The sequence below is a fragment of the Myotis yumanensis genome, unplaced genomic scaffold (genome assembly GCF_028538775.1).
Source record: "Myotis yumanensis isolate MYYU_CA2020_CCGP unplaced genomic scaffold, mMyoYum1.0.hap1 SCAF_5, whole genome shotgun sequence".
NCBI lineage: Eukaryota > Metazoa > Chordata > Mammalia > Chiroptera > Vespertilionidae > Myotis > Myotis yumanensis.
This window is the reverse complement of record NW_027223756.1, coordinates 68,705,926-68,850,104: the sequence shown is the minus strand read 5'-3', so window position 1 is coordinate 68,850,104 and position 144,179 is coordinate 68,705,926.

Here is a 144,179-nt window from a genome sequence, read left to right as displayed (position 1 = left end):
AAGAACATATATGCACATCCCATAGACACAGACAATAGTGTGGTGAAGGCCAAAAGAGGAGGAGGTAGGGGTTGGTGTAGGTGGGCAAAGGGTGGGGGGGTTAGAATGGGAGAAGTCTGCAATAATGTCAACATTAAAACATTTTAATAAAAAAGTTAGATAAAATGGATAGTTCATCTTCCAGATATAGTGGCAGAATGTGGCCTAATCATGGCAGGCTATGTTTCAGGTTTTTGGATTCCTTTTTTCATGTTCCTCATCGCTGCATTATAATTAGCTGTTTATAACATTCCTGTTTTGAAGGATCTGTGTCTTATGCTTTATTGAAATCTCAGTTTCTGTTAGTGAAGGTCTGAAATTATGCAATATAAAAATATATATAAGTATATATTTATATCTACATACATATACCTTGAATTTATTAACTCAGGCAGAGTATCCAGTAGAGCACAAACACAACATTGTCTGGGCACATGAAATCTTCATTATCTATATCAACACTGATGGGACTGGGGTGAAAGATTTAAATATACCTGGAAAATTTCAGGTCTCAATCTCTCTCTCTCTCTCTCTCTCTCTCTCTCTCTCACACACACACACACACACACACACACACACGGAAACACACATAGACACACTCCTATAGTATGCTGGATTCCAGTACTGGTTAAATGAGATAGCAGAACTACCATGTGGATAGTCTGATTTTGGTTTGGTAAAATTAGAAATTTGCTTTTAAGCAAAAGAGACAAATAAGACATGACTATAATTTTGTCACAATTGTTGCAAAATTATATTATACTAGAGGCCCAGTGCACAAAATTCATGCACGGTGCAGTCCCTAGGCCTGGCCAGTGATCGAAGCCCAAGCTTCTGGCATGGAAGGGCCAGTCCCAGCTGACCTCTGGGCCCTGGGAAGCACCTGGGTCCGCAGGCTCTGGTGCGCCTCCCTCCGTCTGAGTCACTGGTCCCCACCCAGCTCCCTCAGCGCCTGAGAGCCAGGCGGTGGCCCCGCCTCCCACCACCCCCACTGGTCGCTGTCTGCAGGGTGATTGGCGGAGTGATCAGGCCCCCGCCCCCGGGCCCCTACCACCACTGCTGGTTGCCATCTGCGGTCTCGCTCTCATCGGGGCCCATCAGGGCTGGCAGCTCCTCCACTGCCACCCACTGCCAGCGCCACATTGCCAACACCTGCCATGTTCTGTGCCACCCCCTGGAGGTCAGGGCCTGTCATAGCGAGTGGTCAAACTCCAGGTTGAGAGGGCAATTTGCATATTAGGCTTTTATTATATACGATTAATTCCCATAAACAGGGTCAGTCTATTTTAGAATAGGTGAGTGGACAAGGAAGAGATATTTCATTCTTCTTAAGAACTGTGTATAATGTAAAATATTTCACACATGTCTTGCTAAGATTTTGGATGATGTGACATTTAGATGAAAAAAGATGCAATTATGCTGTAAAAAAAAAGCTTGGTACCATTGCTTGTTAAAAATTATCTCAAAATATCTCATGTAGTATTTCATTTTGCAGAGAACTGCATTATTCAGATGAGTTGGTATACAGCACAACCTAAATTACTTACTTGATTTGACATTTTGGTTTTTGGTACCTGGTTCTCTTTATTTCAGTATAGAAGAAAGCTCACAATTAGCTAAGATTTTTTGTGCTTCTTTTGAAGTTGAGCTTAACTAAAATATCTGTGCTGGTTTTACACCATTGAATTAGAATAAAGCCAATTCTCCAAAAACAAATTTGCTTGATGCTGGCTAATTAATGATCAGCTTTCTTAATGATTTGTTCCACCACACATTCTATTAATCATATTTTCATTTGACATGTAGAAGGATGGTGTTAGTCTCTCTGCAACTATTAAAATAATTGTCTATCAAAGCCAATTTTTTAAAACTTTCACTTATTATAAGCCATTTATGAATTGCCCTCTAACTAGCACTTTAGCTTTATTTTTTACTCTTTCAAGCTCATATAGAACTAAATACTTATATTTTTTAAATATAAGATCATCCCAGACAAAGAAAATATTTTTTCTTATCCTTTAAGCTTTCTCTGAACCTTGGAGTTGTTTTTGTTGACATTTTAGGGTCTGTGACTCTCCTATTTTTGGGTCCTAGCATAAGTGCAGAGTCTGGGACAAAGCAGCAATGCATTCCTGAAAACAGAAAAAATTTTAAATGAGTGATGAGTGATTGTTTCTTCTTTCGTTGCATCTGCCCAATTTTTTAAATAACTTACACTTTTTAGTATAGTAGCTTGAAATTTGCTTTTCTTTTTGAAATCAAAAAAGAAGTATCCTTAAGTTAATTATCTGAAAAAATAATTCATGACTGTCTAAAGAGTAGAAAAATAAGGTAAAATAAAAAATTTCAAAATATAAAAAGAATCTACATATAGAATAAAGACAATTTAATAAATAAAAATTTCATTCTTGATTTCAGCCAAATTGAGATTGATTTTAGCTTACTTGGTTTAGGCATGAACTTATATTATTTAATAATGTCTGTGAGATGTCCAAATAAAAATTTTCTATAGGTTTTAGTATATTAGTATATATAGAATTGAATGTGAAACAAATATTATTAGATTTCATCAGCCAAAGAGAATATATAGAATAAATCTGTCCCTCCTTACCAACACAGGTTTTCATGATTGTGGATTCTTAGGGATCTAATGGTGACTTACGATAAGACAGATAACCTTTGAGAGGAAGAATTTGAGATGATTTATTGACTCCTCATTGTCTATCACATTATGAAAGTCAAGGAAACATCTTGAAACAAACTTAGAAATATATATATATTTAAAATTTTGTATAATTTTGAAATTATCATTAAATCTAGTCAATTACAAAGAGTTACCTATCTTTAGCAACTCATACAACAAAATAACAAGGGAAACTTCTGGTGCTGTTTCTTAGTGATTTGCCTTATTATTTTATTATCTATAGTACCTTAAAGTCGGGGATTATGTTTTGACAAATCATTATGCAATGTCTTATCCATAGAATTATATGTTTTTCAGGTGATGATAAAATTCTTAAAGAAGTTGCCTTGTCTGTCAAGTTTTTTAGGCTTAGCTCCTTGGAAAGAAAAGGGACATAAAAGCACATGCAAGTTTTTAGTATGTGTTCCTAATCAATGAATTATTTAACTCTCATTCATATTAATACTCATTCATATTATTTCTAGAGTGGAATATAAACCTATATATGATATTTAAATGGGATATGTCAGACTTTTGACTCAGTGTTATGGCTTCAGCATTTAGAGATGCTATATATAAGAAGCATCTATATAAGATTATTTATCTGCTTTATGTTAAAAAAAAAAGTAGAAAAGTTCATTTTCCAGTGGATTTCCTATGTTTAATTTATCCTTTATGTTGAAACATGTGACACATTTTTCTTCCATCTTTGTTCCCAGAAAATTTTTACCTTCAGATTATTTGACATATTTGTATATAAGAATATGACATTTGAATATATCAAAGCAATCAATGTTAATTTTTTAAAAATCCTCACCCGAGAATATGTGTATTGATTTTTAGAGAGAGGAAATGAGAGAGATGGAAAGAAACATCGTTGCAAGAGAGAAACATTTATCTGTTGCCTCTCTCACACTCCCAACTCCCCAACTAGGGACTAAACTTCTTACCTAGGCATGTGTCCAGACTGGAATCAAACCTGCTACCTTCTTGTGTATGGTGTGATGCTCCAACCAACTGAGCCACACTGGCCAGGCCAATGTTAATTTTTACTTAGTTCATTCAAAATACCATATTATAGCTACTCACCTTTTTTTGTGTGATCTCTATTCTGATTTTTTAATTAAAATTTTATTATTATTAATATGAAGCTACCTCAAAAACTTTATTGAAGCAGGTTGAATATACTTTCTTAATAATCATAACTTGGAGCCAGATATAATAAATCATTACATGTAAGGATAATTTTTAGAACTATTCATTTTTTACATAATGAAAATAAAGTACATTTTTTCAGTAAGTAATCAAGAGCTATAGACTATTATTAAGTCTAAATCATTTTGATTAGGTGAGTTGAAGAATTCATTAGGCCTATCATTAATTATATTTCTATTTTTTATCTTAATTTTTATTTAAATTTTTGTTAAAATGGTACATATACTTTATGAAGTATTCTATCAATTAAGTAAACTATAGAATAATGTAAAGTATCATCCCATATCTCATCCTCTAGAATGAATAAAAATTAACATTAGTTAAACATCAATATATAGAAAGAAATACTGGAATAAAATTAGGATTTTAATATATAGTATGTAAATGCTTTTCAATTGTCAGGTAACCTTGATTTAAAATTTAAAAAGTATCTGAGGTAAAAATAAAGAAATTGTTGAAACTCATTAAAAATGTCAAAGCATAACTTAAACTTCCACTTTAAGAAACTTGAAAGAGAAGAACAAACTAAAGCAAAAGCAAACAGAAGGAAGGAATCAATGAAATAGATGAAATAGAAAAGTGAATCAGAAAAACAATAGAAATAATCAATGACAATGAGTTGGTTCTTTGCAAAGATCTATGAAATTGATGTATCTCATACCCACTCACTTCTTATATTAAGTTTACTCTAAACCTTGATAGATTCTTTGGTGACTATTTTGGCTGAAAAACATATTCAAGAAGAGGGACAGTGAGATTAGCTTCTGCCTAGGCTTGACACTGACTATCTTTCTGCTCTGCAAAACATTCTAGATCATCCTCTTCCTCAAGCAGTGCTTCTGCTGGACTAGGTGAATTGTCTGGGAGGGAGAAAGTAAAGCAGTCATTCTCCATAGTTATCATGTCTGATGGGGTCATTGTTGTAATACTTGTCTCTTCATAGGAAAAACTGGAAGCACCATGTCCACTGTACACTCCATTGTATCCCTTGCATTTCAGACATGCCCTTCCCTGCTCACATAATGCTTTCTCATGAATATTAGCCCCAATTAGTTCAGTGACTCCTTACTATGCTTTTTGGTCTACAGAAATAAGGAGCTCAAATGAGGTGACAGTCGTCGCAAAACTTATACTGGTTTCATGATGGGAGTGCCCCAATCTGGGAATCATGACATAAATATTGTATAAGCTCTAAATTATAATTGAATCTAGTCAATTCCAAAGAGTTTTCCTTCACTTGCCACACATACAAGTAGACCCAAGAAATATAAAGCTGTGGTATCAGAAAGCACGAGGCAGGTCTCTGAATATGATGGTGAAGATGGCTACTTCTATTTCTCCTTTTGGTTATTGGACCTATGTATTCTACTATATTATGGCCAAAAGTTTAAGGAATACACCACATATTGAATGACAGCACCTGTCCAAGTTGTGCCTTATCTGAAACTGCCAATGCTCCATCAGGCTTGAGGTTTTTGGGTGTTGTCAGCTATGGTAAGTCTAGTGGCATGTTTACGTACTCATTGATCTGGAGTACCTTTTGGAGCACAATGTCTAGCCAGGGTATCCAGAACACCTGCCTCTATATACTCATTAGGTCCAATTAACATGATCTCATCAATAGGTGACTCAATGTTTTATTCTTCAGAATGTCCAGAACATCAATTACTATTCAGATTATATCGTGACAGAGGGCAAGACTATCACAATATAACATAATATAAAGCCCTGGTGCATGACATTGAATGTGTTCTGTTTTTCAGATGAACGTGAATTCCTTTGCTTCTTCCCTCCTGATCAATACTTTCCAGATTAATAGCCATCTTTAAAAAAAAACCCACAAGAGTTCTAGTAAAATTGCTTAAATGTTCTAGTGAAATTACTACATCAAGCACAGTAGCTACTATTGAGGATACCATGATAAATTAGTGGTAATTCCTTAACACCCACCATGATCCACTTGTTTTGTTCATAATCTATATTGTTCAGTTGATTGGGGAACTAATGAGACCCACAAACCCCTGAGCCCTTGAAACCTTTAAAAGTGAACCAATTCTACTTAAAATTAGTTATTTAAAAAATATTTGTTACTCTTGGTAAAGGTTTCTCACCTGCCTTTTCCTACTATATTAATTCTGATTCCATATTTCAAAGAACCAATATTAGAAGTTCTTCCAGCTTCTAAATATGTCCAGCATAAAGAAACTAAAGAAATAATCAGCTGGTGTGTTTGTGAACCTATTAGACCCACTGTGAAACAGACTTACACCAGGACTGCATTTGTTACCTACCTCATTAACCTCTATTCAAACATGGGGCCACAATGTTTGCTTTGGGCTCCCAGGGATCAGTATCAACTCTGACTCTATATCCAGTAATCCTTGACAGAGATGAGAAAATGGTAGAAACCATCTTTCGAAAGAACTAGAGAAACCACTATAGAATTCACTTGCTGAGGTGTTGTCCCTCTTTTATTTACTAGAGTCTGGTCCTGGGTATTATTGCAAGGCTGGAAACTGAGTAAGAGGCAACTCACATCTTCTGCTTGTCTACTCTTGGTATTTTTTTTATTAAATGTGTTCAGCAATAATATTATCAACCACTCATCTAACTCATCACTAGGAATATTGCACATTCTTTGTCTAACTTCCCTGTGGTTCAGGATACCATAGTTCCTGTTCTGATCTTACTACTGATTTAGGTAAGGACATCTACTTGGCTTCTAATGACTAAGCGCTGGCATGCAGTTTCTGCTATTCTGAATTTTATGCTACTTGTCACTACCAGGGAGCCCCATTCATTAAAGTATCACCTACTTTCAATCCTCTACCACCCCTCACTACATTCAAGTCACAGCATGGCCTGATTGAGTAATGATGTACATGCTAAGAGAGAAGAAGGAGGATTGTCTACCAAAAGAGGTATGGGAACAGAGAAAGCACACATAGAATTGGATATGCAGAGTGTTAGGACAGTGGGTCCTAAGTAGAATATGAGGCCAGGTAAAGGAGATTTTGTTAACTAAGCAAGTACTCACACATGACTCAGAATTCATACCCTGGCAAGGTCCCCTGGAACTTGGAAAATAACAATGGAATACATGTGCTGGCTGGGTAGCTCAGTTAGAGTGTCATCCCAATACACCAAGGTTGCAGGTTCAATCTCCAGTCAGGGCATAAATCAATGCAGAAATAAGTGGAACAACAAATTAATGTTTCTCTCTCTCTCTCTCTCTCTCTCTCTCTCATCAATCAATAAGTAAAAACTTAAACAATGGAATACAAAAAATACCTTGGAGATATCAGCATTGGCTTGTCAGAATGTTGAGAAATTAATTACATGGCACACAGAAGTGAACATAGTAGAACAGATCTATTATATTACATAAGACCTAAGAACTTACGAGATGATCTTGTGTCTTGGCTTGAGTGAAGGGATTGAGGGAGTCCAGAGATTCTAGTATTACTCAGAAAATAAGGTATGAAAGGACAATCCAGAGTGAAAGTTACCATAGACTATACCACTGTAAGAGAAGTGAGCTAAAATTTTCTACTCTTCCAACTCATCCATTGGCTAAGAGTGCACCCTAAAGGGATGTGAATTCCCAAGTACTACTGGTTTTCTGTAAATATGGACACAACCTAATAGCTGGAAGATAGTCCTTTGAAGAAAAGTTGCAGGTGCAGGCCTTAGGAAGCAAAAGGTCTCTGAAGCCAATAAGTTTACAGAAATTATGGAAGGACTTTGGGGAGATATGGGCAGAGCTCTGAGTTGGATAAAAACAAATGACAAATGTCCATCTTGCAGCTCCTATTACACAGTTCAATGACCTTTAGCATTTCCCTAATTCTGCAATTAAAACTTGGGAAATAGCACAATGTACACTAATATAGCTTCTAATTCATAAAAACTAAGCTCTGAATACCAAATTTGCCACCTGAAAGCTATGAACCTTGGGTAAGTCCTTTCATCTTTCTGATTCTTTTTGGCTATCTGTTAAATAGGAATGTTAGTACAAACCTTATTCAGTAATGTATTAAAACTAAGGAAAGGATATTTGGTTTTGGAGCTGATCAACTGAAATAGTCAAGGCTTTGAATACTTAGGATACACTCAACTAAAATGTTTGAGACAATATTTAGATCTATAAATGTTGATCTGTTCTCTTAGGACAGTGATGGCGAAACTTTTGAGCTCGGCGTGTCAGCATTTTGAAAAACCCTCACTTAACTCTGGTGCCGTGTCACATATAGAAATTTTTTGATATTTGCAACCATAGTAAAACAAAGACTTATATTTTTGATATTTATTTTATATATTTAAATGCCATTTAACAAAGAAAAATCAACCAAAAAAATGAGTTCGCGTGTCACCTCTGACACGCATGTCATAGGCTCGCCATCACTGTCCTAGGATGATACCACCACCCTGTTTATCCTTTGTTCAACATTCTTTGGAAAGTGTTTGTGTACCTTTATATAATTCTAAATTCTAGATTTAGCAGTGTTAATGGATGAATGAATAAACTACCTTTGCTCACCAGCAAAAAAATAAAAATAAAAACAAGAACCCATAGGCCATAATACTTCTCAGTGATGGTTGCATTTACAGAACCAAAATAGATTAATATATATTTTTTTTCCGTTGCTTTCTTCACATCTATTTATTGAATGAGTGAAGAGAATCAATTAGAGAATTCCTTCCCTTAAAAACAATAGATAATTATTGTGATATATACTTCATATCTAGTGAGATATCATGATAGATCATTCCAGGCCAATGGCCTTATCATTGGTTGTAATGCACAGCAGCCCTTATAAGAGAGTATAGTAAACACCCAAATGAAGGCTTTTTCATGAACATAGCAATAACCATTCTTAGAGTTAATGAGTGAGCCATCTCTAATATCCTCTTCTGAATCATGTGTTCCCCTAAGGGTCATTGCTATACAACTTGTGGCCAATGAACAACTCCAGAGAGATATTAACATATTAGTGAATTATTGTCGAGTGACCAAGATGAGCAAGGAAATATTTGAGAATTAAATAAAGTTACCACTGGTACATGTTGATCACTGAGTTACTAAAACCAACAAAGGTTGCTTAAAGAGCATACTCTCATTACATACCACATGGTTTTGTTCTCTGCTTTATTGAACAGCTTGATCAGTAACTTGGGAAAGATATAATAGACATGCTGATCAAATTTACCAAAGCTCAACTATTTGAAGACAAGAAAAATACTCAAACAGAAGTTAGGTGTTATTAAAATTATTTAAAATGAATGCTCAATTTCTTTCCATTTCTCCAAGTTACATTATTCAATTGATGTATTTATCATTTCAATAGCTTTATTTTATTCTAGTCTCCTCCTCATTAATAACCATTTATGAATACACCTGTCTCACTTTTGTTCATTTCTTAGACTTCTTTTTTTTCCTTTTCTACCAGTACTCTCTCTTTTTTAGGGATTTTAGAGGGATAAGTCTTATTTATCTAACTAGAGGCCCAGTGCACGATAATTCGTGCACTTGGAGGGGGGGGCCTAAGCCCGGCCTGCACCCTCTGGCAGCCCAGGAGCCCTCGGGGGATGTCCACCTGCCAGTGGGGAGCAGGCCTAAGCTGTCAGTTGGATATGCTTAGCACTGCCAAGGAGCTGGGAGAGGCTCCCGCCACCGCCACTGCACTCAAGCTGTCAGCCTGACTTGTGGCTAAGTGGAGCTCCCCCTGTGGGAGCGCACTGACCACCAGGGGGCAGCTCCTGTATTGAGCATCTGCAGGAGCTCATAGAAACTGGTTGTTCTCAGTTGTTCCACTGTTAGGGTCAATTTGCATATTATGCTTTTATTATATAGGATAACAAGTCTTATTTACCTAGTGAATCTTAGAGCTGAGCAGTAATTAAAAACATTTTCATATGAATTTATAGATTACTCACTCTGTATAAATCTTATGTGAATTCCCCAAGGAGAGAGAAGGTGTATTTTAGCTCTATGTCAACAGCATGTAGAATAATATTATTAATAGTAACTAACACATTAAGTACTTATTATCTGTGTGTTAACTCATTAAACCTCACAATGCTATAAAATATGTGCATTATTATGATCTACATGTACAGGTGAGGAGATTGAATGAACATTTAATAGTAGTTTGTTTAAATCATTATCAGATCTTATGACATTATGAAAGGCTCATCTACATGCATCAGTACAATAAAAATATTTTTATAATTTAATTTGAAAGCACTGGGAATGCCTTCTCACCAGTCTATAACTTCCACCATTTGTCAATATATTCCTTATGATAGTCATTCAGCCAGATTCATCTTTAAAGAGAAAATACTCAATGGCTTGCATATTGTGGGTCATAATTTACTAATGGAACTCAGTTATGGCAAATAAAATTATGAAATAATAAAAATATATGTGCATTAAAAAGAAGGGAAGGATGATGTTATAGAAGGTAAAAAGCCATGATTTTCAAGAACACCTCTATTATATAGAAAGAAAACTGAATATTGTAACCTATAGAAAAGTCTTCCATTTTAATAAGAGAAAAAAAAAATAGGGGCTTCTATCAGTTTCCTAGTATTTTTAGAATAGTACTGACTAAACTCTCTGGGCATTTCCAGTTGGATAACCGATGTTCACTGGGACATGTCTGTCTCTTGCTGAAAGTGTTATAGTTATTACACATTCCACTGTGGTTCCAGCTGGAAAGAGAATTGACAGTTTCCACGGAGTCTTAGCCAGATGTCTCAGACATTTAGCAGTTCAATTCGAGCACCTGAATTTCTAAGGCATCCACCTGCATCCTCATTATTAACACAGAAGTTCATTTTTATTTGATTATTAGTAAGTAGAGTTGATAAACCATTTAGGAAAGCCAAATTATGTGCATTTACTTGAATATCAAATGCTTTTGAAAAAAATAGTTATGTATGATTTTGCTGTCTTTGATCTTCTGTACTCATACTTCTTTAATCTTAGAGTAGCTTTTCATGATAATTTTGAATGTTAATAGCCTGATGATATCATTGTCCAAATATTTTTATTATTTGTGATTTAAGAATTATACTTTTAAATTGTGAATGAAATATTTGTATTATATATATTCAGTATTTGCAAGATAATCGATAGATAAATTTAATCTGTTTTGCTCTGTCTTGTACTTTTCTTGAAGTTAACATTTAAACATTTTTAAATTAATAATTTATTTTATCACTGTCACTATTTTACTACATTTTCTCCTTTAGATAATTCTTTTTAGAAAACATTTGTAAGAAAACTGCAGACTTTATGTTGCATTCCCCCTAGACACTCTAGTGTGAGTTAGCCAAGGAGAAGGATATTGGACTGGATATTCATTATACATCCCTCCAAAGCTGGAAATTGATGCTGATACATCACTACCACCCAATCAACACACTGCATTTAAATCTCACCATTCTCCCAACAATGTCGCTTTTACTTTTCTTGTCCATGGTCCTGTCGGAGAGCATGTGCCACACTCCATTATCATGTCTATTCAGGCTCTTTTCAGTCTGTGCTTTCTCACTTCTTTCACACCCCTCCTATTTTCACAGTTTAAAAAGATTTGGCCTTCAGCCTGTGTCCACCCAATGTTTTGGTATGACCGGACTCTGACCATGCATCATGCTGATGTCTGCCAAACGTCTCCATGATACACAGCAGAATGTGAAACGTCATTCAGAGACACTGTAAGTACTCTGACCCTCATCAAACATCCACTTTAGCATTCATTGGTGGCTCCCACTTGAACCAACCAGCACACGGATGTTTATCATTGATGATTTTCTGTGCCCATAATTCCTTCTAATTTTTTTAGTTAGTAGTTTACTGGAAAAAAAACACATTTTTCCTTATTTTTCATTTATACTCTATAATTCATCTATTCATTATCATAAAGACTCATGAATTCCTATTTCATGTAATGTATTTATTAAAGCTCAAATTGTCCAAATTTTGTCATTGGGGGTCACTTCTAACTGGTTTCTATATCTTCTTGATACTTTCCCATGATTCTTTGAGCATCCATTGCTTTCGGAACAAGAATATGCTAAATATTCTCACCATAGTGATGGAATTATCCATTTCTCCAAAGAACTCTAGCATGTGTGTGTGCGTGCACGTGTGTGCATGTGTGTGTGCACGTGCGTGTGTGTGTGTGTGTAAAACATGACTATTGCTATAATTATCTGTGGATATTTACGAGTCTGTGTATATGTGTGTATTTATAGATGTATACATATTTCTAGGTTTATTAATTCCTTCTTCACAGTGAGAAACCTGTCATCTCAACATGTTTACTTATTTGCACAATCAATTTTATTTTATTTGTTTAATATAATCAATATCTCAACCATGCCAGAATGATAGCCGTGTCCACCAGCTCTAGCTGCATCCCATCCCACTTTCTTATTCTGGCTACCTGCCAATTCCTTCAGAGCCTCCCACATACCTCTCAACCTCATCATATTTCCTTGGTCACCAGACATGATGCTGACATCTCTGTGCAAGAAAAAGAAGGGCCAACTATATTGTTACAACACAGTGAAGCAGGGAAGATCATATAAGTATTGAGCTGTCATCATATTCTAAATGTATTTTAAAAGGAGATGACAGAATTTGCTGGTAAATTAAATGTATGTTGAAAGAGAATAGTCAAGGATGATTAAGAGATTTTGACCCAAGTAAGTAAATGATTTAATTGACACTGCTTAATACATGGAATAATGTGGAAGAAAAGTATTGGAGTGGATTAGAAATTAAAAGTTCTTTGGACACACTGAGATTCAGATGCCTCTTAAATATTCGAATACTGTTAACAGAGCAGGCAGTTGGATAAATCAGCCTGGTCTTTAGGAAGGAGGCCAGGTAGAAAGATATAAATTGAGATTCAACAGCACACAGATGATATTTAACACCATGGACTGGATGAGTTCACCAAAGGATAAATTGAATGCAGACAGAGAAAAGAAATATATACTGCAAATACTAGTGAGAGGTGAAGTGAGAATTGAGAATTACATTTCAGATTAGATCTCTAACCTGGTTTTGTGGTTAGGATGAAAACTTGGTTAAGTGGTGACAAGAGAAAATAGAATGTGAGGAATTTAAGACAACAAGTATAAACAAGTCTTATGAGGTATTTCACTGTTATAAAGAGGAGAGAAGGGATGTGAGCTGTAAGTAATATGGGTGTCTTTTTTGTACGAATGGATAGTACCACAGCATATTTGTACACTGATGAGCCAATATATCCATTCAGAGGTGAGAAGTTGATGAAACTGGAAAAAGATAATGTGGAATTAAGCCCTTTCATAAAAGGAGAGTGTGGCATATGGAGCTTTAGCTTTATATTGGAATAAGGGATGTACATCTATTTTTTAAAAAGCAGCCAGACAGGGTGCATGTATCTAAATGAAGGTAAGTTGTTATAGATACAATGATGAAATTCTCTTATTTTTACATTTTCTTAGAGTCAAAGACCATCTTAGGGTGAGGAAGGGAAAATGTGTTGAATATTAATAGGGAAGTGAGAAATTTAAAATAACTTTCTATCTATGAGAATGGGTGAGTGAATGATCTCTAAAAAAACACACCCACCAATATCCTAGGATAGAACTGAGGGCACAAATGAAGTTGTGGTGATGAGTTTAAAGTAAGAAAAGCATTATACATGTTTTCAGTTTCAAAAACAGAGAAGGCAGAGACTGAACAGGGTGGGGTTTGACACATACTAGTAAATTCTCTAGAGATAGAATGGGTGGGGGATGAAAATGTGTTCAAGACTCTGATTTTAACTTATGAACTCTAAGCCAGGTATGAAGGGATATTGACTATCAAAATAATCTATTAGAACACAAAAGTTTCATTAGAGTTCCCAATTGTGTTGCAAAATGTGGGAATGGGAGTTCTAGAAAACTGTGCTGAAAAGGTAGCAGGACCTGGTGAAATGAGCTACTTGAAATTTATATTTTTGAGGTGGTGCAGCTATTGGCAATAGCCAGATTTGGTTATGACTGCAGGAGTGGTCATAGTGGTCATAGGAAAGATGTAGAACAAGCTCATTGGACAGGATGAGGTCAAATAAATGAGGTGGTAAACTACATCAGGTTCTGAGATAGGTGAGAAGGATGACTTGGATCCAGTCAAGGTTGATTTTCCTTTATTTAAATACAGATTATTCAAATAATCATGCAAGAGATATGAGAAATTGAGTAAACACAGCTCCCTGATGATTCCCTAATTCTTTAAAATGGTGACTTGACATTAGTAGACATGCTGCCTGATAGTACAAAGGAGTCAGAGCTGCTACCTTTTATATAAACAGAATGAGGACTGGCTTTGTCAACATTCAAGGATATTTCATCATTAAAGAAAGAGATTTCTTTACATACTCTACGTACATGTATGCACATTTTGGATACTACCATACTTATAACAGATGTATAAATGCCTAACATAGGGGGTCTATGTGAATATTAAAATCACCAGGGGTTTTGATAGCCATTATAGTTGAAAAGAAAAAGGATCTAGAGGTGAATATAGAAAGTTATAAGTGAGTGCCACTAGATAAGCACAATAAGAAGACAGAGCAGATGGTGATATTTTTTGCCTATGTTTTTAAGGTGCTGGGAAATGGTGGTGGCAATGAGGACCCAGGAGGAAACCTGACTGGCATCCAGCCCTGGTAGTGGAAAGGGAAAGGGAAGAAAAAGCAGCCTTAAACTTGGCAGTCCTGCAGGAAGGGCAAGTGTGTGCAGGATAAAAGAACCAGTTCAGTTTAAATTGGGAGAAGAGTTTCAGAGAAGCCATTTTGCTGATGGTAGACTGTTAATGCCCATGAAGGAATGTGGGGTGATTAAGGAAAGTTGGGAGATTGGATCAAATTAGGGATTTATAAAGATTTATGGGAATTTGGGTACAGATGTTGAGTAATAAGCTTCATGGAGACCCATACATCTTATAATTGCGATGGAAATGAAGATAGATTAGAACTAATAGTTTCCAAGATGGAGGAGGAAAATCAGATCTAATTATATCTTTCTAGTTAGCAGTGGTCTCTTAGGCAGTGTTTCTGCTGACATGATGAATGTCAGGGTGGCTTGGGGTCTCATTATGAATAAGAAGGGGTTTGTAGACCTTTCTTTCAGTCATACCAAAGGCAGGATTGAGACCGAATGAAGGCTTGTCTTATCAGGAGTATCACGTTAGGACTATGAGTGTGCTTCCTTTAATGCTTATAATACCAGCAGACTTGATGCTTCTATATTTGATCATCATGAGTAGCTGTGTGTTTCATGCTATGCTGACCTCCAATTAAATGGAATATTTTTCAATAATAATTGTTTGAAGATAGAATGGCTATGATAAACAACAACAACAAATAAAATGTGCTAGCGCTGATGTGGAGAAAAGGGAATCCTCATTCACTGGATTGGGGGGATTGTAAATCAGTGCAGCCACTAAGGTAAACAGTGTGGCCATTCCTCAAAAATGAAAAATGGAGCTACCATATGACCCAGGAATTCTACTTCTGGGTGTTCCTTCATCCAATGAAAAAAAAAACACACTAATTCGAGAAGTTATATGCACCCTTATATTAATTGAACCATTATTTACAATAGCCAAGATATAGAAGCAACCTAAGTGTCCATTGATAGATGAACATATATACAATGGAATATTACTCAGTAATAAAAAAGAATGATATCTTGCCATTTACAACATGGAGGGACCCTGGAAGGTATTATAGTAAGTGAAATAAATCAGACAGAGAAAGACAAATATCATGTTTTCACTTATATAGGGAATTTATAAATAAAACACACACACACACACACACACACACACAGAATAAATAAAACAGAAACAGACCCATAGATATAGAGAACAAGCTGGTGGTTGCCAAATGGAGGGGAGATGGGAGGCTGAATGAAAAAATATAAATAAAAAATTAAAAGGAACACGGAGCAGAGGGGCTACCAGCCTCAGACCAGGATGCAGAAAGCTAGAAAGAGCTTTGTTCGCATTCTGACAATGAGAAAAGACTGGATAATAGCAAAGTCAAAACTTGTTCTGAACCTATCAGAGAGTTTGTCACAGGAGCCCAACTTAGCCTGAAATCTAAACAAAGAAATGTAAACAGGTGCCTCTTAGGAGATGAAAGACATAAGCCCTGGCTTTGACATGTGGCAGTGATAGAAAAATGATAGGTAAAACAAAGTTGGGTAAAAAGTCCGTGAATTGCTGAAGGCCCAATGCTGCCTGTGTGACAGAATAGGGCCCTGGGAACCACAGACCTTGGGGGAGTTCACACCCAGTTGCTGGCTCTTCTCTGTGGTCCTCACTGGATACTTTGAAAAAGTCTGAGGCAGGTGAGAGCTCAGGGAGTGCTCTTTAATGTTATAAGCCTGGAAGAAGTGGATGGCCAGTATAAGCGAAAGGCATGCTGTCCTCAGGTTTCTTCTCCTCTAAGTAAAGCCTTAAGATTTAGGGGGGCGGGAAGGAAGGATGGGGGGGGGGGGGAGGTGACAAACTCTAGTGAGCATACAATCAATCCTAAAAAATAGTTTAAAGAATAACCTTACGCTATTATAATGAACAACTTTATGTCCATAAATTTGTTGATGTAAATAAAATGGACAAATTCTTTGAGAGGCACAAACTAATAAAGCTCACTCAAGAATAGTTAGCTCACTGAAAAAGTTCTATATCTATTAAAGAAAGTACATTTATAGTTTAAAATCTTTCAACAAGTTAATCTTCCAACAAAGAAAACCTCCCCTTGTTTACCTCACTTTAGTTATCTATCACACTTTTCTTTTTTTCTTTTTTGAACATGGTAAGTACCCTCCCACACTGAGCCCTTTGCTTATTCCCCCTGCCCCCAGGTATTTTCTTACCTAATTTCTTCCTCTTCTCCAAATCTTTGCTTAAATTATAATGTCTTAAGGAGGCCAGACTGACTACACTAATTAATATTGTATTCATTTCTACCCCTTTCCCAGAACTCCAGTTCCTTTCAATCTTCTGTTTTTCATCCATAGCACTTATCATTTTCTCAAGTACTATAAAATTACATATTAAGTGTGCTCATTGCTTATCATCTCTCTCCCTCAGGTAAAAAGTGAACTGCTAGAGGGTGGATATCATTGTGTTCTTTACTGATAGCTCCCAAGTATTTTCAGCATCGACTGGAGCTTAAATATTTGTTGAGTATATGAATGAATACTTTATGTTGCCTATTGTTGTAATTATAATTTGGAAATACAGTTATTTTATTCTTTTGTATCTCCTCTTGTGAAGAGGATCGCCACTTTGAATTCATGCTGCCTGTACTAGTAGGAATACAATAATCATTTTGCACAAAAGAATGGCTTCTTAGTGAGGAAAACTGATTCTCTGTTCTTTGCTAGCCCCCATCATCCTGACTTACATTCTATTTTGAGTTAAATTTAAGTTGTCTTTGTTAGAATTCTGTAAAATTACTTCAAAGTTGAAACAAATTACTATTTCGACCAGCACCATTTGCCTTTGTTCCCCTCTAAAAACACCTGTAAGAAGTCACTATTTTGCTCTATAGAAATCACTTTCATTTATTCTAATACTTCATTTTTCAACTTTATACAAATATTGTCAGTGTGTCAAGCATATGAAACATAGCTCAGATATAGATGAAGAAATTGTGCTTTAGAATACTTTACCTGTAAAAATCAATGGATTTGATTGCTATCTGGAAGTTATAGTTTTTAGTTATGCATTATCTAATTTTCAAGTATACATGGATTAGTTGAACATCTGTTCAAAGAAAAGCAGTTAGGTTCTTTGTATAGTCCTTTCCATTTTTGGTTTTCACCAAACAATTAAAAGAGGTCAGGGTACCTTTGCTATACAAATGCCCCCTATGTATGTTTTCAGGGGAAAAAAATAACCAAGTTTGCATAGATCTATTCTTGGAGGCACCTAGTTAGATACTAGTTAATATTTTATTAGAACTTTCTTTTAAAAGGTGAATCATGGAAACAGGACAGTTTATTTTATTTACATTTGCATACTTTATTTTCTTTTCAATTTTTCAAATGTTTGATTTCAGCATAGTTATAGCACAGTATATAACCAATATTTAATTTTGTTTATCTTGAAGTTTAAGATAAGAAGCCAAAATTTTAATAAAAATAGTATGTCATAATTAATAAAGTGTATGTAACCAAAGTGGAATTACATATTTGTTATGCGAAGCTTCTAATACACTTATCTATGCAATGATGCCATTACATCCAAGTCATTGTTATCACTTAGAGTCATGAGACTAAGAACAACGTATTTAAAATTATTAATTACTTTAGATCATACATAGAGTTTATCATATTTGACACATTGGTTTGGTCTTGTACAAAGCACATTAAATAAAAATTAGGACTCAATGGCACTATAACTTAAGCTTAGTTTCTATCTTTTGCTAATTCTTACTATTTTCATTAAAATAGTATAACAATTAATTTATGTGATTCAAATAATTTATTTAAATATAAAGATCTCATATTTTTGACTATAATAAAATTGTTACTTAAATTCATTTAATATGTCAAGGTTTCATAATGCTTATTCCTTCCATCACATTTGTGGGAAATGTATTTTACTAAAAGCTGTGAGCCTGTAAAATGTAGTTGTTAATTTTGTTACTATTTTTTTGCCATCTCTAAATCTTCTTCAAGTCATTTAAATGATGAATTGTGAAGCTGGAATGTGAATTTATGGTGCAGTTATTTTTAAACTGAAAAGAAACAAATTTTCCATTATTATTTAAAAATGACTTTTTAACTACGTGATATGTTAGCCAGCAGGCAAAAAGAATACAACTGAAATTGGCTATAATTCTGGCAATTATTTCAGTTTTTCTAGGAATAAAGTAATGCAGAAAGAACACTATATTTTCAGTAGACACAAGAAAAAGTGATGCACTAGTATTGTGATTCATGTATGAAATCTAGATAAATTTGCATTGCTGTGAAAACCTTATGATTCATTCATTGTACTATGAAGAAGATAATATCCACCTATATAAACCAGTTATGACCTGTTACATATTAAAAAAGAAGCATTTTCAAATGGAAAACAAAAGGAAAATTCTGAATATTTCCTTGGCCTCTCTTCCAAACATCACCCCCCAAAAATAAACTCAAAATGGCAGTGAATATCCATTCTATTGATATCAGCTAGAACTTATAAAGTGGTTATAATGCATCTTTCAGTAATAATGCATTTATTTATCTCAGATGTGATGTTAAGGGCAAATTTTAATAAGAGTAATATTATCAGACATTTTAATACTTAGTTTCATATTTTACTTCTATTCTTGTGGATGGTGCTATTTAAAAACCTATTTCAAACAGAATAAATAACCCCATATGATACTAAGCTTTAAATAAGGACTACTCAGCCATATATAAAAGATGACATTGCCATTTGTGAAGACATGGATGAATCTTGAGACTATTATGCTAAGTGATTATTTTTAAAGATAACTTTTGAATATACTAAATCTGGAATAGTGGTTAATGCAGGAATATTCCCAATGCACTTTTTGTAATCTCTCTGATTGTGAGCACACTTTGTTTTTAATGGTTGAGAAATGTTAATAATTAAAGAGTAATCATTAGGGTCCAACATGGATTTCATAAAGGAGGTCATTCCATATTAATCATACTTAATTATTGGGTAGATGTTTTACACCAAGACCTGCTAGGCACAAATGTATGAATTTTACCATGAGTTTTTACAAATTACTATATTGTATTCTTATATCCAAGAACAGAATAGAGCCTAGACAATAAAATAAGTATAAATAAGATAAAAGTATAGTAGATTATATTTTGCTGTGGGGCTATAAAAATTCTCTTAATTTTGGAGTCCTTTATCTTTGTATACAAGTTAATATGGTGACTGGAAAATAAAAGAGAATAGGTAATTGATCCTATAAGCTGTAAAATATTTGCAAACTATATTGCTTTTCAGGTTTATTTAAGTTTTTTGGCAGTTCTTTTTACAAACATCAAAATATGCTTTTTTAATTCTCAGATGTAACAATTCTGAGAGGAATTCATATATATTACATTTAATCAATTGTACTGATAGAAATTAATGATAATTTACAGTTAGCTGTGCAAAATAAATTGAGAGAAAACTAACTCGTGAATGATCAAACTCATATAGATCAGCTTTAAAGTAAAATAAATCTGTGGGCTATGTCCATTAAAAACAGAGTGTATAAATCAAGAGAAGTGATAATTCTACTGTACTTTGTAATAACCAAATTCAGGAGTTTCTTTTAAAAATTATATTTATTGTTGAAAATATTACAGATGTGCCCTTTTTTCTGCCCATTGACCAGCCTCCACTCCCCTTTACCCATCTAGACCTTCTCCAAACTATAGTCTGTGTCCATGGATTAGACATATATGCTTAAATTCTTTGGTTAATCTCTCCCCTGCCCCACCCCTCCTTCCCTCTGAGGAGTTTCTTGTTCATCTGGATATGTCACATAAAGAGACTCAAGCTGATGTATTTCTAGCTCAGAATGACTAGGATGGTGAAGACTGTACAGCAAAATTGAAAATGATGGTTTAAAAAAAAGTTGAAGGCCTTATAGGGAGAGGAAAAATAAAATTATATGAGAAAATAACTTCAAATACTTGAATTTCTAATATATAAAAGAGAAATTCTATAAAACCTAGGTTGGCCAGAGACTCAGAATAAGTTACTAGTTCAAAGAGATTTTCCATGACACACCAAAACAAATAATGCACATGTTATTTTTTTATTATAGTATCTAATATTTTTCTTCACAGAACTTACCATGATTTATAATCATATGTTACATATGGATATAGTACTTTAAATTTTATTATGTTTACAGGTGGTTTCACTATTAGCTTATACAATATTTTTGGTTTGGTTTGGTTTGGCTAAGTTAGGTTATGCTTAGGTGGGTGTAGGGAGAGACCTAAGTCATTGGAATTTAATGGGTGATTTTAAGGGCCTGGCTTGAATTGATCTTTAAAGATAACTGGCATACAGTTCTACCAAATTTAAGGAAAGTAAGGGATAGGTTAGGGGTAAGACTCACAGATGATTATGGAAGCCTGAAGCCTGTAATGTGAAGGGCCAATGAGAAAGATCAGTAATAGAGAAGCCAAAAAGATTTGAAAGACCATTTCTTAAAGAATGGTGAGCCATATCTTGAGAATGACCTAGCATAAAACACATTAATATGAATCAATAATATTTTTCTTTTAAAATTAGCTTTTAGAGCATCACTGAGATGACAACAAAATCAAAGTAATTATAGAGAGGCTAGATAAAGCAAAAATCCACCAAGGTCAGTTAGAGGTGAAGATGTATTCTCTTTGGAAGTGACTACCATTATCTGGCACCTAAGAGTTATTAATAACTTCCTGAGTAGGACACAAGATACAATACTGTGACTTGAGCAGACTGTAAGACTAGGAGGGGGCAGGAGGGCGGGGAAAGCCCTACATAAACCCAAGACTCTTAGGAGAATATGTGGTGGCTAACACGGGCAAAGCAAAAACAGAAGCAACTATTCCAGTTAGATAGAGGATGTCTTGACCTTGGACGCTAATGAAGTAAAAACAACACAAAACAAAAGTGATTTCCATGAAATTCCTAGCTACAAACTAACAATAACCTGAGCTAGAAGTATGAATGCATATTTACCTATGAATACCAACTAACCCCAAACAAAATTTTAGTTAATTTTCCTTAATAAAAGGAAAGAGACATTTGGGGGGGGACAAAGTAAAACACCAGAATTAGATGGAAAGATTATAAAATAATAATTGATCCCTGGAGTAATATGTCTTTTTAGGAAACACTCTCTAAATTCTCCAACAACTAAAATTCTGACTATAACAAAGAGATCACCTTTTAAATGTAATCATATAATAATAAAGCCTAAATTTATTTTTAAATCATAGATCTGTTTACCAATTTATCCTGAAAAAAAATCAGCTGTGGCAGAAAAATGAGGAACTCTGGCTACAGATTAATAGAAATTGTCCAAATTAATAATTTTTGTATTCCTCAATAGTGGCCTCTATTCTGAAAACCACCAATGATATACTTTGTGAGCTTATGTTAAAAAGTGTTTTTAGTAGAGATGTTTGGTATTAGAGTGAAGCAGTAGTATTGCTTCTATAAGTTCCTTCTATTTCCTTTAGAATTTTTATGCACTGTCGAGTTCTGCCATTTCTCTTTCAATTTCATCTCTTGGGACTTCATTATATGGGCTGTGTTGATGACCCTTTCCCCTGCCTTGCCCGCTGAGACCTCTTGAGACATCTCTAGGTACACCCCTTTATATTATCTCCTTTTAAAATTGCCAAGGTCACATCTTTGACACAATCATCTCAAACTTCTGTGCTTTGCTCTTTCTGACAGCATTATCAGCATTTGCTCTTTCATCACATTTGATCTAGTTTTCTCAAGCTAGTAACCCTGTCTTTTTCTTCTGTTTTCCATCCTTGACTTATTCCACTTCTTGACATTTCAGAATGTGAACTTTGCTTTTCAAACAATAGGTGGTGTTGACATATGATGCAAATATAGAGTTTCTTTTCATCACCTATGAGTGTGTTCTTTTTTCTGGTTTCTGACTTTCTCCAATCCACTGCAACATAACATTTCTGCATGCTGATGACACTTCCTCTAGTAACCCATCAAACTACAACTTTAATAAACTATATTAAAAATTTACAGATAATATGGAACTAGAATTTCTTTAGCTATCCGTAAAGATATCAAAATGCATTTAGTATTTTTTTCTTCAAAAAAAATATACTTATCTAGTCTTATTTAGTGATTTGGAAATAAAAACATCCTGCTTTTATTAAATATACAGATACATTTGCATATGCATATACATATGCATGCATGTGTGCACACATAAATACATATAGAATGATTGATAGTAATTACATAATGCTATATGTTTTTTGAAAAATATGTTCAAGAAGGGCATTCAATTATAGATGTGGCATTTTAATCAACTATTCTAAAGCAGAATTAAAAACTGAGGTTCACTACTGTTCAAGATATAGAAATGTGTACACTAATGATAATATAATTTGACGAATTTTATAAATTAAAATGTGACAAAAAATGAGTTAAAATTCATGGAACAGTATTAGTATTAGCTTTTGTTATTCAACAGATTTTATTTAAAATTATGGTAGTCAATGGGAAAAAATTATAAACAATTTGGGACTTTTTACAACTTACATAAAATCTCTAATATTCAATTTAATCTCAGGAAAATTAAAGCCAGTGGGTACACTTAATTAGATTCATATTTAATACATTTAGCTGTAATTCATTTATGTAAAACTGACAAAATTCACAATTTAAATAAAAATACAACTGTAAGTATTCATTTAAGTTAACCCTTTTTAGATTAAAAATAGATAAATATAAATCTAAGTAAGATACATATGAACAGTCTGTCCAGCACTTGAATTTCAATACATTAAATTCTATCTAATAAAGAGGTAATATGCAAATTGACCATCACTCCAACACACAAGATGGCTGCCACAAGATGGCCAGCAGGGAAGGGCAGTTGTGGGTGATCAGGCCTGCAGGGGAGGGCAGTTACGGGTGACCAGGATGGCAGGGGAGGGCAGTTAGGGGCAACCAGGCCTGAAGAGGAGGACTGTTAGGGGCAATTGGGCCTGCAGGGAAGCAGTTAGGCATTGATCAGGCTGGCAGGGGAGTGGTTAGGGGCAATCAGGCAGGCAGGCAGGCAAGCAGTTGGGAGCCAGCAGTCCTAGATTGTGATTGGGATCCCAGATTGCAGAGGGTGCAGGCTGGGCTAAGGGACACACACACACACACACACACACACACACCATGCACAAATTTCGTGCACCTGGCCTCTAGTATTTTTATAATATAAATAGGAATCAGTGTACTTGTAAATGTTTTATGTACAAACAGTGCTTTTATGCTTTTTTATCTGCTGATCTTTTATGCTTTTTTATCTACTATTGTTGTTGCTGTGTGCAAAGAGTGAGTATACTAAAAGGAAGTTAATAAATTTGATTGTAAGTTGTGGCAAAGTTGAAATTAGAATATTATATGTGATTTTCCCTTGTTCTACTCTGTGTAGTGTAATGCAGTGAACTGCTACTGTCAATACAAGTTTTCTTCAGTGATAGAAAAATAGGTGGGTGCACAAAGCACTGCAAACCAATGTCACCCCAATAAATAACATTTCAACAAGAAAAATAAAAAAACTGCAACCATTTGAATTTTAAACATTTATGAATTTTTGCTTATTTTAAAAATGAGAAAATTTAGTAAAAGGCCAGAATAATATACCAGCTCTTGTATTATAGACTAAACCATGTTTTTAAATGATGTTCCAAAAACTAACAAAAAGTTGACTCCTGGGCAGATAGTTTAACTTCACAGCCAAGGACAGAAGGGACACATAATTCTTTGAAGTGATCTGTGTATGTCCTAGTAACAATCTGTGACTGTCAATTTGAGGTTGAGTGAATATCATACAATTTCCGTGTAACCATCTTTCACTTCTAAAGCTATCCTTCTGTTGATTTGAGCTGCATCAAAGATTACAATAGAAATCGAAACACTCATAAGTAATCCTTCTTTAGACAGGAATATGTGCACTGTCCTTGTGGGAACATTTAATGTCAAAATTCAATACAATGTTTCTCTTCTATGGTTTGCCTATGTGCAAACTTATACTGCTGAGTGGACTGACAACTCGCTATCAGACCTGCTTTCTGGTGGCTCATTAAAAAAAGAAAAAAGCCATGAAAATAAAGTGATAAATTTAAAGTTTCTCCTACTAGTAACATTCAGTTCAAGATCCGAGATTTTATTTTTAAGAGTGTCGTGACCTCATTGCTATAGGGCAGCTATTTTCAACAGGTATGCCAGGGCACACTGGTGTGTTGCAAGAATTTGTAACACATGAAATTTGTAACACCTGTCTATGTAGTCAGGGGCACTGACCTCTTTTCCCTTAGATCAGGGGTCCTCAAACTTTTTAAACAGGGGGCCAGTTCACTGTCCCTCAGACCGTTGGAGGGCCGGACTATAGTTTTAAAAAAAACTATGAACAAATTCCTATGCACATTGCACATATCTTATTTTGAAGTAAAAAAACCAAAATGGGAACAAATACAATATTTGTATTTGCATGTGGCCCGCGGGCCATAGTTTGAGGATCCCTGCCTTAGATTGTAAAAAAAAAAAAAATGGCAACAGACAACAAAATGATAGCCATCCAGTGTGAATAAATCAGAAGTATACCTTTTTATTTGTCAGATTGGCTATATATATATATATATATATGCCACAGAATTTTAGTAATCTGTTTACATATGTCATGAGATAGAAAAAGTTTGAAAATCATTGCTATAGGGTGAGACAACCAAGTGGCAAGGTAAACATAACTGGCAGTTTGAAATAAAGAAAAGTAAGTTTCAATTAATGTCATCTATAGGTTCAGAGACTTTAAATAAAAGGATGTATAATGAAAAGAATTTTACCATAGGCTGATTTAAATGGAGGTTTCCTTAAAGCATGGTGGTAAGGGAAAATCTTTGAGATGCTTTGTGGTAGCACTCCTCTGTTGGCTTAAAAGGACTGAAAGAGATTCAGTAATACAAATGGGTTTTCTGATTTCTGTGGGAATCAGAGCTATCACCTTGATGGAGAACAGGTCGGAAGGGCCAAGCGGAAGGCCCTGGGGCTGCTCCGACCCCAGCAAGCCCTCATTTCTGGAGGAATTGCCAAAAGAAGTGCCATCATTAGACATGAAAGATGGATGGATGTTGATTCTCTTTACATCTCCATGGAACGCGACTGTTTGTCATGTGCCAAAGGTAAATGTGTCATGGACAGGGACCATAATTTTGTGACATCTTAATTATTAGGTTATGCCACTGTCTCTATATTTCAAGAACAGTTACGACTTAATAAATGACCACCATCCTCCCTCGAATTTTCCCCACTTCCCAACAAGGAACAAGAAAAAGCCAAAAATGCAACTATGCTCCCCAAACCAACCACATCCCAAGCTCCTCTTGTATTAACGCATAGCTGAGGACTTCCTTTGTCTCACTCTAAGGCTTTTTCATTCTCCTGCCTGCCTCTGTGCCCCTTTTGGTCTGACTATTGCTTTGTATAGCAAACTCTGAATTAGATTGATTTGGTTTTATTCAGATGGTCTTTGCTTATTGTTACAGTTTTTCCCGAGGCTCACAGGTGCAGAATTCAGCCTTCCACCAGGGACGGTAGCTAGGGAGGCCCCTTGTGCCTTGTGGCTCATGTTGGTGACCTAATGCCAAAGTGATAAATCAGCAGCGAGCCTGAACTCTGCTCTCGTGGAATGGAGTTCCTCCGCTATTTAGTCACAGTCTGGTTTCTGGATTTTGTTATCGGTTCCCATTTGCTGTGTATTCTTGCTGGAATCAGGCCATTTATTTCCATCCCTTTTTGTTTGCTGTGCTTTCACTTGGCGTTTGTGGTAGGGAAGTGGTGTTTGTCATAAGGAGAATCCCGGCGCCTGGTAGATACAGGTGCTGACTTTCTATGTGAATTAAACCTGCTCACTTTGCTCAGCCTCTTCCTCAGGGTAAATCTACAACACAGGTGGTAACTATTTCAAATAACCCTCGAGTTTCCCTGGCTCCCAGACATTAACTACAATCCTTGGGCCCTTCACTAAAAACATTCCTTTCTCTTCTATATCACCCCAGAAAATGTAATAGGGTATGGTAGGCAGAGCAATGCTTCCCCACAAGGAAGTCCATATCTTAATTTAGGACTATCTTAGATTACAAGGCAAATGGTAATTAAGTTTGCGGAGGGAACTGAGTGTGTGAATCAGCTGACCTTAAAGTAGGGCGTATCCTGGATTATCCAGGTGGGCCCAATGTATTCACAAGGGTCCTTAAAAGAGAAGAGGGAGAGAGACGGAAGAGATTCAGAGGGAGACACAGCTATGGGAGGGCCGCAGAGATCTGAGGTGGTTGGAGGAAGAGCCCACTGCCAAGGAATTTGGTAGCCTCCGGAAAAGGTAACGGAACAGATTCTCCACTAGAACCCCCTGCTCATTGTCTATCTTGATTTTCAGCCTTGTGAGACCTCTGTTAGCCTTCTAACCCATAGAAATTGGAGTTTTTTTAAGACAGTGGGTTATTTAGAGCAGCAACAGAAAACTAATACAAAAGCAGACTCCCATCTTTTCAAATGGAAATTGTAAAATTAAATGCATGCTAAGTAGACTGTTTTCTGAGGTTCCAAAGAACTTGTCTCTTTATAATCAGATTTTGTCTGTTACACGTTTCCTTTCTCCACTATATTTAATGAGGACCCTAAATAAAGATGTTGACAATGTATTGGGCACTCTGTGGGCTAAACATTTTACTAAGACAAGATAATATTGGAAAAGAACCTATTAAAGTTGAGATAGATCCTACCAAGCTATTATCCAAATTTTCCCCAATATCCCTTAAAGCCAGAGCAAAGAAAACCTCGATTCTATAGTGAAGCCTTATATCCTGTCCTCCATTAGTCCTCGTAGCACTTTCATCCTCTCAGTATTAAAAAAAAAAAAACAATAGACACGGGTATCAAATTGTTCGTAGCTCCATGGCCATCAACAAAACTTCGGTCTCTTACTTCTCGATAGTACCTATCAATACCACAATAAGTTTTTCAGAAAGGTTATAACCCTAAGACAGTGGTTCTCAACCTTGGCTGCACATTAGAATCACCTGGGAATCTTTTTAAAATCCTGATTTCTGGGCCTCATCCTCCAGAAATTCTGTTTCTTTGTTACTAATGTTGTGGCCCCACCCCATAACAAAGAAACAGAATTTCCGGAGGACGAGGACCAGAAATCAGGATTTTAAAAAGATTCCCAGGTGATTCTAATGTGCAGCCAAGGTTGAGAACCACTGCCCTAAGACAAGGAAAGCCACTTTTACAGCTGAATCAAAGGTGAAGTGGTTGTAAGCAATGAGTCTCTGATGGTTGTCATGAAGTCCAGTCACCTGAAGTTAAATCATCTCAGGTGTCAGAACGTAATGCTTTACTTATCAACTAGTAACAGACCAGAAAGTTAATGTATATATAAATAGCAGGTATGCTTTTGGATAGTATTTGACTTTGGAAACAAAAGGTGTTTCTTATCTCTGCTGGAATCCCTATGAAAAATGCACGAGAAACTTTTAGACACTCATAATTCTAAAGAGGTGGATATTATAAAGGTTCAGGCTCATGCAAAAACAAGATATTGTGGAAAGTAAGGAAATGTTCTAGTGCAGCGGTTCTCAACCTGTGGGTCGCGACCCCTTTCGCGGTCGAACGACCCTTTCATAGGGGTCGCCTAAGACCATCCTGCATGTCAGATATTTACATTATGATTCATAACAGTAGTGACATTAGTTATGAAGTAGCAACAAAAATAATTTTATGGTTGGGTCACAACATGAGGAACTGTATTTAAAGGGCCAGAAGGTTGAGAACCACTGCTCTAGTGTGTCAAAAATCAACTTGAACCAAGGTTAACATCCTAACTAAAACTTCTGAGGACAAATCTATGGAGGGGTTTGAAAAGGTCTTTAAAATATCAGCATTTAGCCTCTGACATAGAAAAAGGAACTTTATATGGATCATGGAAAACCCAGGTTTATATAGCACATGCAGGTTAGCTAAAATTTTATTTTTAAGCGTTTGTTAATGCTCTAATAAACTTAAGGGAGGTTAGATTCTGTGCATAGGGCAATGTGGATATAGATACATTAAGAAGACTATAGATAACTTAAATGGATTTCCTTTAATAAACCTCACTGCTTTTTCTACAACTCTGTGATGTTTGCACATTCAAAATCATATGTAAGTGGACATTTTGGTGAAACCTCACTGAGCAGAGATGACTTACACTTTAGTCATCTAGAAAAAGACCTCATTGATTAGGAAGGTATGATAATCTGTACACCAAAATAATGATTGCAAGCAGGATGTCAGAGCCAAAAATGACCAAAAATGTTTCTCAACTTTATATAAATGGAAGTTTCAATATGCATTCTTTGGTATCTGGCATCTTTTATTTAATATTTTATCTGTGAGAGTTGTTCATGTGATAGCTATAGTAGTAGTTCATTTTAATGCTATGAATTACTCAATTGTGGAATATACCAATATTTATATATCCCTTCAACTACTGGTGAAAACTTGTATAGTCCGTTTGTCACTCTCAAAACTGCTTCTAAGAACATTATTAAAATATAAATTCTGAAGCATGTATGTGTTTTAGGAACATGTTTCTAGAATTTGTTACCTGATACATGCATATTTGAATTTGTACTAATTTTTTACTCTCACAAGCATTAAAGAGTTAAGTTTTTATACATTTTTGGCAACACTTACAACTTTCATTATTTAAAATTTTAACTGTTCTTCTAGATTGTAGTGGAATCACATTGTGGATTTGATTTTTATCTCCTGATAACTAATGAGGGTGAACACAATTTCATGGTCAATTGCAAGCAAGAAAAACCTACTTGGATTTGAAAATATATGTATATATATATAACAACTCTTTATTATCTAACCAGTTAGGTTTGTAAACAGTCCTGTGAACTAAGACTTGACTACTTTCCTAGAATTAAAACTTTATAATATTTCACTTTCTCTGCAAACACATCCTTTTCTAAAAAAATAAGTATTCACTTTTTTAAAAATTCACAAATGATTTCTTTTGGAAGCTATCTGACAAAATTTTAAATTACTTTCTTTACAAATTACAAATGAGAGTGATTATGAGCATTATATACCTGTTTCTGATGCAGTGTAAATCAACATCATATGTTTACTTTTTGAAATACAACATAAAAACTGGCAGATGTACAAATGGCAATCATTGAAAAGTACAAAGCTATTTTGAATGAAGAAAACAAAAAAAACAATTTTGGATTTGTAAATAAATACAAAGAACATGTATTGAAACATATTTCAAGTAAATACATGTGGTTAAATGAAAGACTAAGTAATAATCCTTTGAAGAATGTATACACTATTTCACAATAACATCTGGAGACAAAGCAATAACTGTCAATTCCTTCTTGCTCACCTGCCCTGCAAGGGCTCATGTAGATTTGCCCTTTGCAAGCAATGTAAACCTTGTTGACTACTTTGCCTGGTGAAATGGCCTTTTGTAGACTTAGAAATATGTCAGTATTGTTCATATTCCAGGTTTTCCTACCCATATAAAAGAGGGGAAATGTGGTCTTTTATCTATGTTACCTTTAAAGAAACTTTTTCTTGAATTTCATTGACCTTTTGGAAGTTAATTGTCTACTCATTCCATTTTTCAGAATTTTCAAAGCCACTAGGAAAATTTTAGTTATGTGTCTTGCATGATATAATGTTTTAAAATGTACTTCAAGTAAATGGTATTATTTTTCATTTTTCAGTATAAGAGGAATACACACACACACACACACACACACGCACACACACACTATACATATAGACTAGAGGCCCTGTGCACAAATTCGTGCACCAGTGGGGTCCCTCAGCCTGGCCTGTGGGATCAGGCCAAAACCAGCTATCTGACATCCTCCGAGGGGTCCCAGATTGCGAGAGGGTGCAGGCAGGCCAAGGGACCCCATTGGTGCATGATCAGGGCTGGGGAGGGACTCGAGAGATTGGCCAGCCAGGGAAGGACTGCAGGAGGGCTCTGGGACATGTCCAGCCCATCTTGCTCAGTGCCGATCAGCTGGATCCCAGCAGCAAGCTAACCTACTGGTAGGAGTGTCTGCCTCCTGATGGTCAGTGCACATCATAGTGACTGGTTGACCAGTCGACTGTCTGCCCCTTGGTGGTCAGTGCAGGTCATAATGAGCACTTGAGTAGCCTTAGCATATCATTAGCATATTATATTTTGATTGGTTGATCGGCTGACCAGTCGACCAGAAACTTAGCATATTACGCTTTTATTATATAGGATGATAGATCTCATTATTATATGTAATAATAAAATGTTATTACATATATTATGTATAATAGATAACAGTATATAGTTAGTATATGCATTATTTATATATTATATACTGTAACATAATATATAAATAATATATAATCTTACCTATTAAATCTAGATACATTTAATATCTAGATTTATATTATTAAAATAAGTCTAAAAAATTATCTCTGAATTCCATCAATCAATATAGGATATTAGCAGGCACTCAAAGCCCCCACATACGATGTTTAAAGGAATAAATAAATGGGGAAAAATTAACAAATAGGCTTGTAATTTAATCACCCCAAACCATAGAGAAGCCAGCTGTCATTACTGTCCTTTAGGTCACTGCAGGAAAGATGGCCCATGCTGAGAGAATAAAGATCCTTAATTCATTCTTTATCCACTCAGTAGTTTTCTATTTGTATTAACTAGAGACTGCAATGGTGAGACTTTAGTACCATGACTCACTGGCCTACAGCCTTCTTAAATTAGCCAGAATTACAGTGGGCACTCACTAGCGTCCGGTCCTGCTTTCTGGACCTCATCACAAGCCTGTACGGCACATATTTCCACTTTCTGTTTAGGGGCTTCTCTAAACCACTGGAGTCCACTCCGGGCAAATACAACTGAGATATCGACAACTCAGAGGAAAGCTTAGCCCCTATTAGGAGACGAGAGTAGGTGAATATGTACTTCATTCTTCCATAACTCAGATGGACAAACTTTGGTGACATTTGTTACACTCCTTAAAAGGTCTTGGTGCAATTGAGTCCTGGTTGCCCATTGCAGTAACTAAAAGTTCTCCCTGAAAGTCTTGTTCTTCTGCCCTATCTCATCCCTTCCCCAGTCTCTCACCTCCACTTCATAGAAAACTGGACTGCATCCAAATTCTTGTCTTTGGCTCTGCTTTTTTGAGAATGCATTTTAAAATATTTGGTACTAGAGTTACTGTAGAAGGCAGAAAACCAAGCTAGTATGATTGAAATGGATCACTAACCTTCCCAAAAGTAACAAAAACACCATGGTAAGTTGCAGGCATACTGATAACGTCAAAATGCTGCAGGATCACATTACTAAAATCATCATCTGAAATGTTTGGAGATGAAATACAGTTTAAAATAAAATCATTGGCCTTTTCACTTGTTCTAGAAATTGAAGTATTTTTATAATTGAAATTGGGAAGATTATGAAGATAGCTGGCTTTTGTTAAATGCCTTAAAGTAAGGCATCCAACTCTTAAATCAGAGCATGAAGTAAAAGTCAAGTCTCCAAGGAAATATTTAAAGAAATTATCATCTGCATCTGGAGGTCAGGCTGTTCAGAAAATCAAGCTCAGGATTTAATTGTAAATGGGGTTTAGACCAGGAAAGGAAATTGAATGTATAGTCCCCTATGCTAAACTCAAGGCCTGTAAGAGAAGAGTGGTTCAGTGAGAGACAGCATAGGAATATTTGAGTGAATGTGTTTGACAACCTTGAACATTAAGATTCCCTTGAATGTTTCGGCCACTAGGCCCTTTACTGGAGGGTCTGGTTCTCCCTTGACTGTCATCTCTCCCAAAAACCTGTCCACTTCCTTTTGTGCCACCAATAAAGAGTAGACTTAGCTCAAAGAGGTAAATATAGACCCTGAACAAAGGGAACAGTTTGTGAAATAAAAGGATAAAAGGACCTGGGTAATACCAGCAAGGACATGCAAACACAGCTAAGAGTATGTACAGAGATATAGTGTATAATATAAGGATGGGTTATTACCAGGGCACAGCTGTCAATTACTTAGGATTCATATCCTGTTAAATTATATATATTTTCTATCCTAATATATGGCTGTAATGACTATTTAGTTTGGAATTGCTAAAGCCTGTGTAAGTGAAGTGGGCATGCTAGAACTTACTTGACAGAGTCTTGAAAAAGAAGTCAGGAAGCTAAGGGTGGTTTTAGAAATGATGTATTATGTGACACCACAAGATTCATCACTCAATGTATGTATTTTCTTAAGGACACATTTATCTCATAAATGCAGAGGTCAGTGAACTATGGCCTTGGGCCAAACCTGGAGGGTGGCCTGTTTTTGTATGTCTGTGAGTTAATAATGTTTAATATAAAAATGTTTTATACATAAATATATGTTTCTGTATAGATGTTTATATATGTTGTATATAAATAAATGTTATTCACTTTTAACAGATGTAAAAATGCAAAGGCAAATATTTTATTGTACTTAGTGACCTAAAAATCCAAAATTTTACTATGTGGTTTTTACAGAAAGTTTGGTGACTCCTGAAGTCAGGCCCTAAAAATGTACTGTATTCTTGATTAAGTTTTTTGATGGTTAACCTCTGTTGGCTAGGGTGCATATCAGGTTGTGCTACTGCCAAGAAACTGGGATCCCTAGTATCAATTGAACAGATAAGTTTCCAGAACAGATAACTTTCCAGAACAATAGAAGCCACATGAATGCATGTAACAAGGTGCAGTGCATGTAATTGATAATATACAGCAAGACAAGAGGGGCCACCAGGGTAGGGTGCATTGATCCAGAAAGATCTGCTGAGATGATGGTATTATTAAGAAGGAGATAAATAGACAAAAGATTGGTTGACTTGTGTAACTAAAAAATGTTAACTACTCAGGAGCAGAAGGCTGATTTTAGCATTCTAAAGAAAAAAGTGCCTTTTTTTTTTTTACTCATTTTCTAGAATAGAAAAAATTCTCAAACTGAGAGCACATAGGTTGAAAGGAAGAGTAGTTCTTTGAGGAAGTCCCTTCCAATTCTACCACAGGTAGTACAAATAAAACATTCTCCCCACCCTCTCCAGAATGAACACTAGGTGTGATCTAAGTACAGCTTATTGGACAAAGAAAATACTCACACCTGTTCTGGACTCTGGGATTGAGGGTGGAGGTGACGCTAACACTGGGAGCCTGTATTGGCCTCATGAACTCACAATTGGAGTGAGGTTTTATGAGAAAGATGGTGAATAATATTGTCTCAAATCTATTGTACAGTGGGCCCAACAGGTCTTCAAACCCAATTTTGTGGTTATTTCCCTGGTCACTAAATTTAGTCAGAATGGATAAAAAATGCACAACCCAATGATGTAGTAACTAGGAAGTTTAAAAGCGATCTGATCCATGAATATGGAATGTATTTTTTTAAAAGATATCAATAAATACAGTTTTTCATTTATTTAATTTTTTTCAAAACAATAAAGAATGTTTTTCTTTATTTGGTGCGTGGTGGTGGAGGGTGGAGGGATTGAGCAAAATGAAAAACATAAGAGAAAGAACTCATGAACATGGACAATAGTGTGGTGATTGTGGGCAGGGGTGGGTGGAGGTGGATAAAAATTGTTTAAACAATATTTTGGAGTTTCAGTCTACAAGTTTTGAATTTCTTTTGTTAAATTTTATATTCAAGTATTTTATTTGTTTAATGCTATTGTGTATGGAATTACTCTCTTAATTATATTTCCAGAATGTTCCTTGTAAGTGCATAGAATATATTTGATAATTGTATAGAGTTATTATATGTTACTACTTACTTAACCTTTTAATTAGTTCTAGTAGCTTTTTTAGAATATTCCTGAGGATTTCCTTTAAACAAGATAATATCAAACTGGATGATGTTTATATCTCTCTTTTTTTGCCTAATTTTTTTGTAGAACCTCCAGTACAATTCTAAATAGAAGTAACAAGAGTGGACATCCAATCATATTCTTGATTTTAAGAGGTAAGATTCTATTTTTCACTATGAAGTATGCTATAGTTTGGGGGTTTTTTCATAGATGCACTATTTCATGTTGAAGACTTTTCCTCCTATTTCTAGTTTGTGAGTAGTATTAGAAATAAAGTGTTTTGTATTTTGTCAAATGGTTTTTTCTACATCTTTAGATATGTTTGTATATTCTCCACCATTCCATTAATGTGGCATATTACATTGATTTCACAAGTGAAAATTAATTTTGCATTCCTAGGATATATGCCACTTGACAATAATCTTTAATCCTTATTTTATGGTGATGGATTTTACTTGCCAGTATTTCCTAGAGGACTTTTTCATCTAAACTGGTAAGGTGTATTAGTCTGTGGTTTTCTGCACTTACAGTATCCTTTATCTGATTTTGGCATCAGGGTGATACTGGCCTCACATAATGTGTTGGGATGTGTTCTACCCCCCGCCTCCTGTTTGAAAAAGATTGTGTAATATCATTTAAATGCAATCATGTAATGTAATGTCATTTGTTCCTGGCTTCCTTTCATTAGAGTCATACTCTTTAGGTTCTTCTATGTTGTAGAATCATGTATAATAACTTGTTCTTTTCTATGCTAAATAGTATTCCATTTTAAAACACATTTTGTTTATCTGTTCACAAACGGATGGGCATTTGGATTGTATAATTTTTTGATACTTGCATAAAGGTTTTTATGTAAACATGTTTTTATTTCATTTGAGACATAACCTGAAATGGAATTACTGGGTTTTATGCTAAGTTTATTCTTCTTAAGAAACTACCAAATTGATTTCCAAAGTGACTGTGTATATCATTTTACATTTCTATCAGTAACGTATGAGGGTTTCAGTTTCTCTGTATCCTTGCAAACACGTGGTATTGAGTATATTTTTATTATGATGATAATGGTTATTATTATTATAATTGTAATGGGTGTTTAATGAATCTCATTGTGGTTTTAACTTGCATTTCCCTAAAACCTATAGATGCAGAGCATCTTTTCATGTAGATTAGCCATTCATACATGGGTGAAATGTCTATTCAAATCCCTTGTCCCCTTTTAAATGGCTGAACCCAAATCTATTTTATTAGTTTTATTGTCTTGTTAGAGTTATTTAGATTGTTATTGATTGATTATTCACATTATTGACTTGAGTTCTTTATATATTCTAGGACAGGATTTTTTTCTGGGAGTTTGATGGTTTTACAATTTATATTTGTCTTGAATCCATTTCAGGGTGTGTGTGTGTGTGTGTGTGTGTGTGTGTGTGTGTATGTGTATGGTGTCAGACAGGAATTTAGTTTTACTTTTCATGGGAATATCCAAATATCCCAGCACCATGTATTGAAGCGACTATCTTTTCTTCATTGGATATCCTTGCTTCATTTGTCAGTATTAGTTAACTGTTAATGCATGGGTTTATGTCTGGATTCTCAATTCTGTTTCATTTGTCTATGTGTCTGTTTTATTGGCAGTACCAATATTTTTGAATTACTATAGCTTTGTAATATTGTCTTATATCAGGAAGTGTGATGCCTGGTTTGTTGTTCTTATTGAGGATTGCCTTGGCTATCTGGGGTCTTTTGAGGTTCCATACAAATTTTGATATATTTTTTTCTATTTCTGTGAAGAATGTCATTTGAATCCTTACAGGGATTGTATTGAATCTATAGATGGCTTGAATGGTATGCATCTTGACAATGTTAATTCTTTCAGTCCATGAATATGGGATCTGTCCATTGATATGTCTTCTTTAATATCTTTTATTAATGTCTAATAGTTTAGTGTACATATTTTTTACCTATTGGCTACATTTGTTCTTAAGCATTTTATTGTTTTTGATGCTATTGTAAATGGGATTATTTAACTTACTTTTTTTAGATAATTTGGCATTAGTGTATAGAAATGCTACTGATATTTGTATGTAATTTTGTATCCTGCAACTTTGCTGAATTTATTGATTATATCTAACAGTTTTTCTTGCAGGCTCTTTAGGATATCCTATATAATAAAAGGGTAATATACAAATTGACCCTAACAGCGGAACGACCAGAACAACTGCTTGACCAGTCACTATGAGGCTCACTGACCACCTCTTGGTTCTTTTCCCCAGCTGGCAGGCTCCGATCAGCCAATGGCAAATGGGAAACCGGGGGTGAGTGGCGGGGGACACAGGTGGCACCAGGCCAAGGCCCCCACCCCACCAGTCGCCCCACACAGAGGGCAACCTGCGGCGGGGGCAGGGCCGGTGAGAAGGTGGGAACAGCTGATCTCTCTGTCCCTTCCCCCAGCCGTTAGGCTGCGATTGTCCAATGGCGAATGGGATACCAGAGGTGGGTGGTGGCAGGGGGTGGGACCATTGATTGGGCAGAACAGCCAACCTCTTGGTTCCTCCCCCTGGCTGGCAGGCTCCGATCAGCTGATGGAGAACAGGGAACGGGGGTTGGGTGGCAGTGGGGGACGTGGCTGGCTGCAGGAAGCTGGGAAATATGGCCCTGATCGCAGCCCAGGCCTAGTGTGTGCCGGGCCTCTAGTTCTATATATAAAATCATGTCATCTGCAAATAGAAACAATTTTACTCCCTTCTTTTCAATATTGATGCCATTTATTTACTTATTTTTGCATGATCGATCTGGCTAGAACTTCCACTACTATCTTAAATGGGAGTAATGAGAGTGGGCTCTCTCGCATTATTCATGGTCTTAGAAGAAAAGGTTTCAGCTTTTCACTGTTGAGTATGATGTTAGCTGTGGGCTTGTCATGTGTAGCCTTAACTGTATTGAGGTATGTTCTTTCTATACCTAATTTGCTGAGAGTTTTTATCATGAATGGATATGGAATTTTCACAAATGCTTTTTCTGTGTCTACTAAGATTATTATATGATTTGTACCTTTTATTCTATTAATGTGATGTATCACATGTACTAATTTGCATATGTTGAAACATTCTTTTATCCCAGGGTTAATCCTACTTGATTAGGGTATATGGTCTTTTTAATATGCTGCTGAATTCAACTTGTCAGTATTGATCATTTTTACATTTATATTCATCAGCAATATTGGCCTGCTGGGGATTTGAAACCGACAGAACTGCATTCCAAGCTCCCTGGCTAGATGGGGCCACTGGCTTAGGTCTCCACAGGTAGTCACTGGCAGGATCTTTGCTCATTTACCACTCACTATACATAGGGTTGTCAGATGGTGTATGCAGCTTTCTGGGTGCTCTGATTAGGTTTACTGGTCAAAGGGGGTAAAGTCTATATTTAGCAGTGTGCAGGGCTATGAAATAGCTTCTTTGCCTAGGTGAGGCTGCACTCATCCCCCTGGATGAATGGGGCTATTGGATTGGGCTCTCTAGTTAAGTTCTGTAAGCTATGCAGCTTCTTAGGCCTGTTCTCTTGGTCAGGAGAGGCTTGGGGTAGCACTCAGGTATAAGCAGCTCAATGAATTAGCTTCCTTACCTGGGAAAAGTGATAGAACAGACACGAACGCTAGCAGCGCTTGTTGTTTGGGGTCTCAAATCAGGTAGAACTATCACCAAGTCACCTGGAAAGATGGGGCTAGCATCCTGGCTCTTCCTCTAGACCAGTGGTTCTCAACCTTCTGGCCCTTTAAATACAGTTCCTCATGTTGTGACCCAACCATAAAATTATTTTCATTGCTACTTCATAACTGTAATGTTGCTACTGTTATGAATCGTAATGTAAATATCTGATATGCAGGGTGGTCTTAGGCGACCCCTGTGAAAGGGTTGTTCGACTGCCAAAGGAGTCGCGACCTACAGGTTGAGAACCGCTGCACTAGACAGATCTACTAGCTGAGGGCACCACTGGGAGTAGGTATTCAGTCTGTCTGCACTGGTTGCTGTAATCCTTGGCCCCATTCTCTGTCATAGTTCTGATCTCCAGTAGCCAAGGCACATGTGGTGAGATCTGAGTGGGGAAGCTGAATTTCCACCTTGATCTCCCCGCCCCTCTGAGGAAACCATAGGTCCAGAGGGCACTCCTGTTGTGGCACCGTGCCATCCTGGAAGAGAGGGGATGCAGTCAGAGTGTAACTATTCCTCTTACCCTTACAGTGCAGTCCTTCTTGGTGTCTGTGGTCCAGGGGGCTGCTTCAGCTTCATCCCCTTGTTTTAGGATTTCACAATGGTGCATTTCCTGTGAATAGCTGCTAGTCGGTCTTCTTGTGAGGGGAACTGAAGTCAGGAACATTCTATGTCACCATCTTGATGACCTTACTCTGAACTTAGGTTTCCTCTTGTAGTTTGATGTGAGCCCTTTGCACATCTCCATTAGTATTGTGAGTCAATCAACACTAGCTTACTATCTTTATCTTAGAACAATGCCCTCTTTGCCATTTTAGAGATCTTTGAAGGTCAAAGCAACATGATGTGTTCTCTGGCCTTGCTGCCTCTGAATTCTAAGCACTGTCTTCTGGCCTATATAATTTCAATTATAAATATCCCAAGTGAAACTAGGGAGCTCCATAACATGAAGCAACTATAATCATCTATCTCACCCTTTTGAGGATAACCATCCTTGAGCTTTCCAGAGAATCCCATCTACCCTCACCAGTGAAGAGTGTGTCTGCTATGCCCTCCATAAAAGACAGCAGGTTGCTTTCAGTAGTAAATCCATTCCTGTGTGTGTTTTTTAAATATATAATTTGGTTTGTTTTTGAAAATAAATAGTAGGCTCTGACATTACATTTTAATTCCTAAATGCTGGCCTTTAGGTTTTAGTATATCTCTAACAGGTTCTAGTGATAGGGCAATTGACTCTTCTTTTCTTCCTAATTCTCTTCTTTTCTTCTTAGTTCCATGTCAGCATTTTATTGAACAATTGATTGAAAGCATCAGAGCTCACTCAACTTCAAAACTTCTTAAACCTGAGTTAATTTAAAAGGTTTTGGGATTGAATACAAAACTAAGTGTAGATAATATCTATTTTTAATATCCTAGATCTTTTACCACTAAATGAAAGTTTTTCTTCGATGTGTATTTTGAGTCATACTAACATTTTTTCAAAAGCTTTTAATATTTTCCTTTCCAACATTTTTCATAAAGAATCTTCATGAGAGCTATAAAATGTTTCATTACTCCAGAGTCATATGGAAGTTTTAAATGTCTAATAATATCATGGACTCTCTTCCTTCTTATCTCTATATCCGCAATTCATACCCTAATATGACTCATCACATTAATAGATAAAGAATGGAATTATAAAGTCTGGAAACCTATTCTAAAATGAACTATTTTGGTAAGTGAAGGAGAATTACCCTTGAAGTAAGGTGGTGAATGTTTCTCTGAGGGGAAAAAATAGAAATGCGAGAGTGTATGCCTTGTTGGTTTAATTCTTGATTTTCACATATATATATTGGTGATAAAGTACACTGAAAATTAGCAATGTCTAGGGAGAATTGTACTACAAAACCATTATAGATTTACAATGCAAATATGTCTGCGTCAAACAAGGTCAAAATTGTTTTATTCAGAGATGAAAATGCTGTGCTCATAATTTTCATTTTATCTTTTTTCCAGCTGAATAGAGAAAATAATTGGAAGTAGTTCATAAAATAATGTAACAGTAGAAAACTTTTAAAGAATAATCACATGTAAATTAAGAGGTTTGGGATATATAATGACAGAAGTCATTTGAGTTTTTGGCACATGTTAATAGTATTGTGGAGGAATTTAACCTAACATTTATTCAAGTTATGTTAGGTAGATGAATATTATGATAATCTTCCTAACATACCCTTTTAATTGCTTTTTATATCTGTATATGAGGCAATTGTGTTAGGATAAAAAAAAGTATTGTCCTATTGCAAGGGCAGGGGCAGGGGCAGGGGCTGGGGCTGGGGCTAGGGCCGGGGCCAGGGCCAGGGCCAGGGCGTACATGCCTAAAAAGTGATTATATTTTTAATGCTTAGTTATGAATGGTACTGGAGTGTTTTTTGATGTTGTTTATTCTGGATTAATATTCTCAAACACATGATGTGCTCTTAGAGTGCATAGTTTATTTTTGTATTCCTAGAAATTTTCTTGAATTATAGTTCTGGGTTTGTTCTTTTAGCCTTTTTATTTAAGACTCCTATTACCTATAAGATGGCTCTTTTTTATTTCCAATATTAGTCCCTTTTTTCTAATTTCTTGTATCACTTTCTTCAGATTAAAAATATTTTCTCCTTATTACCAATTTTTTTTAGTTTGGTCATCTTATTTTTGAGTTTTACAAATTTGTTTTTTATATCTTTTTGTTTCAGTTTGTTTTGTAATAGTATTTAATAGTTTTGATCTGTCCCAAGTGAAGAGCAGTTCACAAATATTCTGAGGTACCAGGCAGACTCGATATAGAATGAAAGAACATGGGTTGAGGCAGAATATCAGTTATTTATTTAAGAAATAACTTTTTTACTGTGGCCTCAGTTCTAGGCTAAGCACTTTTGAAATATCAAATCATTTAATAGTTCCAACAGCTCTTTATAATGGGTTCAATTATTACCCCTGTTGTATGGATAAAGAAACTCAGAGGTTAAGCAACTTGCTGCATATCAGATCTAGTAGAGACATCGAAATTTGCACAAATGTAGTGTGCTTACAGACAAAGACCATCTCTTCATCAAGTTTGAGTGTATATGGTTAAGAATAACAGAAAGGGTCCTTTTGTACTGTGAAGACAAAGGATTTAATTAAAGTTAATCAGGCTCATTGCAAGTTATAGGATTCTTCCTAATAATTCAAAGTAGCACCAAAAGATTTGATGACTACAATTTTAAGAAGTAATAATGCAGAGCTCAAGAAAACAGGCAGTCCCTAAAGTCAGAAAGCAAACTTATTTCCACTAGAAAAGCTAGAAGTATTGTTTCTAATGAGAAACACCAACAGTTGTCTCTTTCTCTTCAGACAGTAAGATATCAAATTAATTTGCATGCAGTGCTCAGTAATTTACCCGATAGGTGTTTTGAAAACTCAACAGACTAACCTTAAACTATTAATAATGTTCTTCAACTGTCTCAGTTTAAGAAAAAAAAAATAATGATATTGATAACTACGTTCTAAAGCTGAATTTTCTTTGCACATCCAAGGGAATATTCCAATAAAATTTAAACAGTATTTTTGAATAGATATTTAAATTGATTCCATGTTATAAGGTATTTGCAATTTTGAGATTACATACCATTGAGTTTGTGCCAAAGCCATGGTTTTTCTAAGATGTTGTCAGGCATTGTCTAAGCACAGTAGGGGGTCTAGTGTCATCCCAGTCCTGTGGTGCATGGCTGCTCTAATGAAGGACTACCTAGGTTAATGTAGGTCAAACAAGACAAAGACCAGGATTAAGTCCAATATGAAGAAAAGAAAGAGGATGGAGTATTATTGCCCGTGATCCCTGATTCATCTTACTCTGGGCTGTTTCCTCCTATCATTAAAATTAAAGAAAAAAATGTTAAGGAATTACTATTGGTATCAGACACTTCACATTAGATGAATACATTATGAATATTAATCATTGAAGTCTTTAAATACTTGCTGATATAAAACAATGGAAAAAATAAATGTACTCCCTTAGAAATAGCAAAGGTATAATTTCTATGTATAAAGTACCCTATACAGAAGTAGTGGTGTTTAACTAGATCTTGCTTTTTAAATAGTTTTATTCCCCAGTAGTAGAGATGGATTTAAAACAGTCTATTAACAATGTTCTCCAAGTGCACTTTCCCACCAGGAGCCATGTATTTGAATGCTAGGTAGTCAGAATCCAGTAGTTGGTGTTTAGTTTTCAAAGTGTTGCTAATTGACTCCTACAAAGATTTAGCTCAGGCAATGGGAAAATCAGATGAAAAAGTATTCACTTAAGCACTGAAGGGAAAGGAAAATGTCAACTTTACTGATTTTAATTTAGTTATTTAAAACTAACCAATAAACAAGAATCAATGGCTAACTCTTGCCATGTTCATTTTTCCTGTGTTTCACATTACAATTGGTGTTTGTTTCCTCTAATGTAAAAATGGAATAGCACTGATGCCTAATTTACAGGGTTATAGTAAAGAAAAAAAATGAGGTATTATAATTAACACATCTAACACATGCCTGCCATATTGTGGTGATTCAATGGTTGCTCTTAACTCATTGGGGGTTAAACAACATGAGTATCATTAATAAACATTAGTTGAAGAAGAAAATGAGCAAGGTTGATACCTGGGGAAAAACATAAAGTTTGTACAAAATGAAAAGGCATAGAAGATAAGAAATCTTTAAAAAATTACAAATGTAGGACAACAGCACATATAATCAAATAAAACATTAGAAGACCTTCAAGAAGAATTCATGTTTTGTGGAAAAAACAAAGAGACAGTTTCTTAAATATATGTGAATTGAGAAGACAGGAAGGGAAGATTATAAGACCCTTGAGAGAGATTGAAATGAATTCAATGACAGAAGAGACAAATGCAGGAAGAAAAATGAATGACTTACTGGTTTTAGTGCTCATAAGGGAAAGCTTGAAGTTGTACTAGAAAGTGAAAAGTTTCCCAGAGGGAGATGGTAAACTCCTGAAACCAAAGAACTGGAAAATCATTTACATAGGTAACATCTCATTATAATGAAACCTACCCTACCTTTAAATTGTTTTATGGGGGAAAATTTTTGTTGAAATGATTTCAGGTGTGAAAGCCTCTAAAATTGACAGATTTGGGCATAATAGTCAGTGGGTATCTGCACATGCAAAAATACAGAGAATAATGCTTTATGCTCACAGAGGAGCATTATTTATAATAGAGATGTATAGGGACTTCTGTAAAAATAGAAAAAGGAGAATGTTTAAGTACATCATAAAATTTATATGATGAAACATTTTACCTAAAAATAATGCTTATAAAAATAATTAATGTCAGTAAATACATGTGATATAATATTAAATAAAATTACATATAATAATTAAAATTGTGAAAGATTAAGTAACCAAAGAAAAAAGACTGAATAGATTTATAACAAAATGTTAAAAATAATTGTCTCTGTGTATTGAGGCTACAGATTTTTTTATGTTTAAAAATGTATGTTGTATATTTTATAAACATATTGAATATTTTAATATAAATATACACTATATATTTTTATAACTTTATATTTTTTACAAACATAACTTTTCTGGGTTTCCTAAAATTAGTACTGTATGTACTTTTAATATCAAATATATGTAAATATGGAATCCTATCGAATGAAAGAGTAATATGCAAATTGACCATCACTCAAACACACAAGATGGCTGCCCCATGTGGACACAAGATGGCCGGCAGGGGAGGGCAGTTGTGGGTGATCAGACCAGCAGGGAAGGGCAGTTGGGAGGGACCAGGCCTGAAAAGGAGGGCAGTTGGGGGGGGGACCAGTCCTGCAGGGGAGGGGAGTTGGGGGGACCAGCCCTGCAGGGAAGGAAGTTGGGGGGAACCAGGCCTGCAGGAGAGGGCAGTTGGGGGTGACCCAAGCCTGCAGGGGAGGGCAGCAGTTGGGGGCAAGGAGGCCGGCAGGGGAAGGCAGTTAGGGGCAACCAGGCTAGCAAGGAAGGGCAGTTAGGGGTGACCAGGCCAGCAGGGGAGGGCAGTTGGGGGCGACCAGGCCAGCAGGGGAGGGCAGTTAGGGGTGACCGGCCCAGCAGGGGAGGGCAGTTGGTGGCAACTGGACTGACAGGGGAACAGTTAGGCATTGATCAGGCTGGCAGGGGAGTGGTTAGGGGGTGATCAGGCTGGCAGGCAAAGCAGTTAGGGGCAATCAGGCAGGCAGGCGAGCGGTTGGGAGCCAGCAGTCCTGGATTGTGAGAGGGCAGTCGGACAACCCTCAAGGGGTCCCAGATTGGAAAGGGTGCAGGCTTGGCTGAGGGACACCCCCCATGCATGAATTTCATGCACCGGGCCTCTAGTTTTATTTATAAAATCTGTATTTTGTAAATAAGTACAGGTATGAAGTTTTAAAAGTCAAGCAGTTCTATTAAGGTTTATCATTAAAAACTATATTCCCTGTTCTACATTTTTTGCTCTTTCAAGTCATCCACTTTCACAACTTTTAACTGTTTCTTCTATTTACATCTATATTTCTAAATAAGTGACATTTATTTTTAAATGATTATTTATTGACATTGATGTGGGAAACAGATTTGATTCTATCACACCTCTGCCCTCAACATCCATGCAAGTATTTTCTTTCTTTATTCTTCCAATACATTTATCTCATATATATATATATATATATATATATATGATAATATGTGCTGATATATGTGAGAATATACTGAGGATATATATGATAATATATAAAATGTCATATATATTTATATATATTAAATTACTATTTTTTGTTTATCCATAGTGTAGTCATATAGTGTAATGTGCTTATTTTATTCTCTTCCTTGAACAATTTTTTCACTGCAGTTTAGTAATTGCTTCTTTTTATTGCCATTTTTATAGGAACCTATTCCCAAACTGTCAGAGATGTAAATCTCTTCTCAATATATTCAAATAAAATCAAGTAAGATCTTAGTTCAAGGTCCCTAAAACAGAACCTGAGAAAGAGAATTGGATGCATTTAACTTATTGGGTAAGCATACTCAGGAGAAGAGGAGTGAGAGAAACCCTGGTCTGGGATAGTATATAAGCAAGGCTGTACTAGTAGCCTTTCAACTGGGGTTTAGCTTTTGTCCAATCCCAAGGGGGAGAGCCAGGGCAACAACAGCTCTGAGGAGACACTTACTGGCCTTGTGGGGCAGGAGTGTGGAGTTTATACCATCAGAGTACAGTGGCTACTCCTTAGCCAGGACATTTTCCCAGGTGAAGGGATGGATGGATGCCCTAAGCATCTATTACCTGAAGGATGAGTGCACTGGCCCCATAAAGTGGGTTGGGACATGGTACAACATCCAATATATGTGCACTCTCACTTTCTCCTTTCTCCCCTCCCTCCTTCCCTCTTTTTCTCTCTGTCTTGGGGACACTTGTTTCTGAGTATCCAAATATAAGGATATGTAGGTTTTTCTCGTGTGATGACCAGGTTCTCTAGAGAGCAATCTAGTCTGAGGTATCTATTCTTTATTTTCAGCATTCTTGGGGTCAACGAGAGGAAATAGTCTAATTGATCATATTCTGTAGCACATAGGCATTCATGTATGTGTTATGTTTGTTCTACTCTTCTGCTTATGACCTTGAGCCCAGTCCTCTGTCAGGAGATAAAGAGGCAATAAAGGGGCAGAAACTCTGGGAATCAAATTGCTTCTTAGATAGACTTTGAACAAATGCTTCTGTTTGTAGTCCTACTCTACAAAAGGATCTGGTTTCACCTATCTCAACCATTCCAGGGTTTTGTGACACAAAAGTTTTGTCATTTTCTACCTTCCCGCTGAATGCTGGCTTTGCTTTTCACATTCCCTGGTCTGTGTAGTATGTTGTAATGTGTCTTCCTGCTTTCGGGCTATAAAATTCCTTTGATATCAAATCTGCTGCCATTCCTTTCCAATTTTCTTTATTGGGGGGGGGGGCTTTAATCCTTTTTTCCCCGTAATTATTATTTTCAATTCTAGGAGATAAATACATGTTTAGTTTAACATGGTGAATGAAGGACACTTGTTTTTAACAAAGTATATTTTAATGTTCTTTATTTTCAGCTATGTTGACAAAAATGTAAAAACCAATTAGTAGTTATGTTTCAGTTGTATTATGGACACCCTCAGATTATCTTTGTTAAGCAAAGTGAAAACAAAATGCAGTAAAATAAAAGTGGTAACATATCTTCCTTTAGCAAAGAGAGTCCATGAACATGAAAAACACTAGACTATATAGGGACAGTACCTAGCACCTGTCGGATTGGATTGTTTGTATTTGTGTGTAGAAGGTACATTGATCCTGCGTGAAATCCTGGTTTATATTGTGTCTCACAACTAATGTTGTGTGTGTGGATCCAGGATGAGACTTCGGATTCTCAAAATTCTCAGCATATAAGATTCTGTAATATGCAAGTGGAGATTGCACTTCTCATGGTCTCCAGTCCATATATAAGTCAGCTTTCAGTCTTTTGTTCCCAGAGTGAAGTTTTTTGGACTCTATCTTCACTGTAATAGATGGCCATAATAAAAAGAAAACCTGCCTTTCTGGGGAATAACTCAGCCAAGGAAATCCATTTTTATGAGGAAGCCTACTTTCTCTTGGGAGAAACTTTGATTGGGTTAGAATCCATATAAACAGTTCCTGCTGGGGTGTTGATAAGGGAATATCACAATGGTTTGGTATTATTATCATTTGACACTACATGAATAAAAGTTGTTACTATTTTGCTCAAGTAATAATTAAAATATTGATTTATAGGGTACTTTACATTTCTTACAATGTTATCCCATCCATGGCTACTTTTATTCTTATTATAGTACTGAAAACTGTGAACACATGGCACTATTTATATGGAACAGATAAAGTAACTGTTGAATGAATTGCGAAATGTACCACAGCTATTTAAGCAGCAGAGCAAAGTGCAGAATTGGTGTCCTGTGATCCGAGTCCTGTATTCTTTCAACTTCACAGCTCTGGCTCTTTTATTTGCTCTGCACTAACAGACACCTTAAGTGCTTTGTTCTAAGTTGCCTTGCAAGTTGTTTTTTTTTTTTAAAAAAAAAAATACTTATGTTATTTGTAACTACTGTAAAGATATTTCAAGTTATGTCATCTCCTTGACAGAATCACCTCTGTCATTCATTGAATCTATACTTCCAGTTGTAGTTGTTACCAACTAGACTCCTGTTAACTATTCATGTTTCCACAGAGTCTGAACTTTGCCTTTTATTTGAGATTTGTGCATATACCTCTGTGATATTCATTCTTAGTTTTGCACTATTTCTCCTCCTGCCATCAAATTATGTCTGTCTCTTGCTATCTCCAAAGCTCTCTGGGTTGATAGAAGTTAGTACAAGCCGTTCCAAGAGAAACAGGAAAGCCCTTGTTCACAAGGTACAGTCTGGGTAGTGGTTGGAGGGACCAGGACAAATAAATCTTATTACCTGAGCATATGAAATATACTTCCTTAGTGCAGGGTTATCTGCCTTAGAAATAAGGCTCACAGGTGTTCTTATAAGTTGCACTCAGTCATATGTTTCAACAATATGGTCTCTAAGAGCCGTGGAGAATTGGCAGCATGGCTCCAAAGTTGCTGTTGAATAGGTTTTGGGGTGTTAACTGCATATTTCAGAAATAGATTTTCCAAGTACCAACAGCATACAATATATTTTGTATATAGTTTTAAATACAGCTGTCTACTACATAATGACATTTTGGTCAACAAGAGATGGCATATTAGTGGTCTCATAGGATTATAGTGAAGCTGAAAAATTCCCATTGCCTAGTGATGTCATAGCGGTCTTAATGTCATACCACAATGCATTACTCACACGTCTGGGGTGATGCTTGTATAAAGAAACCTACCGTGCTGCCAGGGGTATATAAGCACAGCACATACAACCACAGCAATAAGCTGTAGCATCTAGGTCTATGTAAGTGCACTCTGTGATGTTCAAATAACAAGGAAATCGCCTAATGACTCATTTCTCATAATGTATACCCATCATCAAGTGGTACATGACTATAGTTCATTGCACAATTTCCAGCAATATAAAGAAATAATATAATTCTGTAATATTTCCTTTGAGGTGCTGAAAGTAGTTTTTTTAAGTGAAGGAGAGAATGGAGTCATCTGTGAATGCAGTATTTTCAACAGTGTTGAGAAGAACAATTGCAAAATGACCTCAATGAATTAATGTTGTATCCCACTAAAATGATGTTTCCCAGAGTGGAGGGGTCCAGCTGCTTGATTCTTAGTGAGTGTATCCTAATTTTATCTAAATCTTACCAGACAGTCTGTCCATGTGCCAAAAGCTCCAGTTGAAGCCAGAGTAAAATTTGACAAGGTCAGGGACTTTAGCCATCCAATTGCCAGTAGCCGGCAAAGTGTTCCAGGATACCTGATATTGAGAAGTGAGTAAATTAATTGACAAGTTATGATGCTATAAAAATGTGTGTGTGTGTGTGTGTGTGTGTGTGTGTTTACCAAAATGGTTTCTGTGGAGAGAGTAAGGCATGTAGAATTGGATTGGGACAAAGTCAACAATGAACTGGAAGCACTGAGAAGGTAGACACACAGACACAGGGATCCAGAAGTGGTAGAAGAGCAGGTAGAAGCAGATTTCTCACTGGAGATGAGGATGAATTGAATAGGGAGAGAATGTTCATGTGAAAAGATCAGGTTGGGTAAAAGTAGTGAAGTTACATGACAGGATAGTGGCTGCCCTGAGGGATTTGTGTAAGTGGAGATGAGGTGAAATAAGAGGTCTCTGCCCTAACCGGTTTGGCTCAGTGGATAGAGCATAGGCCTGCGGACTCAAGGGTCCCAGGTTCGATTCTGGTCAAGGGCATATACCTTAGTTGTGGGCACATCCCCAGTGGGGAGTGTGCAGGAGGCAGCTGATCGATGTTTCTCATCGATGTCTCTAACTCTCTATCCCCCTCACTTCCTCTCTGTAAAAAAACCAATAAAATATTGAAAGAAATAAGAAGTCTCTGTAAACCAGTGGGTTCTTGACCTTGGCATCCCAGGGCCACACTATGCCCAAAGAGGAATTCCTCTTGAGCCAATGAGGATTTTCAAGGACCTCCACAATTGTGGCTTCTGGTTGAAAGATAATAAAGGAAGGAAAACAGGGTATATGCTTGGGAGTGGTGGTGGTTCCTGGTATATCTGACACAGTTTGGGTCATTGCCCCTTGTTTTTATCTAGGTTGATGGAGTAGGAATCATAAAACTAAATCATAAAAATAAAACAATGTATTTCTAGTGTTTATAATATGGATAGTCAATGTCAACCTTGAGGTTGGTGTTTATTATGAACTAAAGCAAACTGAAAGCATTTAAAGATTTTTATGTTTTACTTTTTAAAAATCTTATATTTTCCTTGTGCTAAGTAAAATAGATGTTTCACAAATACTTGTTTTTATTAAAGAATTAAGACTTTATTATTTCTTTGAGGGGATAACATTTTAGTGAGCTAATTTTGAATGGAAAATATACATATATTTCACTTCTTTTTTTTTTATTGTTTTTGTTGGTTTAAAGTGAACATCTAAAATTACCTCGAACTAATTGTAGATATTGTCCCATTATTTCATATTGCCTTAATAAGAGTAATTATTTTTATAAGAAACCTCTTGGTTTCTTGCTTTCCTCAGGTATAAAACGAGAAGATTTAAGGACATGATAGCTAAACCATTTTCCATTAGATGTACATTGAGTTTATGCTACTCCTTATACAAATATAACTTTTTCATTCCATAAATATTCTCTCTCAGAATGGAATTGTCTTATATTGATATACTAGAGGCCCAGTGCATGAAATCCATGCATGGGGCAGTGGGACCCGCAACCCAGCCTGCGCCCTCTCGCAGTCCAGGAGCCTTCAAGGAATATCCGACTGATGACTTATGCCCCATCCCCACAGGGAGCAGGCCTAAGCCAGCAGTCGGATATCCTTAGTGCTGCCACAGAGGTGGGATAGGCTCCTGCCACTGCCGCTGCACTCGCCAGCTGTGAGCCCAGCTTCTGGCTGAGAAGCAGTCCCGCTCTGGGAGCTCATTGACCACCAGGGGGCAGTTCCTGCGTTAAGCGTCTGCTCCCTGGTGGTCAGTGTGTGTCATAGCAACCAGTCATTCCACTGCTTGGTCAATTTGCATATTAGCCTTTTATTGTATAGAATTCTTTGTCCCTACACATTAGCTTGAAGATTCTGTGATATGCACATTATGGTGACTATGCTTTGTTTTTTCTCTGATGCACTAATTTTTCCAAATATCTATCCTCCTCTTTATTTCTTTTCTATTTAGCACTTAGGTCCCTCATGATCAGGTTAAAGTGAATTTCTTCATCTGTCAGTGGCTTATTTAGGTCTCATGACAGATGTGCCATTTTTACAATTTTCTTTTTTCCCTTGTTCCATTTGTACTATTTACTCCTTTAATACAAGAGCTGAATGGGTGACTCTTTGCATTTTCTGTAGATTTTTATAGAGGCTTGGCTCAGTATGCCTGATGGGCTTCTAAAATCACTTCCTAACTCCTATAGGATTACTTATGTCTGTGTCTTGGAAATATGGAAACTTGTTTACCCAAGTGATGTGATTCTTTTCTTTGTGTTGTTGCTTTTCTCCTCCCAACACACAAGGCAACTTGTCTGTGCCACAATAATTCTGATCCTCATTTTTTATCACCTGCTGGATTCTTGAGAAGAAGTCTTGGCGAAATTGAGAAGAAGTGACTTGTTTCTTTATTTCTTGACATTCTCCCCTTCTTTTGCATTCATTTGCATTCATTCTGTTGGAATGAATTTATGTGCAAGTTTGCTCTGTGAACACTGTTTAACAAAATCAGATATCTATTCTCTGAGAGTACATAGAAATATGCTGGGGCTTCTTTAAAATGGCTGGTGCTGAGAAAATAGGCAATAATTGTACACGAACCAGCTGGTCTTCCTGTAAACTTAGAGAAATACTACTTGAAAGATGGCCTTTTGATTTGTATAGGTTCTGTTATAATACCTGTAAAGAACAGAAGGGAGAATGGAAATTCTGTTTCTGAGAATTCTATATTTACATGTATCATTAACATAATATATTTGTCGCCTGGCTGGAGTGGCTCAGTTGAACATTGTCCCATGCACCAAAAGATTGCCAGTTCCATTCCTGGTCAGAGCATGTACATGCGTTGTGGGTTTGATCCCTAGACAGGGAGCATACGGAGGGCAACCAATCAATGTTTCTCTCTTACATCGATGTTTCTCTCTCTTTCCCTTCTCTCTAAACATGTCCTCGGGTGAGGGTTAAAAAAAAATATATGTCAAACTGGAAGGCTAGCACCTATTCTTATAAACAATGTGTTAGCTTAATTTTATAACTTTTAAAAATTTGACTCATGGTACCTGGAGTCTCATTTGTATTTTTGCCCTGAATTCCACTAATAATTATAGTGGAGGCATGACAATATGAATATCTACAAAATATTCAGCAATAACTAACTGACTTAGTCTTTCTGTCACATTTCAAATTCTTTGGGGATAGAAATTAATTTTGCTAGTTTGAGTGAGGTGTTTATGCTTGAGTGTTTCACAGGTATATCATGCTCAAGTTGTTTAAAGTTAAATCCTTTACCTTCTACTCCTCATATGCTACTTTTATATTTTATTCATTCAGCATTTTTGTTGAGAACTCGTTCTGAGCAAACCACTTTGCTAGTCACCGGGGCAAAATGATGAGCAAATCATACACAATTCTTGTTCTGATGGAGTGGAAGAGACAGGTTTCATGTCCAGATGGGGAGCACTAGCATCTACTTTGTTATCAACCCCCAGATCCTAAATTTATGGATGATTTGGCATCTTTCACAAGTCTGGTTGATTTTACATCTTGTTTTTCTATTTTATCATTTTTACTTTTTGCTACTACCACCGCCTTAATTTTACCTTAATTTTCTTCTCTCACTAAGACTCCTACTTGTACTTTTATCTCATTTTCCTGTCTTCAGTATTGTTTTTCTCAAATAGATATCTAGCACAAAAATTTATCACTTTACTTACATTATTATAATTCACCAATTCTTTCAAGGTGGCTCCTATCTCCTTATCTGTTCTCACCCATCTCCTCCCATTACACATACCAACTCCTTATGGGATGAAGTTTAATTTACCTGGAAAAAAGGCCTTCCATGAACAATTTCCCCACTTACCTTCTTCCCATATCGGTCTCTACTCTTCTTCATCAGAATATTTTATACATCTATATTTTTAAACTAAAAAATATAGCAGCTCTATGAATAAAACTGCAGCGTATTTTTAGTCTTCAGAAGAAAAATAAGAGGTATTTTCTTTAAATATCCAATGAGTTTATCTACCATCATTTATTCATATACACATCTTGAGATAGTTTTGGCAGAAAATCACGTTAACTATGCATGCTTAACAAAAGTAAAGATTATCAAAGCCCCTATATGATTATTATCTGTGACACTATCTTTCAAGACCTGGGCCCAGAGCATAGTACTGATGGACGGCTAGAATCTTCTCTATTCGGGGAGATCCAAAAACTGTATTAATCTAGGCCTTCTACCACCTTATATAAAACATTGGATTTAAAAAAACATACACAACTCTTTATCCTTACCTATATTTGGCATCTTTAACCTCACCTATAGCCAATAAGTGTATCAAAAATAAAATAATAAAACACATATTAAAAGAGGAAGTTACAGCTTTTGAATCCCAAACTTGGTATTTACAAGTAGGGCTTTTCAATCAGTCATTTAAAATGAACTTTATCCAGAACTCTTTAATGAGCATATAAGCTGACAAGTGCTTTATGAGAAAGATAGAAAAATTATTTATATATTTAAATATAGTTTTCTATTTATGAATTTTTAATATTTCACATTAAAGCTTTTTGGGAGACAAAAGGAACTCAGCATTCAATTAAACTTTTACAGTTCAATCATATATATCTATTTTGATTTCTTCATAAAGTAGCCAGATAATCAATGTGACTGTTTAAAATGTTTAAAGAAAAATTAACTTAGTAAATAATGAAAGTAAATTTACCTGAAATGAGCATGGAAATGTCACCACAAGTTCAGGTATACTTGCCCTAAAAATAAATTGGGATGTGTATTACTGAAGGAAACGTCTATACCAATCTTAGAGAATAGAATATATGTATTTTCTTAGTAGATACCTTCACGTTGGTGTCTCCTGGGTATTTGCAACCATGTTCCAAACCAATTTCATTATCTTGCCCCTAAAACCTATAATTATACCTGCTTCCTCAGCTTAATTAGTGGCACAGTAACTGTCCTTCCAGAGCACAATCTATCATATCAATTAGTCCTTCTTTCCTCTTACCTACTTCTAATAAGTCATCAAATGACACAGACTTTACCTTCCAAACGGCATTTAAATTCATCCTTTTCCTTTAGTATTATTGCTTTCTCTCCCTAACCCCTGCCCTCATCTTTCACTCAGGTAATTCCAGTAGCCTGCCAAGTGTTTCCTCTGCCCTGATTTCTTCTTACTTCAATCCAATATACATTTATGACAGTTCACTTTCTAAAATGCAACTTTGACCTGTTAGTACCTGGTTTTTAGCCTCTCAATGTACCCTTCATGTCCACAGGATCAAATCAAGCTCCCTCGTGACATGACCATTGTGTTTGCTACCAATTGCATTCCTTTTACTCTGGTTCACGATTTGCATCCTAGCAACATTGCACCATGCTAATTTCCTCTCTTTACAGCAACAACACACACTTACACTTACCTTGGAATGCTGCTTCTTCATAATTGGTTGTTGAATTAATAAACACTATTTAAAATCCAGCGTGAATACTACAGATACACTAAAATAAAATGGCTAGAGAGTTGTTCCTCCTAAGACACTGTTTTTCCCTGAAAAGGCTCATTTTATTCCACCAAGATAGAATTATTCACCTTGTTTTTGCTACCTTTCTAGTTTACAAATGCTTATATTTCATTTAACAGGATGTCTTAAAAATATTTACATATCTATTTTCCTTTAAAGCATGCTAGGTACCATGAAAAGGAAACATGCATTTCATTCTAATAGCTTGCAGTTGTTTCCATATGCTGGTAACCAACTCCTGAGTTCTCTTCTGAACATAATTCAGAAGCCTACCTTATAAAGCCTGGCTTCAATGCTTGGCTCATCTAGCTTCCCATCATTCAATGGGGTCTACCTCTAGGCCATTTGAAGCAATAGGTATGAGTGGTAAGATAATATTCCTCAAATGTAACTTTTAATATAAAACATGATTATAAAGAAAATTAGAAATATTTATGTATGTTTCAATGTCTTCTTGAAAATATGCTGTTGACATTGGATGATCACAAGTATAATTGCAGTAGCAGGAGTAAGCATACACCAGTTGGTTGTGATAGGAATTTTACTTTCATAGCAATTAGTACTATGAATATAATTTTATTAACTTTCTATTGAATTACTAATCCTAAAATTTGTCCATGTAACAGAAAATACAAATGGACTCCCATTGGTGTAACTTACAGCAATATTTAAAGACAAGATTTTATGAGACTGGAACCAGGTCATGAAATATCTATATAAATAAAAGCCTAAGCAACTGGCTGACTGGCCGGCAGTAGCTATGATGCACACTCACCACCAGGGGGCAGATGCTCAATGCAGGAGCAGAAACCACAGGTCTGGAAACATGGAACAGACTGATGAATCTCGGACGGGGGGAGAGGGGAGGGTGGGAAGAGATTAACCAAAGATCTTATATGCATACTAGAGACCTGGTGCACTGATTCATGTACCAGTGGGGTCCCTTGGCCTGGCCTGCACCCTCTCGAAACCCGGGACTCCTCAAGGGATGTCAGAGAGCTGGTTTCAGCCCAACCCCCACAGGCCATGCCGAGGGACCCCACCAGTGTACGAAACCATGCATCTCTAGTGTAGATATAATACCAGAGTTAGGGTATTTTATATGTTCAACTTGTAGCTTCTTAATCTTCTCAATGTAATCAGAGTAGGAACTTTTCTACGTTTGATTATATTACCTAATCATTCATATTCTGGTTGACATTGATTTCTATGGGTACACACATGGATGCATCCAGCACTACACATTTGTTTTGTGAGTGTGTCATGTTTTGCATAGGTTTTCACAAAAACATAGTAAGATACTTTGTATCTTTCTAGGACAGACATTCACAAACCAATAAATATTGTGTCTTTTTGCACTCAACTCTGACATAAAAATTTTTTAAAAATTTTTATTTATTTTTAGACAGAAGGGGGAAGGGAGAGAGAGAAACATTGATGTGAGAGCGAAACATCAATCACCCCCAAGCGGGGATGGAACTCACAACCCCGGCATGTGCCCTACTGTGAATTGAACCAGCAACCTGTTGGTGCATGGAACAATGCCCAACCTACTGAGCCACGCCAGCCAGTTCTGGCACTATAATTTTTATTTGAAGATTGTAATTCAACAGTTATTCAATATGTTGTATCCGTTTCTTTAGCCTGGTTCTACTCTCTCATATAGGCATTCTAGTTTGGCAAGGATCTTTCTTAAAATTTGGCTTAAAGTTCAAAACATAATATTGTACTAAAGAGACGAAGGACAGACATCCCTTATTGTTGGTGGTGTTGGGCATTGCATTTATATCAATGCATTATAAAATCACATTAACATTTATGGCCAATATATGATGCATTTGACTTACTAATCTTAAAAGTAACAAATGTTTAGGTATTATTTTGGGATGTTCTTTCAAGTTGCTTTTCTCTAATGCTATAATTTTTTTATTTTGATGTAGTATAAGATTTAAAATTATTATTTAAAAATTTCTTTGTTATATTACATCCATTATTTCATATCTCCAGACTTGTTTTAATTCATGCATTTGTTTTGTTGATTATTAAAATATAACAGTTGGAGAAGGGAATGGTGAGGTAGGCAAACTCTTTGTTAAGGCAGCAGATGGTATATCCATGGTTGGCAAACTGCAGCTCGCGAGCCACATGCGGCTCTTTGGCCCCTTGAGTGTGGCTCTTCCTAAGTACCTTAGGAAGTACCCTAATTAAGCTAATAACAATGTACGTACCTATATAGTTTAACTTTAAAAAATTTGGCTCTCAAAAGAAATTTCAATCGTTGTACTGTTGATATTTGGCTCTGTTGACTAATGAGTTTGCTGACCACTGGCATAGGTTAATCCTCTGATTGAAACTGTAGCCTTTTTCTCTTGCATAGTTTTATCTGTCCAGATAAAGAGTAAAAGGCTGGAAAGACCAGTCTTTATCACAGCTGCTGGGCTCTACTCTTTGGTCCCTCTCTGGTTTAGAGGGAATCCCCCAAGCCAACCTTAGCTTTCACATTACTCACTGTAGGTTTTCTAAATAGGCTGAAACTATAAGGACATATTTAATTTCTCTAAATGCACATAAAACATTGTATACCTGTAATTCTCCTGGTGACTGTCAGAGAAGATCTGGGACGTGACCTCAATGACCTTGAATCAGAGTCCAGTGGGCTCCTTTTCTTACATTTTCTTTGCAGGTCTCCACTTGTGGACAGAATGAGGGATGAGCAAGTGGCCCATCCTTCCACGGGATATTCGTCTCATTTGGGGTTCTACTAGGGAAGGATCTGCTTCTAAGGATCTGCATGTGGCTCTTGGCAGCATTCGATCCTCACATGCTTCAGATCCAAGGACCTCATTTAGCTGACTCTATTGTCCATCTAATTCTATTGCTCCTTGTAAATCTACGGCAGCTGCCTCCTTTTATGTGACAGGGTATGGCTCTGAGGAACTCCAGGAGGCTATTTCTGACCAATTGCTACTTTTGAACAGCTGTTAAAAGCAGAAGAAACTGCTCGGTATCTTGCTGCTTCCTGGGCTTTCCTCGGAAAGTAGACACAATTTTCCTCTGTATTAGGATTTGCCCCATCCCTTCTCTTGCCCTATGGAGCACATTCAGTGCTTCTGTCATCTTCGTTTCCTTGACTCTGCTGCAGAGGCAGGGCCTACTCCGGGCCCACACTGTGCTGCCATGCTTTTTTTCTTTCCCTGCTCTTTTCTGTTCACTGTCCTTCTAGGCCAAGGTAACTCTTTATTGTATCTGGATGTTGGGGTTTTGAAAAGAAAGTTATACTCCTTGTCATACTGTAAACCTGTCATTCATACTCCTAGCTGTCTTTATCCTCTTGAGTCCTAGGCTTTTGAATTTCAAAAGTCAAAATGTGATATTTTTGTTTTATCTTCTTTCTGATGTTTCCATACTTTCATGAGTGAACAACAAAAGGAATGCCCCAGAGCCTGCCCAAATAGAAAAAAAAAACCAACCCCACAATGACTTATCTATCAAAATGTTATTCTGCTGCAGCTATATAATGAATATATAAAGAAAGATACAAAGTTCTAATTTATTTTATCCTCAACAATAGCTGAAATAATCATTTCAGCAACCATGCAACCAAATAATTATATATAATTTTGAAAAATCCAGATGCAGTCTACCAATTCTGCTGCAACATAAATATGTTGCTGTTATTGAGTTCTTAAAGTTCTATATATGATTGTCTTGCCTAGAGAGAATGACAAGACATATGCCATATGCCAAATATACTTTCAAACTTCAATCACTTGATAATATAACCAATATATCTCGCATCACTTTTGGATACTAAAAACAACAATATATTCTAAAATTAGTGACTCTGAGACAATATATCTTTTATAGGTTGGGAATTCTGTTCTGTCACCAGATTTTCTTGCCCTCGTAATATGTGAAAACACTAAGAATACACATCCACTTCCTGAATCACTTCCTACTTAATGCTGGTTTCTACCATCAACAATTAGGGGGCATAGTAAACCCAACATACCCATGAAAGTTCCCTAAATGGCAGACTTCTGTGAGCTTTCCTGCTGCTCTTGATATTTTCCCCCCAAAATTTTCCATTGCTATGGGTGCCTCATTATACCACTGCCTTGCACATAAAAACTGCTCTGGGTGGTTAAATAACATTTTCTCCCTGTAGCCATTGTTTTGGTGGATAAGGCAAAGCATATTATAAGTACCAGAACAGTCTAGTCATTCAGATCTAGGCTGGAATGTGCAATGGGAGGGGTATTTTTTTTCTTTGTTTCTCACTCTAGCATGTTGTAAGTCAAGTGGTCAGTTCTTTGCATTCATACACATCTAGCCATTTGTCCATGCACATAATCAATACCAATAAAACTGATCACGAAGAATTTTTGGTGAGAATGGCTTTTACTAAGGCCAGCTCTTCACCATGTGAAATCTCCAAAAGCCCAGGAACTCTCCATCTTAAGACCTAACACATTTTCCTTCTACAAGATTTATCACTTTCTTAAAGTGATTGATATTTTCTTTGGGTAAAATAAAGAACGTAACAGCCATATAAGTGTTGCTATGGTTTGTCTTAGTGAAAAAGATCAAGGAGTTGAAGCAATAAGAATTAGGCTTAATTTCTAATGAATTGGTGTAAAAGTATCAGTGAGAAGTAAACCGTAGCTCTAAAGTCAAAAATAGGATAGGTGTGCTGATGAGAAAGAGGTCTTACTTTGGTATCGGGATATGTGAAAAGGAAGCTGTCATATGATAGAACTGTGGGTTGCATAAAGTATGAGACAAGATCCATCACATGCCTTACCCATGATCAAGTAACTGATGAATGGGCCCCATCATAGTCAAGCTGTGATGTGAGAAGAGTCCATACCTATTCCAGTCACCAGCCATTTCTACTCCTGAAGAAAGCCTTGAGATGGGAGTAATACTTCCATTTTCAATGCTGTATACAACTAGTGGTCTCTGTTCTTTCCAATATTTGACATAACTCTCAATTTGAGTAATCAATATGTGGAAAAGGGAGGCTTGTGGCAAACTATTTGTATTTGCCCTTAAAATTTTCAAGCTAATTTGTTAGAGGTCAAGAATAATCTAATATTATAAGCTCTTTGTGAAGCCATAGTGGGTCTTATTGATCATGGTTTCCTTTTCTGTGGACAAAATAAACATTCTTTAGTTTTAGCTCTTCTTATCTTTACTGTATAAATTAAAATATCATGAACATTGGTTTTTATCTCAGGGATTTAGATCTTACTCTTCAAAAATAAGATGAAAATGAATTATTCCTTTAATATTTAGTAATTTTATTTTAATATAGTATGTGTTGATTTATGCTTAATATTAAACATAAGACAACCTGAGGAATTTTAGAAGGAAGAATAAAGCAACACTTTTCCAGAGTTTTGCTTTATTTCATTTTGAATTATCACTTTCATCTTAAAGTATTCTAGAGCAATAATTCCATCACATTCTTTTTAGAGTTTGACCTTGTTTGTCATGATGGAAGCACATAGCATTATCACAAACTTTTAAAAACTTTGTGTATTTTTTGTCAATAATAGTTTAAAAGAATATAATACTCATGACAACAGTATATTCTATTAACTCACTATATTTAATTTATAATAATTATGCCTCAGCTCCTTAACAACTGATGTCTACAGGTATAGTATTTGATGCAAATATTAGGCAGATATAATGAAAATCAATAAATATTTTTTATGTCCTGTAAATTGAAAATCAGTATAAGATATGTAGAGATACAAACTTTAGATTATGGACTTACAATGCACTAATGATACTTAATCTCAGGTTTCATACACTACTAGTATTATATTCTGTATTATTTTAAATATGTAGTAGTAATAGCATTTCTGATACTAACAAAAGAGTAGGGTAATAAGAATATTGTAATATACTTTCTAATTCTGCAAATTTTATATCATATGATAAGGAAACAAGAAAACATAATAACATCATAATAGTTAAGCACTGTTTCAGACAACAAAGATATGACTTATTTGTCTGAATCCCCTGCATTCTTTGCTAAGTGAATGATTCAAAAGATATACAATTCTTGTTGTCTACTTTATCCTCAATCAAGTTTAGAATGATCATTTCTGCAATCATTCAATATAATCTTATCAACATGATCTTGCATACAATAATTTTTATTCTGAATGAAAGCAGACTTCTTACTGTGATTCAGTAAATACATATAAAACCAAGTTAAAACACATTCTCATTCTATACAGACCATTAAATCCCATTGAATTTATTACAAATTTTTATGAATCACAATGATCTTTTGATAGTATCAAAACATTCTCTCACTTAGTAGTGTTCTTAATAAAATGCATAATAAGTTTCTACATTAGATTCTATGCAACATTAAATGATTAGTAGCTGTGTGGTGAAGAGATCAATGCAATGGCTCCATACACCTCACCTGGGAAACATGGTGACTGCATGCTTTACATATGCTGCACTGGTAAGGAAACAAATTTCTAATCTAGATTTCTTTCATTTAAAAAAATGCTAGAAAATACATTGGCAAAATTTTAAATATATATACATTTTAGTTGGATACAGACCAATATTCAGTAATATAAAGGCATATCAGCTTTAATTGTCTATTAACTACAACAATGTTGTTGTAGAAAATATCATAATAAAAAGAAAACACAGTCCACAAAGAAAGCTGTTCTACCTTAATCAAAATATTAAAATACCTTTATTAAAAAAATTTCTTATAATGGTAACTAAACCTTTAACCACCGTCTTGAAAAATAGTTCAAGATCATCTATTCAGTAAAAAGTGGAACCTAAGTTTCCTTTCCTATCTTCATGTGAGATATTGCCCAGTTATACAGAGTACGTGGAAAGATGGGGTTAAGTCCCTAACAGAGAAAACTCAATGATAGGTAGCCCCCTTTTACCTTGATTTTTCTTATAAGAAGATATTTAAGAAATTACATTCTAAAACGACAAACTAATTAAAAAGTAAATACAAGCCCTCTGCATCTTTTCAGAGCAAGAAATTGTTTTCAAGTCAGGCACTTCATCAAGTCTTTTGTGTTTTTATGATGTCAAATAGGTACATCCCCACCTTCCACTTTTTCAAGTTGTTCATAAACTTTTGCTGACACGCATTCCTAGTTGTCATTCCCCGCCTCTGGCTCCCAAAATACCTAGACTGTAAAATTTGATTCTGGTCTGTCAACCAGTAAGTGGATATAATTATTTCTCAAGTAGTGAAGGTGAAGTGTGACAGTCATTTCCTATCATTTCCTAGCCTTTTCCAAGCTCTAGGTTTCTTTTTCTTTCTCTGCTTCTATGGACCATCTCAAGAGAGAAGGAAGCTAGGGCTGACAGAGCTGAGGTTTTCTGATGGGCTACCTTTTCCATCAAACTATGCTTTTAAAATTAGAATTGATAACAGGCAAAAGCTAAAACACAATTTATAGCTTCCTAGCCTCTTCAAACTTCATTGTGATATGTCATTGTTTCTTATGAGACTGCTAATCTTGTGTAAAACAAACAAACAAAAACACCATTAAAAAAAAAAAAAAAACACCCAGAAAACAGCCCTTTAGTTTGGTTCACAGAATAATTATTGGAAAGAAATTCTACAAATTGTAGAGAGCATTATATTACTGCTCTACTGTGGCCTTAACCTCAATTATATCATTGGTTAATCATGGCAGGTGTCCTAGTTACATTAGTCAGAGGATGTTAATCATGCAATTAAAATGCTAAATATTTCTTGTCTTTAAAAGTTTTATTTTAGAAATAATATCACAAATTTTTGTTTTATTTAAACATATACTTTACATTATTAGGCCAGTATTTCTCAGAGGGCTGTTAGATATTAGAATTACTTGAACTGATGTTAAAAATGCACAGCCCTGGGTTCAAACTTCTGAATCAAAACTGGGAGGACCAGGGAAACGCAGGAATCTCTATTTTTATAAGATCTGTGCTCCCATCCCTCACTGTGACACTAACATACACTAAAGTTTGCAAACTATTGATTTACACACAAGTCAGAAGTCAAATTTTAATGACTTTTAGTAAAAACCATGTCCGATCAATTTATTTTCCTTTTAATAAAAAAGGATAAGCTTTGTTAATGGGAGTAAAATGATTTCAATTTTTATTTTAGCTAAGCTTTTAGAAAAATCTATGATAGAAATGTGAAGAATATAAAGAAGGGATCTTTCTACTTTGTAGGAATCTTGCTGATCATTCCAATAAAAATAGCCTTGGTTGTTTTTGTATTCCCATTGAAAAGATGGGAAGACACAGTGCTTAAAGTGTATCTGTATGAGGTGAGGAAAAGTAGGTTTACATTTGTATACAAGTAATACAATAATTAATAAGTGATACCTGAATAAATTCTTTCACATATTCACAACTGTAAACCTACTTTTGCCCAGCCTTGTATATTGATGTCCAATAGATGTTTATAGAATATCTCCATTTAATATGGTGATTGGTGTTAATGCCATTGTATTGAGTCATGAAATTCTATAATTATACTTGTCTCTCCCCAATTATTATTTGAATCTAATAGAACTTCCTTATTTTCATCTTTTGGAGTTATTTATTTTTCATTACATGTGTTTTCCTGCATTTGAGTAAAGGCAATATAGATGCATATAGGTAACTTTCCTATAATATTAACAGTTATCACTTGTTTTGATAAAATTGCTAGGCATTGTACTTATAAGTTTATATAAAAGTAGAGGCCCAATGCCTGGCATTCATGCACTCGGGGTGGGGGTCCTTCAGCCCAGCCCTTTCACAGTCTGGAGACCTCAGGGGATTTCTGACTGATGGCTTAGGCAGCATTCGGACATCTTTTTAGTGCTGCTGTGGCCTCTGTGCACGCCAGCAGTCAGCCCGGCTTCTGGCTGAGCGGTGCTCCCCTGGTGGGAGCGCACTACCACCAGGGGGCAGCTCCTGCATTGAGCATCAGCCCCCTGGTGGTCAGTGAGCATCATAGCAACTGGTCATTCTGCCATTTGGTCGATTTGGATATTACCCTTTTATTATATAGGATGCTCAATTAATTATCAGAATAATAGATATCCTGATTTTACCAGTGTGGCCATTGAGATGCAAATTCCCTAAGGACCTCCCAAAAATTCTTAGGTAGCTGGAGAGAAAGTAGTGGTTTGAAAATAAGTTTGGCTGAACACAAAGGCTGCACTCTTAGCAATCATGCAACCCTGCTTCTATTGGTTTTCATGATGAAACAGGCTTAAAATACGATGACTAAGTGGTTAGGAATCACCTACATTTCCTCATGCCCCCTTTGACAATTCTGATATCATTTCATTCATTCCTTATTCATTCGTGTGCCTATTCATACAACTAATGTCCTGTTAGCAGTGGATGCAACAGTAAGGGAAAAAATCTGTCTCTGTGGAATACACATTCTAGAGGAAAAGAGAGAAAAAAATAAGGAAGAAGTAAATATGTCCTAAGTCAAGAGGTGGTACATGCTACAAAGAAAAATAAAGAGTGTAATGAAATAAAAAGTGATAGGAGGAGGTGTTATTTTTATATTGATTGGTTAGGGAAGTCTTTTTAGTAATGAGACCTATGAAGGAAAAGAACTCTAGGCAGAGGGAACAGTTAATGCAAACACCCAGAGGACAGAGTGTGCTTGTGTTTCAGAAACCACAGGGAGGCTAGCTCGGCTGGAGTAGAGGGGAGAGTGGTAGAAGTAGAGGCCAATGAAACAGTAGAGGGATCAGGACTTTCAGTTCTTTTTAGGCCAAAGCATGGACTAAGGTTTTTCTTCTTTGTGAGATGGGAAGCTGTAAGAGTCTTTTAAGCAGAAGAGTGGAATACAGTCTTATTCTTTGGAAAGATCTTTCTGAGTTGTGTGGAGAATAGATTGAGTTTAGTGTGACCAGAAGTAGGTACTTCCTACTAATGTAATAGACCAAGTGAGACCTGATGGTGGTTTGCCTAGTGTGACAGAAGTTCAAATGGTTAAAAGTGGAATGATTCTGAATATATTTTAAAGGTTCAGCTGATAGGACTGGATGTAAGATGTAAAAGAAAAGAGACAAAAATTATAAAATTTTTTGGCATGTGTAACCAAATAAATAGCATTTCTTGAGATGTGTATTTGTGAGGTATGGAGTTGGGTGAGCTTTTTTGTTTGTATGGGAATATGGGAGACTCAGAAATCTATTTTAGGTCTATTAAGTTTGAAGTCCTCATCATCTAGATCAGAGGTATGCAAACTACTGTCCATGGGCCAAATCTGCCTTCCTGATTGTCTTTTGCTTTATTTTTTTTTTTTTTTAATTAAATCTTTATTGTTCAGATTATTACATTTGTTCCTCTTTTTTCCCCCCATAACTCCCCTCCTTCCAGCTCCCACCCCACCCTCCACCCTCACTCCCCACCCACTGTGTTCATCCATAGGTGCATGATTTTTGTCCAGTCACTTCCCGCATCTCCCACACCCCTTTTTCCCCCAAGAATAGTCAGTCTATTCCCTTTCTATGTCCCTGATTCTATTATAATCACCAGTTCATTCTGTACATCAGGTTATTTATTCACTTGATTCTTAGATTCATTTGTTGATAGATGCATGTTTGTTGTTCATAATTTGTATCTTTACCTTTTTCTTCTTCTTCCTCTTCTTAAAGGATACCTTTCAGCATTTCATATAATACTGGTTTGGCGGTGATGAACTCCTTTAGCTTTTCCTTATCTGTGAAGCTCTTTATCTGACCTTCAATTCTGAATGATAGCTTTGCTGGATAAAGTAATCTTGGTTGTAGGTTCTTGGTATTCAGCACTTTGAAAATTTCTTGCCATTCCCTTCTGGCCTGCAAAGTTTCTGTTGAGAAATCAGCTGACAGTCGTATGGGTATTCCCTTGTAGGTAATTGAGCCTCTTTCTCTTGCTGCTTTTAAGATTTTCTCTTTGTCTTTTGCTCTTGGCATTTTAATGATGATGTGTCTTGGTGTGGTCCTCTTTGGATTCCTTTTGTTTGGGGTTCTCTGCGCTTCTTGGACCTGTAAGTCCATTTCTTTCACCAGGTGGGGGAAGTTTTCTGCCATTATTTCTTGAAATAGGTTTTCAATATCTTGCTGTCTCTCATCTTCTGGCACTCCAATGACTCTGATATTAGACCGCTTAAAACTGTCCCTGAGGCTCCTTACACTATCTTCACACTTTCGGATTCTTTTTTCATTTTGCTTTTCCAATTGGGTGTTTTTTGTCGAATCTTTGGTTTGATTATTGTACTCCTCTGGTCTGCTATTGGGTATAATATTCTTTATTTCAGTCCGTGTATGCTTACTTTCTAATTTCTTTATCGTAGCATCGAGGGTCTCATTAGTTTTCGTGAGGTTCTGCACAAATTTATGGCAAGCCCTCAAAATTGCGATTCTTAGCTCCATATCCTCCATTTCTGTCATGTTTTTTTGTCTCCGCATCTTTTATGCTTTCTTGGTGCACCCCCTTGTGGTCTCTGTGCGCAGTCTTGTTCTAGCCAAGCCTTAATTGTTGTCCTTCCTGATTGTCTTTGTAGGCTCACAAACTAAGGATGGTGTCCACATCTTTAAAGATTGAGAAATAACTAAATACTATTTTATGATAAGTCAAATTTATATGAAATTGAAGTTTTAGTATCCATTAATAGTTTTATTGTAACATAGCCACACTCGTTGTCTATTTTGTTCATGGCTGCTCCCATACTCCAAGAGCAGACTGGAGTAGTTGCAACACAGACCATTTGCAAAGCTGAAGACCTTTTACAGAAAAAGTTGCTGCCCCTAACCTTGATGGTCCACCATAATAGTATACTAGCTTGAAATGTTGGAAAGTTAGGCAGCAGCTTCTGCATCATCACCAATCAAAAAATGGCTTGATTCTTGCTCATCTATAATAATAAAAGCATAATATGCTAATTAGACTGGACAGCCGAATGACCTTCAAGATGTTCTTCCGGACAACCTTCTGAAATGACCAGTGGGCGGGGGGCGGGCCAGTGAGCCTGCACCGCCAGGCCAGCCATGGTGGTCCTGGCGACCCCTCTTCCCCAGAGGCAGTGGGAGAGGCCGCGGCACGGGCCCAGTCCCGGACCCAGCGCCACCCCTTCTGCAGAAGCCACAGGAGAGGTGGTGCTGGGACTGGGCCCGTGCAGCCACGGGTCCCAGTGCCACCCCTTCCATAGAGGCAGGGAGGGGGGGCAGCATGGTCTCAGAGCCTCAGCAGAGGTGGGATAGGGCATGACAGTGGCACCTCAACCTCCCATGGCCCCTCCCCTGGCCAGCCTGGCCCCAGTGGGCAGGGCCAGTGCTAAGGAGCAGCGAGCCCAGCTTCTGGTTGAGCGGTACTCCACCCCCTAGTACCCCCTTTTCCCCAGCTCAGCTTAGGACTGGCAAGCACACCTCCACAGCAGGCAGGCAGTAAGGAGCAAGGGGTCTTGGACTGTGAGAGCCCTGGACTGCGAGATGGACGTCTGAGTGCCAACTTAGGCCCGATCCCCAGGGGGTCCTGGACTGTGAGTGGCCTGGACTGCAAGATGGATGTCTGAGTGCCAGCTTAGATCCAATCCCTGGGGGGTCCTGGACTGCGAGAGGACACAGGCCAGGCTGAGGAACCCCCCAACGTCCCCCCCTCCCATGCATGGATTTCATGCACCAGGCCTCTAGTTTCTTTATAATCTTAGTAATAAAAATTTAACATGTGTGCGAGTTTTAATGGAAATATCAGTGCCGTTACCAACAGTAGATCACTATGGTGAGAAGAAACTTCTGGCAGGCTAAGGCAGGAGATGGTGTTTCATATAGGGATATTTTGAATTCCCCAAAATGTATGTATCATGTAGAGTTTGATTTATTTTATCTAAGGAATTGCTGTCTTGGTCTGGAAGGACCAGTGTTTCACATAGTGTCAAACAAAACTAATGTGCTGTCACAATAATCTCTGAAGTTAAGTAGGAGCATCAGAGTAGATTATAGGAAGGATTTTCTATCATTTGGGGACATGCTAAGCAAAAAGAAGAAATGGAATACTTTATTTTTATTGAATTATAGAGTCATCTCCCTCTAAATACTAACTAGAGTAAAGGAATTGGACCGGATTGCGTTTAGAAACCAATGCATTGGTACTGCTGTTATTATTAAAAAACGAACAAACAAAAAAGGACTTCTATTGGCCCCAAACTAAATAAGGTTGATAATTTGGAAGACTGTGAGATGATCTTTCTCTTCATGAGAGCTGAGCTGAAATAGTACGTGAACCTGTGAGAATGATAGTGTTCAAGGGCATGGGTACATGCTGCAGTGCCTAATTCCCCCTGAATTTCAGATTATTTTTAGTTCACTAGTTTGGGATATATAGAATTGTTTTATATATACATATGGAAAACTGTAAAATATATTGAAAATGTGAAAAGACCCTTGTTCTAAAACCTTTTATATCTCGTGGAGCTTTTCTTCCTTTCTATAAAAAGACATATGGGAGGAGAAATGATCAAATCCCCAGCAGGAAGTTAATACCTGCTGAGCTGCTCTGACTGAGGCGAGGCTCCAACAAAGCCCCCTAAGTGTGTGAGATCCCGTCTTCATAAAGATGAGTCAGGGCTTGCTCTGTGACAGGCAGAACCTTCCATTTCATAAGTTATTTTTAACTTAAAATATAAAAATTTTTGTGAATTCTATGCTATTGAACCTGTTTCTTAGCACTTAATCATGTAAGGTTTTTTGAAAGCATGATTTTCATTTTGAATATTTGATGATATACAGTAGGAGAAGAAAAATATGCAAGCATGCATCACCAAATCTTTTGATTCCACTTTCACCTTGGGAGTATTACATGAGATTGGACAAAATTAAATGCAGATATGCACACCAGTGGTTATAAGCTGTAAAATACAAGGAAAGGGCCTTCAATTCTCAAAGATTTAGCATCCAGGAATATATTGTCCTCCTCATTTACATATGCTGTGTGACTCACATCATTATTATTAAGAGTCTTATTAGAAGTGTCTGCATTTATCTATTCATTTAGCCACCGTATGAACATGAAACTTTGACAGTTATCATACAGACTAATACTTTCATCTTTTCATCCCTATTTTGATGATATTTCTGGCTTTTAGTTTTGATTCAAGCAAAATATTATTGTATTAACATTTTATTGTTGATAATCCCACCAGTAACATCTGACAATTAAGGGAAGTTATGTTAGAAGACCCGGGAGTTCCATTAACTAAACAGAATGCCACATAAAAATGCAGAAAATTTTAGAGCCTGTCTACACAGATGATGGAATTGTTAATTTTACAGGTCACTTGCCAGAGCATGAATAGTATGTAATTGACCTGTTTCACAGAAATAGATTATATGTGTTGAAAAAACCCCATCAAATCAACTCTAATAGATTCATATGATCATCTGCTACATGAGCTACTTGAATTAGTTTTCTGTATTTTCATAGCCCTTCAGAAACTTTTGATCAATTATTTACATGACCTGTAATGAAAATTTCAAAATGTATCAAAGATTCCAAGTTAGCCTTAATTTTCAAGATGCTCTGGGTGTATTTATTTATTAATTTGTGAGGAGATGTTTAAAAGCCAGGATGGCACATGGTACAATCTTCTATAATGACTCTAGGGGCCCAGTGCACGAATTCATGCACCTTGAAAGGAACTGTGGACCGTGAGGCTGTGGTGGGCACAGTAGTGGGTCTTGGCCCATGCTCTGTGCCTCTGCCCGGCCCCTCCCACCACAGACCCCCGGTCCCACCACCATTGCTCCTATGCTCTAATGGCATTGGCCCAGCTTGCACCTGCAGACAATGTGGAGCAATTGGGGCTGGCACCAGTAGCAGGTGCAAGTGGAGCCAGCATCGACAGTGGGTGCGAGCAGTGGCTGCTGCCCCATTCACTCCTCAGGACAGCGGGAGGTAGAGAAACCCTCAGGGGCAATCAGGGCTGGCAGCCACCGCTCACACCCATTGATGGCGCTGAGTGATCGGGACCGGCACCAGGCACCAACTGTGGGTGCGAGTGGTGGCTCTGGTGCCCGGCAGCAGGTGCGAGGGGTGGCTGCCAGCCCCGATTGCCCGTCAAGAGCAGGGGGAGGTGGAGAAGTCCTGAGGGGCAAGCGGGGCTGGCACCAGCAGCAGGTGCAAGAGCCGGGCAGGACTGTGGCACATGGGAACAAAGAATTTTCAGTAACCACCAGAGGCTTACCCTGATGACAGTGACCAGTGCCCTGACTTGGTCTGGCGCCCTTGCTCACCTGCTCCACCATCCCACCGCGGCCAACGCCTGCCATGTTCCGCATGCACCCTCTGGTGGTCAGCACACATCATAGCCACCGCTTGTTCGGTTGTTCCGCTGTTTGGTCTATTTGCATATTAGAGTTTTATAAATATACTAGTGGCCTGGTGCACTAAAATTTGTGCACTCGGGGGGCATCCCTCAGCCCAGCCTGCCCCCTCTAACAGTCTGGGAGCCCTCACAGGATGTCCTACTGATGTCCCTGTGGGGAGCGGGCCTAAGCCACAGTCTGGCCTCCCTCTGTGGAAGGCAACTGGCCGATCAGGTATATAGATACTTTCTGAAGGCTGCACAGACCCCTTCCTTATTTCTTTCCTCTGTGGTTGGAGAATAGGGTACTAAAAGGTGGAGACAGAACTGTGTCCGGGCCTGGGGCTCTTGTAGGCAGCAGAAAGATGGAGAGGGCTGGGGAAAGTCTAGACATGGTTTTCTTCAATTGTCCTCCCTTCCTCCAGGCCCCTCACTCTGTTCTTTCCTTGTCATGGTGGACGCTTGGGCCTCGGACTGACAGGAGCCCAGCAATGGTGGAATTCAGCCCTCTCACTTCTCAGCTGAACATATAACTGCCTCACATTCCAAATGGAGCTGTTTTCAAGTGGCTAAAGTGCTGGCAATTCATGCCTCCCAGCCTTTCCCCTCTGGGGTTTCCTCCTTGGGTCAGTTGCAAACTTCACCGAGACACCGAAGCAACTCTGCCCTGGTACTTCTGCACCAGCCCCTGCACTCTTCCTTGAGGTCTCTGGGTCCACAGTCTGAGCTCAGGGAGGTCACCCAGAGCCCGTTGCCCCGGACAGGTGGGGCAGGGGGGCTAGCTTGAAGAGCTGGAGGAAGATGGCAGAGTAAGAGTTGGTATGAACCAGCGCCTGCTTAGCCAGACTTCCTAAGCTCCCCACCGGGCCCAGGCCAGGCCCCTTCCCCACACCAGGAGGATCCCAGTTGAGGTCCCCTCCCTGCACCCAGCGCTCTCCTCCCTGTTCTACCACTGGGGGAAGGGAGCAGCTCACCTGCTCTGGACCCTGCCAACCTGGCAGGCTGAGGCACAGGCGGTGCAGCCTAGGGTGCTGGTGGCTGTGAGCCTTCTCCCCCTCCCTGAAGCGTGGGGCGGGGTTGCAGCAGCTCACAGCCGCCCCTGGCACCATGCATGGAGAAACCGCTCTCCACTGGGCCACCATCCACCTGAGACCTGTGGGGGTTGGGGTGGCCTCAATGGGCTCCCACTGGCCCCACTGAAGTCAGTATCGGCTTGGCCGGCCACCCCCTGCACATGCCCCACGGGCCTCATCGCCCTCATGAATCGCCGTGGTCCGGTCGTCCCATCCCAGGAAGCGGCCATCCTGATCACCATGGCTCACTCCCCGGTGCAGTTGGGCCTGCCCAGCAAGCATGTAGGCAAGAGCTGGGCCTCTGAGGGGAAGGATGAGGCATGCCCGGCCAGGGTAGAAGTGGGGAACTTGGCGGTGTAAACACAGCTCACCCCCACGTTGTGCCAGCCCCTCCTGCTGCATGTCCAAACCCCTGGATGCCCCTGCCCAGCACTGCTCTCGGGCCTGGGGTGGGGGTGAGGGACGTGGAGCACCGTCCTGAAGGCAGCCATTACTGGCTTGGAATCACAGTGGTCAATCAGGGAGGGATGCGGGATGCAAAATTCCGCCCCTCTCTCTCTTTCTCTCTCTCTCTCTCTCTCTCTCTCTCTCTCTCTCTCTCTCTCTCTCTCTCTCTCAGTGGGCCCCGTGTCTCCGGTGGGCTGGTGAGGGCTCCGGCGAGGCAATCTGCACCGCTTTCATTCGCCCCAGCCCCCACCTGCCCCCAGATCGCATTGGGATGAGTCTCCGGTGGGCAGGCTTGGGCTGGCCGAGGCGATCCGCATTGCTTGCCTTCACCCCAGCCCACACGCATTGGGTCGTGTCTCTGGTGGGCGGGCAAGGGCTCTGGCGAGGCAATGGGCACCGCTTGCCTTGCCCCAGTCCCTGCCAGCCCCCAGATCACATTGGGACGTGTCTCCGGTGGGCGGGCAAGGGCTCCAGCGACGCATCTGCACCGCTTGCATTCGCCCCAGCCCCCGCCCGACCCGGATCGCATTGGGACATGTCTCCAGTGGGCAGGTGAGGGCTCAGGCGTGGCGATCTGCACCGCTTGCCTTCGCCCCAGCCCACGTGCCTTGGCACGTGTCTCCGGTGGGCGGGCAAGGGCTCCGGCGAGGCAATGGGCACCACTTGCCTTGCCCCAGCCCCCGCCCGCCCGCAGATCGCATTGGAATGTTTCCGGTGGGCAAGAGAGGGCTCCGGTGAGGCATCTGCACCGATTGCATTGCCCCAGCCCCCGCCTGCCCCCCAGATCACATTGGGACATGTCTGCAGTGGGCAGGCAGGGCTCCAGCAGGGCGATCAGCATCGCTTGCCTTTGCCCCAGCCCCCGCCGGCCCCGTGTTGTGTCTTATCTCTGGTAGGCGGTCTAAGCGATTGGCACCACTTGCCTTGGCCCCAGCCCCTGCCGACGGATGGCACACGGGAGTGGGCCCCTGTCTCTGGTAGGTGGGCCCCAGCCCCCACCCAACCCAGATCGCACACGGGGGAGGGCTCCGCTTGCCTTGGCCCCAGCCCCAGGCAGCCCCCATGGCCATTGGGGGGCTTAGATGGTAGCTTACGCTGTCCTACCCTGCATTCAATATGCAAATTAGCCGCCATCTTGGCTGGCAGTTAATTTGCATATCGCCCTGATTAGCCAATGGGAAGGGTAGCGGTTGTACGCTAATTACCATGTTTCTCTTTTATTAGATAGGATGTAGAGTGTTCAAATAGTTGAAGCACAATTCCCTGCTGTATAAATGCTGAGGTTCTATTAATCTAAGTATAGCTATTTGTATCTGGTACCTATTTGCAACTGCATACTTGGACTGCTGGCCAGGAGCTTCTTTAGAAAAATCATGTGTTCTGTGCACAATTGTAGTTTAGATATAACAGGTTCACAGGGGATTGAAGGAGTTGTAGTGTCCAAGCAAGCAAGAAAACCCAGCGTTCAGGGGCTTAGTGCAGCAAAGGGAGGAAGGAGTTCAACGTAATAAACTGGATTTCACAGTATAATTAAATCATATTAGGAGAACGGTGTTTCTGGGTTTGATGTAGTGACCGCCACTTTCTCCATTCAATATTGTAGTATTCTAGGAAATATAGATTGGCTTGGGACCATGATGGTATGGATGTGTGGTCCAAGAAAATTTGAATAATTTTCAGACAAATATTAAAGTGTTATACTTTAGAACTCAAGCTGCCCCACTGTGGCATCACCCCTTAATTTAGCAAAACAGGAGAGAGAATTTTACCCTCACTTGGTTGAGCTGTCTTGTCACTTGTGTTTGCAAACCTCCGTGGTTGGGCGACTGTCAGAATCTGGCCTCGGGGACATCAGTGGTCTGAACCCACACTGGGTCAGAGAAGCCAGGGTGTGGTGGGGGCAGGTGAGACACCTCTGAAATCTCCAGGGTGGTTTGGGAATGAGGAAAACTTTGTATCCTGCTTGAGCAAATGGAGACACACAGCCTATAATTCAGGTATTTTGTTTGTTGTAATCTAATTTCATACCTTAATACTGGGAATCTTGTGTGATTTTGTTTGGTGGCAAATCCAGTATTCCAAGAATCTATGATGAATTCACTAAGTCTAGGCCATAGAGGCTTGGGCACACATTTAGTTGTTGTTTTCATAAATATGAAATAATATCTTTCAAAAATGATCCATCTGTGTGATTGTTTAATCTTTAAAATTTAGTAGGAAAACTTCTGACAGCAGCCATATTAGAAAAATTTCTTCTTTTATTGGTAACTGAGTTCAAAAGTTAACTTTCTTCATATTTCAGGAAATATGGAGGGGCTTGAAAAATTATTCTTACTATTTAATTTCATAATGTTCTCTAAGACCCATTCACAACAGCTCAGTTTTAAAAAGCTGGGACATGTGTCAGATGAATTATTCCACATTTGAAAAAGCAAATGAAAGATGAGGAAGGGTTGCTGCAAACTATGTAAATGGCTTAAAGAAAATCTATAAAGTTCATTGATATACAAGCCAGAGTCTGAGATAATATCAGCTGTGAAAGTTGTTTGTTGACTTGCTTATGTTCAACAATTTCCATAGTCAGTATTATAAATATCAAACTTTTTCCTGAGCCTCCTAGGTTATTCCAAAATATCTTTAATTAATGTCACAGTCTTTATTAACAAAAATAGAGTGTTGTCTGTGTCCTTTTATCTAAAAAATGACGAATTGCAATTATAAAGCACAGTTTCAGATTTCTATTTTATTATATAGCAAGTTTTAATCATTTTAATTCTATATATACATGTATATATACACATATACATTTAAAATATATTTTATTGAAATGGGTGTATTTTTTCTGAAATTTATTGAAAAGTATCTAGTTGATAATAAACATTAAAGATAAAACAACGATTGCATCCAACAAAAATGAAAACAGCCACCTCAGAAAAATAATTACATTATCTGTAGGGATTTGATAAGAATATGCTAAACGCTTCAAGATTCAATGAACAAAAATACCAATAATCAACTCTTTAAAATATTCTGTAAAATACACCTTTTTAATTAATCAGGAAATGAATATCATTATAGATAACATATTTGGTGCATTAAAACTTTTATCTGTAGCACACATTTTAATTTAGCAATGAGAGGCATCAGAGACATTTAGTTCAAAATCAAGTGAGAAAATACTTAAGTGGAAGAACTGTGTAAAATCTGGGATGTGTTAGGATTTCACTATTATCTTTCAGTTTTGAAAATCAAGTTTGTGGAAGAACACAGTACATCAGGGCTCAGTTCGGTTAATGATGTGCCAGTGTAGTTACTCCCCATGATGTAAGAGTTTCACTGTTACCCTCAAATTTGGTCATTCCAGGTATTTTTAGAGGATCAGAAACACTCCTGACTTAGCAACCTCAATGAGCTTGTTGCATCCAAATAATGAAATTTGATTACTCTAATGGACCTACTTTTGATTTGCACTTCACCCTGGGTATAGGTATTTGCTTTAATTATCCTGTGATTTACTTCATGTGCAAAAACATTTGACAGCACTAGGAAATCATCTACTTTTATTAAGTATCACCGTTGAACCCAAATAAATGATTGTGGTTTACTCTAGCCCTTAGGTAATGTTCAATAATAACCGTAAAAGCAAACACTTTGTGAGCACTTACCCTGTGCCTGATATGTGTGATAGGAACCTGGAAAGTACTGATATATTATATCCTCAGGAAATCAGGGGACAGAATAGTTATATGGAACTTGGCCAACATCACATGGCTAGTTAAGGTATGGAGCAGGCATTGTACCAAGCAGTGTAGCTCCAAAGTCTGTGCTCTTAATCCCTCCACTCTAGGGTCTCTCATATCTGTATGCATCCACCCAGTGCATGTAGGCATGTGGTGTACATATAGAAACAGTTTTCTAGCCCTAGCCAGGTGCTCAGTTGGTTAAAGCATCATCCTGCTACACCAAGGTTTCAGGTTTGATTCCTGGTCAGGGTGCATCCAAGAATCAAACAATAAATGTACAAATAAGTGGAACAACAAATCAATGTTTCTCTCTCTCTTTCACCCCTCCCTTCCTTCTTCCCATTTTCTCTCCCTCTCTAAAATCAACAAATCAGAATTTTTTAAAAAAACAGTTGTTTATTTTATGTATATTAATATTTCATGTATATTAACATTTTATTTGTTGACTTAAAAAAATTACCACAGGAGAGGTATGTGTTCTGCATTCTATAGCCATTAAATAATAAGCATAGATTCCTCATTTTCCCCTTTTATTGTCTTTCTCTTTTCAAGTCAGTTTTAGAGAAGGGACCACATCTAATATTTTCTATGTCCCCTTAGCATGTGGCCCAGTTCTGTGAACACCTTGCAGCTCTATAAGAACTGAACTTACCAATGTCCTGGTGACTGGACCCTGAATCTGTAGAGAGATCATCCTGCCTGTGTAACTCCTGGTGCCCAACACAGAACAAACAGCCTCTGAACACCCCTGCTTTCCTTCCCTCTGGTCCTGGGTCTTAGAGACATTTCAAGTAATTCTGCCTTATACTTTATTCCTCAGCATGTTTCCTACCACTTAGCACCGGACCACTGGTTCACTTTCTTGTTTATGGCTCTCATATTCACGGGCAGATCTGATGTTAGATAGCAAGCCACTGATCCTTGGTTCTGATATCAGCAATGTCTTAGAAATGATTGGCATTTGGCCCTTAGGGTTTGTTTTTGGCTATTTTTTCAGGAGAGTCCTCCCCCTATTTGCTGTCACCATTTTTATCCTCCTCTTGGCCACATGCCAGGCCACCCAAGATACGCATTGCTTCCACCATTTTCCAGTGACTACTCCCTGTGTTTTTGTTACTTCATAGTCTGGAGTGCTCTCATTACTTTATGTCTCATCAGCTTACACATCCCCTCTCAGGCTTTTCGCTCTTGGATTTGGTTTCATAACTTTAACTTCTAAGCTGTATCCTTTCAATCCTTTTGTTCTCATATTTTCTTTTGTTTTATTCTTTCTTGACTTTTCCTTTCTCTTAGGCACACCTCTACTCCACATCTCTCACTTGAGTGCCTCCCTATTTATAGGTATGAATAACATATATAGATTTCTGGGGGAAATGAAAGTAAAAGATAAGTGATTGAATAAGTGTGTGACATAAATAACTGTACAACAAGCATATTTTAATACTTAGTTCTAAGAAGTTAGCAAAAAGAACAAATCAATTGAGCAAAAGAACTCTAGAAATAGCCAAGTGTCTATAACTTTTGAAAGGAAAAATTCACTTTCACATTCTGTTTTTAATTTTTAGTAAGGAAGTGAATTAGCATTCCTGACTTTCAAATTTTCTGTGATCAAATGTAGCCTAAGCATTGTATTTATAACAATCCCTGAATACTCAGGATAAACTGTGTGACTTTAAAATTGGCAAAAATTATTGCTATGTCCTAATATCTCTAAATGAATGCTATGGGGAAGCTGAGAGGTTAACTGAGAGGATGAACTTAGAGAAGGAAAGAACATTTACTTCACAGTGAAAGCATATAGTCACACTATACTTTAGTGTTTTGGAATGGGGGAGTAGTTTGAGGAAGGTTAAATGATGTCCACAAGACTTTTGTAAATAGCAACATAAAACAAAAATTAAAAAAATAAGCTTTTTATGTACCCCATGTCACCTGTATTCTGTCACAAAACAGGCACAATGTATATGCAATGGTATGTGGCCAGTGGAGGTGAAAGCTAGGCCATAGTTATGGCCATTCTGAGTGCTATCTCAATGGATATTAATTTGAAAAATACTTAATAGGCATCATGTACTCCACATATTCTAGTCACTGCAGTGGAAGCTGGGCACAGAGCAGAGATACATGGGCATTGAGATAATAATATTAAGCTTTAAGTCCTCTGTCATTATTTAAGCTCTGTGATCTTGACAATTTGCTTCACTCTCTGAGCCTCCTGCAGAAAGTGAAAATAACATCAGTCTCTTCTTTGAACATTCCCTTCAGTCTCTCACTCTGACTGGAACCCAACTTTGCCCTGAGCACACATCTCCTTCCTGGAGCCCTCTCAAGCAGAGGGTCTTTCTTTGAGCATAACCCACAGACTTCAGTACCTACAGGTGGGAACGTGTCCTCTGTGGTCTTTACAGCCTGAGATCATTCTCCCATCTTTCTCCCAAAGGCTCTCCAAGCTTGAATTTTGTGCCGAAACACTAGAGCACCCAGTACCTTGCTTGCTTATTGTGGTCATCAGGTTACTTCCCTTCATGTCTTGAAGTTGCTACTCCTGGATCATTGTCCCTCCTTCTTTTGTCACCACACATATTGACATTGGTGATTTTGATAACCAGATAGATGATCCTTCCAATTCTCTTGCTTTGCTTTTTTGATAAATCTTGCTTCCTATCTGGCTTTATTCACTCACCTTTGTAGTCATACCATGGCCTGCACTACCTTATGTAGTAGCCATTAAGTGGACATCTGTAATACTTTCAACAATAAAAGTTTAAAAAACACATTAAAATATTATGAATTAAGTCCTTCAATTGTCTTGCCACATTTCAAGTTATCAATAGGCACATGTGGCTAGTTGGCTACCCTATTTGATAGCTTTATTTTGAAATTAACACACATGCCAAAATGAACATAAAATATAGTGTAAAACTTACTATTCAATAGAAATCACTAATTGAACTGATACCTGGATCAGAAATACTAGTAGAACACTTTCACTGCTGTATAATGTATCCCTACACCTGTATATTCCTTCACAATCTAAACCCCATTCCTCTTTCCTAAATGTTACAACTAATCTGATGGTATGGTAATCACTCCTTTTCTTTTCTTCATAATTTCACCTTGAGAGTTGACATTGCTGAAGACTGAGGTTTATTTTTGCCTACTTGTGAATTATATGAACAGAATAATATATACAGTAAATGTGCTCTGATGACTGGTTTTCTTAACATCATATTTAACTAGATTTATCCATGTCACTGGATGTAACTATAATGTATTCATATTTGTTCATTTACCTCTTTAACTTACTCCAATTGGTCTTTTTCCATGCCATTTCACCTAAACTGTTCTTGTCCAAGTTGCCTATGACCTTCATCAAACTTGGACCATTTCTCTTTTCAGTTTAAAGCGCTAGACCCTCTAAAGTTCTGCCCTCCTACTCCTTCCCTCCATTTTCAGCTTATTAATGTAGCTCATAGACAGGTCCTTAGGCAAAATGTATCCACAGCAACTAAGATAATATATATGCAGATTACTAAATGTTGGGGAACTATTGAATAAAATATGTATGTATATGTACATATATAAGAGTAGTGTATATTACTGACTATAGATATTCTGAGCTATGTGAGTCTTCCATCTAACCACTGGATAGCCATATCAGTAAAATTAAAGACTTGGTTCTTGTCTTTAAAATGGATAATGGGGAGAAAATAGTGTAAAAAGAATGTCTGTCCTTTACAAAAGTTAATGAGAAGAGAAAGGCAATCTGATCATCAGCTCTGAAAAATTTCAGTTTAGATACAAAAGGATTAAAAAGACTTCAAGAATGAGGGTATTTTTAAACATGTTCACAATTTTGGAACTTTTTATATCTTTCATTGTAGTAGAAAATTGATCATCTGGGAGAGGCATTAAATGAAATAAAATCCTTTCTTTTATTGCTAGGGAAGATGCACTTCTTTAATTTCTTTGAATGTAAGACTATCTTTGAAGTCATGCGCTACAGCATATTTTTTGAATTATCTAAAAGGATCCTGTTCTTATTCTCAATTTAGTTATTAGTCTGGAAATTGCCACCATTCTGGGATCTCTGTGACATTTCCGCATTATAGCCAAACCCAAGAGCCAATTTACTTATTAGTGGCAAGTGACTGAAGAGACCATAAAGTCAGATAGTTTTACATTAGGTTTGGGATTGGTGCCCAGAATTACCACTTACATACAAGAACTACATTCAAAGTCTTTCAGCTACACTTACTTCTAAAAATTAGGTAAAAATCACCATTTTCCCTTGAATTACCTAGATAAATTTTCTTTTTTAAAAAGTACATTGAGTACATCAATTATCCTGATAACTGTTTACAGTTTTTCATTTTGTGAGATGAGTTGGGAAGAACCTTTTCTTAAGGCAATTTTGCCATGTGTAATTATGTACTCCTGAGAGTATGTCTAGTTAATAAAAATACTGGGTTTCCTCTCTTCTCTGACCTCATTGGTTAATATGAGTGTGCTTTCAAATCCCATAAATGGGAAAAGACAGGATTCCACATTGCTGGGGTATGTGAAAAGGACCTGGAATGGCTACACTAGGGTTGCATGCAATGTATTGCACTATCATGCATTCTCACTTCACTGCAGCATGCAGAACCCTCTGGAGAATATTTTGGTCCCATTCCATTAATACATTGGAGTGTGCTTTGCAGCCATTGGGCATCCAAAAAAGCTGGAGAGATATGGTTTGTTTCCCATTGCTCATTTCAAATGCCTCTATTTTTATGAGCTCAAATGTGACTTATAGGAATGATGGCCCAGTATCTGTGAGAATTATTGAGTGATGCAGCCAATGCATAGGAAGGCAAACTTTGAACATCTTGTTAGTTTAAGAAACACTGATGAAAAGATAGTGTGGGTTTTTTGTTGTTGTTTTTTTTGTTTTTTGTTTTTATTTTTTTAGACTAAGCTAATAAATAGTGCAAGCATAAGAAAAAGGTCATATAGCTATAAAGGGTGATTGAAACCTGACTGAATGTAAGTGGGTGAAAACTTAAGAGCTACTCTGCCTTCACATCTCCCTTTGTGTGGCAGCAGTGATGATAACTGTGGAATTTGTCCTCAGAAACATGATCATTATGTATGTGAAGGGTGTCTGAGCAGATAAAATAATCAACTTTATAGTTTTTCCATAACTTTACACCGGGGTTTTTTCTTCCTAGGGGTTTAGTAGGGTTGAGGGTAAAAATTTTGAAGTCAAGTATGAGAACGGCAAATGGTCATGTTCCTGAAATCTACACTCTGCTGCTTCATTAGAGAATCCAAACTTTATTCACAGTGGTAATGGTCCCATCTCAACCATGCTTGCATCTAGATTTAATCAACATGATGTGTTATAGAATAATTCTAGGCATACTCTTAAAGTGAGATTTTCAGAATGGGTGTCCTTTATAAACTGCTCTCCTTCCCTTTCTTATTGGTATGATACCTGGAGCTCCAGTAGCTAGTGTGAAAATGTGCTTCAATGAAAATCATATGCAGTGAGAATGGAGGAGGAATGTGGAAAGAGTCCAATAGTATCAATTGAGTAGATTCAATCAGTCTTAGCTCTTTAAAAAAAATTTTTTTTATTGATTTCAGAAAGGAAGGGAGAGGGAGAGGTAGAAACATAGTGATGAGAGAAAATCATTGATCAGCTACCTCCTGCATGCCCCCTTCTAGGGATCGAGCCTGCAACTCAGGCATGTGCCCTGACTAGGAATCGAACCATGACCTCCTGCTTCATAGGTTGATGCTCAACCACTGAGCAACACTGGCTGGGCTCAGCTCTTTTTCTATATGTGAGGGAATAAGCAAAAGCCACTGATTCTGTTGGGTTTCCTTGTTCTAACAGTCAAATCTAATCCTAAATTATATATGTTGAAGTAGAGAAAGACTTAACGATAAATGCACAGAAAAACTTTTGGTTAGAGGAGGAGATATCACATTTATATGATGTATTTGTATGACAATCTTGGCACTTATTTCTATATTAAAAAAGGAGTTCACATAGTTCTAATTTCATAGTTTTCTTCAGTGATAATGCTAAAAAATGTATTCTTATTCAATCAAGATTGTCAAGACATTTTTGCTCTTGGCTAGTGTGAATGCATGTATCTGGGCATTGGGAGAGGGTGTGAGGAAAAAGAGCTATTCTTATTCTTCTATAGATGTGTTATTTTGTCAAACTCCTTGTTCTTTGGAAATACTTTATTGTAAAATTAAAAACTTGCAATAACTTTTCCAAGGTTAATTTAGAAACTACAGCTAAATGTGAAACATTTAGATACTGTCTTTGCTCTTAATTATTTATGTTCATGAATTATGATGTCCTCTCTTATTTGAATTGGGTGGGGCTTTTTTATTAAATGTTTTTTGTTAATCCTCACCTGAGGATATTTTCCATTGATTTTTAGAAAGAGTTGAAGGGAGAGGAAGAGACAGAAACACGGATGTGAAAGAGATTCAGGGATTGGTTGCCTCCTGAATGTGCCCTGACCTGAGATCAAGCCTGCAAATGAGGTACATGCCCTTGACTGGAATCAAACCAGAAACCCTTCAGTCTGCAGGCTGGTGCTCTAAACACTGAGTAAAACTAGCTAGGACTGAAATAGATTTTGAATAAAAAATAAAATTGCATTTTAGACTTTTTATTTCCTATTGATTTATTTATTCTGCACTTTTCTTGAGTTTGTGTATGTTGAGGTTGGTATTAGTTATTTATAATTGCATTTTTCCTGTATGCTGCTTCGTCTTTTGCTCACATGGGTGAGCAAAAGTAAGTTAACAACAAATAATACAATAATAAATACATAATACAAGAATAGACTGTTTCCTGTATTGAAAACTGTAAAACTACTTTTGCCTACCACTGTATATAGGGATGCTTACTCATTCCAAGACATTTTGGAGGTGACTATTATGTATTTAACAATGTAACCTTTCAAATAATTTGGGGAATAGTAAAATGTAGAGGAAGTCTGAAGGAATCTACCATCAGGAATAGGCCACCTTCTAAAACGGTATTGTCTTTGACTTTTTGATATGGAAGATACCTCAGCAGTGATTCTCAACCTTCCTAATGCCGAGACCCTTTAATACAGTTCCTCATGTTGTGGTGACCCCCAATTTCATTGTTACAAATTGAACATAATTAAAGCATAGTGATTAATCACAAAAACAATATGTAATCATATATGTGTTTTCCGATGGTCTTAGGTGACCCCTGTGAAAGGGTTGTTGACCCCCAAAGGGGTCACGACCCACAGGTTGAGAACTTCTGCCTTAGAGGGAAATGATTGCAATTTTACTGATCCGCAAACTGAGGCCATGGAATTTAGGTGGTAGTCCCAATATTACTCAGTTATTGGTAGAGCTATTGACCAGAGCTCAGGTTTTCTGCAGACATAAAGGTGAATCTAACAGCATAGTTGGAGCCAGAAGTCATGATTATGTTCTTGTACTTAAAATTTTTATTCTCATGAGAAAATTACACAACATTACTTAGCCTCAATGATATTAATATACTAATGGGATAGATGTGAATAAAACATGAAACATGTTAACAGTGTTTGTTACTCATGTCTTATACTGTTTCCCTTATACAATTCTGAGTGTTAGTTGCTGAATATTTTCTGAGGTGAAATTAGATGACAGTGTTGGGAGAGAGAATTTGATAGACTTTTTGGCATATTATAAATTGCTCTGTAAAAATGAACAAACCCTTGTATTATTTCCTTTTTATTTTTTTTATTTTTTTCATTTTTAAAATTAAGTTATTGGGGTGACATTGTTTAATAAGATTATATACATTTCAAGTGTACATATATACAATGGAAAACTACTCAGCCATAGAAAAGATCAAATACTGTCATTTGCACCAAAATGGATGGATCTTGAGAATTGCATTCTAAGTGAAATAAGTCAGAAAAAGTCAAGAACCATATGATTTAACTCATGTGGGTTATAAAGTAAACTTTTAAATTGTTTTAAACTTTTTTGATGATTCAATGTGGGCTAATTTTATTTTAAAAATTCTTTATTTTTGAAAGTATTACAGAGGTCCCCTTCTTTCCCCCCATTGACCCCATCCACCCACAACCCTCCCCTCCCCAGGGCTTCAACTCACTATAGTCTGTGTCCATGGGTTATGCATATATGTATATAGGCTCTTTGGTCAACCTCTTCCCCTCCTTATCCTCCCTTCCCCCTGAGATGCATTGGTCTTCTATGCTTCCATGCTTCCATGCCTCTGGATCTATTTTGTTTGTCAGTTTATTTTGCTCATTGGAGCCTACATATAAATGAGATCATATGATATTTATCTTTCTCTGACTAAGTAAACAAAATGGAACACGATTAATCTGATTAATACTATTATAATGTATTGAATATTCTTTAGAACCATTTAATATTTAACTGTACTTACTCATCTCTAGTGTCTAGGGCAGTGGTTCTCAACCTTCTTAATGCCGCAGCCCTTTAATACAGTTCCTCATGTTGTGGTGACCCCCAATTTCATTGTTACAAATTGAACATAATTAAAGCACAGTGATTAATCACAAAAACAATATGTAATTATATAGGTGTTTTCCGATGGTCTTAGGCGACTCCTGTGAAAGGGTCGTTTGACCCCCAAAGGTGTCGCGACCCACAGGTTGAGAACCACTGGTCTAGGGTCTTTTTACTGTCTATATACAGTGGGGCCTTGAATTACTAGTGTCCCGACTAACGGTATTTTCAAGATACAAGCCGTCTCTTGGACGATTTTTTGCTTTGAGTTGCGAGCTAAAATTTGGGTTACCAGCCAGCTTCAGATACCCCACCGCTAGTTGGCACAGCGAACGTCACAGTGAACACCACAACATCAGCCCAGCATTCAATTCATTGTAATGGTGAAAACTGATTTGACATATGAGTAATTTGAGTTACGAGATCGGTCACAGAACGAATTAAACTCGTAAGTCAAGGCCCCACTGTATATAAAAGCCTAAGTGACTGACTGACCAGCCAACTGTTCGACCGGCTGGTAGCTATGACACACACTGACCACCACGGGGCAGATGCTCATTGCAGGAGTAGAAACCACAGGCATGGAAACCCAGAACAGACTGATGAAACTCAGAGGGAAAGAAGGAGGGGTGAGGGCGGAAGTGATTAACCAAAGATCTTATATGCATACTAGAGCCCCGGTGCATGGATTTGTGTACTGGTGGGATCCCTCCACCTGGCCGATGGGGATCAGGCTGAAACCGGCTCTCCGACATCCCCCGAAGGGTCCCGGATTGCAAGAGAGGGCAGTCCAGGCCAAGGGACCCCACCGATGCAGGAATCCGTGCACCAGGCCTCTAGTATATATATAAAAGACTAATATGCTAAGTGTCCGACCATTTGGTTGATGGCTCGACCAGTCGTAATGATGTGTACTGACCACCAGGGGACAGATGCTCTTGCTGCTTGGGTCTGGCCGATCCGGGACTGGGCTAGAAGAGCTGGACATGCCCTGGAGCCAACCTCCTGTGGTCCCTTCCCGGCCTCTAAAATATTTCTTCTAATTCATTTTCTTTCAATGTGCATGGATTTGTTCACCGGGCCTCTAGTTTTGAGATAAGAAGGCTCTGTCTGAGACATATTTATATCCTGAGTAAGGTCACAAATTACTTAAGCTATAGGACATAAGGACATAGGTTACATTTAATTTATTTGCCTTAGAAATTTAGTGTCTGAGTTAACATTTTGTAAAGCCCACTCAGCATCTTAAGGATAAGAACTGACTTTACATCAGTATACTTCCTCCTTAAAGCCAAAAGCTGTCAACAAATAATCTTCAGCTTTAATGATGACTCTGTGCAATATGCAAAGAATATGTAGATGAGAGAAGTAGCATTTGATCTCACTGAACTCGGAGCTTATTCAGGTAACTAACTAATTAGGCACATGTTAAGTCTTCTGATGGAGCATGTGCTGGGAGTGCCCAGGAAGGCCCCTCACAGAATAACCATGTTCAGGACAGGCTTTCTGGAGGAAGTGGGTTTAGATATGTGCAGACATTCCAACACTGGAGGAGGAGAAAGGTGCTTTCTCAGGCAGTGGGGCAACAGCCCCAAGACCTACAGGTAGTGTGCATGAGGTTGAGGAAGGAGGAGGCTTAAAATTGCTCAGAAGGGTTCAAGGGCAGTGCAATGCGGGGGAGGGACAGGGATAGGGAAAAATAGAGTGGCAACTAAATCTTTCCCCTTTTTCTAATCCTTTTTGAGATATCTGGAAGCAAAAAATTTATCTTAAGGGCTTTCAAGGTAGCCTTTCTGTGAGTTTACAGAACTATTTTAAAGTTATTTATTATAGATGAATTATTGTGTAGTATTTTGTAAGATAATATCTAAGAACCTGGAGAGGGAATTTGCCATCTCCACAATTCTGCTGGCCACATATTTAGAAAGATTTAGATTTGAAGGTATATTCTCATGAAAGGCATACATAGAACTTTTAAGCCTAATTACTTAATGATAAATAGCAAATATGTATTTTTTTTCTTTTTCTCAGCTCTTTCATCCTCTTACAAATGGATAATCCCTTGCTATATTTCAGGTGCCTTTTGTAAAATATATTAAGTGTTTTCTGTCAGTTTATGTAGCTATCTACATAAAAAGCCAGTGTCCATGATGACCAGGACAACCAAACGACTGGTCACCATGAGGTGCATTGAGCACCTCTTGGTCCCTCCCCCATGGCTCACAGGCTCCAATAACAGCAAGACAGGCTGCGGGCAGGTGGGGCAGTGACCTTGGTGAGTGGCAGCAGGTGGGTGGGCGGGGCTGCGAGCAGTAGCGGGCTACTGCATGTGATTTTGTGTGCTGGGCCTCTAGTTATATAATATTTAAATTTGTTCTTATTCATTAAGAATGCTGAGTACTTTCAAATTTCTGTTGTCTTACAAAGTGTTCAAGCATAATCACAATCCCTGTGGACAAAATACTTTTATCCATTCTAATTGAGAATTTCTGAGCCTCTGCATCCCCTGAATGAAGACAAAGATAGACAATGTTTCCCTTAGGAATTAACACATGGTGAGGGCCATAGCAGCAATTCTACTTACTAATTTTTTTTGGTATTAAATTCCCTCTGCCATTTCCATCACAGCAGTTTGTTGTTTTGGGGGGTTTCTTTTCTTTCCTTCTGAACATACAGAACATTCTTTAAAAATGTGCAGTTCATTCTCTATCCATCACCCCAGTCTTTACATAGTGAATGACATAGGGAATGACATTCATAATTGACTTCAAAGTAACAGCAAAGAACAATGAATGATTTATCAACTGTTGATGGTTGTAGTTATTCTTGTTCCAGATATTAATATTCCCCTAAGAATGTATGTTAACAAAAATCTTTTCAAGTAAAGTAGTAAACCTAGACAGTTTTAAAAAATATCTTTCATTATGATTTTTAATAAATCACAATTCCTTGAAAAATTCTGATTCTGGTAAACACGTTTTTGTTTTTTTTATTGATTAAGGTGTTATATATGTGTCCTTATTCCTCCTATTGTCCCCCCCTCCCCCTGCTTATACCCTCACCCCCTGGTACCTGTGTCCACTGGTTATGCTTATATGCATGCATACAAGTCCTTTGGTTGATCTCTCCCCCTTACTCCCACCATCCCCTACCTTCCCTCTGAGGTTTGAGCATATGATCAATGCTTCTCAGTCTCTGGATCTGTTTTTGTTCACCAGTTTATGTTGTTCATTATAATCCACAAATGAGTGAGATCATGTGATATTTATCTTTCTCTGACTGGCTTATTTCCCTTAGCATAATGCTCTCCAGTTCCATCCATCCTGTTGCAAATGGTAGGGGAATCCTTCCTTTTCACAGCAGCATAGTATTCCATTGTGTAGATGTGCCACAGTTTTCTAATCCACTCATCTGCTGATGGGCACTTAGGCTGTTTCCAAATCTGAGCTATGTTAATTGTGCTGCTATGAACATAGGGGTGCATATGTCCTTCCTGATTGGTGTTTCTAGTTTCTTGGGATATATTCCTAGAAATGGGATCACTGGGTCAAATGTAAATATGTATTTTGATACCAATTCCCTGGCATGGTATGTGTGCTTAGAATTATGTCAATGGCAAATCACTTGTTCATCCTAAGAATTCTTGAAAATTGATGTGGAATATCTATAACCACTGTGTTTAGGTCATTTCCTGAATACTAATGAAAGAGTGGGGTTAATTGCCCTCCACAGTTTCTTTAAGATTATTCCAAAGAAGTGGTTTGAAGTGAAATTATTCCTAAATACATTTTTTAGAAGGTTGATATTTTTGGAATAAAGCAGTGTGTTTTAGAAGTATAGGAGTTTTTATTTTTTTTATTGAGCCCCAAAAGTAGTAATTTTAAGGAAATCTTGCCTTTTAAGAAGGAAACTATGATTTGATTTAGTTTTTCTCTGGCACATTCTCTTTCATGTGTTGTTTCTACAGAAGAAAAGGCAGGATTTTGTTATGTTCTATACTGGAACCACTAGTATTATTCTGCAAAGACTTCGACATATGCTATCACATTTAAAGGTTTAATTTGAACAACTGCCCTGCCTGTTAGAATCACTTTTTATTTCATAATTACGGACATGAAAATAGTACTCATGTGAGTTTTGAAACCCAAAAATGTGCGTGTTTTGTTTAAGTCTGAGTTCTTGTCTAGTGAAAATCGAAGAATAAAGTCGTGGGGAAAAAACAATTAATGAAACTGAAATTTATTAGAAGAAGCCAATCTCTGATTCTGAAAGTGTCTGACTTAAAAGAAGCAGATTACTATCTATATAAAGAGCCAGGGGCCCTCACATCCAAAACGACCAAACAGATGTCTGAACAGGCTGAGTGGGGCGACAAGGCTGGCAGGGGGGTTAGTGAGGGACGGCCAAATGACTGAGCAGCAGGCTGCATGGGTCGACCAGGCCGGCAGGGGGGTTAGTGAGGGACAACCAAATGACTGATCAGCAGGCTATGTGGGGTGACCAGGTCAGCATGGAGGGCAGTGAGGGATGACCAAACGACCAAACAGCAGGCTGCATGGGGCGACCAGGGCGGCAGAGGGGGGTGACCAGGCTGGCAGGGGGGGCAGTTGGGGGCGACCAGGCTGGCAGGGGGGGCAATTGGGGGCAAACAGGCCAGCAGGCAGAGGCAGTTAGGGGAGATCAGGCAGTTAGGGGTGGCAGGCAGGTGAGCAGTTAGGAGCCAGTGGTCCCAGATTGGAGAGGGTGCAGGCTGGGCTGAGGGGAGCCAGTGCATGAACTTCATGCACTGGGCCTCTAGTAAATTATAAAATGATTGTTCTTACAGATCTATGGATTCTTAGACAAAACTTTTTAAAATAAGGAAATTACAGGCTGTGTCTCTTCATTCTAATATTCTCCCCATTAACATCTAGTAACAAAAGATACAAAAGTCTTTGTATCATTCTCATTTCCGTAGTGTATAGGTATTGTTCTTATTTCAGTGTTTTATTTTTAAAGTAGCACAGATCTTGGTCTCTGAACAAAGATGAGAAATCAGCAGCAGAATTAGGGGTGGAGGTCAAGGCATTACAAGTCAATGGATTATAAAAGCTAGAATTCTAAATATCTTATTGAGTTCACATATACATATAATTCACAGTTGAAATGTATTTTGTTTGATATCTTTCCTATCCCAAGATAATTGCACTTACTTTTTGTAAATAACAGCAATTGCTGCTACTGCTAATTCACATTATTCTCTCTCTCTCTCTCTCTCTCTCTCTCTCTCTCTCTCTCTCTCACACACACACACACACACACACACACACACACACACACACCATAGATTCACATAATTGCAGCCCACGTGATACAACACTATACAAAGGTACATTTAATACAATATAGTCCAACAAGTTATGGTAACTAATAATCATTTAAACTTTATCAACATCCTAACACACTTTTCAAAGAGCAGGCCACTTATTGTCTCGATCTGTTTCACAAATACTCAAAAAATGAGCAGGCAAAGAAAATCCTGTGTTTAGTTAGGTGGATGAGAGACCAAGTTTCTACAATTTGTCCCCATCCCACAGTATCCTATTCAGTCCAATTTCAAATCCACTCTTTAAAAATTTAGAAAGAAAAAAAATGGCAACAACAATACATGTAAACAGTGTCTTCATGGAAAAATATCCCTTGTTTTTAAAATCACTGATTGTGTTTGGATTACATTTTCTCCTTGATTCCCCCTGGCCTCTGACTGCTAAGATCACTTTATGAAGAGCCTTTGCTCTTGTTAATCTGTTACATTCTATGCTTCTGGGAAATCTAGATTTATCATGAACGGGAAGCAGGAAAACCAGGCAAGGTAAGAGCACTTCACTAAATTAATAGAATCATTCCTTTATAAAATTGGTGAGGTCATTGAATGTGAACAATGGCCCCTCTGAATGTATAGTGTAATTATACCATTAACACACCAGGTCCCATTTTCATGAGATCAGTGTCCTTATAGGATTGATATAAAATGACATTAAGTAAAAATAGGTGTTTGCTAGGCACCAGAACGTACTCCAGTTGAGAAACATTTACATGAGACATTGAAAAACATGAAAAGTTCTTGCTTTAAAATAATGTGAGAAATAAGTTTGTTTAGTTGCGATTTGTCAAATTAGTTTTTTCTCCAAATGAGACTTTGAACTTCCCAACATTCTCAAGACATAAAAAAGCACAGCAACATTTACTACCCTTTTTATATGCTGTACTGGTTTGAAATTAATAACAGCAATTGTTTTATTTTATGCAGTCTTCCATACAAATTATCTCAATATACTTTATTGCATAAAATATTTTGAAGAAAATAATTCCTCTATAAAATAGCAAACTACAGAATACATCTCTGTGGTGAGAACATATTCACAGAACTTGGAGAAGTCAATAAATTTCTTTCATTGAACTGGAAAAATAAAAGGAGGAAAAACTAAAATTGGCAATTTTTGTGAAGTCAAAGTATTGATGTAAGATAGTAAAGTGACTTAAAATAATATAATAAAAAATAAAATATGCTATTTTTTCATCTTAACTTCTACCTAAAATGGGAACAATCTGTTATTAATCTACAGAGAAAAATCTATAAGTTTATTTTGGAGACATGAGTGTCTACTCCTATATTCACTTTTAAGCTGTTAGGCAGTTCTATCGCCGGGCATAAACCTATTCCTGCATTCTGCATGTACATATACTGGTAATGCCCTGTCTTCACAATTTGCTTTGCTATTCTTTTTCTCCTACAATACCTTCCTCATCTCGGCCTACTTTAAATATAGTCATCCATCAAGACTCATGTTCAGTTAGATTTATATAATTTAATTCTATTTCTAATTAGGATTAACCTATCTTTTAAAATATTTTTATTTATTTTTAGAGAGAGAGGAAGGGAGGAGAAAAACATTTTGTTGCCTTTGATGTCACATTAAAAAAATAATCAAGGAGTAAACTGTCCATGTTTTCTACTAAGAGATTTATAGATTCATACATTAAATTCAAATATTTAATTATAAGTTGGTTTTTTAGTATTTAGCTTCATATATTCAAATGTTTAATTATGAATTTGTTTTTTAGTATATAAGTAAGGTAGGGATCCAATTTCATATTTGGCCATCCAGTTTTCCAAACACTGTTTATTTCCAAACACTGAAGAGACTGTCCTTTCTCCAATATATATTTTTTGGCTCCTTTGTCATTAATGCATGGAGCATATACATGTAGGTTTATTTCTATTGAGTGGTGAGAGTGGGCATCCTGTCTTTTTCCTGATCTTAGCCGAAAAGTATTCAGTTTTGCACCGCTGAGTATGATGTTAGCTGTGGACTTATCATATATGGCCTTTAGATTGCGGTATGTTCCTTCCATATCTTTGTTAAAGATATTTTTATAAAAATCATGAATAGATGTTGAAGTATGTCAAATGCCATTTATTTTATTAATGGGGTGCATCACTTTGATTTATGTATGTTGACTTATTCTTGCATTCTTGGAATAAATCCCACCTGATCATGGTGTATGATCTTTTAAATCTAATTTTGAAATTGGTCAACTAATGTCTTGTTATAGATATTTTTCATTTATGTTCATCAGGGATATTGGCCTGTAACTTTTTTCTTTAAATATTTGGTAGAATTTACCAGTGAAGCCATCTGCATATGGACTTTGGTTTGCTGAAAAGTTTTTTATTACTTGCTCAATCACTACACCAGCGGTTCTCAACCTGTGGGTCGCGACCCCTTTGGCAGTCAAACGAACCTTTCACAGGGGTCGCCTAAGACCATCCTGCATATCAGATATTTACATTATGATTCATAACAGTAGCAAAATTACAGTTACGAAGTAGCAACAAAAATAATTTTATGGTTGGGGTCACAACATGAGGAACTATATTTAAAGGGCCAGAAGGTAGAGAAGCACTGCCTATACTAATATTCTGCCTAGATTTTTTATAACTTTATGATTCAATTGGTATGTCATATGTCTCTAGACATTTACCCATTTCTTTCTGGGTGTCCAGTTTGTTGGCGTAAAATTGTTCATAGAAGTCACATGACCTTTTGTATTTCTGTGGTATCAGTTACTTCTCATTGATTTCTGATTTTACTCATTTGAATCTACTCACTTTTTCTGGGTGAGTCTAGCTAAAGGTTTGTCTGTTGTGTTAGTCATTTCAAAACACCAGCTCTTAGTTTTATTAATCTTCTCTATTTTCTTTTAAATCTCTATTTCATTATTTCTACACTGATCTATATTTCCTCCCTTCTACTAACTTTGGCTTAATTTGTTTTTTTTTTTACTAGTTCCTTGAGATATAAAGTTAGGTCTTTTTATTTTAGCTTTTTGTGTCTTTTTTAAAAATGTTTTTATGGACTTCAGGGAGAGTGAGATAGAAACATCAATGAGAGAGAAGCATGGGTCCCCTGCCTCCTGCGCGCGCGCGCACACACACACACACACACACACCCATCCACCCACCGGGGATCAGGCCTGCAATCAGGGCATGTGTCTGGACCAGGAATCAGCCTCCTGGTGCTTGGGATAATGCTGAACCAACTGAGCCACATTGGCCGGGCCTTTTTTGCTCTTGATATAGGCATTTATTTTTCTGAACTTCCCTCTTAGATCTGCTTTTGCTATGTTCCATCTTTCAGCATGTTGTGCTTTTATTTGTTTCAAGCTAGTTTTATATTTTTTTCTTTGATCCATTGTTTTTTTCAGTAGCATTTTGTTAATTTCCACATATTTGAAAATTCTCTATTTTTCCTCTTCTAAGAATCTTCTGTGGGTTTAATAGATGCATCACATACCATGGTGTGGATTTATTGTACTTCGTGGACCATTTACTCTAGGTAAAAATTCACTTTTTTGTCATTTTTTATTACAATGATTGCATTAACTTTCCAGTTAATATTTTATAATAACTCCTTTTTAAGGGATAAATCCCTAGGAATATGTGAAGGATATCTATCATCTAATTATTTATATTATGTTGCCTGAGTGCTTTAATTTTGATTTTTATTGGATTTATTGAGGTTACATTGGTTAGTAAAATTATATATAGATTTAAGGTGTACAATTTTGTAATCATCTGTATATTGCATTGTGTGTTCACCAACTCAAGTCATCTCCTTTCATCACCCTTTACCCTCTTCTGCTTCCCCATACAAAGAAGAAATCTTGCCAGAGTGTTTTTCAAGGGGGAGTTGACACTTTTTATTTTGTCCAACAGAGTAGGCATGTATCCACTCCCCATTTCTTTATTAGCAGTGAGTGATAGTTTTGTTAAGTTTTGCTATCCTGATGGGTATAAAATGAACTTTCACTGTTATTTTAACTTACATTTGTCTGAGTACCATACTTTGTTCCTACAAAAGGGTGGATACAAAGGTACTATCTGGAAGGAAGAGTTTAGCAGACAGCAAATCTGTAGCAGTGGATAGTTTACTTCTCTTGAAAGTAAATACATAGAGGTAATATAACCTGTGCAGGTATTTCATCCATTTTATACCAACCTCAGCTATTTTTCTCTAGTCTCGTATTTTAACTTTCATTCCATGTTATTCCCCTCCTCTCCTCTCTTTCCCTGGTTCTGCTTTATATTTTGTTACTCCCATTGTTCTATGTTTTCTGTGTCATTAAAAGGAATTTGTCATATAGTTATCTTCACATAAGACAGCTACAATGATTTTCATTGTGGAAATTTTTGGGAAAAATGGTAACAACCCATGGAAAACACTATTATTTTGACTAACAATAAAAAATCCCACCCCCTTACTCATGTCATTGAGTTAATTACTTCCTTAGCCAAGCCAATCTCCCTTGTCTCCAGGAGTCTCCATTTCATATCTTCCTAGTAATGAGATGTAGGCAGAAATACGTGTAAGAAAGATTCAGGAAATCTTACTTCCCTGATAAAAGAGGCCGACAATTCTGATGCACTGCTCTTCGTCTGAATACAGACGGGTATAATCATGACCTAAGAAAACCATTTGTAACTATGAGGGCAAAAGCTAAAATAATCTTAGATACCAGACATCATGGAGCTACTAAACAAAGATGTCAAATGTTCACATAGAGATATTTTGTTATAGAAAAAAACAAAGCAAACCACCTTCCATTTGTTCGAAATACTTTATTTGGGAATTCTGGGTTTCTGCTAAAGACATTTCCAACTGATATACAATCTACTTTCCACTAATAAGGACCTGTTAATGAATTATGATGTCATATAATGCAATACAATTATGTAATATAAGATAAAGCTATAGATATGGACAAAAATGCCCATAATTAAGTTAATTAAGTGCAGAATATCAACTAAATTCAGATTTTTACATGAGTCATGGATTTCAAAAAAAATGCTTTTATATTGTAGGAACTCTCTTGAAGAATTCAGAATAAATTGGTAACTATAGTTACTTCTTGAGGGCTGGAATGTAAGGGCCCAGAGGGAGAGGAAAATCATTTTATTGTTTTATATATTTTCTCTTTTATAGTGCACATAATAAAAGAGTAAATAATGAAAAAACAAAGTGGCCTATAAAAATATTCAATGTTTTGTTTTCTGGGACACATTAATATAAAAAAGTTTTTATTTAAGTCCAGAAATTTTTTCTAGCCTATTTTTATGTTCTTCTCAGCTATGCAACATAAAGTTATAGTAAAAGCACTGAGGTAGGAGCCAGAAAAAAATTTTCCATATCTCTGTTCAAATTTTCTCATGTTATTAAAATATTTTTTAAAATGATAATCAACCTTCAAACTTTAGCTACTTGTATTTTTTTCTTAAGCACTCTTCAGTTACTTAGGGGAATTTCTCATACATGGACTACATTGGAAAAAACATCCTTGGCAATAAATTTTGTGAGTTGAATTAAACAGTGTATATAGGAGCAGTTTAAATGTTGGAAAATACTCATTTATAATACATAGACTATTCCCTGTTTAGGTTTTCCTGTGGTTAGCCCTATAACATAACTTTATCAAACAGATTATCACCAGAGAAGCAAAAAAGCCTATGTTCCATTCCCTTGGAAGGAAATTTTTCATGTACTCGTTTAGAATAAAATGTGTGTTTTTTTAAAAATAAGTACAGCCCTAACTGGTTTGGCTCGGTGGATAGAGCGTCGGCCTGCAAACTGAAGGGTCCCAGGTTCGATTCTGGTCAAGGGCATGTACCTTGGTTGCGGGCACATACCCAGTATGGAGTGTGCAGGAGGCAGCTGATCAATGTTTCTCTCTCATCGATATTTTTAACTCTCTATCCCTCTCCCTTCCTCTCTGTAAAAAATCAATAAAATATATTTTAAAAAATAAGTACAATTACACTTTCACTGAGTCTTAAACTATATACATTCAAGACCTCCGTTTTGCCATGTTACGCTCCACTTCCAGAGTCTTATACCACCATCATTTCCTGTAGAAGGAGGAATTGTGCCCTTCATAACAGTGGTTTCTTAACACTTGATTGTATACTTTCCAGTTTTCCTTAGTAGTGAAAAAGAACTGCTACTTTCCTGATTGTTTCTAATAATTCACGAATCTCATAAATGTGAATGTAAGGTCTGTGCCACTTTCATAGTTTGGCCTTATTTTTAAAGCCATATGTTAAAACATATGCTCAATAATTTCATAGGAAATTACACATTCTAATTGATTGATACTGGAAAAAGGAGAGGACATTATAAATCACTTACTGTGCATCCATTAGGAAGACGGTGGCTATTTTCCAGGTCAGATTAAATATTGATAATATTATCACCTAAAATATGGCCTCAGTAATAAACTAAGGACTTTATAAATCAATGGCTTAAGCATATTCTATAGATTTTCCTGCTCAATAGAAAAATGATTTGTGTAAATATTTGAATTTAATTTAGTGTTTTATATTTGTACTGTCAAGAAAAACAATAAATTATGATTTTCTGTAAACAATTATTCACTGATTTCACACACTATTGAAACAATAATCCTTGAAGTAGTCTGAATAGTAATGTCTGATAACATTTTTAAAGCAATGGTATTTTAATCTCCTGTATTGATTTGAAGGCAATTGTAACTTACTATAAATTTGATATTTTAATTGACATGAAAAATTATAGTGTTAAGAAAGTTATAATATTGTTCAAATGCTATGTGTATGGTGTTGTGCTATAAATTGGATGGCTATAAAATTAAGTTGATCATCTATACAAAATTTTTACTCCTAGTATTTAAAAGTCCATCAAATAGAGAATACTAATATTTATTAAACTCTTCCTAATACTCAGATTAATATATTCAATATGTGTACATACATATTTCATACATAAAAATACAATCAGGATGACAAAAATGAAATAAAACTTTGAAAAATTATCAATGACATATGCAGGTCAGTAGTCCTATACTTTGCTAACTTTGAAACATTTATTTTAAGCTTTCTAGGACCAAAGCAGTGCAAAACAAACAATCATGCTAAATCTTATTGTTGATAATATATAATCAATAGGAGAATTAAAAGTCTTATTGGACTTACAGAAAAGTTTCTTTTGTGAACCGTATGACAGGGAACACTCAAATAATACAATGGTCAATGTCTTCTAAACAAACACCCCTATGGCATACACTATATCAGGATCCATTAAGTTATTCAATAAAATCTGAGGTTGTTAAGAGTCAAGCACAGTTCAATAAAAACAATCCTGCTGATTATCAATACTATATTATCTATTTAAATTAACAATTAAAAATACCTTGTGATTATGCATGTCACAGTGTTGACTTCTGTTGATTATATAAATTGCTAAACAAATTGTGTGCATTTATATACCTATATCAAAACTTTTATTGGATGTGAACATAACCAAACAAGATTTGTATCCACATAGATTTTTCTATTTTTGTATATACTATGAAATGACCAGCACAATAAGTGTAGATATCATTCATCATCAGAATAGTTAAAAATTTTTTTCTTGTATAAGAATTTACTCTCTTAGCTACATTCCAATATACAATGCAGTATTATTTACTAAAGTCATCACACTATATATCTAGAGTTTTATACCTTTTTAAAAAATATATTTTATTGATTTTTACAGAGAGACAGGGAGAGGGATAGAGAGTTAGAAACACCAATGAGAGAGAAACATCGATAGCTGCCTCCTGCACACTCCCCACCAGGGATGTGCCCGCAACCAAGGTACATGCCCTTGACCGGAATCGAACCTGGGACCCTTGAGTCCGCAGGCCGACACTCTATCCACTGAGCCAAACCGGTTAGGGAAGAGTTTTATACCTTTTGATCTCCTTTACCCATTTTGCCACCCTCCCAGCTTCCACCTCTGGCAACCACTAATCTGTTCTTTGCATCTATGATTTTTTTTTTTATAATGCCACATATAAGCGAGATCATGTGGTATTTGTCTTGCTCCGTCTGATCTGTTACACTTAGCATAATACTCTCAGGTCCATTCATGTTGACACAAATGGCAAGATTTCCTTCCTTTTTATGGCTGAGTAGTCTTCTATTGTGTGTATATACCAAACTTTATTCATTCATCTGTCAGTGGACACTTAGGTTATATTCATGTCTTTACAATTGTAAATAATGCTACAATGAACATAGGGGTACATACAGTGCAGGGCAAAAGGAGGTTTACAGTTTTTTGTATGGAAAGTAATACAATAATTAATAGAAATACAATAATAAACTTTCACATACTCACAACTGTAAACCTACTTTTGCCCCACCTTGTATATCAGATTAGTTTATTTTCTTTGGATAAATACCCAGAAGTAGAATTGCTGGATCATAGGGTAGTTCCATTTTTAATATTTGGAGGAACCACCATACTGATTTACATAGTGGCTGCACTAATTTACATTTCCACCAAACAAACAGTACACACAGGTATCCATTTTTTCTTGTCTTTTCTTAGCCATTATGACAAATGTGAGTTGATATCTCATTGTGGTTTTGATTTGTGTGTCTCTTATGATTAGTCATGTTGAACATCATTCATGTGATGGATGGCCATCATCTATTTTTTGAAAAATATCTATTTAGATCCTTGCACTTTAATTGAGTTGTATGAGTTCTTTATATGTTTTGGATTATAACTCCTTATCTGATACATGATTTGCAAATATCTTTGCCCATTCAGTAGATTGCCTGTCCCCTTTGTTGATGGTGTCCTTTGCTGTGCAGAAGCTTTTAGTTTGAAGTAGTTCCATCTGTTTATTCATGTGGCTGTCCAGTTTTCCCAACCCCATTTATTGAAGAAACTGTCATTTTCCCATTTTATATTCTGACCTTTTTTCATGTTAATTGAACACTCATGGGTGTGTTTCATGACCCTATATTCTGTTCCCTGAATCTGTGAGTCTGTATGCAGCACAATACTGTTTTGATTACTATAGTTGTGTAAAAGAGTTTGAAATCAAGGAGCATGATGCCTCCAGCTTTGTTCTTTTTCAAGATTGCTTTGGCTAGTTGGGGCCTTTTATAGTTCCATATAAATTCTACTTTTGTCAAAAATACCAATGGAATTTTGATAGGGATTGCATTGAATCTATAGATGGCTTTGTGTAGTAGGAACATTTTCCAATTCATGAACAAGGGTTACCTTTTCAGTTATTTGATTTCTTTCATCAGTATTTTGTAATTATCTTTCACCACTTTGATTAAATTTATTCCTAGATATTTTATTACTTTGGATGTTGTTGGCATCTCCTATAAGCCTTTCTATTTCTTTTGTATTGTATCCTTTTACATTTATAATTTTTTTAGTCTTTTCTCTTTTTCCCTTAGTTATTCTAGCTAAAGGATTATCAACTTTACACTTTAAAAAACCAACTTAGTTTTATAATTTGTTTTTTCCTGTTCTTTTTTTTTCTTTGTTCTGTTCATTTCTGCTCTAATCTTTATTTTCTTCCTTCTACCAACTTGGGATTATGTTTTTTGGTTTTATTTTTTAGTATCTTAAGGTATAGAGCTAGGTCATTTATTGGAGATCTTTCTTGATTTTTAATGTAGGTGTTTATTGTTATTAACTTCCCTTTTGGAATTGCTTTTGGTGCATGTCATAAGTGTTGGTATATTGTCTTTATTTCCCAGCAATTTAAAGTTTTGCACAATATCTACTAGTATGTATTCATGAACGTTCTAGTTTCATACCATTGTGGTCAGAAAAAAATTGGCATATTTTCAAACAACTTGATTTTGCTAAAACTTTTCTTGCTGCTTAACAAAAGGTCTATCCTTGAAAATGGAATATTTGCACTTGAGAAGAATATGTATTGTGCTGCTTTCTAATAAAATGTTCTGTATATGTAAGTTCCATTTGATCTATAGTATTACCCAAATCCACTGTTCTTTATTCTCTATCTTGATGATTTACTCATTATTTAGAGTGGGGTACAACTATTATTGTATTGCTGTTTCTGTTTCCTTTTGGCTCTATTACTATTTGCCTTGCATATTTAGGTGCTCAGATGTTGGGACTCATAAATATTTCAAATTGTTCTATTTTCTTGATGGAATGATGCCAGCATAATTATATAACCTTCTGTCTCTTTAACTATATTTAATTTAAAGTCTATTATCTCTGATATAAGTATAGGTACTCCTGCATTCTTTTGATTACCATTTGTTTAAAATATTTTTCCATTCCTCACTCTGTCTATATGTGTCTTTAAGGCTAAAATAAGTCTTTTATAGAGAGCATGTTGTTTGATCTATTTTTCAATTCATTGAACCATTCTGTGTTTTCTGATTAGACAATTTAATCTGTTTACATTTAAAGTAATTATTGATAGGTAAGAATGTACTACTGTCATTATGTTCATGTTTTGGGTCTGTTTTGTAAATGCATTGTTTGTTTCTTATCCTGTGGTCATTCTGTTTTGTTTTGTTTTTTAGTATCTCTTGATAATAGTATGTTTCTTTTCCATCATTTTGGTATAATAGAATATTACACTTATGGTTACTTTTTACATCTTCTAAACTAAAGTTGTAATTGAATTATGCACCCACAATACCATATTACAGAATCTACCACCAGTCAGAAAGAATATCTGCATCCCTTTGTTCATAGCAGCACAATTTATAATAGCTAAGATTTGGAAATAGCCTGAATGCCCATCAGTAGATGAGTGGATAAAAAGCTGTGGTATATTTATGGAATACTATGCAGCAGTAAAAAAGAAGGATTCTTACCCTTTGAGACAGCATGAAAGACCTGGGAAGTATTATGCTAAGTGAAATAAGCCAGTCAGAAAAAGACAAGTATCACATGAACTCACTCAAATGTGGAATCTGATGAACAAAATAGATCCAGAGACATAGAAGCATGGAACAGACTGAGGAATCTCAGAGGGAAGTCGTGGGTGGGAAGAGATCAACCAAAGAACTTGTATGCATGTATACATAACCCATGGACATAGACAATAGGGTGGTGAAGGCCTGGGGGAGGGAGGCACGAGGAGTTGGGTTAGAAGAGGTCAACGGCAGAAAAAGGGGACATATGTAATATTTTCAACAATAAAGATTAAAAATATAATAAAATAATGGCATGTGCTAGGTTCTAGTTAATGGATTTCCTTCAAGAACATATTGTGGAAAAAATATAGAAATTCAGAAATTGTGCTTTATAGAGCACATGAAGATTGATAAATAAGTGCAATTGATATGAATATCTGTGGCTAAAAGTTTAAAGTTATAGATATTAGAATCAAACATATGTGTGGGTTAAACATAAAGCTCCAACATTTGGAGACTCATGAGCAAGGTTGAATTTATTAGCCTCTTTAATATTTATCTTCCTCTGAAAAAAAAATTTAGTCTTAGAGAATGACTATAAATAATATATAAATAAGTGAGATAAAATACTTGGAATATAAAGGAATGCTTTCTTCATTCAACAAATGATTATTGAATACCAGCTGCAAATACTCTTTCTAGCTTTAAGGATACAAAGGAGCAAAACAGTCACAATTTTTGCTTATTAAAATGCATTCTTACTAAAAGTTTACCATAGACACCGGGATAATTTTGCAAATAATATCTTTAAAAAATAGATAATTCCAATATTATATAATATATTCTAGAAATAGAAGGGAGGGGAGAGACAGTGAGAGAAACATTGATTCGTTGCCTCCTGCACACACCCAGACCAGGGTGAGGGATAGAGCCTGCAACCAAGGTATGTACCCTTAACCTAAATCAAACCCAGGATCCTTCAGTCTGCAGGCCAATACTCTATCCACTGAGCCAAATTGGCTAGGCTTAGAAGCTTAATTCTTGGAGTATGGGAAAATAATTAGACACAAATTTATAAAATAGATACTGTTTTGAGTTCTGGCTCTATTTTTTTTTTTTTTTTTTTACCAAATTTTTTCTAAAGTAGGCTTTACCATTGGATATAAATGTAGGTTAAAACTGCAAATAATATTGTGCCTAAATGTATAAAATATCAATTTAGAATGTTTTTCAGAATAATATATTTTTCAGCAATAAATATTTGAAATATTTTGTGTTATCTATATATATAAAGAGGTAATATGCAAATTGTCCAGGATGCTGTAATGGTCACAAGCGCTCAGGAGGAGGCTGCATGCGCAGGTGTGTGGGAGGGGACTGCGTGTTAGGTGAGGCAAGCCACTGATGGCGCAGGCCAGCTCACAGTGGCAGCGAGCGAGCAGGCCCGCAGAAAGCAGGGCCTGCCAATTTATCATGGTGGCAGTGACCACTCATTGGCTAATCTCCCCATATGCCACTCTCAGTGTTCTTGGTAACTTGGGTTATAAGAATCCAAGAAGGTGATCTAGGGTTTTTCCACCTCACTCCTGGAGGAAAAAATGAAGGTCCGCTGCTGGAGGGGCTAAGAAATGTCATATCCTGCCCTAGCTGCTTTGGCTCAGTGGATAGAGCCTCGGCCTGCTGACCGCAGGGTCCAGGTTCAATTCTGGTCAAGAGTATGTACCTAGGTTGCAGGCTCCCCCCTGGCCGGGGCCCACGTCAGGGCTCATGCAGTAGGCAACCAATCGAAGTGTCCCTCTCACATTGATGTTTCTCTCTGTCTTTCCCTCTCACTTCCACGCTCTCTAAAAATCAATGGAAAAATATCCTCAGGTGAGGATAAAAAAAAGAAACAAATGTCATATCCTATGAAAGAGACATCTTGAAAATGCCTAAAGAAAGTTATCACTTTTTTGTGGTGAAGGGACTACTAGAATCTGTGTTGATGAAAACACCTTGGTGGCTGTGGCGGCACCTTCCCCTTATCAGCCTGGTCGCCTCCTGCAGAAGGAGGCCAGACAGCAGCTTAGGCCCACCAGGAACGGGCCTATGCTGTCAGGACATCCTCTAAGGGCTCCTGGATTGGAGAGGGTGCAGGTCGGGCTGAGGGACCACCCCCCATGCATAAATTTCGTGCACCAGGCCTCTAGTTTTATTAATAATTGTTTTACTTTTATAATAAGGATCAAAATTTATAAATATAGGAAACTTTTCTATCCTCTTTTAGGTGCTTTAACTCATTTAATAATCCAAACAACTATGAATGTAAGATACAGGTATTACCTTGGTTTTTAAAGATGATGCATAGAGCTATTAAATTATTCACTTAGGGCCATGCATAAAAAGTGTCAAATCCAAGTTTTAGAAACAGGCAATCTGCCTCTATACACTTAATTTTTTAACCTCTTAAATTTGTTTTGGAAATATTTAAACAAAACAGCCACATTAATAACATACACACAACTGTCTAAGTACAACCTGAAACCTCATTTCAAAGAAACTATATCTTTCCTTTAGATAAATACTGAGCTTGAGATTTAATGTAGCTCTTACTGGAGAAAATATCACTTGTATTCATTTTATGTAAATCCTAAGATCAATCAACTAATTATAGCAATGCTATCAACTCTATAAACTCAAGGAGTAGGTCTTTATTTTTTTGGAAAATACAACCTCCAAGTATTTTCCTTTTAGAAGTTTCCTCAGCATTGCAAGCTATTATTTTGGCATTTTAATCATGAAATGTCAGTAAAATGATACCTGAATTTGTTATGCTTTCATCTATTCCCCTGTATAAAATGCTTTACCACAAGATTGAGACTTATTGACTCTGGAGAATACTATAAAATACATTTAAGAAATACTTATTGTATACATTGACAGACGTTATTATGTGGGTGAAATCAGTCTGTCTATGTATATGTTGTAAACATTTTAAACTAAAATGTGACTTAAGAGCTACATGTCACATTTGTGTGTACGACACAAAGTGTACGACAAACACAAATGAAAAGGCAATTTCTGAAAAATCTCTGAGTAAAATGTTTTCAACTACTACTACAATAAGAATTTGAGCAAACAGATAATGATGAAATAAAATATTACAGTAAACCGAAGATCAACTTGATTCTTATTTTTCTTAACATGAGTTTTCATCAAATTCTCTTAATGCTATGGAAGAATTTGAAAATAAGCATATGTATGTTGTGGAACACATTTAAAAATAATTATTAGAAGCAAATAAAAGCAAGACATCTATCCCAGAATGAAAAGGGCAGAATGATATGCTGGAGAATAATAGTCTCATAGTGAAATATCTGAGCAGATTTCTTAGCTGTATGTCATTTTAGGAAAACAGGAAGCATGTTTTAATGTGATATTAGTAATTTGGATGCAGGAGGTATATTCTGTGTGTAGTATATGACATTAAAAGTATTCAATTTTATGAGTGTCAAACTGATTTTAATGTCTGACACTTCTGAGTTACTAAGATTAACTGCTGCATTTGGGAAATTCACAGTTTATTACAAGTGCAGAGACATTTTTCTAAAGCTGAGAGACAGACTCATTTTCAATACCATAAAACTAAACCTAGACAAACTTATTTTTTAAATTTCTAACTTGCAAATTCTAGAAGTCAGAAATTACATCTTTTTTTTTCTGGAGTTACAGATAACGTAGGGTAATACTTTGGACAAGAAATTGTGTGGTTTATTAAACAAAAATTGATTAAGTAAAGCAATAGAAGTTTAGAGGTTTTAGTCATAGATTAATTTGTGAAGTATCACACTGCTGTCTTTTGTAGTATATTTTGAGAACTGCAGTTTTTGTTCAAAAAGACAGCCTCTATAAACTGCAATATTAGTTGCTCTGATAAATTATAACTACAAGAATAAAACAGAGCACAAAAGAAGGGGGTGTCAATGATTTAGCTTTGATATTCTGTTGGCAATGATCAACAGCTGATTCAGTTTATTTCTGCCTTGTACAAGTGAGTCAAGGCTTAAAATATATATCTGACTATGCAAATTAGACACAGTCCCATCTTCAGGTTATTTTACCTGCCTGAGTTCATAAAGCAAAACATACTATTGACATTACATGAACTCCCGTGATGATATTCATTGGGTGAGTTATGTGACAATAGACCATAATTAATGGATGGACCACTGTTCCTTTTAATGTGTTAACAGGTTTATTTACATCTTCATATTTAATTTTCACAAGGCAAAGTTTTTCCACTTTAAGCCAATACTTATGAAAGAGTAGAGCCTCACCTAGTTAATAGGCCCTGGATTTGCACATGGACCCATTTGATTCCAATAACCTGCTTTTAACTTTTAAATCATACCATTTGTCAATGGTGATATTTTTGGTGTTTTTCTTTGTTTGTTTGTTTGTTTTCCAAAAAAAAACATATCCAGAAGTGGATGGAATGGCTTGTAGCTTGAGCACTCTAATTAGGGCCTATCATTTGATTTCTTTGTGGTACAGGAAAGAATTTCTAACCATATAATTTTTTAAAAATAGAGGATCTAAATAAATATTTTTCTAAAGAAGACATATGATGGCCAACAGGTGCATGAAAATATGCTTACCATCCCTAATCATCAGGGAAATTCAAATCAAAATCACAATGACATATCATACCGGTTAGAATGGTTCTTATAAGAAATAACAAGCAGTGAGAATGGGCATTATTGGTAGAAATGTAAATTGGTGCAGTCACTATGGAAAACAGTATGGAGGTCCCTTAAAAATTGACTATCAAACTACCATATGATCCAGCTATTGTTTTTGGATATTTATCTGAAGAAAACAAAAACACTAATTCAAAAGATGTATGCACCCCTTGTTCATTGTAGCATTATTTACAATAGCCAACGTATGAAAACAACCTAAGTGTCCATTAATAAATAAATGATAAAGAAAATGTGATTTATATATAGATTGTAATATTATTCAGCCAAAAAAGAATGAAATCTTGCCATTTGCAACAACATATATGGAACTTGAGGGCATTATAATAAGTGAAATAAGTCAGACACAGATACTATATAATACCAAGCTCATAGACACAGACAACAGACTAGGGGCTAGGAGTGGGCAAAATTGGTGAACGGAATCAAAAGGTACAAACTTCCAGCTACAAATAAATAGGTCATGGGGATGTAATGTACAGCAAGGTGACTATAGTTAATGATACTGGATTTCATATTTTTTAAATGTACTCTCTTAGCAACTTTCAAAGTTCTCAGTATAAGAAAATTCTGTAACTATGTATGGTGACAGATGCTAGCTAGACTTAGTTTGGTGATAATTTCTCAATATATAAAAATATTGAATCATTATGTTGTACACCAATTATACCTCAATACAAAAAAAAATTTGAAACAGTCTCTTACCATTATCTTGAGAATTTACATGAAAGATAGAAAATGAGATTGATAATAGATTACAAGGAAGAAGAAAATGTATATACTATTGGGTTAAATAGTGCATCTCCTCTCCCCCCTAACTCATCTCTGTACAGAATCTCAGAATGTGACCTTATTTGTAAATAGGGTCTTTGCAGTTGTAACAAGTTGATCTCAAGATGAAATAATCCTGGGCCCTAAATGCAATGACTGGCGGTGCCTTTATAAGAGATGGGAGAGGTAGATCTGGACAGAAAGTGGAGTTTTGCTGCCATAAGCCAAGGTATGCCAGGAGGCACTAGCAGGCAAGGACAGGCTATTTCCTAGAACTTTCAGAGGAAGCATGACCCTGCTGAGAGCTTGATCCAGACTTCTGGCTTCCAGAACTGTCTGAGAATAAATTTTTGCTGTTTTCAACCACTCAGTTTATGATAATTGGTTAAATAGCCCTAGGAAATTAATACATTATATAAATTATTTTAGTCCATATAATTAGGGGATTGTTCTATTATAACAGGTAAAAAATGAAATAACAAAGTACTATTTTTGATGAAACCATAAAAATAGAGGATATTTTTAATGACATTATGAATAAAGTTGTGCCCTCACACACATACATATATGGCTGCCAAAAAGTCACACACAATGCTTTTTTGGAAGTTAACATCAATTTAACACACTCAGCAAATATTATATTGATGCACAGTAATTGTTAAGATGTTTCTTAGGTAACTCAGTCTTACTTTAAAATGGAAGAAAGAAACAGATTGTGGGGGGAGGAGGTTATATACAATACTAGAGGCCTGATGCACGAAATTTGTGCAAGAGTAGGCCTTCCTTCTGCCAGCATTGGCACCTAGGACCCAGGCTTCAACCAGAAGGACATCCAGTCTAATTAGCATATTATGCTTTTATTATAGATAACCAACACAATTAAATTTGTAGATTCTAAATATCTTTCCAAAAGCATATATGTAAGTATGTGTATATGTGTAAGTATATCCTATATAATAAAAGCCTAATATGCTAAGTGTCTGGTAGTCCAGTTGGCTGTTCAACCAATCAAAGTGTAATATGCTAATTATATGTTAAGGCAACTCAACTGCTTGCTATGACCTGCACTGAACACCAGGAGGCAGACAGTCGACCACTCGCTATGATGTACACTGACCACCGGTGGGGGGAAGATGCTCCAACTGGTAGGTTAGCTTGCTGCTGGGGTCCAGCCGATCCGGACACGCCCTGAAGCCCTCCTGTGGTCCCTCCCTGGCTGGCCAACATCCTACATCTCTCCTTGGCCCCTATTGTGCACCAGTGGGGTCCCTTGGCCTGGCCTGTGCCCTCTCACAATCTGGGAGCCCTTGGGGGATGTTGGAGAGCCAGTTTCAGCCCTATCCCACAGGCCAGGCCGAGGGACCCCAATGGTGCACAAATTCATGTACCAGGCCTCGAGTATATATAAAAATAGATAATCAACTGGTACAAATTGTGTAGGTTACTGCTTGTTTAATCAATATCCTTGGTGAGTTTTGGTCAGCTTCTTTTATCAGTATTGAATGAGATAGGTTAAAGGCTTCCTTTGACAATGTGGTATTTTGAAGGTGTGGTATGAGATATATACACAGTTAGGCTTGTGATATCTTTCTGCAAATGTGACTGCTTTATTCTTTTCTATGTCTCAATTACTATTGCCCTATGGCATTTTTGTCTGACATGAAGATGGCTATATTGCTTTCTTTGGTTGTTTTTTAAATGTTTCCCCCATACTTTGTTGAACTCTTCTACCAAAGAGGTGTCTCATATAAGCTTAATTTAGTTGTTTTGATTGGCGGATATTTGGTCCAGTCCAAATTGTCCATGAGATATTTGTTCTACATCAAGAGGTTCTCGATATTTGGTCTTTAATATTTCGTCCTGTTTCAAATGTCCATGGAGATATTTGGTCCATAATTGATAAAAATCCTTCTCTTCTATAGGATTCAAACCCCAACCCTTCTGTCTATACCCAGGTGCCATTACCAGGTAGGCTACCAAGGCAAGAAGAGTTATTATTGACAATTCTCAACATTACAGCCACAGTACAGGTATTAGACCAAGAATATATGATAGCATTTTTTATCTATTCAACCTATAAACCCAAAGTAAAAGAACCCTGGGATATTTACTTAAGAATGGATGATTTGGACAGAACCAAGTATCAAATATTTGTGGACCAAATATCCTGTAAGGGTTGCTTTATGTATTACTTAATACAGGCTGTTGTTTCTCTTATTATGTGTTCATTTGAACATTTAGCAGTGATAAGTTTCTTGTGCTCTTTGCATTATTGTTGTAATAATGAACTTTAAGAAATAGTTAAAATTCTTTAAGATATTACTGTTTCATTCAGTGAATATATAATTGGTATGTATATTATTTATATTCATAAGTATTTTAACTTCATTCTTGCAATTTTGTACTATTGTTTGATTTTTTTTTTTCCTGAAGAACTACCATTTGTATATCCTTTACTGTCAAAATATTTGGAAATTAATGCTTTCATTTTCTGTTTTTATACAAAGCATGTTTACCTTTTTATGTTCATGTTTGAAGGATATTTTCACTGGGTGTAAAAATCTAGGTTGAAACTTATGTTCTTTTAGCAATTTAATATGTCATTCTGTTATAGTCAACTTGATAATTCCTGAGGAATCCTTTGAAGGTAATGTATTTTTCCCCTGGCTGCTTTTATGTATGTTTTTTAAAATGGTGAACAATTACAAATAATATAGGTGTTCTAAATAACATCCAGTTGGAAAAAATGACAGCTCCAAAAACCAAACACTTAGGTTGGCACTGGTTTCATTTAGGCTGCCTGGAAAAATATATTTTAAAAAGATAATTAATAGTGTAAAAAGTATAGTAATACATAGAAATTTTCTTTTGCAAAAGGGTATAAGAGTTTGGACAAGAAGAAATAGAGAATGTTAAAACTGGGAAGGAAATAAAAACAGTATGTACATAGGGAAAGTTGGTAGAGATATTTTTCACTTTCTGCTACCTTATTTTTAACAGAAATACTGATCTCAGTGCAATGAAAACCTCTACTTTCTCCTCTACCAACATGCCTTTTAATTAGCTAAATCCCATTATAGTTGGTTTTTCCCCAGTGTTTAAAATGGACAAGTTTGAGGCATATTTTTAAAGTAGAATATCTAGGACATCATGATGCATAAGCTGCAGGGTCGGGGACGGGGGTGTCAAAGAAAGAGAAGAATCAAAGATAATACTAATGTTTCCTGACTTGGCCAACTAGATGAATGGTGCTGCTGTTTACTAAGCTTAAGAAAATAAGGGAAAGATAAACACATTTGAAGTGGGAAATAATGAACACATTTTAGATATGCTAATTTGGGTGTGATACATACAAATGTCATTTTGGGTAAGAATCTGTATTCCAAATGGATGTCCTTTCCTTGAGAAATAAATGAAGTCATCTGCATATGCTTAGTATTTTAAATACCTGAATTACTTGAGTACATTCAAGGCAGGTTATAGAGAAAGAAGCAAAGAGCCTCAATACTGAAGCACTCCCTAATTTAAAGGCCAAAATAATAAGTCCAGCTCTCCAATTAGTAGGAAAGCAAAGAGTCACAAGAACTAAGAGAACAAAGTATTTCAACAAGGTAAGATGCAACTTTGAAGATAAAAATAGTGTGTAAGATCATTTTACAAATTGGAGCACTGGCGACCATAAAAACTTTCACGAGAGGAGTTCCAGGAAAATTATAGGACAGAAAGCATGTGCTGGATTCAAGAATAAAAATGTTATCATAGATACAGAAAACAGAATAGTGGTTACCAGAGGAGAAAGGGGTTCAAATATATGGTAATGGAAGGAAACTACACTTCCAGTGGTGAGCACACTGGATTATACAGATGTTATGTCATTCACCTAAAAATTATATAATATTAACCAATGTTAGCCTTATAAACTTAATTAAAATGAATAAACATATGCTAAGCTAGAAACTTTGGAAATAGTTTTGAAAGTACAGAAAAATGGAATATAGAACAATATATGTGTCAAGTGAGAATATATGTACCAGTAGCATACCTCTTTGTAAACTAATATTCTACTCCAGAGAGCAAGAGACACAGTTTAGGAATTAAAAATGTGTAATTCATGGTATTAAACTCTTTCTGTCCATAGCACAGATGGAGGAACTTATATTTGATAAGTATATCCACCTGCCCATTGTAATTCATTGTAACTAATTGGAAAAAGAAGACAGGTAGAGTTGTACATTTGGTGATTCAAAATAACAATTAGAATGTGAAGACTTCTGAAATAAAGACAATGGAGAATGTTCACATGACTGTGAAATAGGGAGTTTGAAATTCATGAATTTTTGAAAGAAACTGAGTATCTCAAGAATGTTAAATGATTAATAAAATTAACACTAATGTAAATATGACATAGGTTATATTTGAAGTTTTTATAGGTAAAAATTGGTTTTGGAAGTAATGTGATTTCTGCTACTGATGAGATCCATGTATTCTCTGAGAATAGGGTAATTGGATGGGATGGAACTAAAGGTCACTAGAGAGCTAGAGATTGAGATTCTTAGATGTGATTTGCCAATCAATTCTCCCTGCCTCTAAGTTGAAGTCACCAAGAACAGAAGGGTTAGTTATGAGTAGGTGCTAAACTTTCCAATGTTATACAGGAAGAGACCTGATAGTTTATGGATGAAAGAAAATCAGACAGTGGAAAAGCAAAATGTCATGAATTTAACTGAATGAAGAGATTTTATAAGTGGAAGAAGACAAGGGGTTTGGAGACAGCATTTGGTTGTGAGAACACTAACCCCATCTTATGAATCGATGTGCATGTCATGAGGTTAAATCAATAGATTCTAATTTTTAAAAAGATTACTCTTTTTTTTCAATTAAGGTAGTGAAAATATTCTGCAATAGGATGAACATTTAGTAGAGTATTTTAGTAAAAAGAAAAAAAAAAAACCATCCCTGGAGCATAGTGGTATAAGTTCAAAAGCAAAGAGGTGTAGGAATGAAATGAGATATTTATAATAACATGTAAGAAATAACACATACGCCGAAACCGGTTTGGCTCAGTGGATGGAGCGTCGGCCTGCGGACTGAGGGGTCCTGGGTTCGATTCTGGTCAGGGGCATGTACCTGGGTTGCGGGCACATCCCCAGTGGGGGATGTGCAGGAGGCAGCTGATCGATGTTTCTCTCTCATCGATGTTTCTAACTCTCTATCTCTCTCCCTTCCTCTCTGTAAAAAATCAATAAAATATATTTAAAAAAAAAAAAAAAGAAATAACACATACTACCTAGGAAACCTAGACTTCTGGTGGAATTGAGAGAAAGAGGTGAACATTATTAATATTAACATAGTGAATAATTATAGTGTAACTGATGGGCAATTATCAAGAAAGAGTAAACAAAATGGAGTAATCTTTGCTCTGAAGGAGCTGACGTTCTAGTGAGTAGTGACAATATAATTGTATAGGATATACTAGAGGCCTGGTGCATGAAAAATTCGTGCACTTGGTGGTGGCGGGGGTGTCCCTCAACCTGGCCTGTGCCCTCTTGCAGTCCTGGACCCCTTGGGGGATGTCCACCTGCTGGCTTAGGCCCACTCCCAGGGGATCAGGCCTAAGCTGATAGTCAGACATCCCTCTTGCAGCCGTCAGCCTGGCTTTTAGCTGAGCAGAACTCCCCCTGTGGGAGTGCACTGACCATCAGGAGGCAGCTCCTGCATTGAGTGTCTGCCCCCTGGTGGTCAGTGCATGTTATAGCAACTGGTCATTCCCGATCATTCTGCCTTTAGGGTCAATTTGCATATTACCCTTTTATTATATAGGATAGTGATAGTGCTCGGGACAAAAATAAAGCAAGAGGAGGGATATGAAGTATTAACATAGTGTTGGAATGTTATTTTACATACTGTATTCAGGAAAAACTTCTCTGTTAAAGCGGTAACTATTCTGGTAAAGAGTACATTAGGTGCTGGGTTTGTGTTATGAGATAAAGTGGACAGTAGTTAGGAGCTGCTATTAAGTCTCTGGCTTTTACTTGGAGTGAGTGAAAAACCACTACAAGATTTTGAGCAGAATGGGGATTTTGTCTGAAAGGCATTTTAGTGATGGTATCCTGGCTGTTTTGTTTTGAGAACTGACTATATTTGGATAAAGAGAAGAATCAGGAAGATCATTTGAAAATGTATTGCATTAATCCATACAAAAGTGGATGATGACTTTGACCAGAATGATAGAATAGTTAGTGAGAAAAGGTTTCTTGATGTTGAGTCTGTCTTCAAAATACATCACTTGGTGCTATATTGCAAGTGTGACAGAGGAGAAAGAAATAATCAAGACGGCCAAAACCGGTTTGGCTCAGTGGATAGAGCGTCGGCCTGTGGACTGAAGGGTCCCGGGTTCGATTCCGGTCAAGGGCATGTACCTGGGTTGCGGGCACATCCCCAGTGGGAGATGTGCAGGAGGCGGCTGATCGATGTTTCTCTCTCATCGATGTTTCTGACTCTCTATCTCTCTCCCTTCCTCTCTGTAAAAAATCAATAAAATATATTTAAAAAAAAAAAAAGAAGTAATGAAGACGACCTCTACGTGTATGTGAGCATGTTCCTCCTATTAGAGCGGTAGGATGGAAAAGTTAAAGGAGAGCAGGTTTGTGGGTTGGGAATAGGCGTTTGGTTTGGACATCCTAGTAGAATTGTCCCGTAGGCTGTTGAGGTAATACAATACAAATAAGCTGGAGTTATAATTTGAAAATAAATAGCATGTAGTGGTATTTATATCCATGGGACTGATGGAAATCGTGGAGATAGCTTATATAGTTACAGAGAAGGATTTAAGAATAATACCTGGGAGATTCTATATTTCAGTGATTAGAAAATGAGGAGGAACCAGAAATGTGGTTAACAAGGAATGGCTGACGGTGAAAGAGAAGTGGTGCAAAAAATGTTAGCTCTTCCTTCCCATCACTTCTTTCATTACTTTCCTTGTCCTTGAAATTCCTAACTCATTCTGTTTAAAAGTACTCTATAAAGAGTTACTAAGGTTCTGGTAATCACTGTCTCATTTAATATGGTTTGGGCTTAAAACCCCTCTTTAAGCATTTATCTAGTATGTATTAGTAAGGATCAAAAATTCAGCCCTTAGCAATTATTTATTCAGATTTTGGCATGTCCTTTCAAAGCAATTATTGTAGGTGCAATAAATGTGTGATTAATTTTTCATGTGGTAGAAACTTGGAGAACAATCTTTGAAGGATAAATTTAACATGGCAATGGTGCATGCTTTTTAAATGATTTAAATGGAAAATAGTTTGCATCTATGAAGGAGAATTGTGCTAATAGAGTATTTTTAGAAGAGAAAAATAAAAATATACAACCTACCAAAATTAGAAAATGGTTGATTGAGCTTATAATTTTGAATTGCTATTAAAAATTTCCAAAGTTATATTAAACTGGGAAATAGTGTATTTGAAATAGTAGAGAAACCTATTCCTATAATTTTGCATCTTTACCTATGGATTTTTTTCTTTTCCTGGGGGCCAATTTAACAGAGATTGAAAATAATTTTGAAGAAAATAATTCTGATTTGCTCATTATTTTTCCAAATTCATGAGGGAACAACTGACAAACTTTGCTATCTAAGAGTTAAATACATATTAATGAAGCTTTGTAATGGTAATGAAACTCTAGAAATGTGGTTATTAGAAATAATAATGTCCCAGGAGAATTAAGAAGCCTTTGGCTATGTTTTGAGAGTTAGAATATGTCAAGGCTATAATGTTACCTGGCTACTGAAATGATAATCCACTCTTATTCTAAAATACTCCTGCTTAGAGGAATGTGAACTATATTTAAATTTCTGCTCAAATTTTATTTAAAAAAAAGAATGTCAGCATGTTTCTCTAACCTAGAATCTAATAATTTATTAAATAATTTAAATTTAGAGATGAGTTTTATTTATTTATTTTTGATGTTATTTTTAATATTTATTATCTAAGTACTTTTAGGTACTTCATAAATTGATTATATATATGTATGCATAAATAATATGGATTTATATATCATAAATATGTATAAAATATAACTTTGTTGAGGTCCATATTTACACTTCTCATTTGTACTACTGCCTGGATATATATGTATGCTATAAACTTGCTAGGTTTGTAAACAGAAGCTCTTATAAAGTTCTACTTTCATCCCGGCTTTTTGAATTGTGTAAATCACTTTATTCTTGGAGATTTTATTTCGTGATTTTTAAATTAGAATTAGTATTAGAATTAGTCTCCTGCATATTTAGAATGGCAGTTATAAGAATGAAATTTGATATTTTACAGCACTATTAAGATTATAGATGTAATTAATGTACATATATTAAAATATGTTAAGATGTTAAATTAATTCAGAGTGAAGGTCCAGAATATATTATCAAATCATAATTTCTAAGTAGCTTCATGAACACAAAATTTAAAAACTATTGAATATTGAACATTTACCATGTGAACATTTATATCTATAGTGTTGACTATAGAGGTATTGAGAATTCGGGGGGAAAAATTTTCTGATATCATTAAATGTACATTCTTGTGACATAGGACAGATGATGAGCAATATATAGGATATTGGAAGACAAAAGATTGTGTAAAGAAAACATTTGTAGAAGAGAAGGAAAATAGTGTGCCTTGGGGGTTACAATTTCAAATAAGATGCTCAGCATCACTGGGAAGATAATATTTGAATAATGACTTAAATTTGATGAAGGAAACTATCAGTACACAGGGAGAAATAACATTCCAGAAAAATAAGAACTCAATAAAAATGTTTGTGGTCATAGTGGTAGTTTCAAGAACATTTGAAAATATTTAGAATTTATCAAAATAAAAATATGTAATATTTTTGAGATGCAGCTAAAGGACTTCTCGAAGGTAAAAGTATAACATTGCATGTTTACATATAAAAAGAAGAAATGTCTCTCAAATCAATAATCTAAGCTTCTATTAAAATCACTACAGGAAGAATAGCAAATTAAACCCCAAACAAGCAGAATTTAAAATAGTTTTATAAAAAATATCAATGAAAGTAAAACCTGTTTTTTAAGATAAAAAGAATTGACAAATCTCCAACCAGATAAAGAAAAAAATAAGATGTAAATTAACAATATCAGAAGTGAATTAGGGAATAGCACGACTGACCCTACAGACATTAATGAGATAAAAATAAATACCAAAAAACCCTCTGTACCCTGAAATTTGTCAAATTAAATGAAGAAATTCCTTGAAAAATATAAAATTTCAAATTCACTCAAAAAGAAATAGATAACCTGAATAATCATGTATCAGAGATTTAAATTTATAGTTCAAACCTTCTGTCAAAGAAAATTGATATTTGTTTCAATGCTGAAATCTAAATATTAAAAACGTGTACCAGTTTGATCTCATTCAGAAAATAGAAAAGAGAACACTAAGTAGCGAGTTAGATGAAAAATAAAACTGAAATGAGATACCACTCTACAGGTAGTATAATGGCTGAAATACAAAATAAATGGGCAAAAAACACAAACTGACAAATGCTGATAAGGATCTAGATCAACTGGAGCTTTCATAACTTGCTGGTGCAAAATTAAAATAGCATAGATTCTTTGGAAAACAGTTTGGCAATGTTTTATAACAAGTATATAAAAAGTATATATTTACCATATAATCCAGGTATCTCACAAATAGTTACTTCCGCAGAAGAAATATGTTCATAATGTGTATCTCAGAAGAAAAGAAGGGACAGAGAGCCTATTTAAAGAAAAAAAAAAAAATAGAGAACTTCTCAACCTAAAGAAGGTACTGGACATACAAGTACAAGAAACTAATAGAATATCTAATCATGTCAATGCAAAAAGACATTCTCTAAGGCACATTATTTTTAAAATGTTAAAATCAATGACAAAATATTAGCAAGCCAGTCATGGGGGTGGGGGGGTAGGGGGGGAGAGAGATAGTAACCTACAAAGGAAGCCCATCAAAGCGTCTTGATATTTCTCAGCAGAAACTCTATAGGCCAGAAGAGAATACAAGGATATTCAAATTATTGAAATATAAAACTTCCAGCCAAGATTAATCCAGAAAAATTATCCTTAGATGTAAAGGCAAAAGGCTTTCCTCAACAAATAAAACCCTAGGGAATTCATCATCAAAAGTCACACATTAACAAGAAATGTTGAAATAAGACAAAAATATACACAACTTTGAGTAAGGTGACAAACCAACAGAAGTTTTATATTGAGCCATAAATAAGAAAGAAATCCTATTATTTTTGACAACATGAATAGACTTAGAAGGCATTAAGTGACATGAGTCATAAGAAGACAAATACTGTATGATCCCATATTATAAAAGCCTAATATGCAAATTGACCAAACAGCAGAATGACCAGTGGAACGACTGGTCGCTATGATGCACACTGACCACCAGGGGGCAGATGTCCATTGCAAGAGCTGTCCCCAGCCCACAGGCCCCAGGCCAGCCAAGGCGGATGCCAGTAGGGGCCCATTGATCACCCCACAGATTGGCCCTGATCGCCGGCCAGGCCTAGGGACCCTACCCGTGCATGAATTTCATGCACTAGGCCTCTAGTCTGCTATAAGTATGGAATCTTAACAATATTAGTAAAGCCCTGCCAATATGGCTTAGTGGTTGAGTGTCTACCTATGAACTAGGACAGTGATGGCGAACCTATGACACCTCTGACACGTGAACTCATTTTTTTGGTTGATTTTTCTTTGTTAAATGGCATTTAAATATATAAAATAAATATCAAAATTATAAGCCTTTGTTTTACTATGGTTGCAAATATCAAAAAATTTCTATATGTGACACGGCACCAGAGTTAAGTTAGGGTTTTTCAAAATGCTGACACGCTGAGCTCAAAAGGTTCGCCATCACTGAACTAGAAGGTCATGGTTCAATTTCCAGTGAGGGCAAATGCCCAGGTTGTGAGCTCCATCCACAGGAGGGGGTGTGCAAGAGGCAGCTGATGTATGTTTCTATCTCTCTGGACCACTCCCTTCCTCTCTGAAATCAAAAATATATTTTTTAAAAATATTAATAGAAAAAAGATCAGATGTGCTTACCTAAGACAGAAGATGGAGGTAAGAACAATTGAAGGAAAGTGATAAAAGGTGCAAACTCTGTTACAATATAAATAAACACTAGAGATGTAATGTGCAACATGATGACTGTAATTAACATTGTTCTATGATATATAGTAACCCCCCTAATCCAGGGGGGATAAATTCCAAGACTGCCAGATGATGCCTGAAACTGTGGATAGTACCAAACCCTATGTATATACTGTTTTGTCCTAAACATACTAGTACATACATACCTATGATAAAGTTTAATGTATAAATTAGACACAATGGGAAATAACAAATAAAGTAAAGCAACTAAAGCACTATACTGTTAAAAATTATGTGAATGTAGTCTCAGAAAACTTGTTCAAATTTCTTTTACCTTCCTCACAATTTCACAAGTAGATAGTTCTTATCATAGATACTAGAGGCCCAGTCCATGAAATTTGTGCACGGGGGGGGGGGGGCGGGGGGGGGGCCTCAGCCCAGCCTGCACCCTCTCACAATCCTGGGCCACTGGCTTCTAATCGCTCACCTGCCTGCCTGCCTGATAGCCTCTAACTGCCCCCCACTGCTGGCCTGGTCGTCCCCAACTGCCCCCCTGCCAGCATGGTCGCTCCACGCAGCCTGCTTGTTTAGTCATTTGGTCATCCCTCACTAACCCCCCTGCAGGCCTGGTCGCCCCACGCAGCCTGCTTGTTCAGTTGTTTGGTCATTCCTCACTAACACTCCTGCTAGCCTGGTCATCCCCAACTGACCCCCCCCCCCCAGCTGGCCTGGTCACCCCCAACTAACCCCCTGCTGGCCTGATTGCCCCACGCAGCCTGCTTGTTCAGTCATTTGGTTATCCCTCACTAACCCCCCTGCCGGCCTGGTTGTAGCAGCCATCTTGTGAGGGCATGAGGGTTAATTTGCATATTATCTCTTTATTATATAGGATTAGTAACTTATTCTTAATAAGTTGAGAACTTTCACCTTTTCACTTAAAGGAAGCACTTTGCAGCTTCTCTTTGGCACATTCAAATTGTCAGCATCACTACCATTGTGTTTTGGTGCCATTATTAAGTAAATTAAGGGTTACTTGAGCATAAGCCCTGTGGTATCATGTCTGGTAACCAAGACAGCTATGAAGTCACTACCAGACAGATAGTGTATACTGGACAAAAGGGATGATTTACGTCCCCAGGGATGGAGGGGTATGGTGTGAGGCTTTATCACTACTTATTATTTTCAGATTGTGGGCTCACCATGAGTAACTGAAACTAGAGAAAGCAAATCGATGGAAAAATGGGGACTACTGTATAGGGAAGTTATTAAGAGAGTAAATGCTCATAGTTATCATAGGCGAACATTTTTTTCTTCTTATTTTATCTAACTGAAATAATGGATGTTATCTGAACCTATTGTGATAATCATTTCACAATACAGCTGACCTCAGACAACATGAGCTTGAACTGCACAGGTCTCCTTTACACAGATTTCTTTTAAAAATATGTATAAAGCTGGTCTTCCATGTCCTAGGGTTTTGCATCTAAAGTTTTATCCAACCATGAAGCAACCACTGTATATGTTGTTCAAAGCCCTTTTTATAAGGGACTAGACCATATGTGGATTTTGATATCTGCAGGTGGTCCTAGAACCAGTCCTCTACAGATACCAAGGAGCAACTGAAATTTTAGAGAGTCAACATTTATATGCATTTTTTTTTACTATGCTACCAGTCTGTGTCCTTAATTCTCACATTTTTTAAAAGTCTCAACCTACACATACATGTAAGTCAAACCATCCTGATGTACAACTTAAACATGTACAGTAATATATATCAATTATTTCTCAATAAAACTGGGAGAAGTGATCAAAAAATGGCTTATCAAGTTTCCTCTTCAAAATGCCTAATCTTCATTTAAATAGGTACTTTGTAATAGACTAGAGATCCGGTGCACAAAATTAGCACACAGGTGCAGTCCTAGGCCTGGCCAGCAATCAAAGTGCAAGTGTCTGGCAGGGAAGTGCAGGTCCCAGCTGACCTCTGGACACTGGGGAGCACCTGGGCCCCCACGCACCCCCTCCACATGAGTCATGGCACCCAAGTCCCCACGTGGAGATGTGGTGAGTGCAGCGTGATGCCGCAAGCTGGGGGGCAGCGTGGGCCTCTGGACCACCCAACAGTGCTGCACAGAAGCCGGGCAGGCAGCGAGCTCTCTCTCTCTACCAGCTTCACAGACCGGCTCCTGCGCAAACCCACAGGGAGCCAAACCAGCCTCTGTGGTCCCCGAGGCTGCAGCCAGCTCCTCATGGGCGCTGGTACCTGATTGCGGGGGCTTCCCTGGCATGTGAGCCCTGGCATCCCTGGGGGAGGTTAGCAGGGGCAGTGAGAGGGAGCTTGTTGGGCACCCCGCATTCTCACCGCACCTCCATCCCCGTCACCCCCACCCCCAGGTAGCCAGCGAGAGGTTGCAGGCCAACGCCCACCATGTTCCGTGCCACCCCCTGGTGTTCAGCACACATCATAGTGAGCGGTCAAACTCCCAGTTGAATGACTGCCCAAGGGGACAATTTGCATATTAGGCTTTTATTATATAGGATACATCAAAACTACAATTTATGTCATTTTGTCATTTGGCAAGGACCTGCAGATGGCCTACAGGATCTGAGAGCTGTAACCATCAAGAAAATGATACCTTCCACCTATAACCACAAAGAAATGAGTTCTACTTATAACCTGGAAGATATTGGAAGCCCATCTTTCCTCATTTGAGCTCTAATGTGACTCAGCCTCGACTGACTCCTGAACTGCAGCCCAGTGAGACTGGTGTCTCATGACCTACAGAGGCTGTGAGATACATGTGAGTTAGTTTAAGCCACTAAATTTGTGGTAATTTGTTATGCATGAATAGAAAAGTAATATAATATTTGTTCTGAGTTCCTTCAAATATGAAATAGAGAATATAATCATCTTTAGCTCACAGTAGTGTTTTAAAAATTAATTAAAATCTACAATATACAAATGAATATGCAAAGTTATCTTATTTTTTTCATATCTGAATTTGATTTCTGAGTCCCTCATTCCTTTGGGTGTTAAGAATATAAATTCAGTCAATTCTCCATTTTTCTCAGATACTGGTTTTCCATCTAATTTCTGGCAGAGGTTGTTAGAGAATTGCAAACACATTGGACTTGCAGGTGGTTATCTGAGTTATGATCAAGGCATCCGACATGCACGTTCCCAGTGAATAAAACTGGTGTTTTGCAATAGCATTTTTGAAGAACAGATTTGGAAATTAACTTTCATTTTGAACAAATCAATGTAACCTGGTGCTTTCTTTTGCAGTCCTCTCATCAATAATGTTACTTCATCTATTTTTGCTGGATAAGTTCAGTTCTGAATGATATCTATGCAGTTTAGACTGTACTTTTATCCCTGAAGGCAATGTTTCTTCAATTTCTCAGGAAAAAAACATCAAATGGTTTACCTGAAAGTTCACAGTGTTTTGTTAGAAAATTGCACAAAGTGCTGATCCTTTATTCTACCACTGGATAAAGCTTCTTAATAATCAATGCACTAGAGACTGCTGAACCAATAAAATCTATTTATCAGATATACACACTTCTTTTGCCTCTGCTTCTTTAAAAAATATAACTCTCATTCTTTAAGTTACCCCAGCACGTACTGATTCATACAGTACATTCTTACTGATGTCTTGTTGAATTTTTAATTTAGAAAGTGATTCTTAATTAAGTGTATGCCATATTAGTTGTTAACAGTTATTATTGATTTACTTTTATAAATTCAACATGCAATTCAACAATTAAAAATGAAAAATACACTTACATTTAAGAGGTGTGAAATACATGTAAACAACATTATATGTAATTAATTTTTTTGTAATTATTAGTGGGTAGACTATAGACAACCATCTGTGATCTTTCCACCAATATTGAAGAAAGGTACTCATGTGGAAAAATGTAAAACATTCACTTATCCTTCTTGGTTCCTAAAACATGGTTTGTATATGTGGCAGGGTAATATATTGACACAATTTCTGACTCTTCTATAGATAGAATGAAAAATATATTTCTAATACTCCCTTTCCTCATGACCCATTAAAAACATTCCAATCAAGCCTAGGTTTCCTGAGATCTAGGCTTTTAAAAATATATACATATATTTTTTATTGATTTCAGAGAGAAAGGGAGAGGGAGAGATAGAAACATCAATGATGAGAGAGAATCATTTATCGGCTGCCTGCTGCATGCCACATGCCCCACACTGGGGATCGAGCCCGCAACCCCGGCATGTGCCCTGACCAGGAATCGAAACATGACCCCCTGGTTCATAGGTCAGTACTCAACCACTGAGCCACACCAGCTGGGCTAGGCTTTTCTTATTGCCAGAGGAATTATGTCGTTGGATTTCCAGAGGCTATTTAAAGAAAATCTTCATCCAGCTGCTGAGTAGCTTAGAAAAGTTCTGATCTTCCTGTCATACAAAAGCTGCTGTGAAGTTTAAACCTGTGTCCTAAAAGATGCCAAGGTTTGGCAGAGAACAAAGGACAAGGCAAAAGCAGCGATGGCAATAATGGCCATCACCGTGTACTAAGGGACAATATAACTCTCCTGGAATCCTGTCCTATCCAACATAAATGGACAAGGGGCCTCAAGATTGACTTATGCCAGATGTTTTCATAGCCATGGTGAGAAGGTAGGTGCTCTCATTAGATTTAATTCCATTGAGAAATATTAAAACATTTATATTTCATGCCTATGAGCTCAGTGAAACAAATCCTTATCTGCCTATATGGCATATACCTGAATATGAAAGGAAAATATTAGAGGAGTAATAAGGGTTGAAAGAAAGCAGCTAGAAACTTTAAAAAAGAGAGGCCTCCTACTAGACTTAATACATGAATTTGGCAATGTAGCAGGATACAAAATTAACCCCAAGAAATCTGAGGCATTTCTATGCACCAATAGTGAACTTTCAGAAAGAGAGGTTATAAAAACAATCCCATTTACCATCACACCAAAAAAATTAAGCTACCTAGGAATAAGCTTAACAAAAGAGGTTAAAGACCTCTACTCAGAAAACTACAGGACATTGAAAAAAGAGATAGAGGAAGACATAAACAGATGGAAGAACATACCATGTTCATGGATTGGTAGAATCAACATCATTAAAATGTCCATACTACCCAAAGCAATCTATAAATTCAACACACTTCCCATTAAAATACCAACAGCATACTTCACAGATCTAGAACGAACTCTCCAAAAATTCATCTGGAATAAAAAAAGACCCCGAATAGCTGCAGCAATCCTGAGAAAAAACAAAGTAGGTGGGATCTCAATACCAGATATCAAGTTGTATTACAAAGCCACTGTTCTCAAAACTGCCTGGTACTGGCACAAGAACAGACATATAGATCAATGGAATAGAATAGAGAGCCCAGAAATTGGCCCGAACCAATATGCTCAATTAATATTTGACAAAGGAGGCAAGAACATACAATGGAGCCAAGATAGTCTCTTCAATAAATGGTGTTGGGAAAATTGGACAGATATATGCAAGAAAATGAAACTAGACCACCAACTTACACCATACACAAGAATAAACTCAAAATGGATAAAGGACTTAAATGTACGACAGGAAACCATAAAAATTCTAGAAGAATCCAAAGGCAACAAAATCTCAGACATATGCCAAAGCAATTTCTTCACTGATACAGCTCCTAGGGCACTTGAAACTAAAGAGAAAATGAACAAATGGGACTACATCAAAATAAAAAGCTTCTGCACAGCAAAAGAAACCATTAACAAAAACAACAAGAAAACCCATTGCGTGGGAAAACATATTTGCCAATGTCATATCTGATTAGGGCCTAATCTCCAAAATTTATAGGGAACTCATACAATTTAACAAAAGGAAGATAAACAATCCAATCAAAAAATGGGCAAAGGATCTAAATAGACACCTTTCAAAAGAGGACATTCAGAAAGCCAAGAGACATATGAAAACATGCTCAAAGTCACTAATCATCCGAGAGATGCAAATCAAAACAACGAGGTACCATCTCACACCTGTCAGACTGGCTATCATCAACCAATCAACAAATGACAAGTGCTGGAGAGGATGTGGAGAAAAAGGAACACTCGTGCACTGCTGGTGGGAATGCAGACTGGTGCAGCCACTATGGAAGACAGTATGGAGTTTCCTCAAAAAACTAAAAATGGAAGTCCCATTTGACCCTGTGATCCCACTTCTAGGAATATATCCCAAGAAACCAGAAACACCAATCAGAAAGGATATATGCACCCAGATGTTCATAGCAGCACAATTCACCATAGCTAAGATCTGGAAACAGCCTAAGTGCCCATCAGTAGATGAATGGATTAGAAAACTGTGGTACATCTACACGATGGAATACTATGCTGCTGTAAAAAAGAAGGAACTCTTACCATTTGTAATGGCATGGATGGAGCTGGAGAGCATTATGCTAAGTGAAATAAGCCAGTCAATGAAGGAAAAATACCACATGATCTCACTCATTCATGGATAATAGAGACCATTATAAACTTTTGAACAATAATAGATACAGAGGCAGAGCTGCCTCAAACAGATTGTCAAACTGCAGCGGGAAGGCCGGGGAGGTTTGGGGGGCAGGAGGGAGGGGGGTAAGAGATCAACTGAAGGACTTGTATGCATGCATATGAGCATAACCAATGGACATAAGACACTGGGGGGTAGGGGAGGCCAGGGGATTGTCAAGGGCGGGGGAAAAAAAGGACACATATGTAATACCCTTTGTAATACTTTAAACAAAAAAAAATTTTTAAAAAAAGAGGGGCCTCTTGGCTGGTGATATAGGAGCTATTGGTAATAAGATTAGAAGTCAGTTTTTAATATGAAAAAGTAGTCTTGATTCTTTAAATTTTTAAAATGTAATACCAGGATTACACATTCTAGAAAAGAATTATCCTAAATATTTTGCCAGAATCAGCCACAACAAATTTTCAGGATTACATAATATATACAGTTGATGTAAATAAATAAATCTTTATTCCTCAACAGGCAAAAAAAATAGTATTTCATTTAGAAGGCAGGTGAATGGTTTACTGGTGAAGCTGTATTAGGTTTATTGTGTAGGTGCCTTAATGATTTTAATGATGACTGGGGACATACTTAATTCAGGAGCTATTCAAAGATAATCTAAACTCTATATTTCTGTAGGCATAAAGATAATTTTTAAAATTGTGTGGTTACTTTCTACCTAAAATATACATTGCATTTTTGGCCAATGCAACTTAAATTGTAATCTTGTTAGGTCATAGTAAAATGTTAACTATATTCTGTTACTTATATATTCTTGACCTTAAGTAAAATATATAAACTAAAAAATTAAAACAAAAGGTGAATTAATATTTGAAAAACATTATTTTTATTACCCTGACAGTTCTTTTTCTTCCTGAGGATGTCATCCTACAGATTTCTTTGATTCAGAAACTGATATAATGCTAATAATAATTATCTAGAAAACTGTGCAAAAATGTTGGGAGTAGGGAAATGCAAACCATCAAGCAAACAAATGAAGTCTTTTAAATTTCAAAGTATAATAAAACAAGTACAAAAAATTCTGATACAGGATTGTTAACTCATTATGTTTTGTGGAAAACTTTCCTATTTTCTCTACCTTTACAGTTTGAGGATAACCAATTTCTCAGGAATCTTTGGAATCTTAATTCTTTTGGAAGCAAATACACAAGAGTAATTGTGTTAAAAATATTAAACTCACCAGATTTAAATTTTATGAAGCTAAATCAGGACTTAAAAATCATGCAAAGCATTAACAAAGATATATGGGACTTCCTTTTCCCCCATGAAGGCAGCTCAGGTTATTGTAATCAATTAATCAACTCTAAATTGAAACACCAGTAAAACTGAATAAAACATAAAGACCACATGTCAAACGGACAGAAAATAAAAACCTTGACATAGTTGAGTGAAGTCACAAAAATCAGAGAGAAAAATATGAAAGCAGACAAAATCATCTTCAAATGACTGACATCTGACAGCCAGAAGAAAGTAAAATATCTTCAATCTGCTGAAAAAAAATATTTATCTCCTTAGAATTCTATAACCAGTAACAATATCTGTCAAGTTTGGAGGAAAAATTACATTGAGGTAAATAAAAACTAAGAGTTCACTGACAGGAGACCCAGCCACACTAGAAGAAATTCTAGAGGATGTATATTAGGTAGCAGTAAATGATTCCAGTGCAAAGTGTGTGTTACATCAAGTAATGACAAGCAAAATACTGAAACAAAACCAAACTAAACAAAGATATAGTACATACAAAATCACGTGTGTGTAAAACAAAATCTTGTGTGCATAGAACAATGATAGTGATTCTTGGTAACTAACACTCATTCTTTCTCTTCCCACAAAGATGAGAAAATGACAGTAGCATGTTAAATCATAGCTAAAGATTGTAAATTATATGGTGGAAAAATATTGCTCAAGAGTGGCTATTTTTCAGTTTCTCTTTGATGGACATGTAAATAAATAACTGTATAATAGTTAGAAATTATAAAAGTGATTTAAGTATAAAGATTGTTTTCACCATTAAAAGAGTTGAATACAGTCCTAGAATTTAATGGATGACTCTACTAAAGTGTTGCTTATGATCATATTTTAAACATTTGTTTTAGTTTAGTGCTGATATGCATAAAAATATGTTGTAAATGAGCAATGTCAAGTAATCAACATGCATAACTTCAGACTCTTCCTTGCTATGCTATCAGGGTACTAGATGAAATTCACCAAAGAGCTCAGCTAGTACACATTTAATAAATTACAGATAGGATTCACTTAAAAAAACATTATAACTAAATTCCATTTATTGATTTATATAATACTTACTTAGTTTAAATTTAAGTATAATTAGTATTTTAAGAACAACCTTCTTCAAGCATATTTAAACATGTATGTCATGAAAGGATGGGGACCAAAGGAACACCTGGGTCCCAAGGAAGGTATTTTTCCTTTGCTACTTCAGTAAAAATTATTCATTTCTGAAAGAGTGAGCACTTTTCTTAATCTTTAAAAACAGGATTGATATGATTAACAGACATCTCATGATTGAATTAGAAATATTAACATCAGCAACATGTTCCAAATATCCATCACCAAATGAAATTTACTAATATCACTTCATTACTATTTATGAATTGTGACTAAATAGTAATGCTTGCTTGCATATACAATTTTTTATGTCTCATGATTAAAATATTTATAAAAAATAGCCCATATATACTCTTTCTCCTCCCTATTATTTAACTGATATATTAAACTCCCAGAATTTTTTTTTTTAAATATATTTTATTGATTTTTTTTTACAGAGAGGAAGGGAGAGAGATAGAGAGTTAGAAACATCGATGAGAGAGACATCGATCAGCTGCCTCCTGCACATCTCCTACCGGGGATGTGCCCGCAACCCAGGTACATGCCCTTGACCGGAATCAAACCTGGGACCTTTCAGTCCGCAGGCCGATGCTCTATCCACTGAGCCAAATTGGTTTCGGCAAACTCCCAGAATCTTATAAAAGGATTTTTAAATTTTTGTTTTGGTTTTTAAACATATAATAATTTGTAAATGCCACAGTTTGGTGAAAAGATGTATGGCAGAGAGAAGAAATAATTTTGAGCTCATAGGACAGTATAAATAAAGGCAAAAGGCAAGAGGAAATGGCATATAAAGAGAGGGCATAATGTGTACACTGTAGGGGAAGAAGTGTGAGTTGTGTGCATATGCAAACAAGGTCAGTCACATATCAGGTTGAACATGATGTGATAAGAAACAGAATTAGCATTGAATTGATAGGAGCAGATATAAAATAAAATGAGTCTAGCAGATTTAAGTTAATGAAGTAAGAAAAAGACCAGTTTGGAGCCTACTGAGACAATCCAAGATTGAGGGCTACTGCAGGATAAGGAAGTAAATAAGATAATTTTTAATAATAATGATAGTGATAAGGGCTAGCTAGCTTAATTAGGCAGACAGGAGTGGGGAAGGGGGTGAGGGGGGTCCAGGAAGGATGGAGGCATTTCTGGCCTGAGCAATTAAAACAGCTACAAACCAAGGACAGAGGTAACTCTAGCCTGAGCAGCTGAGAGCCCTAAGGGAGATCAAAAGCAACTCCAACCAACAAGATAAAGAAGAGAGAAAAAGAGGGGCACCACGTGGGCTTTGAACTTTGAAACTAATACTATGTAGCAGAATGACCAATGAGGAAAGAAAGCACAGGGGTCCTAAATTAAGGAACAATCCAATTAGAAAGGGTCCAGTTCGGACAAAGAACTGCACCCTTTATAAACCAGAGACAAAGGGACACAAGAGAGATTACAGATTTAGATTTTTTTTCCCATTAGAGAGAGCAGGCTTTTCCCATTTGGGGGGCCCTCCCCAGGAGGTCCCCTTTGGGTACACCCCTGTCCAGATAGAGTTTGTATATGCTTCCAATAAACATCTACATTCTTATTAAAGGAATCTGTTAGTCCCTGAGTTTATTCTTTAAACTTCGCAGGGCAAGGACCCACAGAAGAACCTCACGTTTCAATAATAATAATTTAAAAAGTGATGTGAGGTGCCGAAACCGGTTTGGCTCAGTGGATAGAGCGTCGGCCTGCGGACTGAGGGGTCCCGGGTTCGATTCCGGTCAGAGGCATGTACCTGGGTTGCAGGCACATCCCCAGTGGGAGATGTGCAGGAGGCAGCTGATCGATGTTTCTCTCCCATCGGTGTTTCTAACTATCTATCTCTCTCCCTTCCTCTCTGTAAAAAAAAAAAAAAAAAAAAAAAATGATGTGAGAGCTAAAAGTTACTGTATGATTAGTATATGCAGGCTTTTTTTTTTTTAAATAAAACTACTAACTGACTTTTTCAAATGGGAAGTAAATAGAGAAAATAAACATATAGCTATGTATTCTCCAAAAAGGAGAAGGGAAAAATTAAGGTAGTAATATAGTAATAGAAGTGAAGGACTTAAGAAGACAAGATTCATTCATTCAACAGGTACTATTCATTCATTCAACAGGCACTGATTTTTCTACTATGCACAAAGAATTATGCTCTATGGTAGGGATAAAAGTGTAAGAATAATAAACATAGTTACTATCTTTTTAAAATGTAAATGTGGTGGGTGAAATAAGCATTAATTAGCCCACACAGAGATGTAAAATTACAACCACAATTAAGCTTACAAAGAAAAGATTCATAATGCTGGGAAGCACATTATAGGGGAGATTTGATCTTGTCAGAAAGATTGAGAATGACTTTTTCAAGATATGAATTCTGAGTTCACTTGGATAGAATTACAGTAGGAAAAAGCATAAGGCTATGATCAAACCTTGAGGAATACCCACATTTGGATTTAATTGTAAAATGTTTTATACAAACAACCAGGTAGAGTTGTTTTGAGACCGAGGAAAGAACGAAGGAAAGATGGTATAAAATCAGGCACTGGCCAAATAAAAATTATATTTAAATGAAAATATGTTAAATTTTGGCCTTAATTACTTTTATTAAATATGGCATCCCACTAAGCACCAAGAAGATAGATGAACTAGCTCACTATACACTTTACCTTTCTAGTTCTGTTATGCAATAAAATTTTCCCGAACATAAAATTTAACATCTTCCAACTATCATATCTAGACTTTCAGGCTAGATACAAATGACACAATGAGATTATTCCTGCTATAATATATGTTATAACACAATACACACTGCTTCTACTAAGCATTTTATATAAATTACTGCAATCTTAATGTTAAATGTAACTTCAACACTTGTTTGGACTCCAACATAGAATTATATTACTTACTTTATTAGCTCATTTACCACCTACTATGCTATACTATTAGAAACATCTTTGGACCTGAGAAGTTTGAGGTTACTTCTGGTAGTAATTTAAGCACCCCTTTGGCTTGCCATTTACTGACTATTTCCATAACTGTTACATATCTGTGGTCTTTATTAAAAATTAAGCTAATTAAATCAGCACTGTTAAGACCACTGTTTGATTCTAATAAACTGATTAGTACTGAAGTCATATTACCATGTAATTTGTAAATTCTCTTTTATAAAAATAGTCAAATCCTCACCTTTCAGAGGAATTATGTATATTGATGTAGATGTTTTAAAATGTATGGCCTTTCCCTTTTTATATTTACAACACATAAGCAATCAGACTCTTTTAGTCTCATTGTATATTATGTAGGCTTTATAAATTTTAGATATAAAATTATTATTCAGTAGGCCTATTATGAGCAGCAGAGAGAACTGATTCACATCTTCCACATTCACCAAATTTATATTGGATATATACATAGATATATTCACATGTTTGGGTGATGTTATATAGATAAGATGAAATATATTTAAGCAAGTTATTTTGTAATGTTGGCTTCTGACTTCTATGTAAAGAAAATTCATGCTTTCTTCTTGAAATGTATTTGAAAAGTTAGCAGAAGAATTATGCCTATATGAATTTCATCTCATATTTAAATGTGTGGGAAGAAAATCAAGATACTTTTATCACTTGGACCAATTTGATATTTTAATAATTCAAAAACTATCTTATTAAACATGTGGGAATATATCATTAGTACAAATTACATAAATATGTCATCAGCATTGTAATATTCCATATGGGGCTTTGAGCTTAATAGCTTTATATTTTATTTGACTAATATTTTGATGCATATTTTTGTGATCATTAAATGATGCAAGCTCATTCAAATTTAAAGAAAATTTGCCAAGTAACTAAAAATTTAAGCAGTTTTCTGCCTTCTGATTATTCAGGGAACGGTATTGTTAATTTTTTGTGTAATTTAATTGAAATTCTTCTATGTAAGTTTTAGTTTGCCAAACAAAATTGTTTTGTTATTTGCTTTTCCCTGCTTCAATACATGCCTCTATCAATGCTCTCACTAACTAGTACCACCTTGATTTAAATGTATGATCTTTTAGTAATTTTTAGGTTAAAGCATTTTTCTTTCTTTGTTTTGTGTCATTTATAACTTTAATTCATATCAGATTTAATATTAATTTCTTCCTTTTCTCCCCAGCACTGGACAGGATGTGATGAACTATTAATTTCACTCATTTTTTTCTTTTCTGGATCATTTCTTTTCTATTTTGTTTCAGGGAAAAGAACTTTCTCCTAATATTACAAATAAAACAACAAAATACATAGGTAAAAACAGATAAAATATTAAAGTAAACATACCACAGACAAATAATTCTTAAAATTGAGATAAAATTGAATAATGCTGCACTGAACATGGGGATGCAAATATCTTTTGAAGTTAGTGTTTTTTAATTCCAATAAGTTACCAGAACTGGAGTTGCTGGATCAAATGGTAGTTTTATTCTTAATTTTTTTTAGGAAACCTCATACTGTTTTCCATAGTGGCTGCATCAATTTACATTTTCACCACCAGTGTAAATTAGTACTGAAGTCATATTACCATGTAATTTGTAAATTCTCTTTTATAAAAATAGTCAAATCCTCACCTTTCAGAGGGATTATGTATATTGATGTAGATGTTTTAAAACGTATGGCCTTTCCCTTTTTATATTTACAACACATAAGCAATCAGACTCTGTATGGAAAATAGAGAAAGATATACATATAGCCATTAAACATATTAAAAGAAAAATTAAGGGGGAAATATTGTCACTATATGCAGATAGCATGATTGTAGAAATAGAAAACCCTAAGTATTCCACCAAATGTTATTAGAGTAAACAAATTCATATACAAAAAATTTGTTGTGTGTTGAGAAACTTAAGCAAGCCATCAGAACCAAAATCCCATTTACAATTGCATTAAAATAATAAATACCTAAAGATAAATTCAACCAATGAAGTGAAAGAGCTGTACACTGAAAACTATATGACATTAGTGAAAGAAAGTGAAAAACACACAAATAAATGAAGATATATTCTGTGCTCAATGGGTTAGAAGTATTAATATTGTTAGAATGTCCATACTACACAAAGCAATCTACAAATTTAGTCCAATCCCCATCAAAATTCCAATTACAGTTTTCACAGAAATGGAACAAAAAATCCCAAAATGTATATGCAACACAAAACACCATGGATATCCAAAGCAATCTTGAGCAAGAAGAAATTTGGAAGCATCGTGTTTCCTCATTTCAAAGGTCACTATTACATCACAAAGATATAACAATAAAAATGTATGTCATTGTCAGAAAAAAACAGACACATATAGATCAGAACAGTATAGAGAGCCCTGAAATAAACCCACACATATATGGTTGGTATTTATGTCAAAGGACTAAAAAATACACCATGGGGAAAAGGACAGTCTCTTCCTAAGTGGCAATGCAAAATAATAGAAGTGGGTCGCTATCTTACACCATACAAAAATTAACGTAAGACATGAAACCATAAACCTCCGGGAAGAAAACCCAGGCTTACAGTCAGCTCCTTGACATCAGTGTTGGTGGTAATTTTTGGATTTGGCACCCAAAATAAATGCAACAAAAAATAAAACCAATGAGTGGGACTATATCTAACTTAAAAAACTGCTGCACAGCGAAGAAAAAGAAAAAGTGAAAACCTATAGAATGGGACAAAATATTTGCAAACATATCTGATAAGGACTTAATATCCAAAATATAGAAAGAACTAATACAACTCAATAGATAAAACCCACACTCTGATTTAAAAAATGGTCAGAGGATCTGAATAGACATTTTTTCCCTCAAAGATCTACAGAGGCCAACAAGTACCTGAAGATATGGTCAGTATCAGCAATCATCAGGAAATGCAAATCAAAACCACAGTATTACCTCAATCTTACAAGAATAGCTATCATAAAAAAGGTAAGAAATGACAAGTGTTGGTATGTGGAGGAAAGGAAACACTCGCACACTTGAGGTGGAAATGTAAATTGATGCAGCCACTATGGAAAACAGTATGAAGTTTCCTAAAAAAAAAAATTAAGAATAAAACTACCATATGATCCAGCAACTCCAGTTCTGGTAACTTATTGGAATTAAAAAACACTAACTTCAAAAGATGTTTGTATCCCCATGTTCATTGCAGCATTATTCATAATCGCCAAGAGATGGAAGTAATCTAAGTATCCATTGATGGATGAGTGGATAAAGACAATGTGGTATATAAAATGTGAATAACAATGGAATGTTATTCAATTATCTGAAAGAAAAAAAACTTGCCTTTGCAATGACTTGGGTTGGAGCTTCAGGACATTAAGATAAGTGTTATGCTGAAATGATACAAAGTATTTTATTTAATCTCAAGTAATGAAAATATAAGCAAGACGTTATTATAGACTTGTACAAAGTGGTAGCCCTATTGTACTATGTACTATAGAGTGAATTCATTTATAAGCAAGATACAATACATGCCTCGGGTCAGCTTCACGTCATATTTTACAAATATAGAAGACAAAGGGAATAGCTATGCTGATACCTGTAATTGATGGAAAAGTGAATCTCGCTTATGTAGTGACTGGTCCATAGTCAAGTTTTATATACATACTAGAGGCCTGGTGCATGAAAATGTGTTTACTCGTGGGGGCAGTTCCTCAGCCTGGCCTGTGCCCTCTCGCAGTCCAGGACACCTCGGGGGATATCCATCTGCCAGCATAGGCCCGCTTCCCGGGGAATCGGGCCTAAGCTGGCAGTCAGACATCCTTCTGGCAGCCTGGGAGCCCTCGGGCATCCTTAGGACTGCGGAAGAGGCAGGAGAGGCTCCCGCCACTGCACTTGCAGCTGTCAGCCCGGCTTGTGGCTGAGTGGAGCACTCCCTGTGGGAATGCACTGACTACCAGGGGGCAGCCCCTGCATTGAGTGTCTACCCCCTGGTGGTCAGTGCTCGTCATAGCGACCAGTCGTTCTGCCATTAGGGTCAATTTGCTTATTAGCCTTTTATTATATAGGATGTTAAATGAGTAAATAATTAGTGCTCTAGAGCAGGGGTATGCAAAATACAGTAATTGGACCATTTTTGGTCCAACACCTGTATTTGTAAGTAAATTTTTATTGGAAATCAGCAATGTTCACGTGTCTGTACAGTCTCTATGTCTGTTTTCACGCTATAACAACAGAATTGAGTAGTTTTGATAAGAGACCATGTGGACTAAAATGTTGAAAGTTTTGATGCTTGGACCTTTTACTGACAAAATTTGCCAGCCTCAGCTCAATCTTGGCAGTTGGTTGGGAAGGATGAAAGATTTCGGGCAAAACCTGAAGAACTTCTTTTAATAGAAGAACTGTGCAGTCAACTTACAGATTAATGAGAAATAATAAGTACAGTATTTTTAAAACATTAAGTGTTGGTGTTTTTGTTATGCAAAAGTAGGTATTTGAAACCTTTAATGCAAAAAAAAAAAGCAAGGTAAATAACAGAGTGACCCATTTATTTCTATTGTGTAAGTACTGGTGATAGAGATATAGCTGTAGCTGCAGGTATGGTAATAGTGAGCTTTTATGTGCAAAGAAAATTTACCTGAAGATATACAGGGTATTTTAATAGTGGTTGGAGTTATTTTTTCTTGAATACTCTTTTCTTCTCCAGGGAGAGGGAGAGAGAGATAGAAATATCAATGATGAGAGAGAATCATCAATGGGCTCTCTCCTGCACACCCCCTGAAACCTGGGCATGTGCCCTGACTTGGAATGGAACTGTGACCTCCTAGTTCATGGGTCTACATTCAACCACTAAGCCACACCCTGCATACTATCCTTTGACATGTAGAAAACATCATTGAAAAATTTTCCTGCATTTTTTACTACCTTCATGCTATTACTGTCTTTTAAATAGATGTTAATTAAGTGATATGATGTCTAGGATTTATTTCAAAATAATCAAGGCCATAAGTTCATAACTGTTGGAGTAGGTGGTAGTGTATAGAGGTTTATCCTACAATTTTCTGTATTTTGTATATATTTAAAGGTTCTATAATGAAGAGGTAAAACCTTTGTAGCAACCTATCTTTAATTACAATGCTCAATTCTTTTTTATTTTATACACTGTAACATTTACTCTCTGCTAAATAATATTAAAAAAAATTCAGAGAAAATGTCATGAAGTTTGAATGCAATAATGGCATTTCATGGTGACATCATGACACCCAATAGCAATGTCTTAAATAGGTCATTTTCTAACTCACTGTTTCTTAAATGAACCCTGAGGAAGGAAAAGGGACCATAATGAAATCCATGAAATTGAGTTAGCTAATGTCAATAAGAAAAGTTGGCATAATGTCTTAAACATCTCTAACCAGACACTCAAAACTATTACTTCTCCTAAGCAAATTAACTATACTTCAAAACATTATTGATACTTATGCTTTTGTAGGAGTATCTTGTATCTGCAAATAAATGGGAATTAAGAGTTTACCTATAGACTTTATGTAATCTTAAGAGAATATTCTGCCTGTTTTATTCTCTACTAGGGGCCCAGTGCATAAAATTCGTGCATGGGGGAGGTGTCCCTCAGCCCAGCCTGCCCCTCTTACAGACTGGGAACCCTTAGGGGATGTCCTACTGATGGCTTAGGCCCGCTCCCCATAGGGAACGGGCCTAAGCTGCAGTCTGGCCTACGTCTGCAGGAGGCGACTGGGCTGATCAGGGGAAGGCACCAGCCCCATCACCCCGCTGCTGCAGCCACTGCCAGCCACCACAGCCGCCAAGGTGTTTTCATCAACATGGACTCCAGTCCTTTCACCATGAAAAAATTACAACTTTCTTTAGGCATTTTCAAGATGTCTCTTTCATAGGATATGACATTTTCTTCTTTCTTTTTTTTTTAATCCTCACCTGAGGATATGTTTCCATTGATTTTTAGAGAGTGTGGAAGAGAGAGAGGGAGAGACAGAGAGAAACATCAATATGAGAGGGGCACTTTGATTGGTTGCCTCCCACATGAGCCCTGACCTGGGCCCCGGCCAGGGAGGAGCCTGTAACCTGGGTACATGCCCTTCATCATAATCAAACCCGGACCCTGCAGTCGGCAGGTTGAGGCTCTATCCACTGAGCCAAACCGGCTAGGGCAGGCTATGACATTTCTTAGCCCCTCCAGCAGCAGACCTTCATTTTTTTCCTCCAGGAGTGTGGTGGAAAAACCCTAGATCATCTTCTTGGATTCTTATAACCCAAGTTACCAAGAACACTGCAAGTAGCAGCATACAGGGAGCTTAGCCAATGAGCAGTAAGAAAAGGTGTTTACCCTCGAACTTGTTTGGCTCAGTGGATAGAGCATCGGCCTTCAGACTGAAGGGTCCTAGGTTTAATTCCTGTTAAGGGCATGTACCTTGGTTGGGGGCACATCCCCAGGGGGAGTGTGCAGGAGGCAGCTGATTGATGTTTCTCTCTCATCGATGTTTCTGACTGTCTGTCCCTCTCCCCTCTTCTCTGTAAAAAAAATCAATAAAATATATTGTTTTAAAAAAAGAAAAGGTGTTTCCTCTGCAGCTCATGAACCGAGGACCCCCTGCATTGTGTCCAGTGAGCTAGGGGTGTGTCCCCACTGCCGGGTCTCCACATGCCCCAGAGGCCAGCAGCCAGCCGGGCTGGGGGGCGTGTGGAGACCCTGGGCCACGCGGCGGCCACCTCCATCAGGGACACACTTCCCAGACCGGCAGCCCCATGTTGTGGACGCCGAGCTGAGGGGAGTGAACCTGGGCCACCTCTTGGCGCCGGCGCACACGCAAGCAGCCACGGGGTGGGAACATCTGCTTGGCGCCTGCGCCCATAAGCCCAGAGTGGCCGGGGGTGTTCTGGGACCCCGGCTGCTCAGGGCCTACACGCGGGCCTACAGGATAGGAGTGGCCTGAGTCCCAAGGATGTTCCCAGGACCCAGGCTGCTCGGCACCTGTGTATGCAAATTAACCTGCCATCTTTGTCAGGTTAATTTGTATACTCACTCCTGATTGGCTGATGAGCATAGCAGAGGTACAATTAATTTACATATTTCTTTTATTATATAGGATAAGTGTAACAAAGAAGTTAAATGTCTTGTTTAATGGTAATTTTTTTGATATGTACTGTACCTTCCCACACTCTGAACAGAAATAAACGAATACATATGATCAGAAGGTGTGAAAAAGTAAACTATGTGGACTTCTGGGGGTAGATCATTCTATGTTTAGGGACAGCCAGTATAAACCATGCAAGGCAGGAGGCCAGTAGCAAATTGGGCAAAGGTGACAAAAGTAGAAATATTAATTATCCTATCTAATAAAGAGGGAATATGCTAATTGACCCTCACACCATCACAAACATGCCGGTGCCCACCGTCAATAAGGAGGGAATATGCTAATTGACTGCTCCGCCCTCAAAGATGGCAGCACCCACAGCCAATAAGGAGGGAATATGCTAAGTGACTGCCCTGCCCTCAAAGATTGTGGCACTCACAGCCAATAAGGAGAAAATATGCTAATTGACTGCCACGCCCTCAAAGGTGGCAGCACCCACAGCCAAAGGGGAATATGCTAATTGACTGCCCCACCCTCAAAGATGGTGGCGCTCACAGACAATAAGGAAGAAATATGCTAATTGCCTGACCTGCCCTCAAAGATGGCAGTGCCCACAGCCACAAGATGGCAGCGCCCAGTCCCCTCAGCCTCACTGGGGTGGCAAGTGCATGGCAAAGCCAGGCCCAACCCTGCCACGCACCTGCTTCTGGAGTCCCCGAGTCCCCTCAACCCCGCAGCCACCCAGGGCCGGCCCGAGATGCAGGCAAACCTCGGATGGCGGATGCCCAGCCACCCAGGGCCACCCGAGGCTCAGGTAACCAGGGCCGGCCGAGCCTTGTGCTGCCAGCAGAGGCAGCAGCGAAGGTGTGATAGGGCATGGACTTCCCCTGATTGCCTCCCACCCCTGAGGGCTCCTGGACTGTGAGAGGGGGCAGGCCAGGCTGAGGGACTCCCCCTCCAGTGCATGAATTTTCATGCACTGGGCCTCTAGTTTTATAATTATTCTAAAGTACACATTATTTTTCAGACTGAACAAAAAAATGATTTAAAAGTCATGGTTTGGTCAATTATCTCTAGAGTCAGGATGAAACTATGGAAACTTGTTACTTATATTGAACAATTGAAAACTATACAGAAACAAGATTGAAAGTTTTTTTTTTCCACACCTTGACTCCTAATTCCCTCCATCAAGGTAAGCACTGTTAATAAATTGAAGTCCGTACATTTTATGAATTTACATACACATCTATGTCCATATATAAATTAAAAGAAAGGGATCCAACTAATTGTATTCTCTGATTTCACTTTTCACCTAAATATCATAGGGATATTCCCATTTCAGTATATGGAGACCTGCCTCATACATTTTAATGCTAGCACAGTATTCCATAAAAAGGGAATACTCCATAATTTACTTAGCCAAACCTCTCCTCTGCACTTCCACTTTGTATAGATTTTTTTTTCATTATAAACATTTTGGCAATGAATATTATCATAAAGAGATTTAGGGCATTTATAAGAATAATTTCTTTCATATAAAATTAAAGAACTACAAATGCTTTTCTTATATCCTCGAGTCTTTGCTTATATCTTTAATATAGCATATGAAGTGCTTTTCAGCCTCCACTAATTCTAGGAGGAATTTTATCCATTTATCAAAGGGTAGAAGAAAAAAATGTTATTGCTGATTCTGAACTGATAGTCATTGCTTCTTTTCTGGGATGCCATAAAAATCCACACTTTAAAAAAATTCAATCCTTTGTTTTATAAACATGGCAGAAGTTTTCAGTAAATATAGATCCCATGGAAATAAATCTAAGTTTTACAAAAAGGGCTAATGAATGGAATAATTGGGAGTAAAAAGATTTGTCTATTTCACAGATTTCCTTTTTGGCTTTCATCTTTTCACTTGCTGACCAGAAATATATGTGCATGTTGTGAAAGAAACAACCAATATACATAACAAATAGGAAAGTAATAAGGTATACATGTACACATTCATCTTGAAAATGGATTAAAATTGGTTAACACTGTTGGCAAAATATTTTTGTTGTTTATTTAAGAAAACAAAAGTCTTATATATGATATAAGCTGCTGCTATTAATCAGCAGGAATTTGCTGCAGGTAGTCATAGCTCTTTCTGAAATGTCTTTTAGGCATTGATATTAGTTAGACTTAGTAGGAATCTGGTTGCTGGGGAGAATTTATAAAAATGGTTCATCTCCTGTTGTTTTAGTAAGAATCATATTATCTTTCTTCTCTCGGGTGAAAACAACCTGGGGATAAATATTCTGCTTATATGGTGCATTTTCTAAGGTTCAGAAACATAGGTGCACTAATGCTTATTCAGTCACATTGAAATCACAGATGCCATTACATTATTCTATGTCTTTGCCTGAAAAGGTTTCTATTAAAAAGTCATATGCCTTTTTAAAACTGTTATTTGTAAAATGTTATGGAGTGACCCTCCTATGTATGATGTATGTATTCATTTATTTCATGTATTTTTACTGAACACCCTTTATATTATAGTGCTCAAAGCCCAGGGATGGTGTGGTAAACAGGAAGGAAATATCCCCGCCATCAATAGGTGCACACACTAGTAGACAGTTAGCTACTAAGCAAACAGATAAATATAAAATGAGGTAGTCATAAGTATACAAATACAAAATAGAGAAAGGCAACAAGATATGAAGTCATGCTGAGGATGCGAAGGGAAGGAATCTTTTAGATAAAGCAGTCAGAAAGAGGTCAGTATTGGGAGGGTGTGAGTTTGAGCAGAGGCCTAAATAAATTAAGAGGTGTAGCCACTGGGAGAATGTTCTGAAGAGACAAAAGGACACAGTGACCCTTCAGTGGCCGGTGTGCTAATCAGGGAGACCAAAGGAGAGGACAATAGACAGGGTACGAGATATTGGTAAGGCTGTAAGGTGGAAAAGATGTGATTTCTTTTCTGGGGATAGTTTAGATGGTTTTGAGCTGGAAAGATGACAATCTCATTAGCATCTTTAAAAGATCACTCTGCCTATGATGTAGAGGACCAACAGTAGGACAGTCCAAGTGGAAGCAGGACACTGTTAGGAGGCTCTGCAGTATTTTGGCTAAGATGCTGGTGGCTTAAGCTATAGGGGCAGCAATACAGACAGTCTCCTATGAGATATATGTTGAAGGGGACAACTTGCCTTGCTGATATATTGGATGTAGGACTAGAGAACTGATTGATGGCAAGTAGATTTTGGCCAGAGCAACTGGTTGAATTGTTTATTTGAATGGGGAGGATTGGGGAGAACAGGTTCAGGGTTGGGGAGAGAACAAGAGGTGTGTTTCAGACATGCTCAATTTAAGATGCTTATCAGGTAAACATATAAAAGTATCAGATAGGTATTTGGATATTAGAGTATAGTGATCATGGGAGAGAACACAGTGGTACATAATATTTAATGTACTTGTCTTTAATGACACAGGCTAGATAAGATCATATTGAGGGTAAGTATAGAACAGAGAAGTGATTAAATGATTTTGAGAATTCTATGTACACAGCATTTAAATGTAAAGTAGAGTATTACTATTAAAATTATGTAAAATGTGTATGAAAAAAAGTGGAATCAAGCAGAAAAGATTGACTTTAAACATTTGGACTATGCAGAGATTTGGATTATTTTCCAAAGTTCATTATGATTTGGTTAAGTTTATACATTAAAATGTATCAGGTGGGCAAAAGTAGTTGTAAGTGAAACAGAGTTTATTCTTATATTCTTATTAATTATTGTATTATTCATTAATTAGTGTATTATTTTCTATGGGAACAACTGTAACCCTACTTTTCCCACCCCATATGTTGAGAATTCATAGAATGTGGTTAAGTCTATACTTTCAAATAGATGTTGAGTGAGCACTCTGATATTGCTGCCTCCCTCGGCATGCATTCTGAGTGGCCAAGTGGCCGGCAGGGGCTTTGCACTGACACTAGCCCCACCCAGGGGCACATGCCCAACGTAAAGGACCACAGAATCACACTGTCTGTAAGCTCCTGAAATGAATTCCCTAATGGCCCTTTGACAGACAGCCTCCCCCACCTCTCAGGCCTTCCCCTGTGTGCCCTAGATAAGACCCCCTATGAAGCTTACCACAACTCTTACTCTTTTGGGTTTGAATTGACCAATCTGACCGTAGCCGGGAACCTCAATACTCCACCTGTGCCCCAGATTCTACTGCGGCTCTCTGCCTGCACCCTGCCCTGACTCCTCAGATGGCCCCTCAAGTTCTGATGTGTACCTTCCCAGGACCTATGAATAATAAACTTCTCAATTTCAATTTCCAGTGGTCTTTTGTTGAACCCAGGCTCACCATCCATCTAACACCCCACAGCTCTGCCTAACATTTTATCCTTTAACAGTCGCAATAATCGGTGCTAAGAACAGGAAACGAATGGATTGAGTAATGCTTGCAATCAATGCAGGGTAGGAAAATGCTTTTTAGCTGAAAATGGCTTACTGACTGACTCTCCCAGGAGGGTAATTCCATCTGGGAGGGGTCCACCACCCACAGGTATTTGGTTGTACTGCTTTGCACTACAGCCTACAGCTTATGCAGGATGCTGCCCTGCTTCCCATCTCAATGTGCACACTTGGGACAAAGCAATCAGAGTCCTCTGAACCTCAGAGTGTTGGTCATCAAAGCTGATCTGATATGCCACAGATATATTTTTCCACCTATTAACTCCCCAAGATGGGGTCAATTCCCCCAGCGAGTCTTACACTTCAGGCATGTTTCCTGAAGACTCTAAGCATGGACCTTACTTGCTCACCATTAAGAGAATTAGCTAAGATTTCCACAGGGGCCCTTTGCATTAATTAATGGCCTTGGTTAACATCCAGGACACTAGCGTGGCAACCCCCACCCAAGTGTTGGCTACTGGATAAAGTTTCTGGGCAGTGCCTTTAGGAGGAGGAGAGGAAGACTCCCCTTTCTTGACCACTGTGCTTGAGGGTGGCACAGACACTCTGAGTCCTAACCAGTAGGATTGGGGCACCTTCCCTCAAGAAGTCAGGGCCTCTTTCAAAGACAAGTCTGCCAAGAAACCAGAAACACCAATCAGAAAGGATATGTGCACCCCTATGTTCATAGCAGCACAATTTACCATAGCTAAGATTTGGAAACAACCTAAGCAGATGAGTGGATTAAAAAACTGTGGTACATCTACATAATGAAATACTACTCTGCTGTAAAAAAGAAGGAACTCTTACCATTTGCTACAGCATGAATGGATCTGGAGAATATTGTAATAAGCGAAATAAGCCAGTCAGAGAAAGAGAAAGAAAAATATCACGTGATCTCACTCATGTGTGGAATATAATGAACAACAAACTGATGATCCAGAGACATAGAAGCATCAAACAGACCACCCAACCTCAGAGAGAAGGCGGGGTGAGGGAGTGGGGGGTTGAGAGATCAACCAAAGGACCTGTATGCATGTATATAAGCATAACCCATGGACACAGACAGTAGCAGGGTGAGGGCATGTGCTGGTGGGAAGGGGTGGGAACGACCGTGGTGAGGTCAATGGGGGGGAAAGGAGACATATGTAATACTTTAAACAATAAAGAATTTTTTTAAAATTAAAAATAAACAAAGACTAGTCTGCCAGCTGTGTTGCTGCATACCTCATTCTCCAATTGGTTGGGATATTGTGGGTCCCACTCTGGCTCATGGTGGCACAAGATGTAATGACCTGATACAAACAGCCTGAATACCTGGTTCCTGTGCCCCCAAAAGTGCCAGGGAATGTTGGCAGCCCCCCCCACCCCCCAATGTAAAATGCCCATAGAAGTGGCCTGGGTGCTGTTCAGTGCCTGGATGTACACTGGTTTACATTCTCCAGGTCTAGGGGCCAGCTCTAATGAGCCCACCACCATTGTGCTAATGAAGGTGACCCCAATCCCCTCTGGAGAGGGAAGAGTCTGGCAATGAGTTGGGCCACTGGAATAGCCTCTGCAGATATTTCCAGTGATGATTCATAAGGTTTTTCCAGTGTAAGATCGTCAGTGAGAGAGAATTAAAAACTGAAACTCAAAACTACCTGCCTCAAGATTCAAAATATTTTAAAAGACTGTGTACAGCAGGAAGGAGAAAAAGGAGGCTGAGTGGTTGTTAAGTGTCTAATACTGACTCTGAGCAGAAATGAGGTAACTAGCCAGTTTTCCAAGGACCTCAGAATGAATACTATTTAAAAGACACCCAGAGCCTGAGGGCCAAACTCATGAGAGGCACGGGTGAACCCTGATCCTACTCATGAAAGGTCACTCCAGGACTAAGTCAACATGAATTAAAGCAAAGGCCTTTAGGCCGCTGCCTCCAACAATAACAATGCTATAATCAAGGCTTCTAGTGATGAAGAAGGATCCTAACCTAAAGGCACACACCCTAAAAATATACAGGGAGTTTATCTCTCCCCTGCTTACTTGCATTTTTATGGTTTGAGCCGCCCACTTTTCTATCACAATTAATACTGCAAAGGATCAAAGCCAATGAAAGACACTCAATGAAGCCCAACTCCTCCATTAAGATCGAGGAAGTAAGTCCATCCCTTTTATGAACATAGTAACCCAGATGACCCAGATTTCATCTCTAATCCCCAATAGGCCCCAAATTCAGAGAATATTTCTTATAGGAAACAGCCCTTCCCAATTACAGGGTCTCACTCCTTCACTTTGTGGAGACCTCCTATACCAGCCGTGGGCAAACTACGGTCCGAGGGCCAGATCCGGCCCGTTTGAAATGAATAAAACTAAAAAAAAAAAAAAAAGACCGTTCCCTTTTATGTAATGATGTTTACTTTGAATTTATATTAGTTCACACAAACACTCCATCCATGCTTTTGTTCCGGCCCTCCGGTCCAGTTTAAGAACCCATTGTGGCCCTCGAGTCAAAAAGTTTGCCCACCCCTGCCCTATACCCATGGTCGGCAAACTACAGCTCGCGAGCCACATGCAGCTCTTTGGCCCTTTGAGTGTGGCTCTTCCTAAGCCTTAGGAGTACCCTAATTAAGTTAATAACAATGTACCTACCTATATAGTTTAACTTTAAAAAATTTGGCTCTCAAAAGAAATTTCAGTCGTTGTACTGTTGATATTTGGCTCTGTTGACTAATGAGTTTGCCGACCACCCTACTATACTATCCAGGAGGTCTTGGAGGGAATAGACATTGTAGCCTGCCATGAGGGGACTCTTGCCCAGAATCCCAGATTTTACAATACTAAGTAATCTCACGACCTCACAGACAGCCTTTGGGTGCCAGGTCCCACAACCCACCTCACAGAGCATCATTCCCAAATCCTAGTCCTGGAACCTCCAAACCAACCCCTCAAAAAGCAATGCCCTGGATGGTTCTAAAGAGCCCAGTGCCTTACATTGGAAGCTCTGCCAATTGGAGGTCCCCCATTAGCATGTATTTGGACATCCCTGGTGCCAATTCTTCTCTTTAAAACATGCGATCACCTCAGTACAAAGTCCAATCTCAATGGCTCAGAGGCCTTCAGAGAGTCCCGAGGCTCCCTCTGCCCTAAACAACTTTCCTGACCTTGGACTTGGCAGTCCCCCAGAGCATTACCCTAGTGACTCAGTCTGGACAGAGCTTGTCCTACCTTCCAGGGACAATCACCTATTGAAGACTCTGGTGGTCCACTGGGACATGACAATAACAAGACACTCTTGGCTTTATTACACACAGGAGCCCAACTCATAGTAATTCCAGATAAGACTTCTAAATTCCCCCAAGGGAGCCTCCTACAGCCTGCAAGGCATAGCAGGGAAAAACGTAAAGGGAATACACATTAAACTGCATGACACCATATTTCTAAAACAGTTCCCAGTGGTGATAACCCCTTGGTGCTCTGTTTTCCTATTACAGACAGGACTGCCCTTGCTCAGTGACACACCTGGTATAATTAACCTATATTCCAATGTCACCCCAATAAAATAACAAAATTAGACCCTTGTATAGTTCCAATTGAGTAGGCAAAATATCATCCCTTTAAAATGTTTGTGTTTCTTTTTGAGCTGAAAGACATTAGAACATCATTGGATAATGAAATGAATATGAGATGGAAAATTAACAAATCAAAAATGTGAGGCTTTAATTTTAGGAAGTAGTTCCTGATAAGATGAGAGGGGTATTGCAAGTAAAATACAATGTCATATTTGAGGCAATAGGAATTAGTGGTTAAGAACTGCTGAAGCCTGCAATAAGAAAAGAGACCATTCTGTTAGGGGAAGAAATAGAATATTGGAAACTACTTATAATTGTAAGAAATATTAACCATGCTCGGTTAACTATGATGGTTCTGTTCTGATTAGAATGCACATTTTCACTTGGCTGGGAGTTGTACCTCCTGGGACAAGGGAGCTAACATTGAAATGCAGTCCATCCTCCTGTCCCAAGAACTGCCTATTATTATGGAAAGATTTACAACCTCATGGCAGAGACAGTCTAGTCCTGGAGGCACCTGCTCTTTACAACCCCCAGCTCTTATTACCTGTAATCTGGTCCCTGGGTGCCCGGGGCACCTGCCCTCTGTGATACCCCCTCCCCCAGAATGCATGACCTGTAACCTGTAATGATTATCCTATGCCCACTTTCCCATACCTGTAATTCCTACTTTCCCATGTAATCTTTGTCCTTTTACCCCACCATAAGCAGGTGGATTATGGTGGGGTGCAGAGCAGATTTTTGTGGCAGACTTGCTGTTCTCCCATAATGCCCACATCATTGGAATAAACGTTCATATAGATTCAACCTGTCTCTGCTTAATTGGCTGAAGTAGTGACAG